The 144,179-nt window shown below is 45.4% G+C and overlaps 2 long non-coding RNA genes across 3 annotated transcripts in view; one reads left to right on the forward strand and one right to left on the reverse strand.

Moving 5' to 3' along the window:
- Positions 1 to 59,126: 59,126 nt before the first annotated feature.
- LOC307221836 lies at positions 59,127 to 108,859 on the forward strand. The gene is made up of 4 exons (XR_013841559.1): positions 59,127 to 59,489; positions 60,787 to 60,858; positions 72,268 to 72,343; positions 108,755 to 108,859. It is a non-coding gene; the product is annotated as an uncharacterized lncRNA (long non-coding RNA).
- Positions 108,860 to 142,108: 33,249 nt separating this feature from the next.
- Positions 142,109 to 144,179, reverse strand: part of LOC307222747 — a 13,643-nt gene continuing 11,572 nt past the window's right edge. The window contains exon 3 of one of the 2 annotated variants that reach the window (XR_013841866.1): positions 142,109 to 142,178. This is a non-coding gene — a long non-coding RNA (uncharacterized lncRNA). Of the gene's footprint in view, positions 142,769 to 144,179 lie in introns of both variants that reach the window. The other variant, XR_013841867.1, reaches the window with a different exon arrangement.

The raw sequence follows: 144,179 nt of genomic DNA on the forward strand, positions 1-144,179 counted from the left end.
TGACCTAACCCGCTCTTCCTATGTTCTTAGGTTCTTATGCAAAGGTTCACCACACTTGCCCTAAGTGACTCTGTCCCCTGGGGCCAAATCCATATCAAAGCATTTCCCTGCTTCAGGCAGTGGACAAGATGGCATCCACATGCCCAGCTATTCCACAAAGAGAAGCTCATTGGATTAGCAGCTGGATCTTATTTCAGCACTGATAATGGATAGCATTCTCCAAACTGAGGCTAGCAGGCCAGCTAGGCTGCAACTCCTGCCCCATCTGCAGTCCAAAGCTTTCAGAGAAAATCCTTGTGCCAAAATTTTGGAAAGGTGTTTGTTTATAACAAGAGTACCCACAAATAGCTTTTTTTTTTTTTAACATGGAATTTTGGATCAGCACTATTACAAACCTAAACTGATAAAACAATCACGGTTTCCCTTCAGAGATCTTATATAGATTGAGTTTTGTAGGTGACATCACAAACTGAACTGAGCTGAGTGTCTTGTAGAGCAGAGTGACCTTGGAATCATGCAAAGATGGACAGCATAAATACTATAAAATGCATTAAAGAGAAGAACTCATAACCAGTATAAAGATTCATCGGCTGCTGAGTATGTCTTCTCTGTTAAGGTGTGGAACTGAAATCCCCAAGACACTCAAGGTAAATACTACTGTGCTGAACTTTGAGGGGACAGGGAGTAAAATTCCACCATGAAGAGGCTTGGAACAACGTAGTAAGTCAAGTGTTAAGCACCATTATTTATAACATACAATGATGCCTCCCCTGTGGGATCAGACCACAAAGAGGTCATAATTAGGTCTAGACCAACCGGATGGTTAAAGAGACAAAGGGGGAGACCTAGACTCGGCTGCTTCAATTATTGCAGTGTTAACTCCCAGTGAATTCTATTGATTGTTGCAGACACATTACTAAGCTTGGTGTTGCTATAATGAAATTTCAGCCATGGGATTATTCAGGAACATTAAGCCATTCATTTCAAAGTTGGCAGAAATCATGTGATTTGGGAGAGCCAAAACGATAATTGCAGATGGGTGGGAAACACTCATTCACAAGCATTTCCCTTTCACTCAATAGCATAGGCATTGCTCAACGTCTAGGGTGAGTCTCTAAAAAGAGGCCCCGTGGAACATGTGTACTCTGTATCCACGGGGCCTCTTTTAAAGACTCACCCTGTAGTTGCTGTTTCACTCATTCAAAGTTCACATTTAATTTGGGGTCTTTGAGCACATGCATTTGACTTGGAACCACGCCAGGGTTTCATTCAAGAGCATTCGCCTCTTCCAGGTGCTGCATTTTGAGAGGGGTAGCCTTTGTGTTCTTGCACATGCTTATCAATTTTACATGTTGCAATCGCCACCCACGGAGGGTGGGGAGTTGGGCCAGAGGTACTTGTATGCATATAAGCAGAAGGATGTAGGTGCTCGTGTACAGAATCACAGAACTGTAGAGTTGGAAGGTACCCAATGGTCATCTTGTCCAACCCACTGCAATGCAGGAATCACTGCAACACATTGCTGGTGGCAATGGGGGAGCAGGACTCAATGGCAGCTCCAGATCCTGTGATCTTGGCCACTGTTCATGCTTGAGTTCAATGCCGCTGCTATTCTGCTGATGACTTTTACCACAAGTGGCAAGGCTTGAAGAGATGTCTGTCTGGCCATAGCTCAGTGGCAGAGCATCTGCACTGCGTGGAGTATGTCCCAGGTTCATTCTTTCCAGGTAGGGTTGAGAGAGTCTCCTGCCTGGAATCCTGGATAGCCACCGCTAGTCAGTGCAGACAATGCTGAGCTGGATGCACTGATAGTCTGACTTGATATAAAGCTGTTTCCAGTTCCTATGTAAATCCTAGAGAGCTGCTGCCAGTCAGAGTAAACCTATACTGGGCTAGATGAACCAATGGTAAGACTCTGTAGGAAGCAGCTAAGCATAAGGTGACCTCTTCCACACCACAAAAAAGGACGGAGATTTGCACAAAATTTGCATGTGCTAATTTATATGCAAATATAGAAATAATTTTAAATAGAAATGCAATAGATCTCACCATAGCAGAAAATATCTGGACAGCAGACTGTGTGGCTGTTCAGTCCATCTGCTCTGCGGGTGCTAAGAGTGGATGAGCAACGTCAAGTCAACCTTCCGCTCTCCCTTATTGGGGATCTTTATCTTTAAACCAGACCTGGATAGTCCTTCCAACTGTCCACTGTAAAGTAGGTCATAGAGCTACCTGAACTATGTGGGATCAGGCCCTGATTTTACAGGTGTGCTGAAGAAAGGCACAAGCCAATGGGCCTGTAAGAGCCAGATATGTATGCCACAGAGGCACATAAACAGAAGGGGGTGGAGGAAAATGGTCTCATAGCAAAGACAAGGAGAATTCCCAGCTGCTTTATGTGAAACTTCATGTGAGAAAACAGAAAAGAGACTATTTAGTAAGAACAAGGAAACAGGAAGGAAGACTCTCCTGCAACTGGGCGTGGATTAAAGAGAGAATAAGAGTGAAATGGCCTTTCCGAAAAGTTTTGAACTACAGCTCTCAACAGCCCCTGTGCTGGCTGGGGCTGATGGAAGTTGCCGTAGTCTAAAACATCTGGACAGCAACTCCATTCCCTCCATAAGAGTCCTGATGGATCAAGCCAAAGACCTCTCTAGCTCAGCATCCTGTTCCCAAAATGACCAAACGGATGCACACGGCCTCAAACCCAGGAATGCTCCATCTGGCCATCAACCATTGAGTAACTTCTCTGTGAGGGTGTCTCATTCTCTTTTGAAGCCATCTCATGGCCATCGCCACATCTTGTGACAGCTAATTCCACCAATGAAATATAGGATTGCAGAGAACCTAAGAAGCTGCCTTATCCTGAGTCAGGCCATCTGTCCATCTTGCCCATTGTCTAAGTGGCAAAAGCTATCTGGGGCTTCGGGCAGGAGACATTCCCAGTTCTTTGTGGAGATGCTGGGCATAGAACCTGCATCCTTTGACATGCAATGCAGATGCTTTAACACTGAGCCACAGCCCTCCACACTGAATGAAATCATTGGTCTATCTAGTTCAGTATTATCTACACTGGCAACCTCCAGCGTATAGAGTAACGGCCAAAGTGACCTTATACTGAGTCAGACCCTTGGTCCATCTGGCTCAGTATTGTCAAGGCTGATGAACACCAGTTCTCCTAAGTTTCAGACTGGGAGTCCTTTCCCAGCCTAACCTGGAGCTGCAATTGGGGACTGAACCCAGGCAGAGCAGCAGGCAGAGCAGATGCTCTACCACTGAGCCTTTGATCCCCCAAGTCCCAGCAGACACTAGGGTTGCCATATTTCAAAAAGTGAAAATCCGGACACAGAAGTTGTTGAGCTTCAGACAGCAGTATTCTGGGCATGTCTGGGAAATTCCAGATGTATGGCAACCCTAGCAAACATCAAAGTTGTTGTTCCCCTTTAAAGGCTCTGTCAAAAAAAAAAGCAACAGCTTTGCCTCCAGAAGGACACAAATCACAAGTAGCCAGAAGGCCTCACAACTGTGAAACAGCTCCCTGGTGATCATTCCCCCCCCCCCTTTCAAAGGTCAAGAATGTGCTGACTTTTGTACTTCATCTGCTTGGATGACAACAGAATGTGGACGGCTGAGGCAATGAAATATTTAGGCCCATCCTGACCTGACAGTGTCTCTCGTGGAAATTTTTTGTCATCTTTCCCCAGGGGGAGATTTCAGACAAGAAACCCTCCATCACAGAGGCCCTTCGGGGAGGATTTTCACAGCACCTGCTCTGACTGATGACCCAGATCCTGTGCCAGGTCTTTTTACAAGTGAGCCCTTCCTGGTTTCTCAGGAGCCCCCTTGTGAAGTGATTCTTTCACATGCTCCAAGACTACATGGAGAGAAGAGACTGACTCTGCCATGCTGGTCCTTTGTGCAGTGATTGAAAGGTCTGGAGAGAGAATCTACACACCTCCAGGTGAACATGAATAGGCTCATGCAGGCCATCAAGAATCTTGTGTGACTGGCATTCCTGATCTTGTGATGGAGTCATGTATACAGCTGAACTCACACACCTTTTGTACCTTCCAAGCATTGGACAGCGATCCACCATGGAGCTAGCAGGGGCGGAAGGTGTTGGGAGTATGTGCAGCATGCCTAGGCTCCATGCCATCATCCCCATGGCACCTGAAAGGGGCTATACTCAGGGCAGTGTGTTTCCTCTATGCTGCTAAGAAACACATACATACATACATACATACATACATACATACATACATACATACATTCTCCATCCAGACAATCCAAGTTCTGCACCAAGGAAGCTGTATTTTGCAACTTGTGAAAGTGTATGTGAATATTGTTTGCATAATTTATCCTAGTTTTCCTAGTCATGGGGAGAACTAAGGAGTTACATGGAGAGCTGTGCTAAAGGTGAAACTACAGGAAACCTTATTTAGCCATTTCCTCTGGCTTCTGAAACTTCAGAATGCAATGGCTAAACCCTCTCAAGCACTATTTCCCACCACAAAGTCTACGCATTTTTGTTGTGTGTGTGTGTCAGAAAGAGGAAGGAAGGAAGGAAGGAAGGAAGGAAGGAAGGAAGTTGGCCCCATCCCCTCTGCTAGGTAGTCTTTTTCCTGATTTGGCAACTGCTGGCTCTGATGACATGGAGGTGTGAGAACTGTGTTGGGGGTGACCTCTGAGTCTGAAGATTCAGGTAAATCCATTTCCTCTGGCCTAGAAGGTCCCTCTGGGTCTTCCTCTGAGCCGGGGGTGGGGCAGTTTGAGGGCAGAGCACATGGTACCAAAGTAGATGTAATTCAAACTAGTTTAGGTAATTAGCAATTTCGTTATTTTTTTTTTAAGAAAACAGGAGGAATGGCATGAAGAGGGGTACTGTAACCCATGGTGCCTTGCAGCTGTCCCAGTCTGGACTGGACTCCCAATGCCTGCTCTTTGTGTTAGGAAAGAAGCTTCCATTTGCACAGGTGATGTGTGGCTCAACTGTAGCTATGCATTATCTTCTGCAGAGGGAGGGGATGAAACTCACCACAATGTGATTGACATGGGCTGGGGCAGCAAACCATTGAAAGCCTCTCTGCCTTGCTCCCAGTGACAGAAAAGCCCCTCTCAGGGGATTGCAAAGTGCATTTCAGAATAGTGGAAAGAACTCCCACAGGAACCACTAGCTTTTCATGCTGAGCGGTCCAAGCCCCACACACCTCCCACTGCAGGCACTTAAAAGCCTTGTGCATTTATGGAAGAAAAACAGCCACCCCATCCCTGTCTCTAAACTCACAGAACCTTCCCTAGGGAAAGAATGAATTACCCCCAGATGGAGAGATTAGTCATGCTGTTTAAGTCAACTGAGGAGGATGCTTGGTTTGTGCGTTTTGGAGAGGGGAATTGTGAGGATCAGGGCCTATAGATGGTGTGTTCTATGCCAGCTGCACATCCTTATAGCTCAATAGTGCATGGATTCCGGTACACAAAGTGCAGAAGCAGGGGTACCTTTGGTCTAGAAAGAAGACCCTTTAAGAAGCTCTAATCCTCCAAAAGGGTGTGGAGCCCAAGAGAGGCTCTAAAGTTCTCTATTCCTTTCTGACCATCTCCTCAGCAAGTTGCTCACTTAGGAAGTCTTCATGAGATCACCTTCCCCAGATGGCTCCTCCACAGGACCAGAGCAGGATGTCCAGAGCTGGATACCAAGGATTGTTCTTGGAGCAGTCTGCCAGGCAGATTTACGGGTTATCCACACTTAACTTTTGCCCTGCTCTTTCCAGGCAGAGATCCATACTTTAAAGCTCTCTCTCTCTGTGTTGCTCCAGAGCTTCTTCCACAAAAACCTGCTCTTTACTACTCAATCAGAGCAAATGTCAATTTGGGTTTTCTGCGGATTGCCGTTTACTCTGATTCAGCTTTAAAGAGTGGATTTTTGTAGGGAAAGCTCTAGAGCAAAAAAGAAAGAAAAAGTGCTCAGACACAGAGCTTTAAAGTGTGGACTGTGCCTGGAAAGAGCAGAGGAAAGGTAAGTGCGGATAAGCCCTTAGATTTCTATGCAACAGGTGCATCTTGTTGCCTAGAAATATCCAGAGATGTCCTTCAGTAGTAGCATGTGCACCACCTATACCAGACATTGTTCCAATACAGCAGAGATCCCATTTCCCCAAAATGATGTCATTTTGACCTCTTTCATTACTTGGCCCTGCGAGGCAGTTATCCTTCTGTGAATGAGGCTTCATGGAGGAGCATGCCATGAACATGCCGGTGTGTGTGTGTGTGTGTGTGTGTGTGTGTGTAATGGCTGGTGGGTGCGTTGGCAGCAAAACCGCTTCTATGACTATTTGCCTGTCTAAAATATTATTTGACCCTTTGTTGAACTAAAATCAAGATAATTTAGAAACACTGCAAAATTAAAAACTTACCATCTGCTAAGCTAGAATTTGCTTTCTAAAGCGTGCTTGCGAAGGGCTATAGCTCAGTGGTAGAGACTGCTTTGCATGCAGAAGGTCCCAGGTTCAGTCCTTGAGGGCATCTCCAGGTAAGGCTGGGAATGTTCCCTGGAGAGCCACTCACAAACCGCATAAATAGTGCTGAGCTGGATGGGCCAGTTGTTTGATTCAGTGTAAGGCAGCTGCCTATGATCCTTCGTACTCCATGGCTCAGTTGGAGAACATCTGCTTTGGATGCAGAAGACCCATGGTTCAAGCCCTGGCATCTCCAGGTTGGTGTGGGAAAGGCTCCTGCCTAAAAACTTGGGGAGCCACTACCAGTAAGTGTAGGTCAGGGGTGGAGAACTCCCAAGGTACTGCGATCTACTCACGGAGCTTTTTTTAGGGGAGCCAAACTTGTTGAGCTTCTTTGAGGGGAGACAGTGATCTACCACAGACATCCAGTGTTCTGCCAGCAGATCACAATTTACCAGTTGGACGTGCCTGGTGTAGGTGAGCTAGATGGACCAATGGTGTGACTAAAACAGTTTCCTATGAACTATTGCATCAATAGCATCATCTTCACTGCTGCCCCAAGGCTATTTTAGGGGTCAGAGCAGCCCTTTACATTGGGATGTCTGCCTGCTGCCTTCCTGCATGATGGCACAAGGGTTGTCTGCAGCACCTCCAATTCTGGAACCATCCCTACCCCCACAGAGGCAAGCAGCAGCTGCAGCCCACTGAGAGGGGGGTGGGTTGGGGAGCCCAGCATGGGACATGGAAGCGGGCAGCTGAATCAGCATTGAAACTAATGGCACCCAGGGAGTTGTGCATTGCCAAATGTTTTGCTCAGCGGGATCTTCTCTTTCTGGAGTAATTCATTTCGATTGTACAAAACCGCTGGACCTCACACAGCTTATTTGCTGGAGTTTTTATAGTGTGGTTTCCTAACCACCCGGGAAATCAATCACGAATCTCCTTGGAGGAATTTGCAGGGGGGAAACTGTCGCTCATAAAAAGTAAATATAAGCAGCCCACACGCCCTGCCAAGACTGCCAAAGCAGAAAAGAATCAGGTGCTGGGTAGACTTCTCTTCTTTATTCATGCCCCCCTCTCTTACACACACACACACACACACACACACACACACACACACACCCCACTTTGGCAGTTGTAAACTGCGCTCTAGAAATACAAATTAGCCTCAGGTCTGATGCTTAAATTCAAATTATCTTCTAAGGCTCAGAGGTATCTACCTGGCCCCCAACAGCGTTGTGGCCAGGGGCAGTTTGTCAATCCCATTACAAGGAGTCTCTTTCATCTCCAGCCTGATTTAATAACAATAATCTTATTGGCTCCATCCAAGAGTTTGTCAATGCCACTACAAGTGCCACATTTCCTAAGCTTAGCTGGAGAGAAGAATTGAGGCCCTTCATCCGAGGCAGTTTGTCCTGGGAGACTGTGGGCCCTGAGACTTGGAGAGATGCTCCCCACCCCCCACCCCCACTGTACTGGGAACTACCAGCCACTGGGGAGCCCTCAGTAGCAGAGGCCTCTGCAGATGAGGGGGAAGCAATGCCCGGGGAGAAGGCTTCCTTGTCACCAGCCCTGGGGGGGAGTGGATATGTTTTATGTATTAAAATGTCCCTTGACTGCTTTCTGCCTCACGAAAGGGAAGCTTTCAGGCAGCTTCAAGGCAAATGCAGAACACAACTTTAATGCCCAAGGAGTGTACAGTCCATGTACCTGTGTACACAACAGCTGAGCTGTGCAAATGAACAAGGATACATTCTTTTACTCATGTGCAGAGAGAGCTTGTACCTGCATTCAGAGTAATGTGTCAGCCATCCTCTTGCCTTCACTTTTCAGCTTTCCGTCCTTAGAGTGCCAACTCACTCCTGCTTCCCTAGGTACCAAAGATGACCTTCAACACCTTCCAAGTCAGGAGGGTGCTGTATTCCTCTGCCCTTCCTCTAGCCCTGAACAGCAGAAATCAGTTTCAGCACTAGCAGGAGTATATTAGGGGCCATAGCAAGAGAAGTCCATAGCTCTCTTAGGACTGCTGATAGACACAACTGTCAGTTTTGATTTCTTTCAGTTTCTCATTTTTCCAACTTTCAGTTCCGTTTCCCCCCATTTCTGCATCAATTTGTGTTTCTTCAAAAGTATGCACAAAGATTCCTATGCGTTTTGATGCAAATTTCTCTGAACACATGCAATTTTGCCTCACATATGCATTTGCGAGTAATTTCCCCTATATTAATGTTGCTGTGTGTGCTGTTTTCACCAATATATGTCTTTTTGTGCAGAGTTCTTGGCTGGAGAACTGCATCACCAAATCCATAGAATAGTGAATTTTGATGGACAGCTGAGTTCCAGGTTGTGTTCAGGAAGTGAGTTCAGGAAGTGCAAATCAGGTCGGCTTACATTTAATAGGGCAGACTGAATGACCTTCTCCCCTATTCCTACTTAAGGACTCTGTCAGACCCAGGGTTGAAGAGCTGAAGAAAACATTTCCATCCTATTCCTCCTGCATTATTTTCTGTCACCTCTGTCTTTCTCCAATCTTTTGTGCACTGCAGGGGTGTGTAAAATGATTCTCCTTGACAGCAAAATTAGCAAGTCCCATTAACCTCTTAGAGGGCCCCAGGTTCAGAGACATTTTATCTCCCATATCCCAGTGGGGAGAAAAAAGAGGAGTCAAGGGAGGGTGAGACATTTGGGGTGTGTATCAATATGAGGAGGAAGGCAAGGCTTGATTGAAAGTTCACCACACCTTTCAGTTGTCTGAGTCTTCCTCCCAACCCCCCAACCCTGGGGGGGGGGGGAGAAAGTGAAACAATCCCCAGTTCTTGTTATTTCAGTTTGGAAGGCAGAGCAGGGTTGATGGCCTCCTATTTCATCCTGAGCAAGTTACATCTATTTAAAAATCCAATTGATTTTCTCACATTATAGCATCTTCCATTCTTCACTTTCCTTGGCAATGTAAATTATTGCGAATCTCTCTCATGAATGGTAATGAACTAGCAACACCACCATCTCCCCCCCACCTCACCTCTCTCCCCCACCCCATACATGGAAATTTCTATCTTTAAAAAATGATGAGAACGGCAACAGACAAAAGCTGAACTCTTCTTTGTTTCAAAGTGTTGAAGTGGGGGGGGGGGCTCTTCATGTTCTTTGCCTTGTCTATATAGCCCTATCTTTAAGTTCTATATATAGATCAATGCATCTTCCAGCTAATCTCTTTACAATCATAAAGCTATTAAATTAATTAACGCAAATGAAAGTGGCAATACAGGATGGTCCCTGAAGGGTGTGCAATCATTTTACATTTATTTATACTGAAAAGTTTTTTTTCTCTAAGAAATATGCCGGCGTAAGCAATTCTCACAGTTAATTTTTATTCTGAAGGGCTTTGCTACTTTTGACAGGTTTGCTGTTTGAGCCATTCTACTCTGGCCTGTGTCAAGTCCTGCTGAAGAACGTTTGAGAGAAAATATATGGAGACTTGGGAAAGACGTGATCAAGGCACCTTTCTCAGTGACCAAGACAACTGCCTGCCTCAATATCTCTGTCAGAGGAACCTCCTGTCTTCAGAAAGGAAATTCCCTGATGTGGAAGGGCCTTCACTTCATGATAGAAACATGCAAAAGGTCACAGGTTCATTTCGCAGCATCTCCAGTTAGGTCCCTCCAGAAACCCTGGAGAATCACTGTCCATCAGTATAGAGAATGCTGACCTAGATGAACCCATGGTCTGGCTCCATAAAAGGCAGTCTTTGCCAATCCAACATCCTCCAGATGTTTGGGATTACAACTCTCATCAGCTCCTGCCCTCCGGTGGGAGTTGTACTCCATAATACCTGGAGGACAGCCACTTGGGGAAGGCTGTCCTTTGTGCTACTTGGCACTGTATGCATGTGCTGGTCCAGGGGGGAGGTTACCGTGGGGCGAGGTCCAGGACCTGAGTTGAGGATCAGCAGACAGTCCTCCATGGGCAAAGCGGGGTCCACAGCGAGAAGCCGGGCAAGGACAGGAACTCTGGGGGAACAGGACTGGATGCTGGCCGAAACAGCTCTTCAACGACGTTGCTCCCACAACCTGGGACCGGGCTGACTGGCCTTTATCTTCTCTGAGGCCGGGGTGGCCCCGGCCCCCAGGACACCCGCCTCTCCTGGCCTTAAGGCGAGCACTCCTCCTGGGAGAAACCAGTTCCCTTCGCCTCTCTGCCCTGAGCCTCTGCAGTTCAGGAGAGGCTGAAGGGTTACTGGACCCAGGGGGAGACTCACCTGTAGGCACTGAGTCCTCAACCACCTCCAGAGCCAGAGTGGATTCACCTGGTGCCTGCTCCTGAGGATCCGGCACAGGTGCAGGCGCTTCAGAATCAAGGCCCTGCCCCAGCTCAGCCAGCCCTGGAGGCAGAGACTCCTGTGCAGGCTGGGATTCCTCCGGTTCAGCCTCTGAATCGGATTCCCAGGCCATCACAATGCACTTGGGCACTAGGAAAGAGCCCAAGCTCTTTCCCTAGCATCCACTCTTCATGCAGAAAGCTCCAAATTCAACCCACAGCATCTCCAAGTAGGGATGGGAGGGAACCCAGTCTGAAATCCTGAAGAGCTGCCGCCAGTCTATGTAGACAATACTGATCTGCATTTCAAGGGGTTGAACTGCATAACTCTCAGGGTCCTTTCCAACTCTATAATCCTATGATGCTATGAATTAGGTGTATAAGGCACCTTTCTATATTTAGGCCTCTTCCGGTACAGAAAGAAACGGGTGTAAAAGTCAGAGCAGGAAAAAGGCATCTCCACCTCCAGAGATTTACCAAGGTGGGATTTCTCTGGATTGTACCTGTTTTGAAGCTATACTCTCTATATGTACTCTGTGAAAAACTCTCCAGAGAAACTTTCCTAGTCCTACGAATGCCCTTTTATCTTGCCTCAGAATCCTTCAGTTGCTTTAGCTGATCAGGAACCTCCAAGTTCGCCTTGAATATCACTCTAGGAAACAGTCACTGGCTGCCTTACCCTGAAGCTGGCGGGGCTCCTTCATCACTTAACCATCTTCCTTCGGCAGCAGATGGCCACAGACATCGAGAGAGAGAGACCACCTTTGGTGTCAATCATGCACAATTTTCTCCATGGTTCTCTCAAGATGAGAGATGACTTCCTTGCTGTTAAATGGGCCTGTCTGTGAGAGCAAGAGGCATTTGTTCGGTTTTTTGTTTTGTTTTTGTTTTTTCATTTTTCCCAACTCAGCTTCCATCCTGGTGGGACACAGAAGCTATTTTTGGACGAGCCCGTACTCATAATGGAGAAATGCAGGTGCTTTCGGAGGGGATATTAAGTCTAAAGAGCTGATTAAGTGCAATGGAAACTGTGTCAGTTTCTTGTCACTGAAGAGAATGTGCCAGCGTTGCGGATTAAGCCTTGACTGACAGCTTGGGATTGCAGGCCGACAACCGATCAATCACTGGAGGTGATGGGAGAGAGGAAAGCATCCCTTATCACAGCCTAACATTGCGAGTAAGAGAAGCCATACGGGCAGGGAGAGGGCAAGGAAGAGAGAATGCAGCCAGATAAAAAATGGCACTCAGAGTGAAGTGGAGCCCAGGAGATCAGAGGGGTGAGGTGGGGAGGAAATGAAGTCCCGACGGGGTGAGCTTGTTCTCCCACATACCGTACATTCTTCATAGAGGCATAGAATTGCAGAGGAGGAGGGGTCATCTGGTCCAAACCCTTGAAATGCAGGAATCTTCATCTTCATATGGGAAACACAACTGAATTCCCACAGCCATTTTGCACATGGGAGACACCAAGGAAAGCAGAGAATCCACTCAGACAGTTGAATAACTTAATGGTTCTGGCTTTTGGTCACCCCCGTTTGGAAAGACCTACAGCAGATTCTTTTTGAAATATTTTTCTTCCTGCCCTATGGAATTCCTGCTTCTGTTATTTGTTTTACATGACTTTTAAAGACTATTTGCCCAAGGCTTTTCCCGAGCACTGAATTTGATTTTTGAATCATAGAATCATAGAGTTGGAAGAGACCACAAGGGCCATCGAGTCCAACCCCCTGCCAAGCAGGAAACACCATCAGAGCACTCCTGACATATGGTTGTCAAGCCTCTGCTTAAAGACCTCCAAAGAAGGAGACTCCACCACACTCCTTGGCAGCAAATTCCACTGTCAAACAGCTCTTACTGTTAGGAAGTTCTTCCTAATGTTTAGGTGGAATCTTCTTTCTTGTAGTTTGGAACCATTGCTCCGTGTCCGCTTCTCTGGAGCAGCAGAAAACAACCTTTCTCCCTCCTCTATGTGACATCCTTTTATATATTTGAACGTGGCTATCATATCACCCCTTAACCTCCTCTTCTCCAGGCTAAACATGCCCAGCTCCCTTAGCCGTTCCTCATAAGGCATTGTTTCCAGGCCTTTGACCATTTTGGTTGCCCTCCTCTGGACACGTTCCAGTTTGTCCGTGTCCTTCTTGAACTGTGGTGCCCAGAACTGGACAGCTGGGCGCTGTGTTCAGTAAATCTGACTTGTATTTTATCTGTTATTTTAATGATATTGGGAGCTTTGTGTGCCGCTTAAGAGATTTTCATTTAATACTGAGTGGGATATAAATGCTCTTAAAGAAACATGTTCCCCAATAAATATGTTCTTCCTTGGAGGTTTTTCAGCAGAGGTTGGATGGCCATCTGTCAAGGATGCTTTAGCCGAGATTCCTGCATTGCAGGGGGTTGGGCTAGATGACCCTCAGAGTTTCTTCCAACTCTGCAATCTACTATGATTCTAACCCACAGTTCTTGTGGTCACTTCTAGACATGTAGGGTTTGAGCTATTTTACTCATCACTTACTATTACACCCATATGCCACCTTCCCTGCAAAGAGCTCAATTTACCCTCGCAACAATCCTATGGTGGGGAACTCATCTAAACTTCCTTTTGTACCATGTTTCTAGGCACAAGTCCAGTGCTTTCCTTGCAAAGGAGAAGAAGAAGAAGAAGAAGAAGAAGAAGAAGAAGAAGAAGAAGAAGAAGAAGAAGAAGAAGAAGAAGAGTAGAAGAAGAAGAAGAGTAGTAGTAGTAGTTTGGATTTGATATCCCGCTTTATCACTACCCGAAGGAGTCTCAAAGCGGCTAACATTCTCCTTTCCCTTCCTCCCCCACAACAAACACTCTGTGAGGTGAGTGGGGCTGAGAGACTTCAGAGAAGTGTGACTGGCACAAGGTCACCCAGTAGCTGCATGTGGAGGAGCGGGGACGCGAACCCGGTTCACCAGATTACGAATCTACCACTCTTAACCACCACACCACACTGGCTCCCCAGCAAAAACCTGCTGTTTACTCCTGAACTGGAGCAAATGTCAATCTGTGGCCATTTGCCATTTGTTCTGATTCAGCATTAAAGAGCAATTTTTCCTGGGGAAAGTGGCAGGGGGAAAACAAAAGTGTTTGGACATGGTGCTTTAAATGTGGACCTGTGCCGAGAAAACAAGGGGCAAAAAGTAAGTGTTAAATTAAGCTAAGGCATGGTGCCTGGTTCAAGGTCCCCCAGTGAGCTTCACAGCTGAGTAAGGATTTGAACCTTTGTCTCCCAACTCCTAGTCCAACACTCTAGTCGCTATACCACATTGGCTGAAACCAATGCTTGAAGTGGTGTCTGAAATACAAAATGTATTCCTCTGTAGCCCTAGCCTGTTGAAATCAGGGTTCATCAATGCAGCAATAAAACAACTTGTGAATGGCAAGAAGCTTACAATAATACAGTTTGTCTGTAAAGTCATTTGAAAGCCTTCTCTTATTCAAGATAGTCCATAAAAAAAAAAATTCATGTTAGCCAACCCATCTCATAAATGCCTACTTCTTTCCCGCAAGTTCAATTGGCTTTGCATTGAAGTATAAAAACATGATTCAAAAGAGAAAACAGGCAGATGGAAGAAATATTTTCAAGTGCCTCTTGAGAAAGAGTTATTGTTTACTCAAAATCTATCTGGTTATATTTTAATGGAATATTGATTAAATCGGAATTGAAGGCTTTTGGTTATACAGAATGCTTTGTTCATATGACATCCAAACTCACAGTCAGTTCTCACAACCACTTCCTTACACACCAAAGAGGGGGGAAACAGGACAGTTTTCAGTGGATGATTGCACTGAAGCGGTTTGGCAAATGCTTGAGCTTTTGGATAAATCACTGGATCATCAGTTCAGCACCTGCATGTTAAGTTGACAGAGTTTCCTGCCATGGCTATGAAACTTTGAAGGAAACTTTTAAGGTTCCTGTCTGGGCCAAACACCTGCATAGTTTTGAAGGAAGAAAGCCAGATTTTCGGTAGGAGCAATGGCATTTCCCCGAGCATTTTTTTCTTCCAGAGATCCTTACTGTTTTTGCATCTCTCACACATATAATCTAATGCACCACTTGCAAGCTGGTGCCATCCAGATGTCTTGGACTACAAATCCCATCAATGTCAGCATTTCTTTAGAGTTGGTTAGTAGTGTAGTTGTCAGCCAAACGGTCTGTATTCAGGAGCACCAGATTGGCCCTGTGACCATCAGTGCCCAGGACTGTGGGTGCCATGCAGTGTGCAGGGCCCTGGCACTGAAATTTGTGGGTGCACGGCCTCTTCATAAGGAATTTTGTGGGTGCTTGGGCACCCAGGGCCCCAACACCTATGTCTAGATGCTTCTTGACAACTTCCTCTTCTAAAGTTCTACATTAAGTAAAGTTGTTTTTCAGACTAACACAAGTTAGTTATTTATGCAATTATTATATTTTTTAATGCAACTGTAAGGCTTCCGGAACCACTTACAGATCACTAAAGAAAGAAAGAAAAGAGAGTGTCTGTCCTCAAGCTTACATTCTTTTTAAAAAGTCATGATGTAAAAGGAAAGGGATGAGGAAATCAGCAAACTCAGGTACAAGTTCAAGGAGAGGAGGCACCAAAGGTTGCTGGTCTCCTTGCTCTTCTCTGTAATAGCCTGATGTAGAGGCTGCAGCCCTGCACCCATTTTCTTCCCTCTTCTGTTATAGCCTGACTGAATGGCTGCTGCCAGGTAAATAGATGCAAAATTGCCAATTTATTTCATTTAAAGAATAATTATCTCACTCTTCAGCCAAAAAAAGGCTGCTAGAGCAGCTTCCAGATTACTAAAAGAAAGGCAGTCCCTCAGGCTTACAATCTAATATGGCATGACACAAACTGAGAGAAAGAAATAAGCAAACTCAAGCAAAAGTTCCTAGTTACAAATTGCTCTGATGACTGGCCTGGGGTGGGAAATTGACTGTACGGATGGAGAGTGGCTCAGGTGGAATGGTTGCAGCTGGTGGAGGGAGGAGCCTGGTATTCTGGGCACCTGCCTGGCACTGTGTATAGGCAAGGCCCTCTAGCATCTGAGAGGCTGCACCCAGCTTGTGGAGATGTGGTTGTAGGCAGGGGCAGACTTTGGTCTTTCAAATTTCAGTGGCAAGAGTTCCAAAGGCCAGACAGAGAGGCATAGATGACCACATTTGGCCCCTGGGTCCAAGCTGCCCCATCCCTGTTGCAGTCCAAAATGTCTGGAGGGCCATGGGTTGGAGAAGACTGAATGAGACAAAGTGCTTTCAGATCCTGGAGCATAAAAACAGAACAAAAGGAGGAGGAAGGAAAATGCTCTATCAGCAGGGAATGCCTTCCTGCTCAGAAAATGCAACATTCTCAAGGGAATAGTGTTGTGGGGATGTTGCTGACTTTGGGGGTGCATTTGACCAGCCAACCAAGATCTGGTTCTCCAAGAAGATGCCTCTGAGCTCTCTGAAGCTGATAAGGAGCCTTTAATGAGGATCAGCTGGGGGAAGGGAGGGCCAACAGAAAATCGACTAGGCTGCCTCTCTGTTGCTTTCTGAGATTGCTGATAAAATATTTTGTCCTTTGACCCTTTCATTCTGTTGAGGGAGGAAATAAAATAATGAGTGGAATCAATTCAGAGAAGAAGAGAGGCATCAAAGGAAAAGAATCAAATGGCTCCCCGGAGAGAGAGAGAGAGTGCAGTCCAACAAGCAGCAGCAGTCCAACAAGTGACCCCTGGGAACCTCACTAGACCAAGCCTAAAGGTAGCTGAGCTCCAGGAATAGTCAGCCTTCAGGAACTTTCTACCCTCCAGATGTTTAGGACTACAATTCCCAGAAGCCCCAGCCAGGTCAAGGGCCTGTCCCATGTCACTAAACAGCAGAGCCAGAGAATGTGCCACAACACCAGGAGGGCCTCCTCTGATGACTTCAGTGACCTGATGGGTCTGTACAGGACAAGGCGAGTCTTTCAGGTCTTCTGTCCCAAACTTGTTCAGGGATATTCAGTATTTTCTATGGCACCCATGAAAGGTCTCAGTAAATTTCTCCCCCCAAATCCACAATGCATGACACCATGCTTGCACTTCCTATTCGGGTCCAATGCAGCCACTCCTGCATTGAACTTGCCTCCTTAAACATCACTAGATGCCAGGATTGGCTGTCCATCCTCCCTTCCATTCTGAACAGAGGAGAGGCACAAAGAACTTCTCTCCGTGAACAAACATGGCAGTGGGTGGTGCAGGTGCCTTTCCCCCCATTGATGATGAGGCATAAGACGTCCCTTTTTTCATCAGAGAAATGTTGGAGAGTATGTACCCACACCATTTTGTGGCCTTGTCTCTTAGATGAGGCAGCTACTTTGTGTGATGCCACACACCCCAGAGCAGGCATTTTATGGCCAGTACCCATGCCACTGCATGATATGTCGAGGGGGCAATGTTTTAATATGAACAATGGGGCCATTCTTTCTAAAACTGTGTATTGCATGCAGCTCTGTCTAGATGGGAATCTGTCCAGGTACAGGTACAGTCAATGCATATTCCAGAAGGCAGGCAGTGGACTATGATCAAGAAGGCTAGATAAGCAGTAAAAAAAGAGGCTGAGCAGAAGAGATTGAGGCAGCATCTATGTAATAACATACATAATCACTCTGTGAAGAAGTTCCTCTAATGGAAGAGCCAGCTCAAATTCCACCATGGCCAGCCCTACCATTAGGCAGCTGCCTCAAGCAACTAATTTTGAGTGCCATGGGAGAGCAGCAAGTTTCTTAATTATGTAATGTATTCTTATGGTGCTTTTACTGCCAGGAAGTATTTTGCCGCGGCTGCCAAAAGGATTTGTCTGACTTTGTTTGTTTATTTATTTATTTATTTATTTAAACCATTTATAGACCTCCCTACATCCGAAGATCTCTGGGCTGTCCATAACCCTAAAGTTCCATAAAAAATCACATCAATCATACAACAATAAAATAAAAATACAGTAGGAGCAGCAGTTAAAACTAATCCAAATGGCAATGGCATGACTGTCGAAAAGCCAGAATGAGGAGCCAGGTTTCAGTCTCTGATAAGCAGATTTCAAGGGGGAGGGAGTTCCAAAATAGGGGTGCTTGTGGTGCAGTTTTGGGTACAGTACACCTTGAGTGGTAGGGCAGGAGGAAACCATATGTTGTTCCACCTCAGGGAGCAAAATGTTTTGAGCTGATCCATAACTCCATTGGGCCTTTGGGTCACCTGACAAACAGCTGAATCAGATAACAGGCCACAGTGCCTCCATGCTAGCTGTAATGATATCTGGCAGGCAAGCAAGTCCTGATAAGAAGTAATGACTGTCTGGCAGTCTTATGTACATGTATTTACAACAAAACACATCCAGAGCATGGCTTCTCTCATTGATGATAGTTGATCAGTCTGAATCTTCACCCCTCCCACAGCAGGAAGGATGCCAAACTCCCGCCTTTCCCCTCTTGCCCTTCCGTTGCCCTCTGATCTTATCCAGTCTCTTAGAACAGGGACTGAGAGGCTGGCCTTCGCCCTCCCCACTTTCACTTGACGCAGTCTCAGACCTCTACTTATCTGCTGATTGCCTAGCAATGCTCTATCTGCTTTCCATCTCTTCCTCTTCTTGAGAGCTGACAGAGTTGAAATGGGGGGTCAAACTGCCCTATCTCGACTCTGTCAGCCAGCTCTCATCTGCTGAGTCAGTCCCTCTTTCATTTAGCTCAGTTTCTGAGTCTCACTCTCCCCCTGCGTTCTTGTGAACCACGTTCCTGACACTAGCTGTTCTGGTCAGGGCCAGCCCAAGACTCTTTTGCTGCCTGAAGTGAAAATCAAGATGGCGCTCACCCCCCCCCCCCAATTCCATGGTTGCAGAAGCCAACTGGGCTGGCTGCTGAATCTTACTTCAACTCACTTTAAGTATCCTCCACCACATCTGAGGTCACCAGGCTAAGCTCAGTCACTCAGTCCTACATCTCAACACTTTCTGCCCCCTCCCCATCTGCCCTGGCATTGGCTCTGCCCAGTGGTGAGTAGCGCAAGAAGAAGAAAAAGCATATGGTGAAAAAGAGGTTCTCTTTGAGTCCCCTGCCCCAGTGGCAGAAGAAAGAGATAAGCCAACAGAGTTTACCTGGGCTGCTAGTTTAAAGCTCCTTATTAGCTTCTGGGGTCTTACCGCCTTGCCTTGTTTCCAGATGGATCTGGGTGGAAATGGAGCTTAAAACATGAGTAATCTCAGCCAAAGATTTCCATCATCTGAAATCAACAATTAGACTTTATCTTCTGTGTAAGGCAGAAGATCTCTGCCTGGAAAAGATTTCTGCAACAGACAAGTCATTAAACTTAAAGGAGAATTTGATGAGGCACACGAGTAATCCACTTTATCAAAGTCTGATACAAGCTGACAAAAATTATGCACCCCCCACCACCAGTTACATACAAAGGAAATAAATCATCCAGTGCGTTGGGCGGGGGGGGGGGTGTAGAATTAAGCCCTGGGAAGAAGAAAGCAGCAGCGAATGCTGCTTCTCCATTGCTCTCTGGCCCGAGGCAGCGAAAGAGGCATTTCTCAAACTTCCAATTGCTCATAAGGCTGAGCTGAAAATTCTTCATGGAGAATATTTTGGTCCCTTTGGAGAGGGTCCTGGGCAAAATCACACACAAAATCACACTACAAAGCTCATCTTATTCCAGGTCCTCAGACAGAGTATCATTCCCAAGGTCATTGAGGAAGGAGAGGGGCAGCAGCTATCGAGCATCAAAAGGAACATCAGCATGGCCACTACTTCCCCACATGCTATGTATGCATGTAGAATAAAATAAAAAGATCTGATGTCATTGGGGAGTTGGGGGAAAAATGCCCAGCCTCAGGGAAGAGCTCCTGCACATGTCATTTATCTGATTATCTTTTTGATTGTACCCTTTTTTTTTTTTTTTTGCTGTCTTTGCCTTTTTTTTTCTCTTGGATATGTTTTGTTTTTGTATATTGTGTTCCTTTTTGTAATCTTTTAAAACTTGAATAAATATTATTTGGGGGGGGAAAGAAAACGGGTCAAGAGTCTTAGGCACAGAGGACCAAAAATTGTCCTCCAAGCCTCTCTATTCGGTTCTTTGGACTCTCCCATACCACAGTCCTACTAGTCCTACTCTGCCCCCTCAAGTGTGTGATTTTCCTGTCTGGAATGTATTATTGAACTGTGATAATAAATCTTGTTTGCCTAGTTAGAGCGGGTGTGGGTGGGTGGGTGTGTTTGTAGAAACCACGGGTTTTTGCATAGCTAGCACACTGCCTACCGTGCAAAGGTAAGAATCCACTTTTGCCTCTGACCCCACCAATCTTGGGCTGGAAAAGGATTCCTTGCCCCTGAATTAGAAGGCAGCTCACCCACAACAATGGATTCATGCAGAGACACAACAGGCAGCCTCCTCCAAAGCCTAATAATTCTGCTCCATTGGGGATCATGGCATGGCGTAACACAGAGGGGCAAAATTATCAACAGATGAGTGGAATGGATAAACAGTCTGGGCTCACAGGAGCCTGCTGGCTGTATGGTTTGTTTTAGTCTTGAGATACATTGGCCATTCCCACAAGCATCCACTGGAAAAGGAACTGGATGTTACAGAGTGAAGTTGCCAGGAGAGAGGGAACTTTGCTATGGGGAAAGCAAACTAGTAAAGATCATAAATCTATAATGGGGAGGGGGGTGACCATGATTTGTTTGGACTGCTGGTGGACCAAATATTGTTATCATTGGTGGCTTGGGGTGAAGCAAAACCAACAACAACAACAACAACAACAACAACAATTTCTTTATACCCCACCCATCTGGCTGGGTACAACAACAACAACAATTTATTTATACCCCACCCATCTGGCTGGGTTTCCCCAGCCCCTAAATCATAGGGGAAAGGAATATCTCCCCCATCCATGGGAGAGGGTTACTGCTTACCTTACTTAACCTTACAAGTTGTTACAAGACTTTTTCTGGATGCAGCTTCCCAACAGTCTCTTTTCCTAAAATGCCTTGAGAGTGATGCCATGTCGTGTTATATTCTGGGAAGTGTGGCTGGAGGGGTGTGGCCCAAGGCTCCCAGCCACACCTCTTTGTATCAGTGAAAGAAGAAGCCCTTTCTGCAAAATTTCAGAGAAATCCTCTCCCCCAAAAGAAAGCCACAGAAAATGGAGCCTCATTTCCACAGAGGGATAATGTTTTCGGGAAATGGTGAGGGATTTCAGCCCAGGGTAAGTGTACAGTGGCTGCCGAATAATCCAGGAGAAACACTAAAAAATATATCAGCAAGGTGCCTGTTATACCTGGCAGCTATTGTTTGCAAATACAAAAAAGAGCCTAATATAAACAATAAAATAATACAGCAATATGGCTATGTAGCCCCTTCCTCCAGAAACTGGCACACGAACCCTGCAAATCGAGACCAGTCCCAAAGTGGTTAAATTGCCAAGGCTTCCCTCAAAGTTCCATGGGAAGGGTGGTTTTTGTGAGGGTCCAGCGCAGGACTGAATTGATCCATATATATGTCTCCACGTCTCCCAGGCCTTCCTGGGAAGCCCGTTATGAAGTGCTTGCCATTACTCACTTAGTGCTGGGCGTTGACACAATTCCCCCTGCTCTCGTTTGGCCTGCCTTGTCAAGAAGGGATCGTGGCCTGACGCAAAGTACCAGGAGTTAATTTATTCCTTCAGTGGTCTCGCCTCTGCTTCCGACTTCCCATTATTCCACTGCCTGCCAGGGCTTGTTGTAGTTAAGGCTCTGTCAGCAGCTGAAATATGAAGCACAACTTTTAAGACAGGAGGGGGTTCCGGGGACAGGGCTGGCGGCGGCAGGAGAAGCCTGCAGGGTGGGCAGCAGGCACATTTCCCAACTTCACCACCAAGGGCCTGTCACAACTACCAGCGGAGTCCTGCACTTTGAAAGTCCTTCTGGGGGCTACGGATCAGCTTCAGGTTTGTTCATTGAACCCAGGGACTTGTAAAATGGATTGTTTTTCCTCCCTTCATTGGGTTTTACTTCTGCTCTGGGTTTAAGGAGAGGCAAAGTGATTATTCTGCAGGAAAATCTCCCTGCTCCATCCCAGAAAAAGAAAAGCAAGGCAAAGAGAGATCTGCTGGGCAACAGTGGGAGACTGATGGAGGGTGATGCAGGAGAGAGTTTAGGCTAAGGCTGGCAAAGAAGTGTGTCTACCAGTTCCATCTGGTACGCAGGCTGAGCCCCTACCTGCCTGCGGACTGTCTCACCAGAGTGGTGACTGGGAGCAACTGCCGAGACCATATAACACTGGTCCTGAAAGACCTACATTGGCTCCCAGTAAGTTTCCAAGCACAATTCAAAGTGTTGCTGCTGACCTTTAAAGCCCTAAACAGCCTTGGCCCAGTATACCTGAAGGAGCGTCTCCACCCCCATCGTTCAACCTGGACAATGAGGTGCAGCGGTGAGGGCCTTCTGGCAGTTCCCTCACTGTGAGAAGTGAAGTTACAGGGAAGCAGGCCCAGGGTCTTCTCGGTAGTGGCACCCATGCTGTGGAACGCCCTCCCATCAGATGTCAAAGAAATAAACAACTATATGACATTTAGAAGACATCTGAAGGCAGCCCTGTTTCGGAAAATTTTAATGTATTTTTTGTTGTTGTTGAAAGCCACCCAGAGTAAGGATGTGCCGGGCAGAAATTATTATTATTATTATTATTATTATTATTATTATTATTATTTCTCTGCCCCAACAGCTTTGACCTCCACTCAGAAGGTAAAGGAGAGCACTCTGCACTTGTTAAAAGATGTTGAAAGGTGTTGAAAGGTTGTCTCATCAGCCTGTTGGCATTCAAAAACTTATTACTAGAAAATACTTAATTTATTGCTAGAAAATATTTAATATGCAAGGTATAGATCTATAGTCAGGCATAGCCAGGTGCAAGGCATGAGGTGATACTAGAACACAGCCACAAGAACAGAACAGGCACAGTGATAGGTCAAAGTGTTTGCTATTAGTGGCTGGGAAATTGGTCCTATGGTTGTCTGGGAACCTTGGCCCACCTTCTTCCTTTGCTCCAGAAAAAGAAAAGACCAGGGCATTTTTTCAGACATGATATGTCCATTCTCCAGCCAATGGTCCTGGGAAAGGAAACGGATTATGCCCTGGAAACTGGCTCCCTTTTGAAAGAGCAGTTCCCATCCTATAGTTGGCCCCACCTACCAGTAAGAGTTCCATGCATGTGGCATATGTGCTCAGGCACAACAAGACATAGAATATTGTATACCTATGCAGAATGGGAAGGGGGCCAAGTCTCTCCATATTTTTGTGGACCGCACAATTCCAATCATCTCTGACTGTTCCAGAGAATTTTCTCTGCTCTCTGCTCATGACTGCAACACAGGCCCCTCTGCCCAGCCTTCCACAGCACACCTTGGAAGTCTGGGAAAGGGGGAAATCAGGCAAACTGAAGAAACTGAAAGGTGCCACCACCAGGATGGTGTTGCTGCAGTGGCAGCTTCCAGCAAGATCTTGTGAGACCCGATGGAACTCTTGTGAGATCTTGCAGTTCTCCTTGGAAGCCACCGCAGCCATGCAACTCCATTAAGCGATGCTTTGGCGAGAGGGCAGCACCATCCCGTTTCGCCTCAAGCAGTGAAATTGGATGGGCCGCCCCGAGAGAAATACTTCTCCAGAATCCGCTGATACTGGGTTCCCTCTTCCCCTTCTTCTATCCCTCTTGATATCTCTTTGATCTTCCCTCTTCCTTTCCCCCTTTTCAACATCCCCCATGTTTAAGAAATCAGAGAGAGCACAAATCAGGCTGTCATTAACAGCTGAACGTTCTTTTTCAGAAATCTCATTCCCAATGGGGATAGCTATTTTAAAAAATCCTCTTCAAGTTCCAAGGATTGGGGGAGGGGGCTATATATTTTTCCTGAGCTATTAAAAATGCAGGAAAGTTTCCATTGGGACAAGCACTGCTATACAGTCCATCAAAACTGCCTGGGAACATCAAATATCCCACAGCACCCTCTCCTATCTGAAAATATATACAGTACGATTGCATCTTATGTGGGGGGGGGGGTTACATTCCAGGGATATGCAAATGCGTGTATACTCAAATCTGGGAACTGAGAGCTTCCCTACCCAGTGTGCTGAGAAGGTCTCCTTGCCCCACATATGCAAGGTAGAGAGCTGAAAAGACATTTCTACACTGGGAAAACCCAAGGCTAAAAGGGCTTTTAAGCCCTCCACCTTGCTTGGATTTTATAGAATTTCAACCAGCCAGCCTTCAACCATGTATGGTTGAAATCCTGTGAACGAAACACGCATAAGATGTGATCAGCTGTATAAACTGGGGACAGGCTTTGCTCTCCATTGCAGACATGTTGAGAGGCCTACCTAGTCTGACACCATCTTTCCTAGCTGCCCAACCAGATGCTTCTGGGAAGTCCACAAGCAGGACCTGGGGGAAAGAGCCCTCTCCCACTGTTGTTCCTCAGGAACTACCTCCGATAAAAGGAGGTAGACCGTAGCCATCATGATGACCAGTAACCACTGATAGTTGTGTCCTTCATGGACCTGTCTCATTCCCTTTGAAAGGTGTCCAAGCCATCACTACTCTTGCGTCACCAAATCCCACAGTGAAACTCTGTCCTGTGTGAAGATTTCTTTGTGTCGCATATAGTAATGCATTTTTGCATGCAATTTTCATGGATATAGACGTTTTAGGACACATTTTCCATTTATATGTGCATTTTTCGTTAATTTTTTTGGCTGGAGAGTTGCATTGCAAAATTTAGAAAAGTGCAAATTTCAACAAGTACAGATTAGGCAGGTTAGCGTTAAAATGTGAATCAAACTAAATCCCCCCTCCCCCCATCCTTAGAGCCTGGTAGGTTGTAGGAAGATAAGGGGGAAGAAAATGGGCAGCTTGTAATCAATGCGTTCTATAATAAAAACTGGAATAAACTATTAATAATATTTTGTCAAAGTGTGTGACAGACTAAATGTGGGGAACTGGTATAGATGAGATGTTGATTCATTACTCACCATTCTACATGTAGCAAACCCCCAAGGCAACTCACAATAATTAAAGTGTTGCAAATAAAGAATCGCCTTTAATTTTGCTTTGAAATACAACATTCAGCTCATCCTCCCATGAGCCCAACTCCTCCCAAGCTCTTTTTTTATAACTCTGCAGAGACTGCCAGCCCAACCCTGGGGGCTGGCAGTGTCTATTTTAAGGGGAGGTGTGCCAGCGATCCCCTTGTTCAATGCAGTATCCTCAAATTACAGCCTTGAGCTCAGACAGGGGACTGGGAGTCCCACTTGACAAGCTGCCGTTTTCCACAACCTCCTAATTATCTTCCGTCACTGCGGTTTTGTGCTCTGACTGTGGAGCCGCCTTGCAAACCTTAATTAGAGTGGCACTCTCCCCATGACAGGGTTAAATTAACTTCTCTTGGGGCACACCTCTATTCCAAAGAGATGCAGAAGGGATACCCTCCACCTCCATTTGGTAATGGCTTATAATTTGACAGAGCCAGTGTCCTCTGTATTTTTCTGTACAGCCATGTATATTTCATAGCAATTTGAATATCAGAGGTTTCAAATTCCCGACATGATAGCAATGACATTTGTTTGCGCTGTGATCTTTATTTCATTCTTTAATGCTGCTTTCTCCCCTGCACACAGCTTACAAAACTGCGCTGATCTTGCCAAGCTACACCCTGCTGATGCAGAGATAAAATGCATGCAGACAGTTGCAAAACTTTCCCAATTACTGTATTTTTTAAAAAAATCTAAAGTACTTTCCAGTTTTGCTTTTGTAGATATTGTAATGAGCTAAAATTTAAGACTTACCAATTAATGTTAAGATAATCCTGCTATACGTCAACTTCTCAAATGTATTTTTTCCCCACCTTTAAACATTGTAACACCTGCGATAAAGAAGGAATTGGGTGTACTGTATGAATATAATGATGATGCTGTTAAGGTGCTGCACTCAATATGCCAGCAAATTTGGAAAACTCAGCAGTGGCCAGAGGATTGGAGAAGATCAGTCTACATCCCAATCCCAAAGAAGGGCAGTGCCAAAGAATGCTCCAACTACCGCACAATTGCACTCATTTCACACGCTAGCAAGGTTATGCTTAAAATTCTACAAGGCAGGCTTAAGCAGTATGTGGACCAAGAACTCCCAGAAGTGCAAGCTGGATTTCAAAGGGGCAGAGGAACCAGAGACCAAATTGCAAACATGCGCTGGATTATGGAGAAAGCTAGAGAGTTCCAGAAAGACATCTACTTCTGCTTCATTGACTATGCAAAAGCCTTTGACTGTGTCGACCACAGCAAACTATGGCAAGTTCTTAAAGAAATGGGAATGCCTGATCACCTCATCTGTCTCCTGAGAAATCTCTATGTGGGACAAGAAGCTACAGTTAGAACTGGATATGGAACAACTGATTGGTTCAAAATTGGGAAAGGAGTACGGCAAGGCTGTATATTGTCTCCCTGCTTATTTAACTTATATGCAGAATTCATCATGTGAAAGGCTGGGCTGGATGAATCCCAAGCTGGAATTAAGATCGCCGGAAGAAATATCAACAACCTCAGATATGCAGATGACACAACCTTAATGGCAGAAAGTGAGGAGGAATTAAAGAACCTTTTAATGAGGGTGAAAGAGGAGAGCGCAAAATATGGTCTGAAGCTCAACATCAAAAAAACGAAGATCATGGTCACTGGGCCCATCACCTCCTGGCAAATAGAAGGGGAAGAAATGGAGGCAGTGAGAGATTTTACTTTCTTGGGCTCCATGATCACTGCAGACGGTGACAGCAGTCACAAAATTAAAAGACGCCTGCTCCTTGGGAGAAAGGCGATGGCAAATCTAGACAGCGTCTTAAAAAGAAGAGACATCACCTTGCCGACAAAGGTCCGTATAGTTAAAGCCATGGTTTTCCCAGTAGTGATGTATGGAAGTGAGAGCTGGACCATAAAGAAGGCTGATCGCCGAAGAATTGATGCCTTTGAATTTTGGTGCTGGATGAGACTCTTGAGAGTCCCATGGACTGCAAGAAGATCAAACGCATCCATTCTTAAGGAAATTAGCCCTGAGTGCTCACTTGAAGGACAGATCGTGAAGCTGAGGCTCCAATACTTTGGCCACCTCATGAGAAGAGAAGACTCCCTGGAAAAGACCCTGATGTTGGGAAAGATGGAGGGCACAAGGAGAAGGGGACGACAGAGGACGAGATGGTTGGACAGTGTTCTTGAAGCTACAAACATGAGTCTGACCAAACTGTGGGAGGCAGTAGAAGACAGGAGTGCCTGGCGTGCTCTGGTCCATGGAGTCACGAAGAGTCGGACACGACTAAACGACTAAACAACAACAACACCTGAGTAGCTTCCAAAGCGGCCAGGTTCAGTAATGGTGAAATAAGTTTGTATTGGGTTAGAAATTCAAACATTTTCTAATTCATCTCTACATATTCATTCTCTCCCCCCCTACCCCCTGAGCACCTTGGACTCTTAGTTTTCATTTTAAATATATCAATTGAACGTCTATAAAGAAAGTTAGAAAGCAAGATGTGGAATCAATGTTCTAAGCCTTATTAGATAGATGCAGAGGTGCTGCTGGTGCTAAGTTCACTTATTTACTTAACTACTGTTGCTAAACAACCAGAATGAAGGAATGTGAGGCATTTCCTTTATCTTCCCCACTGAAGAGATTCACTGTCCTCCAACAGGACCAGCTTGCAGCAAGAAGTACAAGCATAGGAACAAAGTGAATGATGCCTTGTGCCTTTAACAGCGGTGGAAGTGCAATTATAGGGAAAGCTTCACCTTCTGTCTGTTAGTCATCTTATTACTTGTGTGTGGCCTCGGATTGACTTTTAGGCCCTATACTTCAGCACAGCAGCTTGCAGCATTCTGGGTGCTGAAAGAAATTGCTGGTGGTGATATTTTTACAATAGCTAAAAAGTTCATTCATATGAACTTGAACTAGTTTCTTTTGTAAAATGACAATCTGTAACTAGTTCCTTTTGGGGCAGGATGAACTAGAGCTAGAACTAGTTCCTTTAAAATAAAAAAACAACTTTCAAAGCACTGGTTACAATGCATAATTGAACCACATGAATATGGAATAAAGACTACTTTTCCAGTGACACTTTTATTTGTAGTGTGGCCAAAGCAAGTTTCTGCATGTGCCCACTTTGCCAGTATTTTAGGTGCCCATCTTGCAAAGAGAATCTTGAGGAAAGAATAACAAAGCATTCTTTTTAAGGATATAGGATAAAGGCAAGAGAAGATAAATGATGCAAAGAAACGGGTGCAATTTTTCATAAATGCGTGGGAATATGTATCTTCTACTTTGCAAGCTAAGCAAAAGGGAAGGAAGGGGGTAAACTGAACAAAAGGCTGTTTTTTCATAGGGTTGGGGGAAAGAAAGGGAGATCACAGTCTGCAGGTTTATAGCACCATAAAATACAGAGCTAACCATAAGCCTCTTTTGTTCTTTTCACTGCTTCTGACCACAGAAAAGAGACCCTATAGGTTGCAAGTCTTCAGGTTCCTTGGCTTTGTGCCACATGGCAAGAGAAAATGATGTTTTCTTCTATTCAAGGGCTCCAATTTCTCCTTACACAAGGCAGAGGGAGCACCCCCTTCAAAGCCTTTGTAGTCTGCCTAAGGGAGAAGGGCTCTGTCTTCCATGCCAACATACAAGTTGGTTTGCCCAAACCTTGCCCAGGACCTTCCAGGATCTCAGTCTAGCTGAAATAGGACAAAAGTTATGTCTATTGCTTTTAAAATAAGCAAAGAGGCTGAAATCTGATTGGAAACAACGGATGGCATCCAACTACGTCATCCTCAGAGTAGACCCACTGAAACCAAATTGCTTGACTCCAGTGTGACTAATGCTGGATATCGCCCAGTGGCTCCGTTCTTAACTCTAGATGCTCAGGGTATAACTGTGGTTGCCCCCTATAAAGCAACAGTTAGGCACAAGATCCCTTTTCCACACCTGAATATTGGCAGTGAAAGTTCCCCCCTCAAATGTGTGCATTGAAAACAGATTCCTTAGCTGTGTGAGCTTTCCCTTGTGTGAGGGAAGCCAGAGGCCAGTCTGGCTTTGTATGGCATTAGAGGCCAGTTTATACAGCTGGGAGAATCGAGAGCTAAATCTTTGCCTAGGCTAGCTCTAGACTGTGATACTGCAAGTTTCATATGAGGGGGGATGCGGGGGATGCATGGAAAAAGAATGACTTGCACTAGGAAGAGTAACATGCAATGGGGGGAGGGGGTTAGGGTGTTTTTTTCCTTGACATGCTCGTTTTGAATCTTCAGGATAGTCGAAATGGGTTTTGTTTTGTTTTTTCAATGTATAGGTTTTGAATATGGGGAAGTTCTCAGACTTGCAGCCCAAAGTCAAAATCTTTACTACTCAATTAAACTGCAGATTTATTTAAGTTTGTTAATTAGATGGTTTTATGGCCCACCCAATCAAAATCCTCACGTAGGTACCCTAAGCAAAACTACGGGCATGTCCACACCATGTGATAATGTGCATTCAGTGCTGGATGCAGACACCTTTTGGGGGGTGTGGTGCACACAACACCCTCCCCATGTTACCCCCATCCCAACACTATGTCGTTCTGCTAGAAAGGTCATAATCCCTTTTGTGCCAAGAACGGGCTTCTCAAGTGCTTGATGCCTACTTGTGTACACAGAGAGCATTTTCTCAGGTCACCTCCTACTGGGGAAGACCTACTGATGTCGAGGGACTGGGCTACTACCCTCTTGCCAGGTTTGACTTGTCTATGAATGCAATAGGTGAAACAGGAAGCAGTGCAGTAACTTAGGCTGTCTGTGGAATCACTAATTGAGGGGAAGGGAATATAGAGAAGACCGTTGTGTAGGAATCTGAAAGCATTTCCACCTGGGTGCACAGACAACACAAATATCAGCTGCCGTTTTAGATTACATTAATTGTGCGGAGGTGTGTACAATTGCAAACTGCTGTGTACAACAGTGCACTGTGGGAAAAATGACCCCTATGCATTTCAAAAGCTACTTGTGTACACAGCCGATGTTCTTTAAGCTGTGTTGGATGAAAGTTTTTTTTCTTCCACCGCAGAACTAGAAAGTGTGCCTCCCAACAGTTGTATCCATTGTTCATGCAGGGCAGACAGTGAAAGGGATACTGAAAGCAAATTCTACCTTTGCATGCATGGACTGGTTTTAAGTGCAAACAGATTTAAGTCTCACTTGCGAAAGGAATCTGCCTCTATCAGAGGGGTCAAGACTCGCTCTCTTTGTTCCATTTCAGGCAATGCATCTCCAAGCATTCTCCCGGCATTGCTCTGCTGCACAGACTCCACTCTGAATTTACCCAGAAAGTCTTTAATTGTTAGCTACACATCCTTTGGAGCTCTGAGCCCCATGTTAGAAATGTCACTCTTTCAATCTGTTTGATGAATCCGAGGCCTCGGGATCAATGAGAGAGCGCCGGCAAAGGCAGTGAGGAGATAGAAAAAGAACAGCTTGTGATCAAAGCCCCAGTTACGGGCTTCTATCCTTCACACTGACAGTAATTTTAGGCAGAACAAATAGAGCAATCATTTTTCCCTGATAGGAGAACAAGTGGGGAAAGAATGGGCATCGGAGGGCATCTGAAAAGGGGGGGGGGCAGAGCAGGAAGGGGAAAAGGAAGAAGACAAGGAAGGAGGTGTGTACCCAAATGGATACCTGTCTAGTCCTCTTAGAGGGGGGAACCTCTCTTGGATGCTGCTCCACAGCCTGCCATGTCTGCATTGGCTGCCAGGATTTGCCAGCGCTGCCAGCTAATTGCAGCAATAATTCATGCTCTAATCACCAGCAAATGCATGAATGAAGCATCAAAAGGCAAAACAGCACCGTCTCCCATTAACAAAGCATCTGTCAGACTCCCCAAAAAGGATAGTGATGTATGGCATGCTGGAGAACAAGATCTAAGGTGGATGCTGTCCAGCAAAATCTGTTACCGACCCAGGGAAGGGCTTGGAAGAGAAAAGAGCGCGGCACGATTCACAGGGTAACAGATTTCAGAAGGCTCCTTGGAAGATCGTCAAGATACAACCCACCTCCTTAGGAATCTGATCTAAAGCTTCTTTGTCAGGAAGGAAAAACCTGTGAAATGAAGAGCAGTACAAGATCTTTCAGTCTACTTACCCACAAATCAATCCACTTGAACCAGGCCTAACCTGGGCTGCTTCAGGTGGCTTGTTGTGGAGATAAGTAGAGTTTACACATGCCTTTTTCTATGCGCTCCCCCCCCCCCCCCGCAATCCTGGGCAGGGAGGTGAGATGGGCTTGCAAGAGGTAGAGAGGGATGCAGGGGCCTGAGGGAAGGGGCCAAGGAGCAAGACCCTCTCTTCACCCAACCTCCATAGGGAAAAGGAGGGAATTGTGTTGCTAGAAGAAACAGAAGGCCAATAAAAGTGGCCATCCTTTCTTGGCAAGGAAGCAATGAGCCACATCCACAGAATTGGCTACTATGCATTATATATTCTGACACTCATTAAGATGAATGGGGCATTTCCGCACCAACCTTGGTCTGCTCTCAGACAACCCACATCTGCCTGACACTCAGCTTCCCCCTCAGCCTCAGAGTTGAACATAAGAAGAGCCCGCTGGATCAGGCCAATGACCCATCGAATCCAGCATCCTCTTCTCTCACAGTGGCCAACCAGATGCCTCTCCTGAGAAGCCCGCAAGCAGGATCTGAGTGCTATGATGCTCTTCCCAGCTGCGGATCCCAGCAACTGGGACTCAGGGGCTATCTTGTTCTTTGTCTCAAGCTGCAAGGTGTCTTTTGGGCCAGCCCTGCGGAAGAATGTCTGCCACACAGAGAGAGCATGGAAAGGAAAGCACAATCTGTCACGGCGGCCATTTCCAGAAGGACCAGATTTGTATGGCAAGCTGCAGCCAGCATTGCTGCAGCAACCAAGGTGGGTAGGGGGCTGGGTGGGTGGGGGTGTCAATCATATTCCTTTTCCACCCCCACACCCCACTGCCTCCATTCCTAATGGCTTGGCATTTTGAGCATGACAAGCTGCAAAGAACGTTTTAACAGGAAGTCATTTATAAATCCCCCAAGATTCCTGGCACAGAATTGCCTTTTCTTTTTCCCTTTTCCCTTTTTTTAAAAAAGCAGCACCCGCCTCATAAATATTCATTTCCCTGGGATTCTATGACTCCCCCTCCCCAACTTCCAGCAAATCTATTATTGTTTTTAACAACAACGGGAGACCACGGCTAGCATTTAAAAGTACATAATTTATCACTAAAACTGTAATTTATAATGTATGCAACAGGGGTGTAATAGTTGTAATGAAAACCTGGAATTGGGTGATGGATGGTCGGGGGGGAGGGGTGCTTAAAATGCATCTTGTTTATATTCTAGTAAGAGTGTAGCAAAAAGAAGAGAACAATTGTTTGAACAGAATTACCTCTGCATTCTCAAATACCGTTTTCTTCATTCTTGCATCAGTGTTCTCTTCCCTGACTGCATTGGAAAAGGCAATGAAAAATAACCTATTGATTCTACTTTCTCTGTGTTAACAAAACAAACACAGACACACACACATACAAAATACCAGATGGTTGGTTCAGTTGGGGGCAAAAGTGCAAGGCAAGGATGGCTGCTTTTTAATGAGGAAAAAGAACTGTAGCTCTGTAGCAGGGTGACTGCTTGGTATGCAGAAAGGGCTCAGGTCCAATCTCCAGCAAGAATATAAGAATAATAGCCAGCTGGGTCAGGCCAGTGGCTCATCTAGTCCAGCATCCTGTTCTTGCAATGGCCAACCAGATGCCTGCAGGGAACCCAAAAGCAGGACTTGAGTGCAAGAGCTCTCTTTCCTCTCATGGCTTCCAGCAACTGATCTACAGAAGCATTGCTGCCTCTGACCATGGAGGCAGAGCATAGCAATAGTTGCTAGTAGCCATCGATAGCCTTGTCCTTCATCCATTTGTTGACTCCTCTTTTAGAGCGAGTGTGGTGTAGTGGTTACAGTGTTGGACTAGGGCCTGAGAGGCCAAGGTTCAAATCCCCACTCAGCCATAAGCTTACTGGTTGAACTTGAGCCAATCACTGCCTCTCAGCCTAGCCTACCTTACAGAGTTGTTGTGGGGATTTAATGAGGAAACGGAGGGATATAAATGAACAAATAAACAATCCGCGTTAGTGGCCATCGCTGCCTTCCATGGGAGCAAGTTCCACAGCATGAAGAAAACAGCATTTCATTCGTCCTGAATCTTCCAACCTTCAGCTTCATTGGATTTCCACAAATTCTAGTGTTGTTAGAGAGGAAGGGGGAACCTTTCTCTCACCACTTTCTCCATGGCATGCATAGTTTTATAAACTTCCAGCATGTCATCTCTTCCTTGCCCTTTCTCTATGCTAAAAAGCCACAGATGTTTCAGCTTTTCCTTGTGAGAGGGTTACTTCAACCCATTAATCGTCTTGGGCTTGGCTCATAATGGGCTCAGTGCCAGCCTCCTGCTTCAAACCCTGGAGAATCTGTGTACAGTGCTAGGTGGGCCAATGGTGCTGGCTTGGTATAAGGTAACTTCCTCTGCTCCTAAGCTGAGATGGAATTCCATGTATGTAAAACCAGCATACAACACTGCTGAGGATAGCCATCTGCCCCCCGCCTAAATTCAGAGTGGGCCCTGCTATATCACTGGGAGCTCAACTGCTCCCCCGTTACCTTCTTGTTTGAGGCTCTCCTGGCCCCCATAACCACCTCTTCCCTTTTCCCAGCATTTAGCTGGTGATGGCAGCGGCAAGAGCACAGAGGACCAGCACGAGGGGCTCCATTAGGTTCCAGCAACGTTCCAGTTGCTGGGATCCCTGAGAAACCTGGCAAACTATGTTTCCCGGCAATCTGGATGCTCGGAGTGGTCTTGCAGCAGAATGCTTGGGCATGCTGGAGATCCCAGTGCCACGCCTCCTTGCAGTGCCACTGGTAACTTTGTATGTGTAACGGAAGGTGCTGCTGAGCCCATTATGAGCCAGGTGCCAATTTCGAAGGGTGTTTGTGTTGGAAGATTGGGTGCAACTCGGCTTGTAGAAATGGCTTTGCATTTGGTTAAAAGAAAACAGAGCAAGGGATCTCCAGGTTCCCAGACCATCCCTGAACACTCTGTGCTGATCTCCCTGTCTGTTAAAGTTTAGACTGATAATGTCTTAGGTTGCATCCTGTTTACAGCTTCCTCCTTCTCACACTTCTATCTCCAATCTCAATATGAGAGGTCAGCTTGGATCTATCCTCTGAAAACAAGGGAGCAAGCATGTCTGCTTTCGTCTTTTCTAGATTAGTTTGTCAGCTTAGAACTAGAAACTTTTGGATCCAAGTTACCTTGTTGTTGTTGTTGTTTAGTTGTTTAGTTGTGTCTGACCCTTCGTGACCCCATGGACCAGAGCATGCCAGCCACTCCTGTCTTCCACTGCCTCCTGCAGTTTAGTCAAACTCATGTTAGTAGCTTCGAGAACACTGTCCAACCATTTTGTCCTCTGTCATTCCCTTCTATATTAAACAACTTTTCTATTTTCATATTCTGCAAACATCCCTCTGTGTGTGATTGCAACAGGTAAAGTCTACTCTCTAAAGAAATTCACAAGCCATGCTTTGTACACTCTGCATAACACTAGAACTGAAATAGTTTGGTCTCAGCTTGTAAAGCAGGGGTAGCCAAGATCATGCCCTCCAGATGCTGTGGACTACATCTCTCATCATCCCTGACCTTTGGCCAGGTTGGCTGGGGCTGATGGGAGTTGGAGTTTGACAACATCTGGAGGGCACCACATTGGCTACCCCTGCTGTAAAATAATGCTGAATTGAGGAGCTCATTTCCGACCCACACACACATACAAACCCTTCATAAACCTAATTCCAAATGAGTCTGCCACCTGCATTTGTCTGTCTTGATTTTGGGGACTGGGCCACTCGCTCCACTTTTGCCTACCTGGCTACGGACAGGTGACTGAGGGCTCAACAAAAGAATGTAATGTTCCTTTATGTTTAGGAACATCTCTCCGATCTTTGAAATGTCACGTCTATCAGCAAGTGGTGCAGATCAAGATTGGAGAGACAGGGAGCTATGACTGTAGCAGAATGAGAAGCAGGTTTCAGGACTACGCAGTGACTCTTTGGAAGTCCGATGCAAGATTTGTGTTTATGTTACCTGCTTTAAGAGCCTGCTTGCTTCATCTGTGCTCTCCTTCTATATTTGTGTATAAAGACCATTTGTGTTGCTGCTGCTGCCTCCTCCACCACCACCATGAAAATGTGAAGGGAACTTTGGCTGTTTTTCAACTGAAGTGGCAATTTTCCGGAGGATTCAAGGATGGAGTTCAGGGGATGTGTTGGCCAGGTGGTTTTCCTTGCTCTTTTTTAAAAACAAGTTGCAATAGATTCCTCTTTGTAGCACTCCAGCTGCACTCAAGAGCCAGTGTGGTGTAGTGGTTAAGAGCGGTAGTCTTGTAATCCTGGGGAACCAGGTTCGCGTCTCCGCTCCTCCACATGCAGCTGCTGGGTGACCTTGGGCTAGTCACACTTCCTTGAAGTCTCTCAGCCCCACTCACCTCACAGAGTGTTTGTTGTGGGGGAGGAAGGGAAAGGAGAATGTTAGCCGCTTTGAGACTCCTTAAAGGGAGTGAAAGGCGGGATATCAAATCCAAACTCTTCTTCTTCTTCATTTCCTTTATTATTATTCTTATTAAACGTTGCACAGTTTCTCCCTCTGCAGCCTCCAAGATGTATTTCGTTCCAAGTGAATCTGGTCCCAGAAGGAGCCCTGGGAAGCTGCACTGCAGAAAGAGCTGTGTGGGGATCGTCCAAGTTTTAGAAGACATTAAATGCAGCTGGAGATGGCAAAGGGAGCTGGGTGGCAACCATGTAAGGCGGGGTGGAACCATTTTCTGTCTGAGGGCCACATTCTATACTGGGCAACCTCGCAGGGGCCACATGCCAGTGGTAGGCAAGACCAGAAGCAAAAGTGTGAATATTCCCTTTGTAGAGTACACTGGTTTTTACACCTCCTCATATGCACCTCTCTATTCCCCATCCAGGTAAGCAAGAAGCCTTATCAGAGTTCAGGGACACATTCCAGACAGGCAAAAACACTCAAGGAGGATGCAAAGTAAAGCTGGCAAGGGATGTGATTTGGAGAAAGAATCAGGAGGCCCAGAGGGCTTGTGTTTCTAGGTCCAAGGGTCTGGGTGTTTTAAGAGCAAAGAAACCATCCCAGGCACTTTTGTCACTTGAAACAAGTAAGCACTCCCACCCACCCCAAATATTTATGAAAATTATTGGAGTCACCCCAATTTTTGAAAGTAGCACCTGATTTCTCAGGAGGGCTGCCACCTCTCCCTGCTGCAAATGGTCAGCAGAAGCTAGCATGAAAAGTTTGGTACAAAAGTTTGAGATATTAAAAAAGAGGCAGGAATTTTCCTAACACTCATGGAAGTAGGATGAGACAGTTTTCCTTTTTGTAACCACATGAAAGCCTCAATGCAAAATGTGCCAAGCAAAGCACCCTGGGTGAAAAGGAAATTAACAGAAAAGAATTTTAAAGAAGAAACTCAAGGGTTCTTCAGGAGCTTTCAGGCTGTTATGGCAGAACTAGAAGGTGGCAGCTAAAGTACTCTGTTCCTTAGGCCAGAAGGTAATTTGCATGCTATTAGCCATCATTCTCTCTGATTGCCTGTGAAGGAAAAGAGCATCCTAACCTCCAAAGTCACTAAGACATATGGGGTTTTGCTGCTGCCACAGTGGGGCAAGGAGAAGAGAGGTTAGGTGGGTGTATCAGAGGATACCTGTGGGAACTCCTCTAATTTCCAGAATTTTTCTCCATTATCCCAAGCATGAGAGTTGGGCCTTGTAAGTAGAAAAGAACAATACTTTTCTGTCTTCTAACTTTCTTTCTTTTTGTCCTTGTTGTATATGCTCCAATTCTATGCATCCTTACCTGGGAGTAAGCCCCACTGAATACAGTGAGACATATCTCTGATCTGAGTAAACATGCATAAGCTCAGGCAGTAGCATGATTTATTATCAACAGAAGTATTTATTTGGGAGTACTATATAGATTTTCCATCTGAGGAGCAAAAGTCCTTTTGATTGTCAAGGAGATGCTATTCCTGGGCCTCCAGCTCAGTTAAGTTCCCCATTCCTTTCATGCTCCAACTCCAACCTTCAGTCAACAAAGCAGATCCCAATGACTCATCTTTTTCTGAGATTCTTGAAAGTAGAACACCCAAAGAAGCTGGATCCCACTATTTTCCAGGAGTTGGAAAACTGAATATCTGAAGATAGTCAAAGTACAATGTCTGTAGGTGAGGGAGAGCCAGCTGCTCCTCACAAACTCTGTACACCTTAGGCAACAATAAGGAGGAGGAATGTGAACCACAGAGACGAGTGCATTAAGGTTCATAAAGTGGTCATAGTGCCTGAAAGCTAGGAGAGAGACAGCTTGGAGCTGCAAAGGAGCTCAGATATTTGTAGTTGGCTCTAGCACACGGGTCACTAACCTTTGGCTCTCCAGCTGTCATTGGAATCCAGTTCCCATCAGCCCCAGGCAGCATTGCCAGTGCTCAAGAATGATGGGAGTGTCAGTTCACCAATATTTGGAAAGCCACGGGTTCCCAATTTTGAGTACTCTACCAGTTCACCAGATCTATATGCCATCACAAATCATTGTACACTGACCCCAGGCCACTCACACATTCCTCTTTTTAGAAAGAAAGAAAGAAAGAAAGAAAGAAAGAAAGAAAGAAAGAAAGAAAGAAAGAAAGAAAGGAAGGAAGGAAGGAAGGAAGGAAGGAAGAAAGAAAGATGGGCAGCTGAGCCTGTTTTGCATTGATGATAAATATTTTCTCTTTAGGGACTAATTACAACAAACACTCTTTTAAATACATTGTCGTTTTTGCAATGAAAGACACACACACCCATTTTGCTGACAAATTTGTCCCCACTCCATCCAAACTCTGTATGTGTCACCTGTCCCTCCCCAACTGAAATCTGACATGGCCGCTATCTGCAAAGTAGCCTTCTGCACGGGCTGTAAGATTACTTTTATGGAAATAGGAAATAAATCATCATTGCACATTTTAAAACTTTTCTGTATTCTGAAATCCAGGCACCACCCCAAATTTTTGCAGTGCTTTCCCTTGCCTTTGGCTCCTGATGCTTGCAGCAAATGCTTCTCATTTTGACCTGCGAGCTGCTCGGAAGAGCTGCCTGGAGCTCCTTCCCTTCCCCAGGACTCTTTGATCTCTGCTCCCATCATGCTTCTGGGCCCCTTCAGCAGCCATACTGAAGACGGGAAGGGAGAGCCGGCCCCTCCGGCAACTCCAACTGGATTTCAGTATTCCGCAAGAGTTTTGCTCGCCTTTGATATATTGTAATTCAAGCAGAGATGAACCAGTCAAAACTTTCAGTTTCCAGGTACCGGAGCAGAGAATACATATATTTATAGGCAGAAGAGAAGGCTTGAAAATGGGAGCTGTCACATAGCTGACAGCATCAAAGGACCATGCCTGAAAGACTGAGGAGTAGAGAGGGGAGGGTGAGAGGGAAGCAAGAAAGCCAGGCTGTGGAAGCTGATAGGGATGTACCCGTGACAAGCCTCCCTTTCATGGGACTCTACAGTGATGTCTGAGGCTGTAGAGCATCACTGGAGTGGAAGGAAGAATACGTTTCCTGCATCTCTTCCTAGCTTATGTAGAGGCAAAATAGGGAATGCTCCACTGTACTTTTGACTTCTTGCCTCTAATTATCCAGTCACGTTCCACATGGAGGATGCATTTGTTTCCCGCCTGTACAACCCCAGGAATTTTCTCATGCAGCCTGATGAGTTGCTGTTCAACCTCCTTCCGTGAAAGAAAAATCACAACCAACAAAAGTAGAGTCCCTGTCAAGGCTTCGTTTTTTGTGCTGTGGTCTAAACCACAGAGACTAGGGCTCGCCGATCAGAAAGTCGGCGGTTCGAATCCCCACGACGGGGTGAGCTCCCAATGTTCGGTCCCAGCTCCTGCCCACCTAGCAGTTCGAAAGCACGTCAAGTGCAAGTAGATAAATAGGTACCGCTCCAGCTGGAAGGTAAATGGTGTTTCTGTGCACTGCTCTGGTTCACCAGAAGTGGCTTAGTCATGCTGGCCACATGACCTGGAAGCTGTCTGTGGACAAACACTGGCTCCCTCGGCCTATAGAGTGAGATGAGCGCCGCAACCCCAGAGTCATCCACGACTGGACCTAATGGTCAGGGGTACCTTTACCTTTATCTAGGATTCTGAAGCAGGCTCCTTTCTCAGCCTGTTTGGCTCTAGCAAAGCTGGGAGCCCAGAAGATCCTGAAGAACTCTCCCCAAACAACCAACACCTTGAGCAGGCATCATCTGGCTAGGAGAAGCAAGTGGCTGTTCTGGGCAATGTGTTCTGGGCAATGTGTTCCAGAGGCAAACCATCCAGGCCAGTGATATCTAGGTTCCTCCGAAAGGGCCAAAGCTCAAATGAGACCTTGGGTGGTGTTCAACTACGTTTCACTCAGAGGAGACCCCCCTGAAAGTAATGGACCTAACTTAATCATGTCCTCTGAGGGAAGCTTAGTGGAATACCACCCCTTGTATCCCCAAACATAACTTGAGAATGGACATGGAGGGGTATTCGGATTGTGGAAGGCTGGGCCCTCTATCCTTTTCAACTGGAGCAGGACATCCTGTCACACAGTTAATGGAGACTGTACCATGCAAGGAGAGATGTCTGCAAAGGTTACAGAGCCCCGGGCACAAGATGAGCTGCTGGAACGCAGTAGTGTTTGCATCAAGTGACCTTCTTGAGCCGCACAAAATCTGAGCCAGGGAAGATTTCTCTGTTTTTGCTACCCTGCCATCCAGCCCCCAAACAGCTGGTGTGACCAAGCAACAACCCATCACTAAAGACCTCTTCAAGTTTCCCTCTTACAAAGGGAACTATCCATGCTCCACCTATGAAATACCTGATACCATGTGGGACTTGTGAGGATGGTGTGCTGGTAAAGCAGAGGAGTGAGTTAGGAGCCCTCTGAATTATGGATATTGCTTTGAACTCACATGGTGGGTGGGGGAGTGCAGCAAACTGGAGAGGCTAAAGAGATGCTTTCTTCCCTCTCTGGTGTCAGGCAGCCCTCCCAGAACCAGGCCTGGTGTTCCATTGGCCCAGGTGTCCCTCTTGGTCCCCTTTCTCTGCTCTAATTACCTCTCTCTCCACTTAAGCAGAGCTTACTCCCCCCAGCAGACTCTGCTGCAGACCCCATTGATCAACTTGTCAAAGTTTTTCTTTTCCACTTTCTGGAGAGGCCTTTCCCCTCCCCCTTCCCTTTTTTGCCATCTTGGAACAGGGAGGGGAGAGAGACAGACACCGCAGAAGAGAGCGAGATATAATTACTCCCTCTAAACAATGCCAAGTTTCCCAGGGCTGGTGAATGATTAATTACAAGCACGATGTACAGCACAGAGAGAAGCGCAAGGAAAGGGACGGCAAGTTTTCCTTGTCCAGCAGCCCATGTCCCCAGCACACAGCAGCCTCCACAGGAGACAGGCAGCTGCTGGGAATTTGGTGATCAGAGAAGGGTCTGGACAGGAAAGGTGGGGAGAAATTTACATAAAAGGGGGAGGCCGTACCCACTGGCCACCCACAGAGAGAGAGAGACCTGCATTCAGGAGTTTCTCTTCTCACATGCATTTCGAAGGACTTGAAGCATTTAGGACCAGGATATGGGGGAAATGTAATGTTCGGAAGATGCATGCCATTGAGAAAGTGAAGAGAGAAAAGTTTTCTTCCCTCTCTTGTAACACTAAAACTCATGGACATATGATGAAGCTGGATGTTGGAAGACTCGGGACAGTCCTTCTTCACATAGTGCATAGTTAAACTATGGAACTCACTCCCACAGGAGACAGTGGGGGCCACCAACTTGGATGGCTTTCAAAGAGGATTGGGCAAATTTATGGGCAAGGATAAAGCTATCAATGGCTACTAGCCATGATGGCTACACTCTGCCTCCACAGTTGAAAACAGCAAGGCTCCGAAATAACAGCTACTGGAAACCACAGTAGGAGAGAGGGCTCTTGTGCTCACTTGTGGGTTCCCCACAGGCTCTCAAACCCAGTTGATTAGACTGAGTTCATATGATCAACTGAGGGCAGGGAAACCTCACCCAGTGGCTACATTTCCTTGCTGTTTTCAGCCAACCAGATCCCTCTCTGCACTGACAACAAGTGCAGGCAAATCATGTGTTTCTTCCCTCCGTGTGTTTTTAGAAGCAAATAGATAGGGCTGGACTGTTCACTGTTTATTTAGTAAAATTGATACACTGCTTAATTGGAAGGAAAAATTCAAAGCGGTTTAAAGAAAATGATAAGAAAAATTAACAATAATAATTCAAAAGCTTCAAAATGTTAAAATAACAATAGACTTAAAACAGGCTATCATTAGACTGAGTGCAGTGATAACCGCCTCAGGTAACTGATTCCGGGTGTCATGAAAGGGCAGCAAATTCTTAATTTTTAATGCTATTATCATTTTTAATGCTGGGGAGAGGCTCTTGTGAAATGTTCTGCCTCAGGGCCCAGTCTTGGATATTCTGCACCTTGGCTTAGACGGGCTCCAGAACAGCTTTTATCTCCCTGTTTCAATATATAAGCTGACCTGGAAGCAGAACCTCATTTGTTCCATTTTTTTTATGCAAACTGACTTAATTTGCTTAATTTACACATCCTGAAATAGCACATGGATTGGAATGTAATTATCCTTTGGATTTAACACTTTTCCAGATTTCGTGCTACTCTGCTCAAGTCTAAAAACATACCAAAATGCACATTTGGAGATAATGTGTGCTTAGAAATGTGAGTATTAAGATAGAATACTAATTTTGTGATATGTATGTAAATATGTATGCATGTAAATGTTTCTTTAAATACACATTTTAAATACACAAACTTCTTTTAAAAAAAACAGATTAATGCAGAAATAGGATGGAGTTATGATTAAAGACAACTGAAATTGACACAGGTGAGAAATAGGCTGATTCATCCAGCCCTAACCAGAAGTCCCAACAGAAAGTAAGTGAGATTGACTTCTGAGTAGACAAGTATAGGATTAAGCTGCAAGTCACTTTTATTAAAAGGGGAAGAACAATTGCTCAGCTCGTTTCAACTGCAGCCTTGGCAGAGGCAACCAGCTTTCTTTCTCCATCTAAAAATCAGAGGTGAAAGTTTAAAAATCAATTGCGAGGTTCAGGCGAAGTAATTAAAAGTGGGCTACAATTTGGAGTAATTAAAGTTCTTTAGATTTTATTTATTGATCATCACCTTGCCAGCACCCTGCGGTAAGTGAAAAATTCATTTTCTCAGCATTTCACTTAATAAAAGATGCCAGATCTTTGCATTGAGAGCGTAAGTTTGAAGTCTGAACTTGCCACTGAAAACTGGGGTGAGGGGGGCAGGATCTACAACTGCGGCAAGGCAGCTGTTTTCGTGAATATAAAAGCATAAGAAGAGCCTGCTGGATCAGGCCAAGGAGCCATCGAGTCCAGCATCCTGTTCTCACAGTGGCCAACCAGATGCCCCAGGATGAAGCACACAAGCAGGACCTGAGTGCCACAGCACTCTCCCCACCTGCGATTCCCAGCAACTTGTATAGTGGTACCTCGGGTTACAGACGCTTCAGGTTACAGACTCCACTAACCCAGAAATAGTACCTCGTGTTTGCTTCCGGGTGAGAACAGAAATTGTGCGGCGGCAGCAGGAGGCCCATTAGCTAAAGTGGTCCCTCAGGTTAAGAACAGTTTCAGGTTAAGAACGGACCTCCAGAACAAATTAAGTTCTTAACCCAAGGTACCACTGTATTCAGAGAGATGCTGCCTCAGACAGTGGAGGCAGAAAATAGCCATCATGACTAGTAACCATTGATAGCCATTATCATCAGGGGTGTACCTGGAGGCTGGTTAGGTTGGCCTCCGCCAAGGGTGCAAGCCTAGGGGAGGAGCAAAAATCATGCCTCTCTACTCTGGCTCAGAGTGTCTAGGAGCTGCCCGCATATCCACATCCTCTCCAGGTTGCCTGTCTGCTGCCCTGCCCGGCAAGGCGCACAGGCTGCTCTGGAAGCTCCATGCCAAGGGCTCAAGGTAACCTAGATATGCCTCTGTTTATCATCTGATGTCAGGGACTGGACCGAAGGGGAAGGCTGGGAATTGCCCCCTCCTCTTCCTTTGCTTCCCTCAGAGAAGGGTCGCCGCCCCCCTTCTCCAGTAGTTTCAAAAGAAGAAGGAGACAGGATTGAATTGCAGCAGAACCTGGAAGGATCCGAAACCTGAGGGACCAGAGATTCACAGAAGATTGGAAGAAACTTACGAACTATTTGAAGAGCAACTGTAATCAACAAATTACGCTAGTAGGACTACAAGAAGTTTTGTAAGAAGAAACATATGAAATATTGCAAAGTAGAGAAAGAATAGAGATATTAGATATGAGACTTAAATGTAATAGTGAAAGTAAATGTATATTAAGTGAATAGATTGGAAAATTTTCAGATGTGATTGATGGAAGTAAAAAAATGGCATACGATGTAAAAGTATGTTTAATTACTGTTGGAAATAATATGTTTTAAAAAACTTACAAAAAATTATTTTAAAAAATATGAATTGCAGCAGAACCCAGAGCTTCCAAGTTATGAGGTGTTAGGAGAAGGAGGGGAAGTGGGAGAGCTGCCAGCAGAGATGTCTGAGGAAAGCATAGAAGCCGCACCATCTCCGCATACTCGACGCTCACTTAGAATTCAAGAGCAAAGGGCTCAAAGACGTTTGACTCCTGAGGCCACTCATAGGGCCACAGGCTGTTGCTGGGGAAAGAAGAGGAGGAGCGCAGAGTGAGCAGCATCATGATGGAGTTAAGGACTGGATTCTTGTCTTGCGCCACGAGAACTAAATAAAACCATAAATATGAACTTCTTTGATCTTTGATGCTGCCGAGGGAGGAAAGAATCTCCCAAGCCTGACACCCATGAATTGCTAGCCATCCAAATTGCTAGCCATCACTACCTAAAGTGGGAGTGAATTCTATAATTTAACTATGTGCTGCATGGCAAAGTACTTTCTGTCATATGTCCAGAATCTTCCAACACTCACCTTCATTGAAGTTCCAGTGTTATGAGAGGAGAAAAAACTTTTCTCCATCCACTCTCTTCATGACATGCATAATTTCATAAGCTTCCATCATAGCATCTCTTACTTGCCTTTTCTCTAAACTAAAAAGCCCTAAATGTTCGGAGGGTGGCAACACGAGAACGGGCCTTCTCTGCAGTGGCTCCCCATCTGTGGAATGCTCTCCCCAGGGAAGTGTGCCTGGCACCTTCATTATACACCTTTAGGCGCCAGGCAAAAACGTTCCTTTTTAACCAGGCCTTTGGTCGAGCCAGTTTACATCCTATGTCCTTTTAAAATGTGTTGGGGGGCTATTGGGTTGTTGTTTTTATTTTTATTAGGTATTTTGTGGTTTTATAGCTTGATTTCATTATGTGAACTCCCTTTGGTTGCTCTTTTCTGAACATTTTCCAGCTCCACAATATCATTTTTGATGTGCTGTGACCAGAAGTGCACATGGCATTTCAAGTGTGGTCGCACCACAGATTTGTAGAAAGCATCGTTTCATGCTCCAGTTGTGAGCCTGTGGGACTAGCAACCCTCTGTTAGAATCTGGATTCTGGACAGGAAGGAACTGTTTGAGGGTTTCCCACCTGCATCTGGTTGGCCACCATGAGAAGAGGATGCTGGACAAGAAAGCAGGTTCTTCTTGTGTTCTTGTGTCCATTGCCATAAGATGACTGGTTGGTGAGAGTGGAAAAGGCTCACAGCAAACCTCTCCTATTCAACTCCCTTATTAACGCATAATGCACAGACAAAACACTTGGCTTAGTCAACCAGCCAGACTATTCAACCACCTACTAATATTGCTTTCAACCTAGATGTGGACTGACTCATGGGGAAGTCACAGGGAGACTTGTTATGGCATCTTAAAAGCTAACAGATTTATTGAGAAAGGAGATTGCATGGATGGACTAGAGCCCACTTTCTCAGATGCATGAAGTGTTGGCCTGAGCTGGCAGAGAGAGAAGGTGAGAGGGAGACATGGATGTAGAAAGGAGAGGGAGTAGATGGGAAAAAAGGCATCAGAAGACTCCTGATTTTTTGCTACAACGGCCAACATGGCAACCACCTCTAGAAGGTGGTAGCTCCCTTTGTTCCCTCTGTTCCTGTTGTCACCACAGGGGACTTATCCACACTTATATTTTGCCCTGTTCTTTCCAGGCCCAGGTCTCTGCTTAAAAGTTTCATGTCCAGGCATTGGTATTTGTTTTGTTTTTGCCTGAGATACTTCCTCACAAAAACCCGCTCTTCAATGCTCAGTTGGAGCAAATGTTTTCCATGGACTGCCAAAGAAAAGAAAGGACACTCGGACACAGAGCATTAAATCACAGACCATGCCTGGAAAGAGTAGAGGAAAGGTAAGTGTAGATAAGCCATTATTTGTTTATCTGCTAGACATATGGGCTGTCATTTAGGACCATTGCCTCACAAAGTGGCATACACAACAGGGATGACACATAGACAAAGTAGGCACATCAACAATGTTTCCCCAACAGTGACCAGACTGATGCCACTCAGAAGCTCAAATGCATCAGAGTGAGGGTGGTGTGTTTATGCCCAAATCATTGGCTAATTGGAAGTGCATGAATGTTCAGTCCTTAATCAGGATGGCCAATTGCCCCTGAATAGAACTGTCCTCCATGAATTGATCTAGTCATTTTTCAAAGTCATCTGTGTTTGTGGTTATATTTGTATACATGCTTGGAGGGAAAGGGTGCCGGGGGAGCTTCTCTTTGTGAATTTGGGGACAATAAGCATGCTGAAGGGTAAAGACTGTGGGTTGTATAGGTTGCACAGCAAGTATTAGACATAAACATGCACAATAAACTTATACAGAGCCCAATTAGACTAAGCAAGCCAGGCTACTGAGCACTTACAATTATTAGAAACTGACTGCTACATCTGCTGTTGAGGGATTCCTTACAAACAACAGCAGATGAACACCTTCATAGCTCAAGCTGACTGGCTGACACATGACACTGTTCTGGGATCTCCTGGTCTATGCTAGGTCCAACAGGGCTTCCAACTTTTGTGTGTGTGCGCATGCACTGCATCACGCTGCACAAACTAACTGGTGCATTACTCATGCCCACATGCCACATGAAACACGTCAGGAGTCTTAAGATGCTCTTATCATAAGGAATATTCATTGATAAGAAGAAGGATCCATTCCTAATCTCCTCAAGAGACAAAGTTCTTCCAGATATATTCCAATAAAAGAGGCAACCTGTGGCTGAAACATCATGTTTTGAGATTTCATGGCTGGCACCAAAAACTGCAGCTCCCCAACCTCCCATCATTCTCTAATAAACTAAAAAAAAGTTTGAATAACTTCATTATAAATTCATGCTTTCAACCTACTCCTCAGCTTTATTTTTTGATAAGCAATTTTCTTCTCTCAATATTTTATCAATAAATCATGCATTCTTCATTATTACCAGGTTCCTTCTACATCTCCTCCCATCCCACTAGAGGGCTAATTGCTATTTTGGGGTGGGATTCAATCACATGCCAGCAAATTCTGGTTGCACAATTAAAATGCATTAGTACTCATGTGCAACAACCTCACTCCCCGCCCTCCAAAAAAGAAGTGGTCTTTTTCCAACAAGGAAATATGCCATATAGATATGCACTGTAAGGTACAGGATAACAACTGCTTGATGGAATGTTGTCTAACCTCTCCACAAACAAATCAGAATCAATGCACAACGAACAGCCAACATTCATATTATTTCCTTCTCTTCTCTTATTGGTTCCTTCTTGCTTCAGAAGGCATGGCATCATCACACTTTTAAAAAACAAAAAAAACACCTTTCTCTGGACCTCCCACACTTTTGCTTCAACTAATGTACTATTTCTCTTCTTTCATTCATTCTGAAAGTGCCCTGAAAGTCTAGACCCTTCCCAGTGCTGCCATTCATTTCCCATCTAATTCCCTTATTAAAAGGTAAAGGTAAAGGTACCCCTGCCCGTACGGGCCAGTCTTGACAGACTCTGGGGTTGTGCGCCCATCTCACTCAAGAGGCCAGGGGCCAGCGCTGTCCGGAGACACTTCCGGGTCACGTGGCCAGCGTGACATCGTTGCTCTGGCGAGCCAGAGCCGCACACGGAAACGCCGTTTACCCTCCCGCTGGTAAGCGGTCCCTATTTATCTACTTGCACCCGGAGGTGCTTTCGAACTGCTAGGTTGGCAGGCGCTGGGACCGAGCAGCGGGAGCGCACCCCGCCGCAGGGATTCGAACCGCCGACCTTTCGATCGGCAAGCCCTAGGCGCTGAGGCTTTAACCCACAGCGCCACCTGCGTCCCATAATTCCCTTATTAGCAATTTCTAAACCTGTTTTTCTACTTCTACGTCATGGTACTGAGCCTGCTCTGTGCAATACCTCCAATGAACTTCTGTGTCAAGGGTGGGGAAGGTTTTTCAGCCCAAGGGCTGCATTCCCTAATGAGCAACCTTTGGGACAGGGGGCACATGCCCGTGATGGGTAGGGCCAGAGCCAAAAGTGGGAGGAGCAATCAATGTGACTTTTACAGTATACATCCCAACCACACATAAGTCATAAAATCACAGAACTGTAGACTTAGAAGGGAACCCCGAGGGTCTCAAACCAATGTCCCTGGGATTAAGAGACTTATGATTTACTGACTGAGCTAGGGGTTTGTACACAGATGCACACACACACCTCCAGCCAGACAAGCAAGCATCATCGTCACAGTTCAAGGGTGCATTCCAGCCGGAGTTCAATGGCCAGGACAAGGAGTCCTAGATGGCTGTATTTGGCCCCAGGCCTGATGTTCCCCATCCCCATCCTTTATGCTGAGAGGAGCTCATTTGTTCATAGCCTCACTTATCTTCATTCAGCTTTTGATATGGCTGGTCTCATACTTGTGTTCGTTTCCTTCCCAGGGTTTGGCATTGTCTCCTTTTTGTTTCACTCCTAGCATCCTTCCAAAGGTAGGTGTCCTCAGTTTCCTTCTCTCATTTCCTTCATTTTGTGTACTCTTCCTCTTGCCCATCTGATTTTGGCTTTTCGTCTGTTGGACTGATGAAATCCAGTTCTATCTTTCCTGTTCTCTCTTTCTCTCCCCCGCTTACTAATATTTCCAATTGTCTTGCAGCTAGTTCTGCTTAGATGTCAAGATTGTTATCTCAAACTCAATATGTAGAAGACAGGATTGATTATATATTCCCTCCCCCTCCCCCCCCCCCAAAAAAATCCCTCTTTCACCTTCTCTTTGACTCTCAAATAGCAGCATAACTCTTCAGTCTTCTCAGCAAGTTAAGGGCTTGGGTGTTATCTTTGATCTTTCTCAGTTCCCATTACTGATGTAGCTTAGGTCTGCCTGTTTGTAGTATTTCTAAAATTCATGCTCTCTTATCTTCTGATTCTACCAAAGCCTTTATTCAGACCCACATTCTATCTTCTGTTGATTATTCTAATGTTTTGCTTAACAGTCTTCCTGTCTCTTAACTCAGACCTATTATATCTATTGTTAACTCTTCTGCTCACTTAGTTTTAAGTGATATTAAACTGTGTAAAAAAAAAACCGCGTTGTATTGTAATATACTGAATGCTCCTCCCTCCAAAATAAAAATTCCCCATACAAAGCAAATTAGCATGTGCAGCGAAGGTGTTCTAGCATTTCTCAAAAAAATTAGGATTGGGGGGAAAAAGAGGGGGGAACTCCCTCACCCATCCAGGTCATTGGATTATGAACCCCTTTGCAACTGTGCTAAGCAAGCAAAACCTGCCCTAAAGGCTACACAGACACATATACCTTCCTGAAGTTTCATTTCTCAAATGGGAGGTGCTGGAACAACCAGAAGACTTCAATCCTCCATGCACCATAACCTAGAAAATGGCCAAGATGGGAATTGCCACTTCACACAACATATACATTTAAAGCACATCCCATTCCCACCTCAGAATCCTGGGAACTGTAGTTTGCTAAAGGTGGTGGGAAGTATAGTTCTGTGGTGGGGAACTACAGTTCCCAGGTTTCCAGGGTGGGTGGGGGACATGCTTTAAATGTATGGTATTTTCAGCTTAATCCATGCTGTCTAGACACAGGTGCAGGTGGTTTTCACCTTGTTCCAATCCTTTCCCAAAGAAAATCCACTGTTTATGGATAGATCAGAATAAATGGCAATCTGGGTGAGTTCTAAAGGTGGGGGCAGGGAGAGCAGTGGGACAAGAGAAATTTTGGATAATCCCTAAATCTATTAAAATGACCAGGTCAGAGAGTCAGAGGATACTCCTTGAACCTAAGAAAACTTTCAGGTTTCCTCTTTGCTTTGAACTCACAACTTAGAGACAGCTTTCCCCTTAGTCCTGTTCTCAACCCACCAGACTTTGAAGAAGATGGATGGAGTTGGAGAAACACAGTCCCTACATGTAAAGCATATTATCATTCCTGTTTCATGAATGTAGAGGAGGAAGTTGCTAGACAGGCAGCTTGCTCATAAGGCACCTGGCAAGTAATAATAACTGTTGTTGTTGTTGTTGTTGTTGTTGTTGTTGTTGATTAAATTTGTATACCACCTTTCATCTGTAGTTCTCGGGGCAGTTCACAGCATAATCAGCCACATTCCTTTTATGCAGCCTGGTATGACTTTATTTCTTGTTTAAACCAGAAAGACAATGGACTAATGATACCACCACAGTACAGTTTTATTTGGAACATGTAAGACCCACATAATCTGCATAATAGCAGTAGGGCAACTGGGATCAAGTGGTCAAGATGGTCGGCATTTTTCCATAGCTAATCTTGAAACTCACATCTGTTTTCCCCCCATCAGCTGGGCAATCAGGCTGTGTGCTTGGCCAAGAGTGAGAAAATCTACCTTCAAGAGAAAGTATAAAAGAGGACACTTATTTGCATTTAAAAAATGCATATGTGCTAATTTATAGATATAGGTGCAAACTATAATTTCAAGGGAAACTCAGTAATCTCACCATAATGGGGAAGGCTGTGACCAGCTGGACCTGTGTGCCTGCTCGGACTATGGTCCCAGTGGTCCTAACAGAACTCAACCTGCCCCTCCACAATGTCTCCTTGGGATTCATGACATCCTTCTCTAGTCTGATGTGAAAACAGCGAAAGGACTTCTACAGCCTATGCTCCAGCCTGGAGCAGATGCCCGAAGTTCAAGGAGGTCTGGGGCTGTGTTTTAAAGCTGTATATTGTCTTAGAATATTCCATCTTGTCTATCCTTTTGTTTTTAAGAAGTTGTCTGCTACTTGGTTCTGGGCGTTGTAACTGAAAGCTGTTGGCCTTCTTTCAGAAGTTCTCAAAGATCTATTCCCAGACTGAGAACCTGTTAAGGAACTCTGCGTTCATTCACAGTACAAAATGTACAAGTATAGTTAGAAACAGCAGTTAAGGAAAGCAGCAACAGTGACTGAAATCAAGCACCAAAAGTTTTCCATTAGAGAGGGATATTTGCTTCGACTAAAATGACAGCGCCTCTCTCTTGTGTGTTGTGTTCTCTGTGCTAGAACTGGGTGCAAACAAGATTTGGGTCGTTTCGTTTAGTGCACAGTCTGCCCCCAGCAGTAGCTCCTGGGGAATGCAAAGGTTAAAGGAAGAGAATATACACAATCACAAGGTTTGCCATGGATTCACACTAGTCACTCTCATTACAAGCTCAAAGTGGCCCTGTGCCAATCACTGTGGAAGCAAGACAGAGATACAGTGGTACCTCAGGTTAAGTACTTAATTCATTCTGGAGGTCCGTTCTTAACCAGAAACTGTTCTTAACCTGAAGCACCACTTTAGCTAATGGGGCCTCCTGCTGCTGCCGCACCACTGCTGCGCAATTTCTGTTCTCATCCTGAAGCAAAGTTCTTAACCCGAGGTACAATTTCTGGGTTAGCGGAGTCTGTAACCTGAAGTGTCTGTAACCTGAAGCGTCTGTGTAATGGTTCTAGGGGGTTGCTCATGCATAAGTTGCCGCCACTCTTGGCTTGGTTGCCTGGCTGAACCCTTTCTGTCTGGACAGCCCTTCACTTCGTGGCTGTCTCAGTCGCTGGCAGAATCCGTCAGTGGGCGTTTCTTAAACTTCTTCCAGCAAGAAAGTTCTTTGACGCCAAGTCTCCTCCTACTCTCCCTGCGCAGAAGTCTTCTGCGCAGGGAGGGTGTGGGCAGCGGAGTACCTGTGCTCTCCCCACTAGTCTCCGGTGAAGAGTCCTGGAGCCTTTTCTCCGATTCCCCCATCTGCCCCCCTTCTCTCCTGGTGTTACGTTGATTTCCTTCCCCAGCAGATGGGCTGCCTCTCTCCCTGCTGGGACCCTCTCCGGCATCGCTCTGGAGCCTTCCCTCCGCCTCTGGCTCTGATGGCAGTTCCCTGACAGTCTGTAACCCAAGGTACCACTGTACCTTCAAATTAAACAAAGGTTTTCACAGCCCCAGGAACCAAAGCAGGCAGTGTGATATGGGCAGTGTGATATGGGTTGCAGCAAAGCAGCAGCAAGGATTGACTCCACCAGTGCACCCCTGAGCTCACCAGTGTTCTGGCTCACATCAGCACCATCTAGGTAAGCTACAGTGGCACTGGTGTCAAGAGGATATTGACATTCCACCATCCCCCTAAGCTATGTAGGGCTCTGGCACTACCCACAGAATCCCCTGTAACATCTTACCACTCTGCGAAAGATGTACAGTCCCGAGCTGGATATTTCTGAATTCCCTATCATACAAATACTTTTTCCATCTCAAACGCCAATTACCACCCACTCCCAAACTCTCTAAACTGTCTCCCACCAGCATCCAAACTGGCCCTGTCTGCAGTCTGCAGTGGCAAACTGGTCAAGCAATGGTACCATCTGACTTTACCGTTTTTTGTACACCAGGCCCATCAAATATACTGGAAGAGCCTTGTTTTCTTTTGTTGTATTTTAAAGCTCAGAAATACACTTCTATATCATCACAAGTATAACAACATTATCTCATCATTGTGTTATGAGAGTGCCTTGCTAATCAAAAAGTCAAAAATAAATGGAGAGAAAGAAAGATATTGCTAAATTTAAAAAGTCGTATAAATTGGTATCATTAATCCATCTGTTAGAATATTATGAACCTGTTAATAACGGAGAAAAGAAAAGTACAGTGGCACCTCGGGTTAAGAACTTAATTCTTAACCTGAAACGGTTCTTAACCTGAGGTGTGCTTTCACTAATGGGGCCTCCTGTTGCCGCTGCACTGCTTGAGTGCGATTTCCGTTCTTATCCTGGGGCAAAGTTCTTAACCTGGGGCAACCACTTCCTGGTTAGTGGAGTTTGTAACTCGAAGCATCTGTAACCTGAAGTGTCTGTAACCCGAGGTATCACTATATATAAAAATAAGAAAGGAAGGAACGAAGGAAGAAGTGGGGGGGGCACACCTTTAAATAAATTATTTTTTTATATTTTTATTTTTAAATCTACATAAACTCAAAAAAGAAAACAATAATAATACATATTAATTTGAAAGATGCATGAAAAGATCAATCAAAGAAGAGCCCTGTTTTAAAGCAGGCTGAGGAGTGCTGTCTGTCTTCACCGCGAATAAACTCTTTCCCTATCATCAGTACAGTATAGGCCAGCCTTCACCAACCGGGTGCCCTCAAGATGTTGGGCTACAACTCCCCCACAGCATTGTGCTGGCTGGGGCTGATGGGAGTGGCCATCCAACAACATCTGGAGGGCCCCAGGTTGGCAGAGGCTGGCGCTCCAAAGCCAAGGAAAAGCATGCTTGTCTTTCTGCTGCCCCACCAAGGTGCCATGGAGGATGCCATGCATGCCGCATGCCAATGAACCCCCAAAGTCCTCCAAGTCTGAATGTTTGCCTACGAAACTGTGCCAGCTCCATTGTGCTATCGCTATGAATATCTAATGAATCCCTAATGACAAGGTCATTAAATCAAAGTGTTAGCTCATCTTTCTCCCTTTTTTTCAGAGTTTTATTAGGTTGTTTACGTTACTAAACGAGATTAATTCTTGATTCCAAGGCTCTGGAGGGTGGGAAGTTCCATCAGTCACTGATGGAGAGGTAGGGCAAGGGCTGAATTAATCTCAAGGAATTTCTTTGCTCTAAGTTGAAAGGGGATCAGGGAAGAGGATCCCCCCAGGAGCCTCAAGATTCCCTAAATATCCCCTCTTATAAAAATTTGGGCACCGAAGGGGGGCTCATGGCAATAAATCTACACACACACACACACACACACACACACACCAGAACCCTAACTTACTACGCTGACTGTTTGTCATTAAGACTAATGCATAGGAGCATAAAATTAAATGTACAGCAACGTCGGCCAAAAGCTAAAGGCATCCATCAATTTTGGAAGGGTCCGCATAGGACTAGCTCTGGGAGCTTGTTTGGGAGCCCAGAACAAGGAAACTGCAGGTCCCCAACTCTTGTTTTCCACTGCAGATCAGGGCTCCTGTGCCAAAAGGGTCTTATTAAATCAAACAACCCTGCCCTGAAGGGTTCCCATAGCCTCCTCTATTCCTTCTGCCTGGTGAATTGTAAAAACTCTGCCAGCCCCGGAGGGTTGGGCAAAAAGGGGCAGCCACTTTCTTTAATTATTGACAGTAAAAAATAGTCAACATTCTTGGGCTATTGAAATATCTGATATTCCAAATAGCCACATTCCTTATCGTGTGTAACTATATTCCATTATTCCATAACTCCACAAAGAATATTCCATATGCTTGGGCTATTGAAATAAACTTTAAAGCAGACCTTTAAACTTGCAATATATTGGGGTGATATATTTTATCACAGAAAGTTGCCTTATGCCAAGTCAGATCATTTGTCCATGTAGCCCATTACTGTCTGCACTGACTGGCAACAGCTTTCCAGGGATCTTTCCTAGTATTTCCCAGAGATGCTGCCAGAGATTAAACCAATGAACTTCCAGATGCTGTATGTGGGCTCTGCTACTGGGCTCCCACACACCCTTATTTCTGAGCAGTGAGACCTTGTGTTTGGTTTCCTTTGAATGAAGGTCACCGGGGATGATGGTGCTGATAACTGGCTTTATTTACACATACATGCAGGCTGAGCATACGACAGAAGGGCTCACAGCATTAGCAGCAAGAGGTTCTCTTATGGATCAGGAATTGGTGAAGTAGCAGGAAGCAGAGAGTAGGATGAAATCAGAGCTTTCCCAACTTTTCATGTTGGTGACATACCTGTGCATCGTTTCGCGGCACAGTCATTCAGTTTTAATGGCAAACTGGAGATTAAACTAACCCCTTTCCAGGCCCCAGAGGAGCGCGGGGAGCATTCGCGTGACACACCTGCACACTGCAGCCGACACACTAACGTGTCACAACACACAGTTTGGAAAGCTCTGAGCTAAATGGTCACTTCTCCCAATGGAGAGGTGCAGAAAGTGGGTCGTAGCAGACAGCTCAGTGAAGATGTTGACCCAGTGTGCAGTAGGGATGAAAAAAGCAAATTCCATGCTAGGGATCATTAGAAAGGAATTTAAAATAAAATTGTCAATATCGCAATGCAGTTATGGTGTGGCTGCATTTGGAATACTGTGTATAGTTCTGGTCGCCTCCCCTCAGAAAGGAGGGTTCAGAAAGGGTGAGCAAAATTATCAAGAGGGTGGATCGACTCTTCTGTGGAGAAAGGTTCCAGTGCTTGGGATTTTTAGAGAAAAGATGAGTAAGAGACGACATGATAGTTTGTAAATTTATGCATGCTATTGAGAAAGTGGACAGAGAAACAATTTTCTTTCTCCCTCTTAATGCTAGAACTTGTGGCCATCCAATGAAGCTGAATTTTGGAAGATAAAAGAAAGGACTTCTTCATGAAGCACTTAGCTGAACTTTGGCACTTGCTCCCACAGGAGGCAGTGAGGGCTACCAACTTGGATAGGGAATAACAGCAAGGAAGGCCTTTGCCCTCCTGTCCTCCTTGTGGGCTTCCCACATGGATATGGTCGGCCACTGTAGGAAATGAAATGCTGGACTAATCACTTTGTGGTTTGCTGTTGCTCTCCAAACTAATGTCAACTCAAAAACAAACCAGCCAGACATTTTCCTTCCAAGAAGCAGATCTGTTTTCTCCCAACCCAGGCTTTACAGCTGGTTTCTTAACTACCTGTTGGCTGCCTGTTAGCTCAGGACCTGAAGGCAATAGCCTTTACACACTGTTCTCCCCTAGCAACTGGCATTCAGAGACATGCAATCCCAATCCTTGAGAAAGCAATAGCCATCATCACTATGACTAGTAGCCAGTTATAGATAGGTAGCCGTGTTGGTCTGCCATAGTCAAAACAAAATAAAAAAATTCCTTCCAGTAGCACCTTAAAGACCAACTAAGTTAGTTCTAGGTATGAGCTTTCGTGTGCATGCACACTTCTTCAGATACACTGAAACAGAAGTCACCAGACCCTTCTAAATAGTGGGAAGGTGGGGAGGGGTATTACTCAGAAGGGTGGTGGGAATGGGTGATTGGCAGATAGCTGTGATGAGCCTGTTGACGACTCTTAACGACTGCAATAGGTCTTACAGGAAAAAGCAAGGGGTGAGAAGGTGAAAAATGGCTTTGTCATGTATAATGAGATAAGAATCCAATGTCTTTGTTAAGACCAGGTCTCTCCATGGTTTTAAGTTTGGTAATAAGTTGCAATTCAGCAGCTTCTCTTTCCAGTCTATTTCTGAAATTCCTTTGTAATAGAACAGCTACTTTGAGATCTTGTATAGAATGTCCTGGGAGATTGAAATGTTCTCCTACTGGTTTCTCTGTCTTGTGATTCCTGATGTCAGATTTATGCCAGTGATAGTCTTCTCCACTGTGATGGTGTTGAATCACCTTATAAAGCTTATATAGCTGTGGCTATCACCACCTCTTGTGCTGGGAGTGAATTCCACAGTTAAACAGTATGCTGTGCTGTGTGAATAATTGCTTCCTTTCTGCATGTCCTGAATCTCTCATTGTTCAGGTACACTGGACATGAGTAGGCTGGAGGCCCCTTGAGGACATGGGCCTCTCTTGGGTGGTCTGATGTGGGGTGGCAAATCTGCTGCCTTGTAGTAATGCCTGTTCTCTTTCTGCTCTGCATATTTGATTAAATTGAGTCACTGATTGGCCTCCAGTGCTCTTTTTCAAAAGAAACTGAACCTGTGGATCTTAGCAGAGGAAGTAGACAACACACAATAAGCCACTACACATCACTCAGGCTTTCCCTGAGGGCTGATCCAGTTATGTGGATGTATTCATCTGATCTCTACTGATTTGTCATGTCTTCAGGGAGCCAGTGTGGTGTAGTGGTTAAGAGCGGTGGACTCGTAATCTGGTGAACCACCTGTACAGTGGTACCTCGGGTTACATACGCTTCAGGTTACAGACTCCACTAACCCAGAAATAGTACCTCGGGTTAAGAACTTTGCTTCAGGATGAGAACAGAAATTGTGCTCCGGTAGCGCGGTGGCAGCAGGAGGCCCCATTAGCTAAAGTGGTGCTTCGGGTTAAGAAAAGTTTCAGGTTAAGAACGGACCTCCGGAACAAATTAAGTACTTAACCCAAGGTACCACTGTATAAAAATCTTTGAAAATAAAAATATATAAAATAAAAATACAGCTTGAGGTCAAATTATTATTATTATTATTATTATTATTATTATTATTTAGGTGACAGTTGGGATCACAGGAACAGTGAAGGGAAGGAGTGCTTCACCATTTCCATACCTGGCATTTCTCCATTCCTAACAGCCCCCTCCCCAAAGTCTTTTCCTTTTCTGGAGGGGGAGACACACTGGCAACCCTACATGAAGGGGAGACAGAAAAGCTGCTTGGGCAATGTTTGGAGAAATAGGTGTCAAAAGGGTTGAGTTTCCCCCATCTTTTGCTACATCCATGATCCCAAACTCCCCTTCCTGGTGACGTTTTTCCTACTTAAATATTGGAAAGGGGGACTTTTCGGTTGCCGTCATGCACATTAGCATGTGATGTGCAGCCTGGCCCTCAAAGGCACAGGGATGTTTGTCACCCAGCAGCCTGGACAGCATCTGCGCCATTAGCGGAATTGTGTGCAAAGATGTGAGCCCCCACTGTGCAGAACATATGCACTTGGCTTCATTGTGTGACAGCTTGCATGATTGAGCCACTGTTTGCCCACCACCACACACGCATACATACATACATGCAGCTCTGACTAAAACAGGCACAAAACTTAATTTTAGGACACAAGCTTACAGCAGCAAATAAGTGGGGTTCACTTTAGGAGGTAATAATCTGCAGATATTCATCATGCCCCCCTTATTGCCAGTCCCTCCTGGCATCATCATTTCAAACCCCTTTGAAATCCACCCAGCCCTCCCTAGCCCTGTGATTGCAGTGCTGACCTGATAGAGACCCGCAGGTCTGGATCAGAGGAAAGGCCTGGCTGGGGGAAGGCACAGCCAAAGCACCTGGCTGAGCTTTAGCCTCGCCTCTTCCCCTTTCCCAGCACTCCGCTTCTAATGGGTTTCTAAAAGCTCTGGCGGAGCATCCCTTTGGTGCCTTCTTAACCCCTTGCTAATTTTCGTTTGTGGCGCTTTCCATAACGAACGGCTCGCAATCATATGGTCTAATGTTGTTCTGGAAGAAGGACCTAATTAAAAAGGGAAATGAGGATGACATTGTAAAATGTTCAATTAAGTTTATCTCATTACGGTGAATATTAGAGAGGAGCCGGGCCTTTTCATATTTTATACCAATTTTTCCTCTCTCTGAGCTTGCATTTAAAGAGCAGGGGTTTAATTGCAACCTGTTCCTTAGAATGAGGAGGGGCGAAGGGAGAGAAGAAGGGGGAGAGATATTTTGTTAAACATGCACCTTATTAATGTTCACGGCTGCTAGTTTGACTAATGGGAAATTCCAGTCCTGTTAGCACAGCGTGGTTCCCTTCTGAAAGCTTTAATGATGCAAGCAGAACAATAGCAGTTGATGCCTTCCTCTGTTTCATCTGCCTTGCCTTTCCACCTCACCTGCAGCTGACCTCTGTGGGTGCATAAGCTGAGGTTTGGAGCAAGACCAGAACCTTTTAACCCCTTCTTGCTTTGCTCTCCATGACCTTTGACCATCAACTGGTGGATTGAGACCCCCTGCCAGGCTGTAGTTAAGAATGGGCTAATCTGTCCATTTCTTTTTCTCTCGGCTTCTCATTTTTCCAACTTAAATTCAGTTCGCCACATTTCTGGATCAGGATGAGTTTCTTGTGCCTACCTGGACCATGCCCTCAAATGCTCATAACTGGCTTCCATGATTCAATTCCCAGTAGTCTATTTCCACCAGACGCCTTTGGGGCTGGGTGATCAGCACTCATTTCAAACTGTTTCTCCTTCACAGATGTGACAATAGTGGACCAGGAGAGTCACAGGCTGCCTAGCAGCAGGAAACTTGGCAATAGCAATAATTGCCCAGAGGTGCTTCTGCCAGCAGGGCCGTCTTTAGCAGATGTGGCACCAGGGTGCAAATATCCACCCAGTGCCCCCAAATTACCATGGATAGTGGGGGGAGCTGTGGACTGCCAGCCATTGGGGGGCGCAATTCTCCCCCATGCTGCTGTGGAAGAGCAATCCCCGCAGAGGCTTGGGAGGGAAGCTGTGCCCTGCCAAACATTTGGCTGGCAGGTATGCAGCTTTCCTCCCAAGCCTCTGCGGGAGGAGAGTGATCCCTGCAGAGGCTTAGGAGGGAAGCTGCACCCCGCCAGCCATATGGCTGGCAGGTGCGCAGCTTCCCTCCCAAGCCTGTGTGGGGATCGCTCTCCTCCTGCAGAGGCTTGGGAGGCAAGCTGCACGCCCGCCAGTCATATGGTTGGTGGGGCACAGCTGGCGGGCGTGCAGGGAAAGGGGAGGCCACCGGCAAAGCCGCGCAGCTCCCCCACTCGCTGGGGTGCCCCTGAGAGGCTGGCGCCCTGGCACGACGCACCACTAAGCCCTATGGGAAAGATGGCTCTGTCTGCCAGTAATATAGACCACCAAAGAAAATACCCTGTGTTGCAAAACAGAACACTCTGAACAACAACAAGCAACATGGCGGCTAATAATATACTGACAATATTTTTATAACACTATACTGTTTCAAAATCCATAAATAGAAGACATATAATATGTGCATGGAGTCACAAATTAGTAAGAATCAAATAAATATTCCATGAATCGGAATGGTAGGAGTGGTAAGTCACTGTCAAAGATCACTGAAATGGAGGCAAAATGCCTTTCCAACATAGTCCAGGCAGTCAAAGAGCATCAATAGAACCTTCACAATGAGTTGGGATGGCTTGGAATCTCATCTTCATAGCAACCATGTAAGCACACATGGCCCTGTAATCAAGAGCAACAGCTTCTGCCACATTTTCAATCAATATACCTAAGAGAGCATTCAAGGCCCAGTGGTGGAAGAGTTGCCTGCTGTTTTACTGGTTCTGCTCCTGTACCTTGCCTAACAGCCTGAGGATGAAACAGCAAAGAGTTTCCCACTTTAAATTTCTGATAACTATCTGCATGCCAAGCTGTTTTAAAGGCACATGAACCAGGCAAGGCAGGGGGTGGAAAGTTGGCAACCGTACATAGTGCCACCTTTTTTATCCAAATTGCCAGAGGGTAACGGAGTGGGATCTAAAATATTGGCGCACTCAGAAATTGGATAAAGAAATAACGGGTTGTTCACAGAGACATCAAAGTACATGCCAGAACATTTGGATAAACAGAGTTGTTGTGTATGAGAGAGAGAGAGAGAGAGAGAGAGAGAGAGAGAGAGAGGTGTTCTTCTACTTAGCAGTGTTTACCAAGCAAAATGCATCCCACCAGCCATTACTGGTGCTTCTAAAAATATTATGTTAGTGCTTGAAATTTACTAAGTGCTGCTCACAGATTAAAAACAAGAAAATTTCTGCCTGCAAACCTACAATCTGAAAAGCATTGTATAAAAAGAAAAGAAAACATACTGAAGAAGGAAGCAGAAAAACTCATGAGCCAGTCTTACAAACACAGAGTTCCTAGCAGCCTGCTTTCCTCTCCAATGATTTTGCACCAGCAACAGGAGGAGGAGGTTTGTGAAACTCTTGATAAGGATGACATGTTTGATTGATGGGTTGCTGTCAGCCTGGCAGGTCACAAGTTAGGCAGGGCCTTCTTCCTAAAGACAGAGGCACTGGGGTTCAGGCTGGCCTGCAAGTTGCAACCTCAAACTGAGAAACTGTTCCCTTCTAATCCCAGATGCCTGGAACTTGACGCTGAGTGCAGGGTTCTGCAGCAAAGGCATTCTGTACATGAAAAGAAGGCTCCTCTTCATATTGTCATCTCACACTATGACATGTATGACTTCACGGCCAAGGAGAGTGGCCACTCACACACTGCCAAAAACAAGGACAAAGGGAAACATGAATTTTCATAAAAAATGTGTGTGTGCCTGCGTATGTGTTTAGAAACAAATTTAGAAATAATTGCCATAATGTAAACAGCAGTGAAGAATGTAACCAGGTGCCCTCTGTGCCCAGCCAAGTCAATCTGCTGCCCACGGGCTTAGGAACTGCAAGAAGGATATCTTGATGACTGGGCAAATGATATGAAATGATAAGCCATGTTAGAAATCAACAATTGTAGTAAAATAATAGACATTGGCAAATTCATTTTGTTTTATTATAAGGGCTTTAGCACCTTTGTGCACAGCAGACATATTTGCCCCATTGCCGTATCCTTGGCCTCAGGCATTTTTAATATTTGTTCTGTCTTGTTTTAATTTGTTCATGATTTCGTCCGCTAAAGTGCTTCTTGTTTTCTGTTTTGTTTCAATAAACTATACAAAACTTTCCTCACTCAAAATGTTTCCAGTATCAGAATGGACCTGCCTGATAATCTGGCACATTTGCCTACAGTGAGAAACATGTGGAGTACAATCAAATGGTAAGGAATAATACTTTGCCTTTTTTATCCTAGAAATTACCTCAATACGAATGTTTTCCTCCAATAATTCAAGGAATTCCTTATATATGTTATGTGATTAATAGTTTACAGTCCTCTTTTTATGACTTCACTAATGGCTGTTGACTTCATTATCATAATGGCTAATCAATTCAATGAGATTTAGAAAAATTCCTGTGCTAGGACCGCTAGCAGTTGCTGTAGTGCCTTGAAGAACAAAATTAATTTTTTGCACAAGGCAGGTTAATATCCAACATAACCTTCAAAATATGTTGCCATTTCTCTTTGTGTCTGAATTGCTTTTTGTAGAGAATCATCCCTAAGTCCACCATTTTTAAGCTATTCCATTTTAATTATGCATCACATTCCAATGTGTTTCTATGACCAACAATTATAAATAATGTTATTCAAATGCTCCCAATCACTGAAACGCTTCCATTTACTGCAAATATTTGAATAGGTTTCAGGTGTGTTTGCCACAAACAAAAACACAAGGAATGCAAAATAATATCTTAGACCTTTTTCAGATATACCAGCTTCTTACAGTCAACTGCTTTGCTGTTAGAAATTTTTTTTTGGGGGGGGGGGGAATACTAGGAACACTGTGTTTGAAAGACTTCAAAAGAGGATGAGACAAATTCATGGGCAATAAATGGTTACTAACCATGAAGGCTGGGACGCAGGTGGCGCTGTGGGTTAAAGCCTCAGCGCCTAGGGCTTGCCGATCGAAAGGTCGGCGGTTCGAATCCCTGCGGCGGGGTGCGCTCCCGCTGCTCGGTCCCAGCGCCTGCCAACCTAGCAGTTCGAAAGCACCTCCGGGTGCAAGTAGATAAATAGGGACCGCTTACCAGCGGGAAGGTAAACGGCGTTTCCGTGTGCGGCTCTGGCTCGCCAGAGCAGCGATGTCACGCTGGCCACGTGACCCGGAAGTGTCTCCGGACAGCGCTGGCCCCTGGCCTCTTAAGTGAGATGGGCGCACAACCCCAGAGTCTGTCAAGACTGGCCCGTACGGGCAGGGGTACCTTTACCTTTACTAACCATGAAGGCTATCTTCTCCCTCCACTGTCGGAGGCAGTGTGCTTCCGAATATTAATTGCTGGAAATCCCAAATGGGGACAGTATTGTTGCCCTCAAGTCCTACTTGTGGGCTTTCTATTAGGATTTGGTTGGTCACCACCAGATGGACTAGATGAGCCTTTGACCTGATCCAGCGACAGTTGGCTTCTCATATTCCACTGCAACTTTCTTGATAAGTAGAGTTCAGCTAGTTAATTCTATGTTTTTTATTTTCCTTTTAGAAAACAATTCCCCAAATGTCTCTGGACCCCTAAAGACTGGTGGTGTTTTGTGGGTTTATTTTGCTGGTTTGGGGGGGGGGTACATTCACAACCTGTTTGCAAGCATGTCAGAGGCATCTGGCTAGCTACACTTCTGGACTAGAGGGATCATTGGAGTCTTTGGTTTTTGAGTAGAAATTTGGATTCTGGCCCAATTCAGGTTGGGATTTCCCTGAAAGTCATCCATGTGGCTACCCTCCACACCCAGTATTCAGTGAAAATGATGAATGCACAGGGTGAGGTTTTAATTCATTTTAAAAGGAAAACAAAAATTGCATGGTGAGAAAGCACTGGCTGCAACAGTTGGCTGAGCAAACGACACAAAATCCTTTGTGTAAACACTTTTCTTCCCCCATTTTTCCTCTTCTTTCCTGGTTACTACTGTAAATTAGAGCCTGTGTGAAGAAAACAACATCTGTTGGTCTCCTCAGATATGCGGCTTGTAGGAATGGAAAGGGGGGAACACCAAACACCCATGTTGCTCCTATTTCTCCTAAGGACTTTTTTCATTGCTCAAGTTCTTGGATGCCCTGTGCCCTATTACTCCATACTCCACTCCATCTTTGACAGCCATGAAAGTTCTCCTTCACCTCACAGTTGTTTGAGGCCTAGTTAGGGGAGTGGGCTGAGGAGAAGAAGAGGGAGTTTCTATTTCTGGCAGTTCTCCCAGTCTCCCCTCATTATCTGTGGTGCTTAAAGAGCCCCCAAAGCCATTGCGCTTTTTATTACTTGTAAAATGTGGGATATAAAATCTAAATACCATTTAAAACAGGAGACTTTACTGACAGGATAAAAATTTATGAGGAGTCACACACATAAAATGTGACGCTAGCTGTAGTGGTGGCACACACACATTCAGGGTTCTTGACCTCCCTCAGATATTAATTATCTTCTTTCTCTCCACCCCTTAAACTTGTCATTTTAGCCAAACTAATTGCTGGAGAAGGTTGTCGGTCATATGGAGAAGGTCAGATTTGACCCAAAAACAAGAATGTGTGATTTCTAGTGCCTATGATGTCAATGGTCAATGAATCTGAGCTCAGAAATTTCTCCTCAGTGACTGTTGCTATGAAATATTCACTAGATATTTATATATTTTGACAAATATGAACCAAATATGAAATTTTGGTGTGGCATTTGATATTCAGTTCTGGTATTTGATAGTACACTATTTGAAAAAAAAAATTAATAGTGGTAGTCTTTATATAACTGGTAATATTACAGAGCAACATGGCAGGTTCTTCTCCAAGAAGTTCCCAAGCCAAGTTTTGAAAGTAGAGGTGAAGAAGGGAAAAGGCACATGGCGGAAAATGTGCAAATACTGTTACAATCCAGCCTTTGCCAACTTTGGCATACAGCTTTGGGCTGGCAAGGGCTGATGGGAGTTATACTCCAAAACATCTGGAGGGCACCAGGTTAGCAAAGGCCGAATTTCACAAATTCAGGCTTTAAACACACTCAGGTTAATTTTCCATAAAGGTTGAGAATGAGCTGCATTTGTTTATTTCACTTATACTATAAATCTTACGACACTTCTAAACAGCTTTTGTTATAAAGCAACACTCAAAATAATAAATGGACTTTTCCAGACTGATAAAAAAAGACTGATATAACAGCAGTAAAAAAGGCGTAAACAACATTAAAGGCAGGAATTAAAATAAAAGCACATGGAAATAAATCGTTTGTTTATGCATATTTCAAAATGTGCCTCAGCTTCCTTCAGGCAAAACTTGATAGCAACTCTGGGATGTTGCAGGTGGCTGTTGCCCTCTTGTTTTGCTTGGGGAATTACCAGAGTCATCTGACTGGTCACCTTGGAAACATAATGCTGGGCTGGGCCTGATCCAGCTTCAGGGCTTTTATTTCAAATCCCACTACGAACAGCCCTGGTCTTCTCTACTCTTGGCGCTTCCCTTGAAATCCCTTGGACATTCTCACCAAATTTCGTTTCATGTTTTTGCTCTAGGCAAAATTCAGTGTCATGCTCCAGCACAATCAAACAAATAGGCTAAGGGCCGCCAACTGCCTTTTGAATAATATTAGCTTAAAAGAACTGCATTTTAGGAGGTGGTAAAGTGCAGCTCAAATTCCCCACTGGGTAAAAATGTGAACATCTCATCTTCAGAATTGAAAAACAGAATGATAATTGCCTAAATGCTGCCAATCTTGGGGGTCTGCTAGCTGAACTTTCGCATTTCAGTGAGTGCTTGTATTATGAATGTTACTTGGATGACTGAAATGTTAATGCGTTAAAATGGTTTATCGGAGAGAGTTAGTATTAAAGAGCAAACTTAATTTCAGTATGATCAGAGGCTCCAGAGTGGTGTCCCTAAACTGTTTAAAGGCTTTCATTTAAAAAGTGATTTATGATATAAAACTTAGTTTTATGGGTTATTTTTAATCTGGGCTTCTTAAAATGCTTGAAAGTCAACTGTTGCCTTCCAAAGGCATTGACGTTTACATTTGCCCTGCCAATAATCGAAATTAAAAACAGTAGGAGGAGATGCAAAACAGAAAAAATAATGAAAAAAGTAATAATCATAATATAATAGTAATAAAGTACCGTACATAGGATAATAATTCATTTTGTGTGCGCACCTTTTATATTTGTTTATATTAACAGAATATTCCAACAGTATAAGAGTAAGTGCAAAATATTGTCTGAAGCTCAACATCAAAAAAACGAAGATCATGGCCACTGTGCCCATCACCTCCTGGCAAATAGAAGGGGAAGAAATGGAGGCAGTGAGAGATTTTACTTTCTTGGGTTCCATGATCACTGCAGATGGTGACAGTAGTCAGGAAATTAAAAGACGCCTGCTCCTTGGGAGAAAGGCGATGGCAAACATAGACAGTATCTTAAAAAGCAGAGACATCACCTTGCCCACAAAGGTCCGTATAGTTAAAGCCATGGTTTTCCCAGTAGTGATGTATGGAAGTGAGAGCTGGACCATAAAGAAGGCTGATCGCCGAAGAATTGATGCCTTTGAATTATGGTGCTGGAGGAGACTCTTGAAAGTCTCACGGACTGCAAGAAGATCAAGCATATCCATTCTTCTGGAAATCAGCCCTGAGTGCTCACTGGAAGGACAGATCCTGAAGCTAAGACTCCAGTACTTTGGCCACCTCATGAGAAGAGAAGATTCCCTGGAAAAGACCCTGATGTTGGGAAAAATGGAGGGCACAAGGAGAAGGGGACAACAGAGGACGAGATGGTTGGACGGTGTTCTCGAAGCTACAAACATGAGTCTGACCAAACTGTGGGAGGCAGTGGAAGACAGGAGTGCCTGGCGTGCTCTGGTCCATGGGGTCACGAAGAGTCAGACACGACTAAACGACTAAACAACAACAATAAGAGAAATCAGTTTAGGATCACATCTAATAAAATGTGTGATTCTTTTCTCCATTTACTTTCAACTTCTCCCCCCAAAGTGCTGGTGCGACACTAGGATATCCGAATCATATTCAGATATGAAAGTGTTTATCTGAGCATTTTTTTAAAAGAAAGAAAATAAATGAAAAGCAGTAAGAGGTGCACATATGAAGAAAAACCATAGTTCCAACAACATAAAAGTGCTACTTTGAAGCTACTCTTAGAAATAGTAACAGGGATCTGGAGTGTGAATGCTGCATGAAACACAAAGATGCACATGTCTTCAAAACTATCTCTGGATTGTTTTCACTGCCCATATTCCTGTTACAATGAGACCCCTTTCACCTTGAGGATCGTCTGCCTTGAAGCAGCATCACCTCCGACTGCACTTGAGAGTCCAGCCTGAGGCTTCAAGCTGTCACAATGAGGCAGGGTTAAGGCGGCGATGTTCTAGAGAAGTCAGTCCACTGACAGGCAGTTGTGGCCTTGCAGACGCATCATATCAGTACTGGAGCTGCTTGACAGATGAGTCCTGTGGTGGTGGCGGCTGACTGTTGGCAAATGGGTGACAGATGGACTTGTCAGTGTCAAGGTATCACCTGCTTCTTGTGAGGGATATATATGGCTGCTAGGCTAGGAAAACAAGCAGGTATCCCCACATCCTACAGACAACAACACACAGAGGCATCTATCCCTGACAAATCAAGAGGATGAGGTGGTGGAGGAGGATCATTTTATACAGAGGAAATCATTTTCCATTGTGCTAGCAGCTAGTTTATAATCCAGTAGAAAGATAGATTATGAATCCAGCAGAGGCTAGCTATCAGCTCTGTTCTAGCACCGGACATCATCAGACTGGACATCATCATTTGGGAAGAGTAATGGAGGAAGATTATACTATGGTCAGTCACCACAGAGGGAGAAATATCTCTCGCAGTACTGGAACTCAGGCTCACCCAATGAAACTGACCAGCAGTGGGCTAATTCAGGACCAAGGAAATACATCACACAATGCGTAATTGGTTTATGGGGTTCACTGACACAAGGTGTGGTGCTGGTGGTGGCCATTAGTTCTGGTGACTTTAAAAAAGGACTGGAGAAATTCATGGAGCAGAAAAGGTCTGTCAGCATCCCCAACAGACCCTCTGTTTGTGACCCCTGCTCTTCAGCACCCACATTTACATGGCAAGGAGACCGTGGAAGACTCACAGGAAACAGAGAGGCTTTGGTTTAGGCCTCCATTGGACCTAAGAGGACAGTGTCCTGGGCTGCTAGAAACCATGAGCAATATACCACACAATGAGATTGTCTACACTGACTGAAAGTGGTTCTCTGGGACTTCAGGCAAAAGGCTCTCCCAGGCTTACCTGGCGCTGCTGGGGATTGAACCTGGGACCACCTGCAAGCAAGGCAGATGTTCCACAGTTGTGTCTTCTTGGCTGTGTTTTCTGAGCACAATTCCAAAAATTGGGCGCTGACACATCCCTCCTACATCAGTGGACACAAAATGGGGTTTGATGGCTGCTGACTCCACTCTTCACACTTTCCTGACAGTTGCAATGGGGAAATCTCATGGAAGGTCAATCTGAGAGGCCTACAGGGTCACGGATGATAATAGTGGGGATTCATGAAGGGGGCTGGAGCAGCAGCAGTGATCTCACAGTGGTGGCAGCATTGCATTCACAGGGATGGGGCACAGTGAGGTGCACTCCCCACTGCAACACTGAGAAGTTGTGGCAATGTTGGGGATGTTGAGACCACCAATCCAGAGATCCCCTGACCTTCCCAGAGAATGCAGGACCACAGCTAATGGATAACAGTGACCTGCTGGAAAATGTAGTTTTCTAGGGCACCTAAATCCTTACCAGCACCACCACCAGCACCCCAGAGTCTTGTCCCTGATATACTCCTGAACCCAGGATAGGGATAGGAAATTTCAGGAATGTGTAATTTTTAGGATGCTTGAACTAAATCCCCCGAGTGTGGAGGGTGCTGTCACTGCAAGACTCAAGGCACTAAGGAGGAGAGGGATGGATCAATTTAAATTCTGAGACAATAACTCTGGGAGTTACATGCCACTCAATCAGAAATGCGGTCAAGCACTGTGAGTCTGAAAAGAACATATTCTGAGTTGGCCAAGTTCAAGTCTGAGGTGGTGATTGTGAATTTCAGCAACATCAATACAGGTAAATGCCCCCAGAAGAAAATATTTTTACCTATTGAAAACTAGGTGAGGCCGCGGACCCTGCCTGCACAACGTTTAGTATTTATGTGGACAGAATATTTCTTTCTGGAGGAGCATTCAGCCTTGTGAGCAAACTGAAGTCGCGCAGTTCAAACACAGGGTGGCCATGTCAGTGAAAGCTTGGGCTACATCCCCCCACTCACATGGTTTCTGGCAGCCTTGAGTACTGTGCCTGTGCCATTAAGGCAGGGGTGGAGAACCTCAAACCCAGGGGCTGTATGTAGTGCCGCTCCAAGACTCTCTACTTTGACCTTGGAAACCTTTCTCAGGCTACACTGTTTCCCCTCAAGTTCCACACCTGCTTTTGCACAGCTGGAATATTTCTTACAAACCATGGTGCTGTTTGGGTCACATCCATCTTGGATGGATGGATTTCTTACACCTTTCTTACGTGTCATTCCCATGCCTTCCTGCTTTAAGGCCTAATTGAAACTCCCCATAGGATTCTTCCACATCCCTGCTGCCATGCATTGGAAATGGGTGGGAAAATGGAACCAAGGGCAGGGCAGCAATGGGGAGGACACTCAAGAATCGCAACAGGTGGAGCCTATTACAAGTTGAGCCCAAACATCAGGGGAGTTGGTAATGGGCTTGTGGTGAAGAGGAGCTGAACCAGGGAAGTTAAGTTTCTGCCACACTTCAACCATGTCATGACAACTCTCATCATCAGGCAAACAGAATTGGCAGGTTTTTATTGTCATTTTTTAAAACTGTTGACTGGAAGCAAAAATGGGATGTGCTGTGATCCTTCTTTTAAATTCCCTTCAACTCTGTTTGAGGGAAAAAAGCCTATCTCCATTCTGGAAAAATAAAGCACAGCTAGAAAAGGAGGCATTCAGCAATCTTGGACCTCATCAAGGTACAGAAGTCATTGTGCAAAGTGTTTTGATCCCTAGAAGTACAGAGATCCATGTAACTATGGAGCCATCCATGTTGGGTCACGTTCATGTCATGGCTACCCTGTTTTGTGCATCCTGGAGAATGTCAACAAACACTACTATGTCCCTAGCTGTCATCTCCTTCTCAAGATCAAATTCCAAAACACGTTGTTCTCTGATGGCAGGGAACATGAATGAGTTTTCTCGCCAAAAGAAGTTAATTAAGGTGTTGCTGTTTGTACTCTACACGATAGAGTGCCTGAGAAGCAGTAATTATATAAAGTGGCTTTGCAGACCATTTGGAAACATGTAAATAATGCAGGAGGTCTTTCAAAATACCGTCACCCATAACAATAATAATACTAATGGTATGTAAAGAAACAAGCAGGCAATTTGAAATGGAAATGTTGAAGGAAACTCTGTGTCCACAAACTTCCTACAATCAGACATAATATATTTTTGGCCTTGCCGTGGCATTTTTGAAATGCAAGAACAATCTGTCCCGAGGCATATGGTACTAGAAGAAACATGATATTGTTGCAGGCCACCCCAATCTCTGAGAGGTCTGAGATTCTAGGGGTTCCAGGCACTCACCCAGGGAAGCCCATGGTGAGATACAAAGTGTGTCTCTGCACAGAAGTGCAATATGCGAACTCTAGATGCAAATACACAAATACACACACATTGATATCATTGTTGGCATCCATCTGTCTCAAGACAATGGAGTGCACCTCTGGGGGTGAAGTCAAACCACTGGAGAATGACAGCAACTGCTGTGACTGCAGAGACTGATAACTCATAACTACTGCCTCCGGCATTGTTTTTGCTGCATTAGCAGCACCAAAGCAACCTCTCTGGGGCGCAAGCCTGGGCAATGTGTATGGAGGTCCTGGGCTGCCCAGATGACAAAACCTCCTCTCGGCATCACTGATGTGGTCCAAAGAAAAGCAGACCAAAGCATTTGGCACCAGCTCAGCCGCAGGAGATGCTGGAAGGAGGCATACAAGACACCATGCAACTATCTTAAGGACTCCACTCCAGATTTGTATAGTGTTTATTACCTGGACTTTTCTTCTCCTGAAGATGTGCCACAAGGCAGTGGGTATGGCTTTTTCCTTGGGATTTACTCCCAAAGCCTTTAACATGAATGAATATAGCCACAGCAGAGGTTTAGGTTCAGAGTTTTCCTTCTCCTAGATGGGCTACCTTCCCAGGTTGATGTGCCCCATCTGGCCCTCACTTCCCTCTACAACTATGCCAGAAGGAACATGGCGTGTCCCCCACCAGAGGTACTACCCCTCCATTAACACTCCATAAATCCCATGCACATCATACCGTGAGCATTTTTACTGTGTATTTTAATGTTGAGGGGGAAATTGATCAGCAACACAGCTGGCAAAGTTACAGGTATTTTGCTCCTCACGATTACATTCAGTTCTAATGGCAGGACTTAATGTGTGCATCAAAACATGAAGTTTTAATTAAAATAGAGTGCCTCTGAGCATTTACAGAGAACCATTTCATGGAGAACCTCAGGGAAACCAAGTTTGTTGTTTTTTACCAGCTTCCTACCTTTGTACTTTCAGATGTTTTCCTCTTCAAATAAAACAGCATATTTAAAAGGTAGTAATTACTTTGCAGTTACTCAGAACGCTTCTTTGTAATTTCCTTACTGTTGTCTTCTAGGCATTTGGAGGTACCTCAGTTTCTCCTATAAAATGAAAGCATCTGTTTATCAGAATGTATTTTTAAAAGAATAGGGAAGTGTAGAACATTCAAATCTGGTGGTCAAATTAACTCGGAATTTTACAAGAAAGGAAAATGGCTCCCTATGCCATGGGCAGACTAGATTCATACTTGGGTTAATTACAAGGTTCTAAATGTAAATGTCCATTTTATAACCATAACTTAGGGCATAGAGGTACGCAGCCAACCTACTTTTCTCTCAGGAAAATGCTGACAGATAATAAAAAAGAAGAAACAAAAAATGTACCCTGTAATAGCAGAATCTCTTGAGAGCCGTCCCACTCTTGGGGGGGGGATTTGGCGGGGGAATTGAGCCACAAAGACAGCAAGGGACAGGTTTTTAAAAAGCCAGTCAGAGAAGATATGGTTTTTCTAAGATTATCTTTTTCTGTCCTACATGATAACAAATGCTGATTTTAATCACTCTAAATACTGAGGTGTTAGTTAATGAAGAAAGTCAGGATTTTAAATGTCACCCTGAGACTAGTCTGGCCAAAAAATAACTCCGTCGCTAGATACATTCCAGCCTGCCAAACTGACCCAGTCAGGTGAGAAACAAGAGCTAGTAGCCACCAGCCATCAATGCTCATGTAAGCATATCTCTTTAACTGGAGAAAAGCCTAGAGGATATGCCTACCCCTTGCTTGACAGCTATAAAAAATACTATCCCTCTGTGTTTTGTTTGTTGGGATCTCTTAAGTGCTGAACCAAAAAGCCTTTGGCGGCGGGGGGGGGGGAGCATTGAGGCCAGGAAACTGGAACAGAACATCCTGATGCTGCTTCAGATGGAGCTGTGTACGCAGAGCAAACAGCCTGGAGCAGGAGGCTGGGCAGAGCAACTACTGTACGACAAGCACCCGTGAAATCCACTCTGGGGATTTCCAAGTTCCATCACCAGCTCCACATGTTCCAAGCCGACATGGAGATCAGGGTTTTCAATGAATGTTTGATGTGTTGTGTGTGAAATAAATACCTTTGATCCACAAGAAGCTACAAAAGCAAATTACACACCGAAAATCGCATTAACAAAGAGAGCAACATAATCTGGCCTTGCCCTCTCACAGGTGGGTGCTGAGCCGTCCCATTTGTCAGCATCTGTAAGCTGTCCACATCAGCTCAGGTCCCCCCTCACCACTTCTGCCCCCGTGCAATATGAAGTGTGGGTGGGTATCCACAAGGCAAGACACAGTGGTAACAGCAAGAACCTTTATTGCACTAACAGAACTGGACAGCAGGGGCAAAGCAACTGCTTATATACATTGCTGAAGGCCTGGGCCACTCCCACTCCCAACGTGATTGGCTGCCTAAACTTCCAAGCTGCGAATCGTAAGGGCCAATGGCAGAGGCCCAAATCCTGAAATGGTCTGTGATTTGGATATCATGTATCAAATCAGAACACTGGGCTCAGAATCCTTAGTCCAGACTCAAGCTCAGGCAAACACAGACCACTGAATACATAACACAATACACTCCCACCTACCACCATTCCACTGGTGGCCCTGATGCCCAGTCCCACACACATTCAACTAGCCAGTGGGGTGCCTGCAGGCGCACAAGTACCCACAGAGGCCTTCTCCAGCACCTGCAGCAGCACTTTGTCCCACAATCCTCTCTACCTGCTATGTAGGCTGAGATATGTGCTTGGTTTCAGTGTGTGTGTGTGTGTGTATTGTGTCCACAACAGCTTCTCCGGTTTGCAAATGGGCCCAAAACCATTTGCCACTGGAAAATTGGACCATTGTGAAAATTGGACATGTAACAATTTGGGGAGGCAATTTGGGGAGGCCGGAGACAGTGCCATTTTCTTTCTAGGGGAAAAGGTGCTGGAACTCACCGCCTCAGTCGCCAACCCAGACGATGGGACCACCCTCTTGAAACCAAAATCACGGTAAGCTCACTGCTCACCACTCGCCCCCACCCACCCACTTAGGCCACTTCAGCTACCATCCTGTGCACCTCACCAGTCAGGGACTTCCTTTGCTTGCTGAGAAACTTCATGGACAAAGCAGTGCAAAAAAAAAAAGGTGCTGGAACTGTGCTCTGGGATGTTCTGGCAGAAAAAGGCCCTATCCGCAGAGACCAGGGTTTAAATCCCCACTCAGCCATGAAGCTCACTGGGCTACCTTGGGCCACTTACTCTCAGCCTAATCTACGTGCAGGGTCATTATGCGGGTAAAATGAGGATGTTGATAACACCTTAAGCTCCTTGGAGAAGAGGTGGGACACCATGAAGTAGTCGCTTTTTGTTAGGCCTGTGGAAGAAAAGGAATAATGTACAGATTAAGAGGTGCTTGCTCAAAGGCCTTTTGGAGACCCAGTTATCACGTTCTACCATCCCTAAATGAGACAGGTAGAATGTGTTCCACCAGGCCTCCCTATCTCATCAGCCTCCCACCAGCTCCATTTAATCCTTTTCTTTCATGTGAGAAAAAGACCTTTTGTTTATGGGTATCTTTTATTGTTTCTCCCAATGATCTTGATTTCTCACATCCAGTATTCATAGGCATTTGGGAAAGAGAAGGCAGATTAGTCCCTGTTAAATTGAAACCAGTTATGATGGCATAAAGTTGCAAACACCCATGTAGAGTCATCTGTTGCTTTTAATTGGATCCCTGCACTGTTATATTCCCTTAGTTAACATCTCTGGTGGTTCTGGCTCTGCTCTGAGAGAGTCAGAAACAGCCATTTCTCTTTAAGCCAAGCATAGTTTTATTTGGGAACTGACAGCTCCGTTCTGAAAATCTGTGGTCTTAATTTGGGGCTTTAATTAAAATGTAATTGGACTTTCCTGCCACCACTGTAGGGGGGACCCTCATGCTCACTTTACTGTCCCCAAGGCAAGGTACAAGAGGCAGAGGTAGCAGCAGACTGGGGAACTGTAGAAATGGGTAAAAACTCAGGTGGGAAAAACATTAGTTCTGAAGAGGAATGTCAGGCAATGATGATGACAACACAAAAGGAAGTGGAAATTGTTGCAGTCCTCATGTTCGTCTATAGTTAGAATTGGAAATCAGTCAAGAGAATACTTCTGTCATTCACTCATATTTTTAAATCTGCAAACAACATGTTGTTGTTGTTGTTGTTATAGGTTCCTTTATATTGAAATGAACATAAGCTATATAAATGGATAAATGACATGTTAATTTGCAACCAGCAATATGAATAATATAGTGTTTGAAAGAAACCAAACTGCAGCAGAATGGAAACAGCACTTATTGTGATGATGTGATAGGAATTTTATGGTCTTAGATATATGGCAATGTTCATAACCGCACATACATAGATCAACACAGGAAGGCCAACCTGGAACCATTTTGATTCCTAAACTGAGCAAATGTTTTCTCTGCAAGGTCAAACTGGAAAAGTCCCCCCATTGTCTCTTTCCTCACAAATCCTGTCTTAAGGACACATTTAAGATATGAATAAGGTGTGAGCCTGTGACCTGGCCCAGGAAATAAGTATTTTACCACTACAAAAGAATGACCAGGCTCCCCAGGAAATCCAATCAAGTAACCTGCTAGACAGGAGATAAACAACAACAGGAGAAAAACAATATTAAAATTTCTGTGATGTAGGTGGGATGTATCTGAGGGGTGGTCTTAGGTTATACCCCTTCTGTGATGTATGCATAATGTTTCTGGGGGTGGTCTTGATCTAGAGGATGGGAATTTCAAAAGTCTTTATAAACCCTTGCACAGCATTTTTGTGGGTCCTCTTCCTCTCCTGCATGTGAGGGGAGTACCCTGTTGCAACAGATCAATAAAGATCAAGCTTACTAGCTGCTTTGCTTCTCAATATTCTCTGGTTGGCCTCTGTTATTTTCTCCTACCAATAGGGAACCTATGTAAGGACTCTATATGGGCTCTTGGATACCCCATAAGGGAAAATGGCATATTTTCTATTTACAACAATGAATACAGGTCAAGATGGAAATCACTCCCTTCTTCCATTCCTAGTTCTGAGGTAGCAAAGCTGGTCCAGTGGGCAACCCAACTTTACACGTATCCTTCAGCTCTCAGGAGAAGACTTGCTTTTCTCCTCCCAGAACTCACCTAAATATTTGTGGAGAAAGAAGTGCTTGGGCACTCTGAAAGATTAAGAAACTTCAGAATAATTGCCCCTGAATAAAGTCCATCCATTCCAGCTCACCTCCATCTGTATTCCTGAATCTAAAAGGTCCCCTGGGGGACTCTAAGCAAGATCCTTCAGTTACTTGTTGACACCTGGGCAGAATATCCCAAGGAGCTCACCAAGAAGGGGGCCTGCACAGCTGGAATAGAGTTTCCAAAGTCTAATGAATAGCTAAGGCATGATATTTCCCTTCAAGCTCTCTTACCCACAAGATCCAGCCCATTCCCCCAGTTCAGTGGTAGAGCATCTGCTTTGCATGCAGAAGGTCCCAGGCATTTCCAAATGGGGCTGAGAAAGACCCCTGGAGGAGTATTGCTGCCAGTCAGTGTGGAAAATGCTGAGGTGGATGGACCAATTGTCTGACTTAATGTAAAGCAGCTTCCTGCATTTCCTGGGGGGAAATGGCATCCCCCTTTGTACGTCAAACACAACAATGAAAATGGATAGCAATGAAGGGCCCAAGAAACTGAAAATGGAGCTGGATATATTTAAGTTTAGATATATTGTGCCATTCGTTTTAAATCAGCACCTCAGCGGTGGTTTATTGGGGTCAGAAGGGCAGACATTAAGTAATTCTATCACGCTTTTCAGTGCACAAATGGCTTACGGTTATGTCACACATCTTCAAAACAGGCCTGTGAGGTAGTCATTGAAAGTGACGGTGTTCACATCACCCATTCAGTTCACATTCCTGAAAGCTGAGATGCTCGGTTGAGCTGCCTGCAGCCACAGCAGGGGCTGAAGCCTGCACCAAGAGAGGACGGGAGGCATGCAAGCCTGCTGAGCCAGCTCCCCCCCACCTCAATCCTCACCGCAGCCATCAAGTGAGCATCCGTATTCCCTGGCTGTCTCCACTCCCAGCAGACCTTCAATCTTGGCTGGACCAACCACTTCTCTGTACTGGATAGTGCAGGAATGCAATTAGGTGTAGGGTGAACAATAAGGCTTTAGGCAGAGTCAAAACAAAACAAAATTCGGTTCTACTAAACGTTGCATAAGAAGAGCCTTGCTGCTGGATGAGACTTATCTAGTCAAGCATCCTTTTGTCACAGTGGCCAACCAGATGCACCTCTGAGAAGTCCACAAGTGGGACAAAAGTACCATAGCTCTCTCCCCACTTGTCGTTCTCAGCAACTGGGATTCAGAGGCATATTGCCTCTGACAGTGGTGGAGGAACATAGCCATCCTGGGGAGTAGCTATTGATGGCCTGTAGCCTCTACGCATTTGCCTAATCTCCCTGTCCAAGTTGGTGGCCATGATTGCATCCCATGGTAGCTAATTCCACATTTCAACTGCAAGTGCCTTGCTTTGTTTGCACAGAATCTTCCAACATTCAGCTTCGTGGAATGGCCCCAAGTTCTGGCATTAAGAGACAAAGAAGACAGCTTCTCTCTATCTGCCTTTTCCACACCATGCCATAATAAGGTTTGTATATAACAGCCATCTAAAGAGTTATTGTGATTATACTGTAGAGGGGAGGGGATACTTCTAAAAGCATTTGAAGCGTTAGGCGCAAGGGCAAACTAAAATAACAAGAAAGGGCATCATTCAAAACCTAGTCTGGACCATTTCCCTACCCAAGTCAATACTTAGCAGTAAAGCAGTTCCCACTGTCTCAATGTCCAGTTCCTGGAATCTAGATCCACTACAGCCTCCTCCTCCTCCCTCTCATTCATAACTCCACACACCCTCCAATCACCCACATTTCTTAGGGTTGGCACAAAGATAACCCTTCCAAAACAGTCCATGGTCATCACTGAGGAGAGCAACCACCCAGATAATTTCCATAAAAGTAGGAAATCTGCCTGGTTAAACTTCTCCAGTTGGTTTGACCTCTTTTTACAGCCCTCATGGTGCCTTTCCCAAGCCAGATAAATGAGGTGCCAGGTTTTGGGAAAGAGAGACAAGGCTCTGACAAGGTCCTAGAGCCCTCCTAACTTCTTTCCAAAGCTGGAAAAGTGCTAGCTAGGCTTTGAGGAAGGCGATGGAGGACTCTGGGACCATATCAGAGCCCTCATGCCTCCTTCCCAAAGCCAAGTACCTTGCTTACCCAGCTTTGGAAAGGCAGTGTGAGGGCTGCCAAAAAGTCATTGAGGGCCGCATGTGGCCCTTGGCTAGTATGTTGGACAGCCCTGGTCGCATACCCGCCAACATTTCTCCAATGAAAATAGGAACATTCTATTCTATATCAGGAAGCTTCTCTTGTGTTTGATCTCCCACACACATAAGACATCATATACTCATCTACATCGGTCACCTTGAGCCAATGATAACCTCTCTACCTCACCTACCTCACAGGGTTGTTGTAAAGAAAAAATGTGCAAGAGAAAGGATAGTGTGCAACACCTTCTACAGATAAAGGAACCAACATTCCCCTTGTTCCCCCCGAAACAGCTGGCTCCATTTGTTTTTACACCCACACACCGCTTCTAATTGTTCTACGAGATGTGGAGTGTAGGAAAAAGGAAAAGCAAGACATTCTGGGATCAGAAACCAGAACGGCTTATGTAATTTTGTGACCGTCCCTGGAAAATCAAGACACTTGGAGGGTATGTGATCCGGACGAACCAACCTCCATCTCTCTGCAATATATAAATTGGGGTGGGGGCACTGTTTTCTCCCCTAAAAGTGCATCGGTGAACATTTTGTGAAGTTCTGATTAGGAATAAGCAGACAAGACAACAACAACACAGTCTCTCTCTCAGATTTTCAGATGTAGGCTGAATTGAAAAAGAGTGAATGCAATTGTAACCTCACATCATTTCTATATGGATTTTCCTTTCCTCATCTTCCTGGAATAAAACATGCCCTCCCCTGTGCTCTAAGCTGCATTGCTAAGCTACAAGAAGCTTAATATGAAAGAGGATGAAGGCAGCGGAGAGAAAGAGAGGTCCAGACGATGGAACACCAAGCTACGCTACATTGCCAGTCCCAACCTGCTCTGGATGTGTTTACTTTCTCAAAGTCCATCCATAATTCAACGGCTTCATTAATTCTCTCGCCAAGACCCAGCGCTTCTGACTTTCAAAAAGAAGCTCTCATCCCACTAATCGCCTCCTATCCCCGCTCCCTTTGTGAAGAGTGAGAGATTAAACGCAGCCTCTGTCACAACTCTGGGCTATACGAGTGTGATTCACAAAGCACAAATCAAAGCGGCACACACATCCACACGCACACAACCTTGAAACGCCGAGCAGTTGGCCGGGACAGAATAGAGGGGAACGGGTGCCAAAGGGCCTGCGCAAAGCAGGCACATTCAGGAGCAGGAAGGAAGGAGAAAACAACAGTTGACTCCACAGTGCTCGGTGGCAAATCCATTTGCCATCGCAGCCCCTTTTAACTCTGAGATCACCGGTTGTGACCTACAGAAGCCAACTGGGAGAGTGCTGTGCTGGCATAACACGGGGGGAGACCATGGCTCAGTTGCAGAGCTCATGCACTTAGGTTCAGTCTCTGGCACCTCTGGTTAAAAAGAGTTTACATAGTAGCCAGGTGTCGGGAAAGACCTGTCTCACCCTGAGACCCTGGAGAACCACAGACAGCCGGAGGAAGCAATTCTAGGCTAAGTAGAAAATTACCCCAGACTGGTAAAAGGCAGCTTCCTCTTTGTAGGTCCTCTGCAGGAAGTTTAAAAAATAACCTTCATGGAATTTGGCAGGAGATCTTCACACAGCTCTGCTTGCCTGAATGTGAAATTCAAGGTAAATTTAGAAGGCCCTTTGTGGGCGAAACATCTGTAGGTGTTTTGAGGGGAATTAAAAGAACGTTGATAAGAGCAGCAGACTGTTTCAGCAGGGGAGGAGCAAGAGAAATAAACCAGAGGTTAAGGGGGCATTCTTAGCACAACAGGTGGAGTGGGGAAGGGCTGTAGATCAGTGGTGGAGCATCTGTTTTGCATACAAGATGTCTAAGGTTCAATCCCCAGCATCTCCAGGAAGGACTGGGAACACACACACCCCGGCTGAAATACTGGAGACCTGCTGCCAATCAGTGTAGACAATATTGAGCTATTGCATTGTTACAAAAGTTGAGCATCACCCTCACTCTGTGCAAAGCACTAGCAAGATTCCAGAGGTTCTTGCTCGTATTTAGCATCTGGTATTGTATGTTGAAAACCATAAAATCATTGAAAGAGTGCTGACTGATTATAGAAAAGACTCCATTTGTTTTAAAACTCTAAAGTCAGGATGGTAGCTCAGTGGCAGAACATATGAATTGCATGCAGAAGGTCCCCAGGTTCAATCTTTGGCAATAGCAGATATGGCTGGGAAAGACCGTCTCCTTAAAACTCATGTAGATCATGGGGATGGGGGATAGGGGCAATCCAAGGTGTTTTGGGACCTGAGCTGAAATGTCCTGCTGTCACCTCAGCAATGGGCTGTGGGGGCAAAACTCAAGGAGAAGCCCTCGTGGAATCTCTCCCCCATCCCCGGGCAGAGGAGAGGGGTCTCCCACCAGGCAGTGGGGCTTTGCTATTTCCTGGGTGTGCCGCCTGAGGCAGCCATCTCATCCGCCTCTTGGGCAGGCCAGCTCTTGGTGGGGGACTTTTTCCACCTCGGGACCAAACTCCCTTCTGGGCAACTCTCCACAAGTCAAATGCAAGTGGTGGGCGGGGCCAGAAACAAAAAGTGGGTGGAGCAACAAGTGTAAGTTTCACATTTGAAAAGTCAGCTAGTTTCTACTCTGTCCTCTATTCGGACAAGGAAGAGTTCAAGGATATACTCCCACTAGGCAAAAACACTTGTAAAGCAAAGCAGGGCCTGTGAGGGGTGTGGCCTGTGGAGGGTGGGTGTGGCCTGGAGAGAGCTCACAGGGCCAGATAGAGACGTCTTGACAGAACTAGATGAAGCAATGGTCTGACTCAGGCTGTACACATGTTACCACCTACTCCAGCTCCAGCACACTCCCACTGCTGGTATTTGAAGCCAAGTACACATGATGTTACCCACAACCCAAAGGTATCCTGGAGCTTCTTGGAAAATACCGCATTCTGCTTCCTAACCTGAAGCCATGGGAAGTCAGCACCAGCTTGCTGAAGCTCCTGGGAACCACACAAATACCTCCTTGTGCTCCATGTTGGAAGAAAGGTGGGATTAAAATGTAATAGCAATGCTGATAAATTATGAGTTATTTATCAGAATTGCTATTACATTTTAAACTGGGGGTTTCCGGCTTCATGCAGTAGCTTTAAGGGACGACACTTCTCAATTATTGTGATTCTTTTTAATAAGGGGCCAAAACGATGACTTCCTGCTTCCCAAACATGATGCAAACAGAATTCTTTTTTCACAGCTCCTGTTCATTTCACTGAGACTACAAGAGAAGTTCCCACTGGATTGTGCTCAGTGAGTATACATCTCTGTTCCCTATCCTTAAACTCTCTCCAGAAAAGGCTGCTTGTTCTCCTTTTTCATAGCCCATGGTGTTTTGTAGTCAGTATGTGTGAGCATGTGGCACCAGGTTTACTTAATAACACAGATTTCTCTTAAATTCTAAGGGGGAGAGTGCAAAGATAGCCTCATGAAGATGTGTGCTAATTGGTGATGTCTCCGCCAAATTTGAGAAGCTTGTTTTATTTATCCATTATATTTAGATCCCCTTTCACACACACCTGTCTTCCAAGGAGCACAAGGTAGCATACCTGGTTTTCCACTCCCTGTTCTACTTTCACAACAATCCTATGAGGTAGGTTAGGCAGAGGGTGGGGGAGTCCAAGGCCATCCAGAGGCATTCCTGCCTTACTCTAGATGTGAATGGGATCACCACAGTTCTGTGTACACATTAAACCTTTAAAGCACATTCAAAGCACATTCTTTCCCTCAAAGAATTCTGGGCACTGTAGTTTACCCCTCACAGAGTTACAACCTTAACAAACTACAAGGTCCAGAATGCTCTGAGGGAAAGACTGTGCTTTAAAGATATACCGGTATTACTGTGTTTATTGTTTAACCTGACAAAGCAGAGTAAATGGGAGTGCTCTAGTTGTAGCTAGGAAGATGTGCAGACATGTTAGGCTGCCCCCCTCCCACCACAGAAGCCCTAATCAAACCCAATAAAACCCACAATCAAATCAGGCAGCCGACCAGCGGACGGATGGTGTCTATTTAAATTTTTCATTAAAATTGTTTTCTAGCTCCGTTGAGCTTGAACAAAAGGAGTCAGTTCCACCCCTTCACCACCCCTCCCTCCAACCTGGTCCCTCTCCTTTTCTCCTGCCTTTAATCGCAGCCCTGTTCATCAGGGATTAATGATTCTTCTTATCGGACTCCAGGAGAGATTTGTTTAAAATATCACCTTGTGAGACACCTCCAGAGCGAGGCATGAGCTGCCTATTATGGCTCCAGTCTCAGGAAAACGAGACAGCGAGGGGAGGAACCTGCCATGCTCCGACGGCGACAAAACCCTAATTTCCCATAAATTACTTTGGGCTCCTTTGAATTGCTTTTAAACAGCCATTTCTTTCTCCCAGGGGCTCCTATTGATGGGGGCAGATAATCTCGATTGAGGAGGAGACATGTGGAAATTAGTGCCTCCGTCTCTGTCAGGTGGGGAGGGTTCTTTTTTGTTGTTGTTGAAAGCACCAACTGTTCTCATACAAACTGAGGGGCAGATACAAGAAGTTAATAATGCTTGGAAACTGCAACATGCACACACAGGAAATTTTGCTACTTATCAAAATGTACCTCTGAAGTGGGGGGGGGGTCTCAAACCAAGCTGTAGGGCAACAGCAATCAGACTCTTCCCCCATCCCTTAATCCTTCTATCATATCCCCACTGCAGCTTGCACACAGGAGAAACTGCAAGCCTTATTTCTGCTGTGCTAAGACGCCATCACTGCACATGGCCAAAGTGCAGAACTGCACCTATCAGCCCAGCAGGTGTCACAAAGAGCCCATCAAGTCCCATCTGCCCTATAAAGCTGCCCTCCAGGTATATTGGACTCCAACTGCCCAGCCTGTGTAACCAGGGGTTCAGGATAAATCAGAGCTGTAGTCCATCATCTGGTGGCTACAATTCACACACCATGCCTTTAAAGCACATTCAAAGAACATTATTTCCCCTCAAAGAATTGTGGGTACTGTAGTTTACTCCTGTGATGGCCTGGGATTCAGACTCGGAGGCTGAACCTGAGGAATCCCAGCCTGCACAGGATTCCCCACCTCCAGAACCAGCTGAGCCAGGGCTGGGGCCTGAGCCTGAAGGGTCCCCACCTGTGCTGGATCCTCAGGTGCAGACACCAGCTGAGTCTGCTCAGGCTCCTGAGGTGATGGAGGACCCATTGCCTGCAGGTGCTCCACTCTCAGCCCCGTCAGGGAAAGCTGAGGTTGCCTCTGGGTCCAGTAACCCTCCAGCCTCTCCTGAGCTGCAGAGGCTCAGGGCAGAGAGGCGGAGGGAACTAAGTTCCTGCAGGAGGAGTGCTCACCTCCAGGCCAGGAGAGGCAAGTCACCTGTGGACCAGGGCCGCCCTATGCCTCAGGGCAGATAAAAGCCAGCCAGCCCCAGTCCCAAGTTGCGGGAGCAACGTTGTTGGTAGCCAGTTCCTGCCTGCACCCTGTCCTGCAGATCTCCTGACCTCTCCCAACTCCCTGCCTTGGGCCTAGCTTCAGCTTTGATGGACGGCCTCAATACGGCTCCCTCGACCTCGGACTGGACTCGGACCTCGCCTCACGGAAACCCACAGGACCAGCACAACTCCTCACAGTTACCATTCCCATCAACCCTTAACTAACTACAATGCCCTTAATTCTTTGAGGGGGCAGATGGTCTTCGAATATGCTCTAAAGGGACAGTGTGTATACAGCCACAGTTTCCCCACTCCTATTGTCCTGTCTGGTGAAAAGGTTCCACCACTTGTGGTTTCCATTTTTGCTTTATGCAGTGACACTCCCCCAAAACAAAAGGGATGTCTGGGACCACATCAGAGAAACTGCCAAAATTATTTAAGTTTCCTTTGAAATTCCTCTAAGGAGAAGCTCTCAGTTAAATCTGCCAAGTTAGAAACCTTCTATCTCCTGGCACAGCATGACAGCCCTGCAGGGTGGACACAGTTCAGTTTCTCTGCAAGTTGTAGTAGTGGAGGGAACGGTATTCTATTGTTAATTTCCTTGGTTTGATGCTGCTGAGTGTGTATACGAGCTTCCATGTCAGGAGGAACTCTACTTGCCAACCATCCTCTTGGCACCTTATAAAAAGGAATCACAATAATTGAAAAATGTGGTCCTTCCTGCCAGTTCCGTTGTAGCTGCTGCATGAAAAGAGGGGGGAAATGAAGAGGAGACAAAGGCATTGCTTGCAAGCATGACAACAGCGACATCCACATTCCTTCACACACTTTCCCACTGCCAATCTTGGTCCTGACCTCCAGTGATCACCTCCAGATGTGTTCTTGAAGCATGAATGAGCTGATTCCTCCTAAGGCTCTTTCCATCTTAAGGTACATCCTTGAGGCTGTTTCACACATGACAAAGTGCAAACCCATATTTTTGACTAAGCATACTCTCAAAGGCAGGCATAGGCAAACTCAGCCCTCCAGATGTTTTGGGACTACAATTCCCATCATCCCTGACCACTGGTCCTGTTAGCTAGGGATGATGGGAGTTGTAGTCCCAAAACATCTGGAGGGCCGAGTTTGCCTATGCCTGCTCAAAAGGGAGCTGCAGTCAGTCCCATATTCTAGGCCAGATATACTGGTATGAGACATGCGTTTTCAATAGATGCTTCTTCAATTCACACACTACTACATCTTTATATGTAAGATGTTTTCTTCAGTGTTTGACTGAAAAGTAGCAAGCAGGGAAGGTTGACCAATTTGCGGGGGTAGTCAGTCACAGTTCAGGACTGGTGTTAGCAGGACTGGTGTCGGAATCCTTGGGCAACTGCTAAGGGCCCTGTCCAGCAATGTCCAATAAATTATGAGGGAAACAAAATGGTAGCCAGCAGGTGTCTGCCTCTCATTAGCTCTGCAGCTCCATGCAGTTGAAGAGAAAAACAGCTACTCTCCAATACTCTACACAAACAATCATAAAGAGGTCCACCACATAGGATGGGGCCCACCAAAGGAACTTTGCCCCTTAAGACTTCCAACTGTCCATATTATGGCTAGCTGAGTCTATTTTCTTTGTTTATTGCTATATCATGGTTGATGTCCACAGCCATTTACAGCAGGGGTGACGTTCTGGAGCTGATGGGACTCCAGCTCCCACCAGCTCCAGCCAGCAAGGCCAATGTTCAAGGATGATGACATCTGAAGGGCCACAGGTTTCATGATACTGGTTTACAGCAGAACAAAACCAAGCCAGCATGGCCCCGCAGGCGTGCAGTCTAAAGGCATAGCCTGTTTGTGCTTTCCCTCCGTTGTGTTTTTGTGACTAGGCTTGGAAGTCTTCTCCAGCTATATGGCTATTTACTAGCATACCTGCTGCAGAATGCTTCTCTACTTTAGATCAAATGTTGGCAAGGCAAAAGGTGGAGGAGTCTAAGTTGTGAAAATGAGGCAGGTGCCCCCATTCTAAGTCCCACATCCTGTTTCCTCAAGTTCTCACTAACAAGAAAGGCACAAATACTGGGAATAAAGTCCACCCACTGATCTGTGTTTCAAGTATCCAACACTCGATAACAGATATACTGCCTCTGAACTTGGAGGTTCCATTTGACCTCTCATGGGTTAACATCTCCATGGATGTATCTTTTTTTAGGCCATCTAAGATCATATCTTACTTGGTGGAGAATTTCATAAGGAATTACACAATGTCTGAAGGAGTGTTTCCTACTGTCCTGTCATGACTCTGCCATCAATCAACTGATCCTAGCACATCTGGAAATGGGTCCAATGAAATCAACTTCAAGGGCTGGCCCCTGATGAAGAGAAATCCTGCCACCCCTCCATAACCATTGTGGTTGCTTTCACAAATGGTGCTAATAATATATTTTCATCTGGAAGACATCACTTTCGAGCACTGTTGTTTGAGAAAAAGTGTGGTGTTAAGGGAACTGTTTTGAAATCAAACGTACATTTTAATCAGTCTAACTTCTTCTAGAACCAGCCTGAGGGGAAATCTAAAATGTGACACCATGGAAATAAAAATAATCCAATAACTGGCAATTTGCTGCCCTTGAATGGCACGTAATATCTACCACCGGAGGCAGCTGTCTCCTATCTTATGGTAGGGCCGGCCCTAAATTTCCCGTTCAATTTACACACATATGAAATGTAAAACCTGACTGAAGCGTCCCTAGCAAAACAGCCTGTGTCATGCAGCCTGGTCCTGTTGGCATGGAAACTATGCTTGCCTCTGTAACTCCTTCCATTTTCAGGATCATTGGAGCGAAGGATTCAGGATACACATGGCTCAGCAGAGAAATGCAAAAAAGCCAGCAAAGTTCCCTTCCCTTGAGACCAAGCTGCGAATTGATCCCTGTGCCTTTGGGGAACTGGGAATGTGTTCTGAAGGCAGGCAGGCAGGCAGATTAATATGGTGTGGAACTTAAATCTAGAATGGCCATCTGGTCCCCATGTTCTGTGGATAACATCAGTGCATTCTGCAACCAATAATTCTGCAGCAGCACAGAAAACCTGCAGGATATTGTACAGCAGTATGGAATTCAGCTTCCTGAGTACAGTAGTTCAGCTTGCATGTGAAAAACAAAAGGAAGTGCACAGGCAGATTTCCACTGACTGGGGGAAAGGCAGTTCCATGTCTTGCCTATTCCCATGCAAAGCAAAATGTAGGGTGCGTTATGCAAAATAAGGGAATTTATGCAAATTTTTCGCTCGCAATGTTGACAGTGATACATTGAGGTCTTCTGCAATCGAGGGGAATGTGTGAGAGGAGGCAGGCAAATTATTTACAAGACATCAAGAGAAGGCAGTCTAGGAATCCCTAATCTAAGGTTATACTGGGAAGCTGGTCAACTTCACCAGTTGCAGCCTGAAATCAAAAACTATTCTTATGTGCTTTGGATTGCAATGAAATACTCTCCTAAGTCTCCCAGATTGCAAGCTCTTCGCTTTGGCCTTCTTTCCACACAGATGTTCCATGACCTGGGAAATCCTTTCCTCACCACCACATTACAGACATAGGGGAGATGGCAGAGGGCTCTGGCTCCTTCGCCCTCCCCTCTACACCCCTATTTAGATCACCCAGGGTTCTCTAAACCAGAGCACTATAATCAATTTCTGCGAATGGGAGGAGGTGGGAACGACTCAACCTGGTGATTTGCTTGAACACAGCAAGCCTCAATCCCCAGAGCAACTCTCTCTCCCAGAACTGGAGAGATGCTGGCTTCTGATGTTCCAGTTCCACAGTTTTGCCCGCCAAATCAGCTGAACGAAGAACTTTCATAAGCCTCGGTCTGCATTTGAAACCGGATGCCTTCAGTACAGCACATGTAGGAAAGGGCTAGTTTCAGAATTACACCACACACTGTTGGACAATAAATTTGGCAATTTCCAAGTTTATGGACTGTTTCAGAAACTGAGTTGGAAGACTCCTCGGATTTCACTTGGCTCTCCTTATGGACAACTGCAATCTTTAAATCCATTTCAGTCACAGATCATGAGGCATCCTTAAAAATATAGGGAGGTGATATAGCTTTTAGAAAGCATATCGCTCCCTTGTGACAACAGCCCCATCAGCTACCAGTCTGTTTCAGGGCAAAGTTCAAAGTGGTGGTTATGACCTATAAATTTCCTATTCAGCTTAAGCCCAGGCTATCTGAAAGGCCATTTCCCGAAAGTGAACTAGCCTGGGCTCTGAGATTATCTGGTGTGGCCCTTTTCTTAGTCTCTTTCTTCTCTGGCGATCACTCATAGCCAAGTAAGATTGTCTTCCATGAACACAGTTTTAACAGTGAGTCCATAAGTGACTGTGGAGGCCAATTCTGGATCCACACATCCTTCCACAGTAGGGACATAGGTTTCTGGGTGGAAGTTGATCATGATGAGGGTTTGCCAAACGTGCTTTCTTCTTAGCACATTTCTCCCTTTCATCCTGAGTTCGAGCGTCTTCAAAGCCCATGACACCTTTAGTAAAGGCTGTTCTCCAATTGGAGCACTCTCAGGCCAGTGTTTCCCAGTTGTCAGTGTTTATACTACATTTTTTAAGATTTGCCTTCAGAGAGTCTTTAAGCCGCTTTTGTTGACCACCAGCATTATGCTTTCCATTTTTAAGTTCAGAATAGAGTAGTTGCTCTTGAAGACGATAATCAGACATACACACAACATGACCAGTCCAGCGAAGTTGATGTTGAAGATCATTGCTTCGTCAGTCCTGGAGGTTTTGTTGAACATGATCAGGGGGGACCAGCTGGTAAAAGGAGTTCAGGTCGGAGCTAAACACTATAAATTGAAGGCATTTGCAGATGACCTAGTATTGACTTTACAAGAGCCAGACACTAGTACAAAAAGAGTTTTAGAGTTAATTCAATTCTTTGGTCAGGTGGCAGGATTCAAGTTGAACAAACAAAAAACTAAAGTTCTGGAAAAAAATTTAACAAATGTTGAAAGAGAGAGATTCCAAAATGAAACTGGGTTAATGGTGGCAAAGAAAGTAAAATATTTGGGGATTAACATGACATCTAAAAATGTGAATTTATTTAAAGACAATTATGATGAATGCTGGACAGAGGTAAAGAAAGATTTAGAAATATGGTCGAATCTGAAGCTTTCCTTGTTAGGCCGAATTGCAGTGATTAAAATGAATGTATTGCCCAGAATGTTATTTTTGTTTCAGACATTACAAATTGTGGATAAACTAGATTGTTTCAAGAAGTGGCAGAAAGATATATCTAAATTTATCTGGCAGGGCAAAAAGCCCAGAATAAAATTTAAGATACTTACTGATGTAAAAGAAAGAGGGGGGTTTGCCCTGCCCGATTTGAGACTGTACTATGAATCGGCAGCTTTCTGCTGGTTGAAAGATTGGCTACTTCTTGAGAATGCAGATATTTTGGATTTGGAAGGATTTGACAATAGGTTTGGCTGGCATGCATATTTATGGTACGACAAGGTTAAAGTTCATAAGGGTTTTAAAAACCATATTATTAGGAAAGCACTATATAATGTTTGGATTCGATATAAGGATTTGTTGGAAAATAAAACTCCTAGGTGGTTATCACCTATGGAGGCTAAGGAGGTGAAGAAACTTAACATGGAATCCAAATGGCCAAATATTCTGAAATTTTAGAACAAGAAAGCGGTGAATTTAAACTACAGAGTTTTGAGAAATTAAAGCCCAAGGTGCGAGATTGGCTCCATTACTACCAAATAATGGAAACCTTTAAACAAGACAGGAAAATTGGCTTCCAGGTGGAGAAATCGAAATTGGAAACAGAACTGTTAGAACCCAATACTAAGAATGTATCAAGAATGTACAATTTGTTGCTGAAGTGGAATACAATAGATGAGACAGTTAAATCAGCCATGATTAAATGGGCACAGGACATTGGTCATGACATTATGTTTGCTGACTGGGAACAGCTATGGACCACCGGTATTAAATTCACGGCATGTAATGCCCTAAGAGAAAATATTATGAAAATGATTTACAGGTGGTACATGACCCCAGTCAAACTTGCGAAGATTTATCATCTGCCCAATAATAAATGTTGGAAATGTAATGAGACTGAAGGCACCTTCTTTCACCTTTGGTGGACCTGCCCAAAGATTAAAGCCTTTTGGGAAATGATTTATAATGAAATTAAGAAGGTACTTAAATGTACTTTTCATAAGAAACCAGAGACATTTCTCTTGGGCATGGTCGGCCAAGTGGTGTCAAGGAGGGACAAGATTTTTTTTATGTACGCCACTACAGCAGCAAGGATTCTTCTAGCAAAGTATTGGAAGACACAAGAATTACCCACACTGGAAGAATGGCAGACGAAAGTGATCGACTTTATGGGACTGGCAGAAATGACTGGCAGAATCCGTGACCAAGAGAAAGAGGCGGTGGAGGAAGATTGGAAGAAGTTTAAAGTATATCTTAAGAACTGTTATAAAATTGAAGAGTGCTAAAATGTCAAGGGGAAGGAAGATGCAGAATTACAGCTGAAATTGTTTGATGATTTAAGGTGAAACTGAGAAAGATAACAAGTCTAAATTTAATTGGTAAAAAGGGTTGCTGAAAAATTGTAAAATAAGGATGCAAAAAGGGTGAGGTATGGGGAAGTCCGAGAAAGGAGGTTTATGAAAATGAGGTTAAGAATTTATATTTGTGTGCTTGTTTGTATTTGTTGATGTTTTTACATTGTTGTTGTTTTGTTTTAAAATTGGAAAATTAATAAAAATTATTAAAAAAAAGAAGAAGAAGAAGAAGATCATTGCTTCGACACTGGTGATCTTTGCTTCTTCCAGTACACTGGCATTAGTTTGCCTGTCTTCCCAAGTGATGTGTAAAATTTTTCGGACACACCATTGATGGAATCTTTCGAGGAGTACCATCACACTCACAGGCACACTTGGTGGGGATGTGGGAATAGGCCTTCTTGCTCCCAAGCTTTGAAACTCCCTATTACTACTATTATTTTTACTGAGTAGTTATTATTATATTTATTTATATCCCCCCTTTTTCCATGACAAGGGACTAAACATGGCTTACAGCTAAAACAGAAATAGCTCAAAACACCGAGGGTAGGCAGCAGTGGCGTAGCATGGGGGTGCAGGGGGGGCCGGCCACACCGGGCGCAACATCTGGGGGGGCGCTCGCCGCCTCCAGAGTCATCGAAGAGCCTCGGGCGCAGGCTGTAGCAGAGCCCCATGTCTCGTGGAACCGACGAGCTGTGCGCGCGTCCGGGCTGAAGGCGTCCAGCAGGCAGCGGCTCTCAGCGCTTGCCGCGGTCCCCACGCATCAGGGCTGCGGAGGGCGCGCCAGGCAGCCCCTCCTCACAGCCCCACCGCCGCTGCTGCTGCAGCTGCTGGGCCATGTTGCATTTTCCTCGCCTCTCTGCCCTCCTCCTCCTCCAGGCAAGCGGCATCGTTTGGGCAGCAGCGCCAGCGGCAACTCGCCTCAGATCACCTGACACGGACCCGCCGCCGCCGCCGTGGCTACCTTACCGTAAATACCCCAGCCTAGGCAGAAGCAAGAAGAAGCTGGCAGCGGCAGCAGGTTAGGGGTTAGGGGCGCAGATTACTTGCCTTGCCCCGGGTTAGGGGGCGCAAATTACTTGCCTTGCCCCAGGTGCTGACAACCCACGCTACGCCGCTGGTGGGCAGGAGGAAGCAATCATTTAAAAAATAAACATTAATAGACTCTCTGTGTGTGTGTGTGATCTATTAAAACATATCAATCATTACAATAAAAGCATCACAGCACCGACCAGTGCCAGGGAAGGTTTTTATGGGGGAATGGGGACTTTCAGATAGCCTAAGCCATATAGGGCTTTATATGTCATAACCAGCACTTTGAATTGAGCCCAGAAACAGATCATAGCCGGTAGAGCTGCTGTAACAAGGGGGTTGTGTGCTTCCTATAAGCAGCCCCATCCAAAAATACTGCTGAATTTCTGAGCACTTTTCAAAGGCAGCACCACACAGTGTACGTTACAGTGATCCAAACTTCCTAGAGAAGTTATATTGGCTCCCTCCTTTTTGTCCTTCCGCCAGCAGGTAGTCTTATTACCGCTTTTAAGGAAAGGGTTTTTGATAGTGCTGCATATTTACTCTTTGTATTTTAATAGATTTGTATGTGCTTTTATATTATTTTAGTTCTAGTTAAGTACTTAATTCGTTCCGGAGGTCCGTTCTTAACCTGAAACTGTTCTTAACCTGAAGCACCACTTTAGCTAATGAGGCCTCCAGCTGCTGCTGCACTGCCAGAGCCCGATTTCTGTTCTCATGCTGAAGCAAAGTTCTTAACCCAAGGTACTATTTCTGGGTTAGCGGAGTCTGTAACCTGAAGCATCTGTAACCTGAAGCGCATGTAACCCGAGGTACCACTGTATATATATTTTAGCTATCTGTATTTTATCCATGTCTTTTTTAATTTTTGTGAGCTGCCTTCAATCGTGGTTCTGGAGAAAATGTGGGGTATAGATGAACAAAATAAAATAATAATGAGGATGAGGATGAGGATACTTCACTGATAGTCCTTAACCCCAGTAAGACTAAGATTTATGAATTTACCATTCTCATCCAGCCGCTGGAGAGGCTGCAACAATTGGGGCTCCTGTCTCCACATGTGGTGATATTGCCCATATCAAGCTCCATTTTCATTCATATTTCCAGAATTACGAGCTAAACAGTTTCAAAACCCACCTCCTTAGCTCACCACCACCACCTATTTTTAACTGGCCCTAAATTGCTGCACAAAGATCTTACTATATTTCTCCTCGTAGTAACCAGAATGACAGTGGCAGGAGGCTGGTAAATGCCATCTGACTTCTGTGTTAACAACTGGTATAGGTGCATTTGGCACCTGGCTTTAATAGAAGGTTTACACACCCTAGGTGCTTAGCTCATGCCAAACCTAATGTGTTTGACAGTCTGGTTCCCTGTTTGACTTTTATTAATATGACAATCAAAGGTTCTGACCAGTGGTGGACCTTGGGGGCTCAAATTTCAGCAGTGCCCTGCGCAATGCCAAAATTCAGTGCCCCCTTGCTTCTCACACTCTATTCTAAATAATAATTGTGGCATTCCCTGCGGCTCCCCCCAAGGCTCTGTGACCAGTGTACCTGAACCAGTTGCACTACTCTAAATCCATCTCTGGTCCAACCTCCTGATGCTCATACAGATTTCTAGACAGTCTAGGCACAATAATTCCCCTATCTGTAATTCCATCTTCTACTTACCTTTGACCCCACCCCCACCCTTTGTATGCCATATTTGCTATAACAAAGAATTTGTTCTTTTGTTTTTAGGTTTATTTTTTGAGTCAATAAAAAAAACAACTTTGAGGGGGATAAATATTTGCTATTATTTCTAAATTAGCAAACATGAAAATTAGCATATGCTAATTTTATGCAAATCTGTGATTTTGCGTTCCAAAAGTGGATACCTTCACTCACCTCCTCAGCATTGGATCGAGCCCCTTCCCTCTAATGGGACATTTCTGAGCTGACTTAACTAATATCTGGCTCTTAAGTCTCTTGTCAGGGAAATTCATCGAGGAAACGGTGGAGATTTTCAGGCCCCATTAACTTCATATTTATGGCCTTTTCTCTCTTCGGCAATTCGGGTCAGACTCAGCCTCCTGTCAGTCTGTCATATTACCCGCTGATGAAGGGTTTCTCTCCCCTCCAATGCTGCCCGGCAACTCTCCAAAGGCCTTGGAGCCAAGCTGGCATTTCTTCACAGACCTGCGTGAAAAACCATCTGTCTGGCATGTTCAGCAGGCCATGCCCGGGAGTGCTAGAGCCACTGTAAATGGGATGGAAGTTATCTCCTCTCACTGGTCATTAATAAATATGACCCTCTCTTGGTCTAGCTGTGAAACAGGAGAGTAAGCATCTTACCACAGAGTGGCTCTCCATGCATTATCTTTTTCTTTTTCTATTTCTTTTTCTAAAATCGTTAGCCATCTTCATGTTTTCCAACTTTCCTCTAAAACAGCCACTGGTACCTTCCAGTGGTCATGAACAACAACCCTCACCAGACTGAGTTTCAGTAGTCTAAAACATCTGGAGTGCACCAGGTTGTAGAAGCCTGCTCTAAAAACACAAAACAACTTGCTTTTTCCCAAAACAGTCTTGTCATTACCAAAGCTAATCTTTCCAGGAGTGGTTTCCTTCATGAAAGAGGAGGCAGATACTAGCAAATTTGGATATTATTTATATTGACCAGGATATACTCAAGTCCCTCTTCATGGAAGGTTTATATACACATTCTCCATGAAGCTTGGTGAATGTACACAATGGTCGGTTATTATGCACATTCATATTTTGCTCTAGTAAAGGGGTTCCCAAACTGTGGTCCACAGACCACCAGTGATACAGAAGCTTAATTCAGGCATATCTGTGTAGAATATGTATAATTTGAAATCTATAGAATTCTATGGAATTCGAATTAGAATATCATGTAAGAAATTAAAAAAGAAAGAGAGGTTGAATGACCATCTGACAGGGATTTTTTTACCTATGATTCCTGCTTTCCCTGGAGTCCATGAACCACCATTTGGGAACCACTGGTCTATGTTCATTGGATACCATTTTGAATCAAGATGGCGGACCACACCATTAGCCAATCTGACATGACAGTGCATGAGATGGAGTAACAGGTTTTGGTCTACATTTGGGTACTGTTGGACACCATACAAAGGGACTGGATTGGCAAGCTTGCTCTCATATATCCTACCCCCCCCCCCCACAGATACAGAAACACCCAAAAATGGAAGGGACTCAGAGCATCATGCAGATTGAAACCCCCCCCCCCAGCCTGCAACAATATCCTCTCCTTAATTCAAAGAAAGGCTCCCAGGTTCCTTTCATCTTAACCAAGGGCCTCCTCAAATCAAACTTAGCATTGCAGCAATCCATAGCTTGGTTTGCTTTCTTCTTTTTCAAAACTCTGACTAAAATTGATCCTAGTAATTCAATCATTTGTTTCAAAGTATGAAACAATTTTTCCAGATTCAAAGATGACAAAAAAGCATGCTTATAGTTCATCAACTGCCATGTAATCCATTACACTTGCTCCTTTGTAACAAATATGAATTCCCCCCTTCTCCTCTCCCCTTGCACAGCCATTCAGTATTCAGAGGCAAGCTGTACAAAATCTCAGAGCCTCTCCAGGTTTGTTGATTTTGGAGTCCCTTGAATCCTGAGCATCCCAATGTTCTCTATATCTGATTAGCATTATGGCTATGGAACCTCCATTTTCAGAGGCAGAATATGGAGTTGGAGAACAACTGTTGCAGCTGTGGCTGATTTGTGGAACATGTCAATGGCTTAGGCTATTGACATGACTCTACCTGAGTGTCATCTCTCACTTCATAAAGCCCACTTGGTTGCTTAGTATAGACCAAAGCTGGGAGACAGCTTGAACCCCTTTGGGAAGCCTTGTTTCTCTCAGGAGCCAAACTTCCAGTTTCATCCCTCTCTGACTAGTACAACTTTGGTGCTCCTGAGCTGTCAGGCTGGCTTGAATTACGCTTGCTGCTCTGTAACTGGAAATTAATGGCAAAGCATTTTACACAGCCCTCCACAGATTTTTATATTTTTTTTACCTGTAAACTCTGGAACTGTTTTATTGTGCATTGTTAGGAAGTGAAAAATGACATTCTGGCAAAGGGCAGCCTTGAAGCACCTCCAAGGACTATCATAGCTCTCAGCGTATGCCGGGAAAGGCCTTTCAGATCTCGCAAATAGGTCTCAACTGTCATTGCAGCTCCAAATTTGGTTTCAGGTCTGAATGCCTGAAAGTGTTTTCTGAATTGTCAGTGGTGGCACTAGGAAAAATATTGGTTTTGGAGGAGAGGGGAAGAAGTATGTTCTGGCTGGCTGTGTCACTCCTGCATAAAAATCTGTAAAAAGCTCATTGGCCCATTGAGCTGCAGCAGTTCTACCAGTGATATAGTAGTAAATTTTGAAGTACAGAAGCTCATAACTACAGGCCCACCGAGTCATGAGTCCAAAAATGCAGCCAGCCCAGCCATGTGGCTCTGTTATGAAGGGGGGCTCAATACACTGCATAATACCTAATTTACAAGGATTACCATAATTGCAATACTATGTATACTTTCTTGAGAGTAAGCTCCTATTTCTGACTGCATATGCTCAACTTGTAAAAAGCTCCTGTTTATACGATAAGCCCCTAGAAAGAAATGGTGCAGAATATGTTGATCAAAACTAGACTTTGCCATGCGGGAGCTGTCCATGGTCCTGACTCCTCAGTTCCAATCTCTAAATATGCACCCTTTGGATCTGCTGGTTCCACATGGCTCCCTTCAGAATCTCAGGGGCACAGTGGTAAATCCTGAAGTGCTGGAACTCATCATGACAAGTCCCATATCTCTGCCCACAAGGACAGTCTAGAAAAGCAGCTGTGTTGGTACCCATACCAAACAGCAGCAGTACAGGGCACAACACCCAGTTTACGAGAATCAAAATGGCTGCAATGTTATGCATTGTTTCCTGGGAATAAGTGGTCCTTCCTTCTGGGTGCAAAAGTTCAACTGGTAAGACACACTGAGCTTTAACAAAAAAAAATGTCTGCCAGCTGAACTGCAGCCTTTAACTTTTCATCAGGAATGCAAAAAATCTTGCAAAATTGTATTCCCATTTAAATTGCTAGCATGCCTCTGTTTGATTGCTTTCCTCATTTTCTGACTTGCTCTATGTGCATCTGCCTCAAAAAGGGATGGGCAAATATGTCAATTTAGTCTCCCATTTTTCCAAGTTTAAATTCAGTTTGTCACATTTCCATAACAGTTTACAATATATATATTTTTCAAAGGCAGTGCACATTTCCCCTATTGCACATACATGTTTTTTATGCAAGTTTGCTCCTCACACAACACTTCTTGCAAGAAATTTTCTGGCATATAATGCATTTTTGTATGCACTTTCTCCTATTATATATGCATTTCTCTATTTCTTGTTCAGGAGTGCACACTTGCCCAATTTCAAAGCCTGGGAGGAGGCAGTCACATGTGTCACCCTTAGGCCTTGGGGGGGGGGTTCCCCTTGCTGCCCAGCAAGCCTTCCTACCTCCCAGGTCCAGCAACTTGTCTTTCCATCAATGGAACCATCAACTCCTTAGTAATCCCCAGCTCTATGGACTCAGTCTACTCCCTGAACTGACTGGACCAGGATAGATAGAAAAAGTGAAAAGAGATTGCTGCTTGGATGGGAATGTGTTCCCAACCCATTTCAGATGGATACCATCCATTTGTTTCTGAAAGTTGCAGTCTGCACACTGGATAGTGGGGTCGGTGCAGCACACACACACCCCTGCACTGCTATTGCCGCTGCCCATTTTTTTGCTGTCACAAGTGCTAGGTCCCCAAAGAATACAGGCAAGGCAGCTGGAGGAGCTGCTGTTTCATGCTCCAGCTCCTTCCACCTCAGGCCATCCATGCTTCGGAATTCTATCAGCTCTGTAATGACTCTATTACAATGCTGAGCCATGTGCTCACAGCAGCTCCCACAGGTTGGAACACAGAAAGCCAGAAAGGAGTTTTGCAGGAGGGGAGAGAGATTGCTTGCATCTGGGCCCTTATCTGTCAGCATCTGAACTCCATTGCCTCTCTTCATGCTCTGCAGAAGGGCATTGTCCCATCAAAGAATACTGGGTTCAGTGCCAAGAGGTCCTTAGCACCATTCTGGAATACTTAGGGCGGGAGAATAGAACTGCCTTTAAAATTTAGCTTCCTCACCAGTGTGAAAGACCCCTGCTTTGGAAGTAACCAGTCACTTCCCTTTTTCACACACACACACACACACACAGAGAGAGAGAGAGAGAGAGAGAGAGAGAGAGAGAGAGAGAGGATTAGAAGGCAAGTACTTCCAGGTCAAAGGGCCAGGATTCCAAGAATTTTTGTTACAGATTAGGGAGTGGAAATCTGTTTCATTTATAATATATAACAATGTACTTTCCATGCATCATCATTGCCACACACAGAGACCCAATCATTTCTACCTCTGAAGAATTTTAGTTCCTGGTAGAGGGTTAGCAGACTGTGGCGGCTGCAGTGGGAGGGGGGAGAGCTATGGAATGGAGTAGACTGTCTGGCATAGAACTAATAGTTATTATCTACATTAAACACCACGGCTGACAGGTCGGAATTAATTTCTGTGCGGCAAGAGATGAAAGTCCCCCATTTTTCAGGGACATCTACACCATGCAAGCTGGCTAAAGAAAAATAACTTAAACGTGATTAAAAATGATCTCCATTTTATTAAAAATAATTCTAATTTATCTCTTCCACTGGTCCCTTGTTTCCTGGGAATAAATTCTGGGAACTGGAGGGAAAGGAAACCACAGGGAATCTGAGTGCATTCACCATCTCACAATACAGTCCATCATGTTTCATAGCCAGATTACACCAGTTTGTAATGATGAAGACATTCAGAGAATGTCAGCTTTCCCCAACCTGGTGCCCCTCCTGTGTGCATAGTGAGTATAACTCAATAAAGTCTAGTTGTACTGAAACCCTACAGGCTAAATTCTCTTCATTTTAATTTACTTTTTCTCCAACTATGTTCACTCACACACTCAGCAACCCAAATGCAGTCCATCAGATCTGTGTTCTGTCTATTTACACACCACACACAGTTTCTTGACCTTTCCCTGACCATTTTTCTATGGAAAAATGATGAGGTATTAGTATCCCAATCCACTAACATGGGCTGGGGTAATAAACAGCCCACTGGCAAAATCCAATGCAATTTTGGGGTATTTTATGTCACATGTGGTTTTTCATTTCCAGAATGACAACATTGAGGCTGAAATTTGGGGGTGTCATACAGGTGGCAATTTGGGGCTGCCTTGTAGGTCTACTTGTGTGTAAACTTCACAATGGAGGACTACCCTGTAGGTCTACTTGTGTGTAACCTGCATAATGAAAGGTGTGCCCTGGGTAAGTTTTTCACTCTAGAAAACTGGTTGGAGGTTAAAGGTTGAATCATCAGCTCTCTTTTTTGCTGAGTTAATGCAGAAAGACAAAAATGTATTTATCTCAATCTCCCATCAATGCAAGAGCATAACCCATGGGCAGGGGGAATGAAGCTTCTAACAAACTGCTACTGGCAACCCAATTGAAGCACCCGTCACATGGTAGGCTTGGCAATGGCACAAATGGAAAGGTAAGCAACAGCACAGAGAGGCCAGCTGAAAGCAGTAGCAAGTAGCTGCTTCTGGCCAGACATACACACCTCCTCCATTCTCTTTCTCTTTCTCTTTCTCTCTCTCTCTCTCTCTCTCTCTCTCTCTGTGTGTGTGTGTGTGAGAGAGAGAGAGAGAGAGAGAGAGAGAGAGAGGGAGGGAGGGAGGGAGGGAGAGATTGTAGCTCTGGGCCACTTGCAAAACAGGACACTCCATCACAAACAACAAAGTAATGAGATGGGGCAGGGAGTTGTATTTTGTGGTGCATCAGTATCTGGTGTTTTTGTTTCTTGCTTTAACTGATTGATTTAGTAGATTCCTAGAGCTGTTTGCCTGGCATCAGAGCAGAAATGAGTGTTCTTTGTTTCTCTGCAATCCCAGAGTGCATGTCTGCCACTTTATACAAAGCACCCACCATGGGTGCCAACTCCATGGGGCCCTGGGTGCCTGAGCACTCTCAAAATTCCCCATGCAGGGGCCGGGCACCCACAGATTTCAGTGCCAGGGCTGTGCACGCTGCATGGCACCCATGCCCCCAGGCACCCACAGTTGCAGGGCCAAGTTGGCACCCCTGCCACCCACCCATAAGTGAACATTACAGCCACCAAGTCCTAACATTCAAAACAGTGCCTCATCAGGTCTTGTTTGCCTAAGACCTTGCTTGGTGGGTTTATTTGGGTGTGTTAGAAAGGGAGAAACAATGTTGATATTTTGCAGAGAATAATAATAATAATTTATTATTTATACCCTGCCCATCTGGCTGGGTTTCCCCAGCCACTCTGGGCGGCTTCCAACAAAACACTAAAATACAGTAACCTAATAAACATTAAAAGCTTCCCTAAACAGGGCTGCCTTCAGATGTCTTCTAAAAGTTTGGTAGTTATTTTTCTCTTTGACATCTGGTGGGAGGGCATTCCACAGGGCGGGTGCCACTACCAGGAAGGCCCTCTGCCTAGTTCCCTGTAACTTAGCTTCTCGCAGTGATGGAACCGCCAGAAGGCCCTCAGCGCTGGACCTCAGTGTCCGGGCAGAACAATGGAGGTGGAGACGCTCCTTCAGGTATACTGAACCAAGGCCGTTTAGGGCTTTAAAGGTCAGCACTAACACTTTGAATTGTGCTCGAAAACGTACTGGGAGCCAGTGTAGGTCTTTCAAGACCGGTGTTATATGGTCTCGGAGGCCGCTCCCAGTCACCAGTCTAGCTGCCGCATTCTGGATTAGTTGTAGTTTCCGGGTCACCTTCAAAGGTAGCCCCACGTAGAGCGCATTGCAGTAGTCCAAGCGAGAGATAACTAGAGCATGCACCACTCTGGCAAGACAGTCTGCGGGCAGGTAGGGTCTCAGCCTGCGTACCAGATGGAGCTGATAAACAGCTGCCCTGGACACAGAATTGACCTGCGCCTCCATGGACAGCTATGAGTCCAGAATGTCTGCCGCTTTATACATAGCACCCACCATGGGTGCCAACTCTCTGGGGCCCTGGGTGCCTGAGCACTCACAAAATTGCATTTGGAGAGGAAAAAAGGGGGTGTTCCTCAGGAGTGCCCAATTGATGTCCAGAGCTCTGGTGAGACTGTTAGCCAGTGGGGGCAGCTGAGGCAATTCTCTATGCCAAACCTGTGCCCAAAAGAGAGGGCAGGAGCACCCCTGCCTTCGTGGCATGGGAGTGAGGAATTGGGGGTGCTTCAGTGCTGTGCAAGTAGATGTTTGCTGAAAGTATTGCTCTGCTATGGGAGCAGCTGCTGACATTAGCACCCATTCATCCATCCATCAGTTCAAGCAGCTGTGAACTTGCACAAGGCGACCCCACCTCCACTGCCCCTTCTGAGTGCCAAAAGGCAGGGATTTTGCCCTTTCCTAGGAACATAAGAAGAGACTGGCTCCTGCATCAGGTCCAGCATCCGGTTCTCATAATGGACAGTCAGATGTGCCTCTGGGAAACCTGAAAGCAGGTCATGATCAAAAGAGCCCTCTCCTCGCTTGTGTTCCCCAGCAACGGGTGTACAGAGACATACTGCCTCTGATACTGAAGGTAGAATACAGGCACAATGGCAAGCTGCCATTGATAGTCTTATCCTGCCAATCTCTCCTTCCTCTGTTACCATGGTGCATCCACCAGTAACTTCACCTTCAAGGCTGGCACAAGACAATTTGCTGCCAGAGATGAAAGGCAAAATGGCAGTCCCTCCCCGCTGCACATACTGAAGCCAACTAAACTAGCAGTTGGATTCAGGGCAGCACCCTCTGCCACATGTGAGGCCTTGGGACAGATTAGAGGGACCAGGAGAGGCAATGGCTGGGGGTTTCAGGAGGAATAATCCCCTGAGGTGGTTTCCTCCCTCGGCCTAATGGTAGGTCCGTCCTTACTGTTCCCTTTGTGAACTGCCCAAGCGACCTCTCTCCTCTTAACAAAGTCATTCACATTTGGTAAAAACCACAATCAACAGACCGTCCTCTCAGCCAAAGGTGGCTCAGAGTCTCTTGGGGCCACTGCTGTGGTCGCTTTCTAGCATCCCATTGGCAGGGCTGGGATGCAAATTGACTGTGCTGATGGGACCCATGCAGAGCCCTCTTCTCCTGCTGTTCCCCATCTGCGGCCTTCCACAATTGATGGCGCCAATAAACTGAACTGGCAATGAAAAAACAGGCCTGTCTCCCCCAATTAGTGATGTGGGACTGAGATTCCACTGGAGCAAACTGTCGGGGACAGGGCGATCGATAGTGACATGCAGGAGCATCTGGGCATCTTCAGGAGTCTGACAGTGACTTCAGCATGAGCTCTGTCCCTCCCTTCCCCCCCTTCTCCTTTCTCAGTCCTTGGTGACCCAAAAGCAAAAAGCAGCTGTTTGCAAAACAGGAGAACTGTGAAACTGGACTTCAGCTTTTGTCAAAAATTGACCAAGTGGATCAATTCTTTGTTTTTCTCCTTTCTCTTATTTCTTTGCAATCCTATGTCTGGGCCTTTATTAGGGTCCAGAGATTGTAAACTCATAGGGGAGATAGAGAGTTGATTGAGGACCCTGGGTGAGAGACAGGGAAATGTTGGTATCCCAGGATGAGAGGCTGGGAGGAGAAAGGAAGAATCCCAGGTGAGAGCTGGGAGGAGCTATTGTGCTCTGTGGTTGCCAAGGGCCAAAAATTACTTTCATGAGAGGACTTCATATTTTACTTATTTGATTTGTATCTTCTGTAGTTGCAATTTTACTGTATTATGGGAAAATCAATAATAATAATAATAATAATAATAATAATAATAATAATAATAATAACATCATCTTGCAAATTATTCCCTTGTCAAATATTCACCACATAGCCTGTGAATGTTCACATTTTTGCTGAATATCATTTCAAGATCATCTGATGTGCAGATGAAACTATTGGGAAACTATTAGACATGAACAGATTTTTCTCTTTTATTAAGTCTGGAAATTCATGTGCATTTTGCAAGTAGCTTTCCCTAACACAATGCAGTTTTGTACATCATTTTCACTAGCATATGCATTCGCTATTCAGAGAAATTTGCATTTCAAAAGACAGTTGTGTTTCAGTTCCCTTGTCTATTTGAAAAGTGTGAATTAGGTAGTTTTGCATTAAAATTTGAACAAAATTAATTGCTTCATCATCCCCATATGGCTGTTTGATTCCTGTAAAGGGGCTATGGGTACCAGTACAAAATGGCTGCCAGAGGAAGCAGAAAAAGAGGAGAGGTGAAAATGCTCCATACCAGTGAGTAATGTCGCAGAAAAATGACTGTCTCCTCACTATTATCTTTTAGGAGAAATTTAATATTATTCCCATTTACCCAGGCATTTGATGGTTGAAAGTTCTGTCCCTGGCATTCCTGAAATTATTAGTTTGAGAGGTTGCTTTTAGGAGTTTTTAACTGGTTTTAGAAGATTGTTTCAAGCTGCTTTCTAGCCATTTTAATTGTATTTGGAGGAAAGTGTGAGATATAAGTTTAATAAATAATATAATATAAATTAGAAGAATTGCTGGGCTACATCAGACCAAGGACCCATCTGGTCCAGCAGGATCCAGCCAGGATGCTTCTGGGAAGGTCACAAGATGTAGTTGCTATTCACCATTGTCTGCCCCCAACATCCAGCAATCATAATGGTGCATTGTCTCCAATCATCTGGAGGGTTCATCTGATTAAAGCATTTCCCCTCAGCATATCCCAATGCCAAGAGAAGCCATGCCAAATGAATTTCTGCCTGTTGTGCAGCTATTAATAAAAGCTATTAGTCAGAGTGCAAGAGTGTTGGACTAGCATATGGGAGGCCTGGATTCAAATCCCCATTCATCCATGAGTAACCTTGGGGCCAGTCACTGTCTCAGACTAACCTACCTCACAGGGATTAGGATAAAATGGAGAGCAGGGAGAAGATTGTATGTCACCTTGAACTTCTTGGAGGAAAGTTGGGATAAAAATGTAATTAATAGATAATAATATCATGCTTCCTATAATACCATTAGGACAGTGTGGCCCACTCTTTCCCTGATTGAAAAATAGGGTGTCACACCCACTGTCCCCCTCAGCTATGTGGTTCTCTGGCACCACCCTCAGATCCATCTCAGCTTCTGTGTAACAACTTATCTCTTTCTCTAAGGCAGTGGTTCTCAAGCTGTGGGTCCCCAGATGTTGCTGGACTACAACTCCCATCATCCCTGAGCTCTGGACTTTGCTGGCTAGGGGTGATGGGAGTTGTAGTTCAACAACATCTGGGGACCCACAGCTTGAGAAAGGCTGCTCTAGAGTGTGCAGCCCTCATCTCGGTTGCCGCTTGGTCTTTTAAACTCTCTCTGTCTGCTGTCACTGCAGATACCAAGTAGCTGAATGATTCCCACCTCTAGCATAGCTAGTCTAGTGGCACATGTGTACAAGGCAACATTTTTTAAATTTTATTCTTAAAAAACTATTGATTTTCAAGTATAACAAAATTAAGAAAACAACAATAACAGTTATTTCCAACCCAGCCCCTCTCCAAAGTACAGAGAATAATTTGATTCATTTGAATCAAGGTTTAAAGTAATGCCATACAACAAGACTAGATCAAACAAAAGTGTCATTCCACAGTGTCCCGTGAGGAGCTGGGGATTTCATTGGTAACAAAAGGAATGAAAGGTTTTATGATAATTCAGTGCAGAGAAGCATGTACTTTCAGTTATGTACTGGCAGCTTCTCACCCTTTTTCGAACACCTTTGTGGAGGGTTTCCTCAGCCTCCTCTCCTATCCCCTCTCCTTGGGAGTCCTCTGGGCAGCCGCTGCTGCCGCCCCTGGTCTGAATGGCACACACACCCCAAAGAGAGGTGCCTCCTCCCACAGCCCCACAAGGGCCTGGGAAGAGGATACCCCCAGCCTTAGTGGCCCAATGGAGACTGGCCAGAGGTGAACGTTAGGCTAGCACCTTACCTTGGGAGGCAGCAGTGGCGGTAGCAGGCACCACTGTGCCTGCATGGTAGAAAGGCTCCCCTTCAGCACTGGACACTCAGCTCCCAGGCAGGCCTTGCACACAGCAAGCAAAATAAATGCCAGTGCAGCACCTGCCTGCCTGCCTGCCCAGGCTCTCTCTAGTCTGTCCATTCCCAACAGCAAGGGCTGGTGAACTGGCTGGCTGGGTTACCTCACCCACTTGCTTGCTTACACCGTGGTCACCTCAGTTCCTGGCAACCAGCACCCCCTGGCCAGCCCCAGAGGCACCATGAGAGCCAGTGTGGTGTAGTGGTTAAGAGCGGTAGTCTCGTAATCTGGTGAACTGGGTTCGATTCCCCGCTCCTCCACATGCAGCTGCTGGGTGACCTTGGGCCAGTCACACTTCTCTGAAGTCTCTCACCTCACAGAGTGCTTGTTGTGGGGGAGGAAGGAAAAGGAGAATGTTAGCCGCTTTGAGACTCCTTAGGGTAGTGATAAAGTGGGATATCAAATCCAAACCATTCGCCTAGAGGAAGGTTGTGGCCAGGTCCATTGCAAAAAAACAGCTGCACAAGCCTTTGGGAGGCAGAGACGTGAGACAGCATAAGAGGAAGGAGGGGAGGAAAAAGGGACAGAGGCCAGTGTTGCCCACAGCACCCCTGACCATAATTCAAGGTACCCCAGGGTGCCACAGCACACTGGTTGAAAACCACTGACCTAAGCTAATTCCTCCCTCACCATTTATCCCTAAACCATAACCAAGAACAAAGCTGACCCTACTCAGTCTCACTAACCCTGCCACAACCCTCCAAACACCCTCTCCCACATCCACATCCACCTGACACCCCCATCAGTGTTCAAACTCCCTTTCAAAACTCTCATCCAATCACCATTCACTTCCAGGCTTCCAAGCACACTCTCTCTTGCACCCATCCAATTACCCCAATTCACATAATGGAATTACCTACACACCTAACACAATACATACTGTCACACACTAGTTTGTCATAATAACTCTAATATTTGCAAAATACTGTTTGCATATTGTGTACATCAGAACATCACATGGGGATGGAAGGATCAGTCCATTTCACTTCTCTCTGTTTTCTCATTTTTCCAAACTTAAATTCAGTTCTGCATATTTCTGCCCCTGTTTGTGATACTCAATTTTTAAATGTGCCTGGTGTATATTAACTTTTAGGCATACTTTTCTGTAATATATGCACTTTTGGAAACATTAGTTGGCTGGAGAAGCGCACCACAAAATTTGGGTAAGTGTGAATTTTGAAGAATGTCTGTATTTCAGTTCCCATTTTCAGCTGTATTTCAGTTGTTTCGGAAAATGCAAATTTGATAGATTTGCCTTGAAATATGGTGACATCATCCCAGGTGATATGAGGGTGGGTCAGGGAAGGCTTTAGAACCATCATATCCCCAAACTCCTCCTTCTCTAGGCACGCACCTGGAATGGGGCAGTGGAGAATACCAGCCCAGGAGCTGGTATACTCACCTATCCATGCCCCCACTCCACCCCACAGTTAAACAAGTGCCTGCATAAGCTCGGCAAGACTTTGGATGTGGTGGAAGAATCACTAGGGAGTCACATTTCAGTCACACAAAACTCAGTTTCCCACACATATTCAGACCTCCATCCATCCCGGCAACAAAAGGCCTCATCACAGACAGATCAATGGCTCATCTCAGCCAAACAGAAGTGCTTGAGGAGTTGTGCAACAAAGAAGGGGCCAGTGAGGGGTGTGGCCCAAGGAAGGGTGTGGCCTAGTGAGGGCCCCCACAAAGCTGATTAGAGGTGTATTTGGCCCCCATGACTTCTTGTTCCCCATCCTGTCTTACAACACCCCAGTAAGGTAGACTAATATTGTTCTCCCATTCTCACAGAGCCAAAAGACTGGCTGGCCTCAAGAAGAGGTGCTCTGTTGGAATAAAAGGTGGCAATTTTATTTCTGTGGCTCAAGTGGGGAGGAAAGGTCTGGTGGGTAGCAACCCTTTGCTTCCCTCCCCCTTTAGGGCAAATATTTCACAAGCCTGGAAGACAGGTCGCAGAATGATATTTGAAGGCTGCACACTGGTCAATAGAAATGCAGTTTTCTTCCACTGAAGGCAAAGGCCCCTGGAAAAGGTCATCCCGCTGGATAGCTTTAGAGTTTATTGACTTGGGCTTCAAACAGCAAAATAATTGAAAGGCTTAATACATCAAATCAATACAAGGTAGGGAAAAGAGGGGGCAGAACAGGGATGGAAGAGGGACAGGGAGACCGAAATGACAGCTGGTGAGTTTAGTGGCTTCTTGCCCAAAGGAAGGATGGAGAAAAAATCCTCGGAATACTTTCAGTTTCTTGGAGGCAGCAATTTTGGCATGTGGCTAATCCTAGAGGCGTGGGCCTGTTGCAGCAAAACCCACAAAGGGTTTTGTGGCTTACAGACTGGACACATTTGTGGGAAGGGCCATAGCTCAGTGGTAGAGCATTTGCTTTGCATGCAGAAGGTCCCGGGTTCAATCCCTCTTGGGGCTGGGAGAGAACCTTGCCTGAAACCCTGGAGAGCCACTGCCAGTCAGAATGGATAATACTGAGCTTGATGGAGGATTGTTCTACCCAGTGGCGTAGCGTGGGGGGTGCAGGGGGGGCCAGCCGCACCGGGTGCAACATCTGGGGTTAGGGCAAATCCACGGGTTAGGGGGCGCAAATCCACGGGTTAGGGGGCACAAATTACTTGCCTTGCCCCGGGTGCTGACAACCCACGCTACGCCACTGGTTCTACCTCTGTATAAGGCAGCTTCCTTTGTTCCTATTGTGGCAGAAACATATATGCACTGGAGGCAGCTTCTTCAGGTTCGTGAAACATTGGCCTTGATTTGCAGATATATATGTGCACACATGCCTCCACACCCACACGCAGGCAAAGAGAAACAATAGTGGGATCAGGAGCACAAAAGCGACAAAAGGAGCTGGAAAGAATGTCTGAGACATTTCTCTGCAAAACGTTTCCACCTTTTGAAATGGGGCGACTTGAATTTCCTTAACCTTTTGCCCTATATTCACTGGGTATATTTTTATATCCAAGAAGAACACTTCATGAATTTGACAATGTGAGCTATCAGCCATAAAAGCTAATGCGGCAATATATTTGTTAGGTCTACAAGGTGCCAAATAAATATTAGATGGATTGACATTAATCTAGAGGTGCTCCTGGGACCTGCCCTCTTTTCCTGAATGACAGGAGGTTTTGAGGCAGGATTGTGATGGTCTCATGGCCATCCAGATATGGTTGAACTACAGCTTACATCAAGGTTCACTACTCTCCATGCTGACTGGACCACTCACTCCTGCTGTTGCCAACTGTGCTGGAGGGTGGGGTCCTCCCTCACCAGGCCCTTAGTTTCAAGTCCTCTGTTAGAAAGAAGGAGGAGAACCCTCTGCTCTGGAGGTTATGGCATTCGCTGGTCCCCTGTGGACCTTAACTGTCACACTGGCCTGACAAGAAGCCAGCAGATGCCACCTGGGCCTCTAAAGGTCTCCCTCTGTGCCCCCATCCCAACATGCTTGGGCAACAACTACTAGCTGGATCACAGGCTATTTCTTGCAGGCCCACCAAAGCCTATTAAAAGAACTAGATAGCATTAGGGATGGATGTCTGAGTTTGCTTGCTCTCCTCTTCCCTCCCTGTCCCTTTTTCCCTTTGTGCCTTTTTCTTCTTCTTTTTTAAGTCTGTAAGCCTCCCTGGCTGAAAATAAATGAGTAAACTATGTTGTCTTTACTACAGCTCCATGCTCTGCTAACCAGACCTGATGCAAAACTCTGCAAAACTATGGTTGAGGGAAGAGGCAGCCAGCCAGGTGCAAAATAGACACCTGAGGGGTGGGGGCAATTCACAACTGCATCTCTGTGAGCCACACATTGCTGTGACTTGCATGCTGAAGTCGACCTCTACTCAGGACTTCTTTTTCATTTGTCTTTTTAAAAAAAAAAATTAAGTGAAAAACAGGTACAAAAACATGAACAGCAGTTGACATACATCAAGTCGCTGAATGAGCCATTTGAAAAGGAAGATCAAAGAAAAGATCAAGGCAGTGAACAAAAGAAAAGCAGGTCAGAGGCAAGGGCAAGATGACAAGGACAAAGGAAAATTATACAGAAAACAACAGGAGGATGAAAGTCTGTTCAGGCCAAGGAGAGAAGCCAAGTGGACAAGGACATCAAAAAGAAATTGCATGCCTCTCCAATAAACTCACTTTTAGGCAAAATTAAAGGTCTGCGATGTTGTACAGGAAGGAACAAAAGAAGCTTCCTATAAGGAGTCAAAACCATCAGTCCCCCAAGCTCAATACTGACTCCACTGACTGCAGTGGTTCTCCAGGGTTTCAGGCAAGGTTCTCTCCTAGCCCTACCGGGAGATGCCACTGAGGACAGAACTTGGGACCTTCTGCATATATATATATATGGGACGCGGGTGGCGCTGTGGGTTAAACCACAGAGCCTAGGACTTGCCGATCAGAAGGTCGGCAGTTCGAATCCCTGCGATGGGGTGAGCTCCCATTGCTCGGTCCCTGCTCCTGCCAACCTAGCAGTTCGAAAGCACATCAAAGTGCAAGTAGATAAATAGGTACCTCTCCGGCAGGAAGGTAAACGGTGTTTCCGTGTGCTGCTCTGGTTCGTCAGAAGTGGCTTAGTCATGCTGGCCACATGACCCGGAAGCTGTAAGCCGGTTCCCTTGGCTAATAAAGCGAGATGAGCGCCGCAACCCCAGAGTTGGCCACGACTGGACCTAATGGTCAGGGGTCCCTTTACTTTTACCTTTATATATATATATAATTTATTAAGTTTCCATTTTATCACATTTAAACAAATCCTTATTATATTCATTACATATTTGCTCAATCGAGCTTCGACTTCCCTCCCTCCCGTCCCATGGTTTCCATAATTCATTATTACTTCATAGCATTTATACATTTTCCCATTTACGTTTCACTCTTTCCGTTAATCACAAAGAAGGTGGAGTCTCCTTCTTTGGTGGTCTTTGGAGGTCTTTAAGCAGAGGCTTGACAACCATATGTCAGGAGTGCTCTGATGGTGTTTCCTGCTTGGCAGGGGGTTGGACTCGATGGCCCTTGTGGTCTCTTCCAACTATGATTCTATGATTCTATGATTCAAATTTTTAAATAAATATAAAAAGGTACAAATCCTCAACATTGCAAGTTTCCTTACAACAACCCTGCTAGTGTTGTTAATTGTTTACAATTGTCCTTCAGATACTGTACAAATTTACTCCAGTCTTTTTGGAAAGCTTGATCACGCTGGTTTTGGATTTTCCCAGTCAGCCTTGCCAATTCTGCATAATCCATCATCTTCGTCTGCCACTCTTCTAGTGATGGAATTTCCCGTTGCTTCCATTTTTGGATTAAAAGAGTTCTTGCTGCTGTTGTCGCATACATAAACAGTTTTATATCTCTCTTTGGGATCTCATTCCCGGCTATACCTAACAGAAATGCCTCTGGTTTTTTCACAAATGTATTTTTAAACATTTTCTTTATCTCATTATATATCATTTCCCAGTATGCTTTTACCTTACTATAAGCCCACCACACATGATAAAAAATTTTGGGACCTTCTACATATAAGGCAGATGCTCTGCCACTGATCTACGGCCCCTCCCTATATGCAGCAAAGTCTTCTGGCTTGGCAACATCCCTGAGGACTTTGAGGTGGTGTGTAAGTTTCTCATCTTTCCCAAATGATAAATGAAGCATGTTTACAACTGGAGATGATGATTAGCCTGGCATTGACTAGTAGGCAAATAATAAGGGGTTTCAAAGGGGAAACATCTGGAAAGCACCAGGTTGGGGGTGTTGTCAGAATCTTAGTTGGTGGCCTCTTGAACCATCACCTCCACAAATACTCTGCTCTAAATGTGGCGCACACCTTCCTAATCAGAGGCACAATAGATCTAACATATGTCCCTGCCTTATTTGCTTCTCAGGGTATTCTGAAATCCATTTCCAGGAGAGAGCACAATATGAAGATGAGAAGAATTGTCCACCCCCTCAGTGCAGCTGAGATGTTATTAAACCCCACACAGCTGCTTCTTGGTCTGGTTTTTTTGAAGTTCCTGTGTACCTGCATGTTTGTATACACAGGCACACCAAAGAGCCGTTGCTCGGTCATTTTATGAGTGTTAATTACACGACTCTTCTATTTGCTGGATTACATTGCCGTTGCTCTTAATTCGTGCGGCTTGCCGCAGGTGCTGGATGGTATTATTAACTTTTTAATGTGGCACATTAACAGCTCTGCAAGTTTGTTTTCCTCACTGTTGATGGATATTTAATTGGTGAGCTGTTGCTAGAGTGGAAAGGAGGGGTATCGAGTAGGAATTCAATCCATTGTTGAATATGTCTGCTGAAACTTGCCAAATATCTTAAATAAACATGAGAACATCAGTGCTTACCAAAGCTTTCTGTGACAGAGAAGTGGAACACCTACCTTTGGGCTGTTTGTGGAGGGAGGGACATGCTTCAGAAATTTGAGGCGGGAGGGTTATGCCTTGACCCATTGCCAGGAAATCTCAGCTTAAGCTCCTGGGTAGGCTGCAAGGGTGGGCAATGAAAACACCACCCCAGCAAAAGAACTAAAGAGATCTCTGCACTTTGATCTGTGCCTGCTCTCCCCCATTCAGGGCTGGCTCTACCATTAGACAGAGTGAGGAGGAGGCTTCAGGAGGGAGATGCTGGGAGGCAGGCAGGAGCAGTGGGGTGTTGGGAACAGGACTGTGTACACCTTATAGCCTGCCCTGCTGCCCGAAACTAGAATGGCGCCCTCAGGTGCAGTAGATGATGCGGTCTCCTTGCCAGCGTTGAATTATGAGTCAACAACTACTCTGGTTGCATTCAGGTGAGGCCGCCATCTTGTCCTCAGTCTGAGGCAGCAAAGTGTGTCCTGCCCACATTCTGGGGATACTCATGGAGACAGTGACAGAGGAACAGACTCCCTTAGGAAGTTGTGGACTCTCCTTCATTGAAGGTTTTTAAGCAGACATTGGATGGCCATCTGCCATGGATGCTTCAGCTGAGATTCCTGCACTGCAGGAGATTGAACTAGATGACTCATGGGGCACCTTCAAAATCTACGATTCTATGGTCTTATGACGGCTATGATTCTATGGCTACTAGCCATGATGGCTATGCCCTGCCTACATGGTCAGAGGCAATAATGCTTCTGTAAACCAGCTGCAGGAAACTGAAGGAGGGGAGAGTGTTCTGGGGCTCAGAGTCTACTTGTGTGTTTCCCATAGGCCTCTGGTTGGCCAGTGTAAAGGCAGGATGCTGGTCTGATCCAACAGGGCTCTTCTTATGTTCCTATGGCTGATGCATTCATATTCATACCCCTTTGAATACAATGTAGCACAGATAAACATTATTCTCACTCCCATGTGTGTTGAGGTTCACAACCATTGGTTCCTCTCTACAGCACATGGTTTGCATACAGATATCTTTCCTTGGACTTGAACAAGATGGTTTTGGGTTGGAAGGGAAATGGGCTGAAGGTCTCTCCCCACCCCCGCCACCCAGTTCAAAAAGGGGGCAATTTTACAAGGGTTCCATTAGCCCCCAGTGACATCATTACAGAGGCACAATAGATTGACAATGTGACAAAAACATGCTGGTCATCCCTGATTATCTAGGATCTTGTTTAACACACACCCAACGTAAACAACAACAACGTTTTTAAAATGACACTGAAGCTACTGACACAGGGGGTCGGCAAAGAGAACTGAATGGGCACAAAAAAATGTAAAGGGGGGATATTTGAGATCTTCCAGGGATCCTTTTGTGCCAAAGAGTTCTCACACACTCCAAATTATTCATCATAGAATTACTCACAAATCCCTCTCAGTCCAAGTTCCCAGGGGTCGCTGCAAGGTTGGGTGGTTTCAGGACTGAATTTTATTGCAGTTTGTGGGGGCTGCTGGGACTTACAGTCCAAAATGTCTGGAGGACACCAGGTTATCAGAGAATCTTTTGAGAATCTTCACCCAGATTCACCCCCTAGACTCGAGATAAACAGACAGCTCAGCTCTTTTTCATGTGAACACACAGCCCTTCCAATTCGGCTCACGCAGAGACAAATATCTGTGCTGCCTCCACTCCACCCCACCCTTCCAAATAACCCACAGTCATTTTCCGGATGTCATTGACCTTCTCAGGGGAGCTGTTCAGATTGAAACATACTAGGCCGTTTGTTTTAATTAGACGGACTTAATTGGCTAGATTCTAAGGGGGGGATTATTCTTGAGGATCAATGAACCTCTTGTTCCTCACAACAACATTGATCCAGCTCAGATAACTCACCCACAGTTGGGAGGGGCAGACAATCACAAGGAAGAGGTGCAACCTGGGCAGTGGGAATCCAGGATGTGCCTCAAGACAAGGTGCCTCTTGAGACCTTTCTTCTACACAATACAAGGGGAAGAGCTGCATAACAGAGCACGCTGCTAGTCCTTAAACTGGCCTAAGGAGTGGTTGAAAAGGTGATGCTCAGCTGCTCCTATCAGAGATGAAATTAAAATTTCAAAAAGACATAGGGAATTTCAAAATTTATAGACTGATGTTGGGATTTGCTATCTTTTTTTAATGTTTTGCTCGCCAAATATATGAGAATAATGCAAAGCATCTCAGCTTGCTGTCAGATACCATCAGATTTTCATTGCTGCATGTCAGATATCACTGTATGTCACTTGTCAAACAAAGCCAAATACCGAGCGCTGTGCAAAAAGTTGCTGGATGTCAAATGCCGGTTCTAAAGAGTTGATATTCACAGAAGAGCACACCCAGAAAACAGCTGTAAAATATCTAACATCAGAATTTGCAGATGTGAGAAGCCTGCAGCCTTCTAGATGTTGTTGAACTCCAACTCCCATCAGCCCCAGGCAGAATGGTCATTGGTCAGGAACGATGGGAAATGGAGGTCGATGGGAGGCTTCCCACTCATGATATAGAGCAGTGGTCCCCAACTGGTGGTCTGTGGACCCCAGGGGGTTCACGTAAACCACCTAGGGAATCCTTGGTACCATTCACATAACAAAAACTACTATAGAGATATCAGCAATTTCAAAAGTAGGGGGTCCACGGCTTGGCTTTGAAAAACTGGGGCCCACAGTACTTAGCTCATTGGGAACCACTGATATAGAGCATTTCAAGTTTGCAAAGCCCAGTGCTCACAATTTCTCAGTTATTTTTAAAATACCCTCCAAAGCAGGATAGCATTATTATCACCAGAGAGAAGCGTGCCCCTTATCACCTAGTGAGCCTGTGGCTTAGGTGAGGTTCTGCCCCATGCTGCATCACCCACTGTGACTTCTAACTCCCTTCTACCTGGGCATCAGCCCCCTTCCCTATTACTCATCCTGCCTCCCTGTGGCCTTCTGCTTCTGAGTTACCACACTAGCAAGACATCCCATAATCCTCCTGGTCCTAGGAATCAGATGGTACAAGTGAACCATTCTAGTGGCACTGTCTGCTATAAAGCATCTAGATCTGCTGTCCTCCCCAGTTGAAACAATCCATGGCTGAAGAAGGCTGCCCCAGCTTCTGTACCCAGGCACATGTGTCACCTCCTAAACCTGAGCAACCGAAACTTCTCAGCTTCCTGCAACTTGGAGGTGCTGGGAGCAGAAACAGCCCCTCACACACCAGTACGCAACCCACTATCCTGTGGCCTGAAGCATCAATGCCCATTAAAAATGAGAGCCAGGAAATCAATGGACAATAATTCCAGCTGCAAATGGGGAAAGGGGAGGGTGCAAGGTTTTGCGCACGTCCCATCAGGTCCACAAGGGCAGCAAGCAGCAGGCCCCCAGTGCAAAGCCAAGGAATCCATCAGCCAGCTTTGCTTTAATAAAGGAGCTGTCTGCTCCATCTCAGAAGCAGTCAATAGGCCTGTAATTTCCCATTTATTTCCTGGATGTCAGGCTTCAAATACTCTCCAGGACAGAAAGAAAAGTCACAGGAAAGCATGGGAAAAGAGGGCCACCAGATCCACCCAGGGAGGTCATGGGGCCCACCCATTTCCTTAGGGTCAGACCCTCCCTATAATTCTCAGACCAGGAGCCCCACAGGTGAAGGGCCGGGTCTGATGGGAAATGGGCTCTTTTCTGCCTGTGTGAGATGCTAGAAACAGAGGGCTCCAAGGAGTCGGGGTGCACCTGGGCTTAGACCCCAAACATTTCCACTTGACAGTGAGCAACCAAGCACCCTGCATCTTCTCAGAGGCACCCTTTTCTTCACATTACTACTCCGCACTCAATGAGAGACTGGCTAAATAGAACAGAGAGCTTTGCCATTCCCTTGGCAAGTGAACAAGCTGTCCCAACATTTCCCACTTTGCATGGGATACTCAGAGACATCAGAAAGAGCTTTTCCTTCCTTCCTTCCTTCCTTCCTTCCTATTACTTTTCTATCCTACCTTTCCTCCAAATTGCTCTTCACCATTTTTATCCATACAACAACCCTGTGGGGAAGGTTAGGCTGAGCTTTGGTGACTAGCTCAAGGCCACCCAGTCAGCGTCATGACCCAATGGGGATTTGAAGCTTAGTTTGCATGCCTCCTCTTGAAAACCCTGCTCTGGAGCTCCATCTGGACATCAGAAATTATCACCTATTTCTGATGTACAGAAGAATGGTCCAAGCCCAGCCCTGGTGAGGCACCATCCATCAGACACTCCACATCAACATTTGCACATCAGGCTGAGGGTTTTATGGATAGTGCTCTGGGTCAATCCAAACACACCTAAAATAACCCTGGGCAAAGTCCCTTGTGCCAAACTCCATGCCCCAGTGGAGAGAGACTGACACCTGTCAATCTCCTTCTCTGCTCAAGCACTCGGGTTCCCACAGCATGAATATTCATATGTTTGTGTCAGCATTGTGGAGGCTCTGAGGGGGTCTCTTGATGGGCACCCGGCCCATTAACTATTCATAGAATACACCAGGCTAACATGTAAATACTAATTACTTTGGCAGATTGCTGGCTTATTAAGTGGAGATTTCAAGCGTTTCTCAGACAATTATGCCCTGACAGTGAACAGTCTGGTGGGCACATTCCACAGGCAACACAAAGCCAATTGCCACCTTCCTCCCTCCCTCCCTCTGGTCCCCTTCACTTCCTCCATCCCCACTGCAGCATTAAAGTCCCTGCATGAAAAAACAAGGGTGCCTCCTCATAGCACTGTCTCTGGCACTGGGGCAAAGCAGAGCTTCATTGGGGTCAGCACCGCCAGGGCTTAGCCCCAGAACCTAATTTCAGTGCTAGGTCTCAGCTAGGAAGGCCTTCAGGAACTGTGAAGAAAAGGGTGATTTTGAGCGTATGCAAAATACCTTTCCCTCATCAAGGGGTAACCACAAACACACACACACACACACACACACACAGAGGAGCACAGGGGTCCTTTACCTTTACTTTTTACCTTGACAAAAAACCACAAACATATGTTTCACATAGGTAGGATAGGAGGCAATGCCTGCAAGAATTGTTCTAATGCCCCACAAAGGTGTTCTCTTTTCTTCATATACAGGAAAAGCATTGTTTCATCATTTGTACTGAGCAAAATCTGTCTGCATCAACACAAAAAGCTATGGCCAGGGGCTTCCCCGAAAACCTAATAGAGTGGCAAGATCAGTTGAAACATTCATGCTTTGGACCCCTTCATCCTATGCTCAGGTTGTATTTATGTGTAAATAAAACCATATATTCTAAGGACACCACAGTCTCCATTGTCCTTCATTCCAAAAACCTGAACCCTGTGCAAAAACTCCTGGTCGTGGTCCCTTCCAACTTTTTGATTTTCTGGCTCTCTTGCCACTTAGAGAATGGGGTTGGTATAAGAATACCGTATTTTTTGCCCTATAGGACGCAATTTTTCCCCTCCAAAAATGAAGGGGAAATGTGTGTGCGTCCTATGGGGCGAATGCAGCGCACCATTCCGCGGTCCCCGGACCTGGTTTGGAGGCTGGCGGCGGGGAGAAGCGTGCTTCTTCCCGCCGTCAGCCCCACAAGCTGGGGGACAGCGGGGAGGCGCAGCGCGCCCAGGCTTAGCTTCACGCAGCTCTCCGCAAGCTGTGGGAGCCCAGCGCTGGGCTCCCACAGCTTGCGGAGAGCTGCCTGTTCTGGGGGCTGGGGTCGGGGGAAGCTCGGGCTTCCCCCACCCCAGCCCCGCGCCTGGGGGGAAAATAATTTTTTCCCCTTTATCCCCCCCCCAAATTACGTGCATCCTATGGGCCGGTGTGTCCTATAGGGCAAAAAATACGGTATATTGTAAGGCTGCCTTGAAGTCTTAGACCACACAACCATTTCAAAAAGGGGAAATCATGCAATACTAGCAACAATGATAATGATAATGATGCTGTTCTCCTTGCTCCAAGTAAGGGTGGACTCTTGACATGGGCCAGAGCCACTGAAGCTCAAGATGCCCCAAGGCTCTCCTTCCAAACTTTGTCCCCAGCCCAGCACTCCAAGTATCCTTGAGAATCCATGTCCCCTGTGGCAGTCAGCCTTACCTGGCCTCACAGAGTGGGGTGCCATGAGGCTTAATTAACATCAGCAAATTGTTTGGAGAGCCTCGGTTGAGCAGTTCAGGAAAAAATGCAAACAAAGAATTACTGTTAAATCAGCAGAGAAGCCTCTTCAAAGGGAGGGGGAGTCCCCTGGGAGAGAAACCAGCTCACAAAGACAGTGGTTTTGACAGTGTTTCAGTTTGTGAAAGGAAACTTCAGAGGATAAGTGGCAAAAGGAAGTGGGGGGGTAAGGAAAAGGCCAACTGTTGCATCCTAATATTCTGCAGTGTTCAAAACAGCATTATCAAACAGACCACTTCTATGTTTGCATGGCAGTGTCCCCTAGTGGGAACCTGACACTCTTAGCAGGGGTAATTCCCATCATGGTGCCCCCTGGAGGGCAAGGCTAACATTGCTACCACTGCCTGCCTCTTGCTTGGAGCGCACCTTGTTCTTTGCGCCTATACCTGCTTTTTAAAATCTGGGTCACATTTTGAAAGGAGAGCAAAAATTCCATGGCTTCTGCCACATTCTGAAGGCCTCTCCACTGAGACAGACCTTACAGTTAGAGGCCTCTGGGTTTCCCCACATACCAGCTAGTCAAGGCTTCCATGCATGCCATGACACAGCATGGATCAGGTCCTTCCTTTCTCTCCTGTTCCTTCCACGGCCAAATTTAGATGATTAGCTCACTTGCAGAGACCTGGGTGTTTTGGTCTGCTTAAGTAAAGAACAAAGGGAGCCAACTTATAGGTCCATCAAAGCCAAGCTTGTCTACTCTGACTGGAAGCTGACCTTTCCCATCATCACCTGCTCCCTTTTTCTTTCTTTATCATGTTTCGGAGCTGGCCATACATGCATGTCTGAGCTCTGTAGAAATGTGTGTCTGTAGCTCAGACACCATTTTTGAACTTAGATTTTGTACTTTCGTAACTTAGATATTACCTATAAACCTGCCTTTATTTTGCTACAGTAATTGCTGCTTCAAGATCTAGATTATGTAATTAAATACTCCTTTTATTTCTTCCCAAAACAATGTGTGTGTGATTGCAATACCAGGAAAATTCAGTCTGCCTTAAAGCATCCTGTTTCTAGAAGGTTAAATCAACCTTGGCTTAGCTTCCAAGTTTAAGCTGCAAAGGATACTACTCTGCTGATCTCACTAACGTGAGCAAGGATAGATATTAACTAAACAATATATTCTCTCCTAGTGTCTAAATCCATTCCTACTTTAACTATGGAACTCACTCCCACAGGAGGCAATGATAGCCACCAGCTTGGATGACTTTAAAAGAGGACTGGACAAATTCATGAAGGATAAGGCTATCAGTTTCTGCTAGCCACAATGGCTATGTTCTGCTTCCATGATCAGAGGCAATCATGTTCCCGAGCACTGCTTGCTGGAAACCACAGGCGGGAAGAATGCTGATGTGCTTAAGTCTTCCTTATCAGTTTTCCACAGTCACCTGGTTGGCCACTGTGAGAACAGGATGCTGGATGAGATGGGCCATGGGCCTGATCCAGCAGGCTCTTCTTATGGTCTTACACCCCAAAGTGAGCAGTCAGTCACCCAATGATGGACAGAATTTCAACTGCCCGTGTTCTCATCCCTATTGACCCAGGGGAGTCACAATTCTCTGTCCCTGTCCTTATTTTGCCATTCAGGGGAGCTTTTTATTTTTAAGGGCCTAGTTTTCCTTCCTTGGGGTTAGCAAAGGGAAAATACAGTGGTACCTTGGGTTAAGAATTTAATTCGTTCTGGAGGTCCGTTCTTAACCTGAAACTGTTCTTAACCTGAAGCACCACTTTAGCTAACGGGGCCTCCTGCTATCACCGCACCACCACCGCACGATTTCTGTTCTCATCCTGAAGCAAAGTTCTTAATCCAAGGTACTATTTCTGGGTTAGCGGAGTCCGTAACCTGAAGCGTCTGTAACCTGAGGTACCACTGTATAAGGATGCTTCTCCAGTCTTTCCGTGTACTGACACCCCCAGTTCAAAAGCAAAACAGGCTGTTGCATAGGAAAGCAGGAATGCCTACAGCCAAGGTGGCCAACTTTTCTCTTTGCCCTTGTAGCTGTGCCTTTAATAGAGACTTGATCTGCAGTATGGAGCCAGCAATGTGACATTTTGCTGTTGCCATACCATATGACCAAGACACAACAGCAAGAGCCAATGGAAAGGTGACGACCCTATATGTAGAACAGAAAGAGAAAAATGAGCTTTCAGCAGCTTACCTTAGTGAAAGTGGGGGGCAAGGGGAGAGAAGGAAGAGTGTTAAAAAGACTGTTCATCTGCAAAATGTTGGAAGTATGTATATTTAGGCAAAGCTTGCAACCATGGGACTGATTTCTAGGTGACACACAACTGTGCTTGTTTCCTTTGCAGGTTATTCTTCACCCCTAATGGAGAAAGAAACCACCCCGAATCCTCAGCTCATCTCTAGCAATTGTAAGTTACAGCTAGGCCCTCAAAACAACAACCATTTTTGTGATTGTGGCAACAGCAGCAAAGAGAGGCAGCTGCTTTTTATGCCTCATACAAGAGTGATAATCACACATTTAGAAGCCTTTGAATTGCAAGCAACTCAAGGCCACCAAAATCCCATTAACAAGCCTCTGCGAGATAATTAAACATCAGTTAGTGAAACAGTCATTTAACGGGGGGGGGGGGGCGATAAAAGGAACTGTCAGCTGTACGTGTTCCCCACTCTCATCCCACGCACCTCCCAGGCCTGCATTCTTCTTCATCACTCCCAGAATCCTTGAGAAAGGCTGTTTGCGTGCACACAAAGGCAGGCAGGCAGGGGAGACCTTGTAAGGAAGAGATCAAACCCATCAGCATCTTGCAGCAAGACAGATGTCTCCACCTGTCTTCTAATATGTGCAAAGCTCAAGCAGAAAAGAGGTAGGAAAGGGGCTGTGGAGGGATTGGTCCAGTCCTTACCAGCTTCCCCTTTCCACACATACACACACCACTCAGAAGAAGAGTCCTGCTGGGTCAGATCCAGCAGCCAGCTAGATGGTTCTGGGCAGCTCACAAGGAGATCACAGCCTGCCAGTCGAGCTCCCCCTATACCAGTCTCTCCTTCCACCATTCAGATTAGTAATGTCCCAAACCCTGTCCTTCGATTTCCCAAAAGTTTTATTCCTCCCTGAAAGAGGTTTCTGTTTTATTTCATTTTCTCATTCTCACCCTGCATCCCAGGAATGGAACTTGGCACTGAAAAGTACTTCTAGGGCCAAACCCTGGTAAACCTTGGATTAAACTAAATGCAGGCAATATGCCATAGAAATTCAACTACAATGTTCAGGAAAGCACAGAGTGTGTTGCAGAGAGAGGTTTGGAAAAGAGATTCTTCTTAGCAGAGTTAGCACAATGGTGATTACTCCAGGCACATTAAAACTTTGCTAGATTTACATCTGCCCTAATCCAACTTTAAACAAACATTCCCCATGAAAATACTTCAGCTAAAATAAATCACACACTTAGCTTTGCAAATAAGTGAATGTTTTACTTAAAGAGCTTCAAGAAGTAACAGCAAACAAGTTGCCATCCATTGGCAGTACAGTAAAGTGAAAATGAAAAAATCTTCCAAATGACTTAAAAAGAAAAACAACTTTGTTTCCTTACCAAAAGCATCATGCAGTCTTTAGGTTAGCAAAGATGCATGCTTTAAAACCTCCCTTTGGGGGAGATTCAGTTCACTTGGTTTTTCTTGCTGTTGGGAGCCATAGCCACGTGGCTCCTTCCTTGTTCCAGAAAGCAGAGAGAGAGAGAGAGAGAGAATGGGAGGGAGAAAACAAAATGCTGCAGGAAACCTGTTAAGTTCCACCACCCCCACCACCCCTCACTGGCAACCTGAGCTCAAGTTAACCCTTGCATGCATGCAAGTGTAAGTCAGTAACTGTATTTCACTATTTCACAGAGTGAAATAGTCACAGTCCCATCACCTTGTTCCTGGCTTTGTCTCCAGGCAAGTGATGTCCAAAGGGCTGTGCCAAATGGTTTCCAATTTTCAGTCTGAAAATTTCCCCCAAAGATGCTAGGATTTAATTCAATCCTACCAAAACGTTCCTTAAAAGCAATGAGTATTAAAAACCACATGAAGTCAGCAGCAACATGTGGCATGCCCCAATTTTGCATGGGCAGATGCAGTTCAAATGTGCCACCGTCTCTTTACCAACCTCGAGTCTGTTCTCCCATCATTCCATGCATCTGCCATCCCCCACAGACACAAAGGTTCTGGGCAAGCATCACCTCCTGCACTGACCTCGACCCTTCTGCTCTGGTGTGGAGACAAGCTGGACAAGGAGGCCAGTGAGGGCAGATTGGAATGTCAGCTGTCCATCAAACATCCTTGTGGAACTTCAGAGGGCCTCTCTCTGACCTCTCTCTCGGTTTGCCTTTCTGGCACTGGAGAGATCTTGCTTTGGAAAGACCAAGCTTCTCGTACACATGTGTGTGTGTACATGCACTGGAGATACTCACAGCCAGTTCAAAAAGCTGAGAGGTGAGACACCCTGAAGAAAAGGTTTATAAATACCAGCATTGGTGGAGAGGAGGGCAGGAAGGAAACTAAAGAGCCTCAGTAGAAACTTGGGGGCCCTACAGGCTTCCTTTGAATTGTGCATTCATGAAGATTTGTGTTCCTGGTACTGTTGAGGCAGTCATATGGAGCCCTGCTTTTAATGCTGTGTCTGTGCCTAGTGGGAGTGGAGTTATTTCTTTAGTTTGGTTTGTTCTTGTTTTTATTATGTATTTTGTGTTTTTATTTTGTGGACTGCCTTGAGATCTTTGGAGGAAGGGTGGTATGCAAATTACTGTAATTGATTGATTGATTGATTGATTGGTTTCTATTTTGCAGCTGCAAAAGTTTGGGGTCATCATAGGACACCATGTTGTGGGATTTGCACTAGCTGCCAGTTTCCAGGTTTTTTGTTATTTTAAGTAGACCCCAAAAACCTTAAGTCTGCTCACCCCTAGTTTAAAATAAGCCCCCTCCTCTCTCTCGGCCAAACCAGATGAGATGTGGAAGATCCACGAGTGGCTCCCACAAGGCTTTCATGTTTATTTCAAAACAGCTGTGGGGTGGGGGACTGCAGATCTGATCAGAGCAGTGGCACTGGGAGAACAAGGGGAGCTACTCTTTCCCCCTATCTAAACTGCCCCCACTTCTCCATGAAATTTCCCCAATTTAAAGTGCCCCCAATGCGCCAATAGTCCCCCAACCCAGTGGAAAAATAGAGGTATCTGTAACATGCAATCTATTTTGGGGGCACTGCGGGTGCTCATAGGATCCTTGGGGGATGATTTAGATCTGAAAAGTGGTGCAAAAGGAGCAGGTTAAAAACCCTCCCCCACCCCACCCTACCTGGGCATTTCTGCTCCGATAAAAATCAGTGTGCACAAAAACGTGTCCCTGGGGCTTCGCTTTTGCTAAAAAATGCCAGCGTATGCAGATCTCCCTCTTTACGCCTGCTTTGACCCTCCACCTTCCCCCAGGAGTCGGCAGGGATCGTGTCATCAAGCCAAAGCCGCCTCTCCCCTCCTGCCTAATTGCCCTTAAATAAAACTCAGCTCGCTGCTCAAAGGAAATCGATTCAATTTAGTAAAGAGCTCCAAGGACTGAAGATTGGGAGGTGTGCGTTAGCAACAAACATAATCAGAGGAGGGGCACTGCTGAGTTACACGATTAGGAGGCATGGGCTTGCCACATCTCAGAGTGTGTGTGTGTGTGTGTGTGTGTGTGTGTGTGTGTATGTGTGTGTGTGTAGGTGACAATTGGCCCAAACAGAGCCAGTGGATTCTTCCGGCTTGTTTGTTTTTGACCCCTCTCAGAAAGCTGACAGAGAGAACTGCCAAGGACCCACAAAGGAGGAGGCCTGCTGTGTCTCTGAATGATTCCCTGATCTGGCCTTGACCCTTTCCCATCAGGCTCACTAGGGATAAATCAGTGTTTGGTGTGAATGGACCAGATCATGGGTGCCACAGCACTCCAATTGTTGTGCTCTGGGGTTGGGCCTCACATGTAAGCCAACCTGCCAGCTTCTCTTACCCCACTAGTTAATAGCTGCAAGACAGTTAACTGCAAGACAGATAGAAGGGAGAGGAGAGAATGGGAGACACTGCTGGCTGGAGCATATAATAAGGCCAAGGTGCCCCCACCTCTGCTACAGAACTAGCCACTCCCCAAGGAGTCTGCCCACTGCTTCTGTGTATGAGTCACTGTTCTGACCTTGCCTCGTTCCCAATGACCTTCACTGGGGGCGGGGTGATTTTGGATTCTGCAGTCACTCCCTGACACACAAGTTGCAGGAGGATCACCATCTGTCGGAGAAGACACACACACACAACAGTGGCTTACAAAGAAGCACAGCTAGTGGTCTCCTCTGAAGGAGGAAGTTCTTCTCAGGCACTCTAAAAGTAGGTCTTTATGGGAGAAGGTGTGGCCAGATTCCAGAGCTGGAAAGAGCACCTTGGACTTTCCTAGAGAGGAATCCAAATTGCATAGGACAATGGCGATAGAGGGAGTGTCTCCCTACAGAGACGGGTTTAGGGGAGCATGACCGGTTCGGTCACACTGGTCACAGAGTATCAGGGGTGCTGCAGGAGGACACAGCAGCCATGATTTAGAATGAAGCACAAGAGGCAGGGGGCACACAGGGCATCACTGAAGTTAGAGACCCCAGAGTCCACCACTACTCCCTAGTTTGCTTATCACTTTCCTTCAGCCATGCAGGAGGGGCCCTGAATCAGACTGGAGCATCAACTATAGGAGGGGAGGGGTGTCATTCTTTCCAAACAGCCCATTTCCCAACCAAACGTCTCCTCCCTCAACTGCTGCTCCAATCAGATTCAGAGCATGCACAAAGCTGAAATGTTGTTGTTGTTTAGTCATTTAGTCGTGTCCAACTCTTCATGGACCAGAGCACGCCAGGCACTCCTGTCTTCCACTGCCTCCCGCAGCTTGGTCAAACTCATGTTGGTAGCTTCGAGAACACTGTTCAATCATCTTGTCCTCTGTCGTCCCCTTCTCCTTGTGCCCTCCATCTTTCCAAACATCAGGGACTTTTGCAGGGAGTCTTCTCTTCTCATGAGGTGGCCAAAGAATTGGAGCCTCAGCTTCAGGATCTGTCCTTCCAGTGAGCACTCAGGGCTAATTTCCTTAAGAATGGATACGTTTGATCTTCTTGCAGTCCATGGGACTCTCAAGAGTCTCCTCCAGCACCATAATTCAAAAGCATCAATTCTTCAGCGATCAGCCTTCTTTATGGTCCAGCTCTCGCTTCCATACATCACTACTGGGAAAACCATAGCTTTAATATGGCCTGAGAGAGACCCAAATTGACAGATTCACCCATCCCTGCCAATGGGACTCAGAGGCACTTTGCTTTTCTTGGCATCCCAGCTGGAGAATGGGAAAAGGGCACAATTCAAGGCCACACCATGGAGTCAGAATTTCACCCCTTTAATGAATGTGCACATTGCTTCTCTGAAGCACACACAATTCACCTTATGGAAATCAACCGCCTCCGTAGTTCAGGCCTGTCCCTCCTTTGTGCAGCTTTCGTTCAGCTGTATCATCTCTAATGCCGGAGAAGCCAGAGACCACACATATTGGAGTTTATTCCCCAAGGGATGTTAAGTACAGAGCAGAGAGGAATCCTTCTGTCTATTGAGTTCTGTGTGCACCATGTGGAAGACGAGCAGGCTCAAGTGAAGGCAGTAGTTGCTATAGAGATACTGGAAGGCTGGATGGGTGGGGAGAGTGGAGTAGAGAGAGAGAGAGAAGTTGAGTCTCTGCACTGAAGCCAAGAAAGAATTGGACCTCGCTCGTTCTCTCACAGGGAAACAGAAATTGCCAATGTGTTTCTACACAATATAGATTACAAGAAAGGTCTTGACACTGAACATTTTTGGACATATTTCCTTCAAAATGAGGGGCATGGGGTGCACAGAAGGATTTTCCACACCACTCTGGTAGACAACTTTAGCTACAAACACAATTCACATTGGTCCCTAGAGTGGCTAGAGTGTCAGACTAGACTCTGGGAGACCTGGGTTCAAATCCCCACTCAGCTACAAAGCTCACTGGTTGACCTTGAGCCAGTCACTGCCTCTCAGGCTAACATACCTCACAGAGTTGTTGCATGGGGGGAAAGGAGAAGGGAAGCGCTGTGCGTTGCCTTGAGCTCCTTGAGGTAAAAGGTGGGATGTAAATGTAGCAAGTAAATGAAAATAAATAAGTGGACCAGTCTGAAAATGGGCCATTGTTACACAGTCAAAATCTTGACACATGAAGTTACCTCAGAACAGAGGCCAGCACGAGCCATAGCAAAGAAGCCGCACGTGGAAAGGCCCACTGAGCTGTGGGCTTTCTGTTCCCCTTGACACACTTGTGGCCTGAAAAAGCTGAAAGGAGGGTCATTTGTACATCTCTTCTTCAAAATGGGACAGGGGAGCAGAGAGCGATTCAAAACGTTCTTACAAGAATCCAGTTCAAAACTTTTCTCCTCATTCATGGGGGCGGGGGGGGGAGTATTCACTAAATGGCTCGGCCAATTCAGCTAGTATAATTATCAAGCCATGGAGAGAAGCTTTCCACTGAGTTCAGCCTCACTAGGCCCCTGAGGGAACCCCAGGATGGAATGACAGCTCACATGCACACCCCAACGTTGACAATAGCTATTCACCCATCACCTGCCTTTGACAGTTTCTGTATTCTCTCCACAGGGAGAAAAATCAAGCAAGGGACAAGTGTCAGTGGAAGAGCACCCCTGCTAGGTCAGGCTGCAAGACGCAGCTTGCTTGAGGCCAGTCATGCTATTTGATCTGTTCAAGGGGCTTGGCCAAGAAAGATGTCTGTCCCCCACCAGCCAGCTCTCCCACTGTGTGCAGGAGACGCCAGATTCTCAGGTTGCCGTCCCTTACCTTGCTATGCCATCCTGACTTAGTCCTGCTCAGCTAGCAGAATCGGAGCAGCCAGATCAAAGTGGCAGCAGCTCTTTCTGAGGCTTCAACACTGCAGCAGGCAAACGAAGATGAATGTTGCTAAACCTGAGCTGCTATGTAGCTGTGATGTAGGAGCATTGCAGGACCTTAGCTTGTTGGTTGTCAAGTTGTGATCTAAGTGCCTCTTGCTTACTTTGTTGTCAGACACTTAGACAAGAGTAGAGCAATAAAGGCTCAAATCTATTGCATAGCCTGTTGCTGTGAAGCATTTTCAGGTTCTGATTTCCAGAAACCCCTGCTGTGGTCTTCCTGCAGCAGGTTATTTAACGTCTTTCATTGTGATAGTCAGCTCCTCTGCATTATTTCATGTTATTTCTACCCATCTAAAAGACTTGCAGTGGATAACGCTGGCAATCAACCTTTCCTGGCCCAGGAAACAAAGGAGCCCCAGTTAGTTAGTTATTTTATACAAGTGACGGTTTGTCAGCATTTTCTATATCTGTTTGTCTATGAGATCCATCACCATGCCTCTTCCTCTCCTACACTGTCTCTCTGTCAGCCACCAAAGGACAGTCGTTACTGCTTCTGATATAATCCAGTCTGGTAAGTACATAACCCAACAGTTGAAGACCAGTGATTTAAAAAATACACATTTCTTTCTTTGCCACCTTTGGAGTAATACAAGGGGGAGAGATGGGATGGTGGAGAAATTCAGCTTCATTTGGATTTTAATGAGAAACTACCTAATTCACACTTCTCAAACCAATATGTGAACCAAAACAGAGGAATCCTTTGAACTTCACATTTATCTGAATTTTGCAATGCAGTTCTCCAAACAGGATTGCATTCAGAATTGCATACGTTATGGGGGGGGAGGTGTGAGAAACTTCACACTGTAGAGAAAGCAATACAGGAAAATATTAGGGGAAAATGCTTGCATAAATGTGTGTATTAGTCCAAATGGCAAATAAAAATGCATTCACAAGGAGAAATTCACACTAAATCGCTGCCGAATTTTTGTGAGCATTTTTTGTTTATTCAATGCAAATGGCTGCAGAAATGTGGATTTAAGATCAGAAACTGAGATACCAAAGTTGATAAGATTCATTGATTCCTGGGCAAGGGCCACCCTGATTACCTCCAAGAGGAGGGAATGGTTTCTTATTTTTTGCTGAGTGGCCATTTATCAGGGATTCTTTAGTTGTGATTCGTGCACTGCAAAGGGGTTCGATTAGATGACCCTTGGTATCCCTTCCAGGGCTACAATTCTATGATTCCATGATGGAGATGATCTCAGGAGTGGTGGAGAGAATTTCTGATCTGGCTGTTCTTGAGTATTTCAACATATTCCATAGCCATCAATCCTAGAGCAGCTCCCAATTTCATGGCTGTCCCAGCAACTGTGAGAGTGACCCAACATGCCATGTCGCCAGACACACTCTTGGTTTGGCTTTCTCAGTCAAGGAGACCTTTGTTCCACCAGGAATTTTAAAACTATGCTTCATTGTGTTTTAGTCAAATTATTATTGGCTAAGTCCCAATGCTGTTTAATAATTATTTTATGCTATTTATATTGGGTTTATGTGGATTTTTGTACTGATGTAGTTCTAAGCTATTTGATTGTTTCATATTTTATTACTTTAATTTTTTTGTCAACTGCTCAGACGACATGGTTAATGTGCAATATTACAAAATAAAATAATAGAAGTCTCCCATCCTCCCATTTTCTTCACTTACTGTTTTTCCAAACTCCCTCCAGGTACAAGTTGTCCTTTGTCTAACGCACTCTATATTTGAGTAGTATACTTTGTTGGGAGTGAACTAAATAACATACGTGGGCAAGTGTTGCTGTTTCTCCTCCCTCCCATACATAATTTTACAGAGTCCTGACTAGGAAAGAAAAATACACACTAAACACATGGTCTTTACTGTAAAGCAAGAGCTCCACCTGCTGATGATTAGATGCTTTGCACTTCATGCTTTTCAGTACAGCTTGGCGGCATTCAACTAACTCTACTGCTCTATCATTTATGCCACAGGTGTCGGCTAATGGTTAAAAAACAGAGACCAACTGGCTTCAAAATCATAACTTTAGTACAGGCATCACCTTAAAACAGAAGCCACAAAAGGAAAATGAGGTTTCTTGATAGTGAGTTTCTCCCAGGACTTCCGGGTTAGCGCGATCGGCTAATGGCGGATTCCCTCCAAGCTCCGGAGGGAATCGGCTCTGCTGCAGACGGGTCTCATCGCGACGGCGACGCGGGGACCCTTAGAAACCGCAGGCGTGGAAGCCTGCGGACTTGGTGACTCGGTGGGCACCTCAAGCGCCCCCCCCGACCCACGAAGAGCCTTTTTAAAGGCTACGGAGAGGGTACGGAGAGTGGCGTGGTGCTGTGAGTAGACCGCTACTGCAGTGGAGCGAAGCCGCGAGCCATGGCCGGAGAGCGCTGACTTTTTTCCCTGAAATTTGGACTTGAAATAACCCGTGAGTAGAATGGAATTTGGACTCTAAAATTTTTACCTTTAAATTCGGTACGACCGGGGGATGTGCTAAAGGGAAGTCCGCACCCCCTCTATTTACAAAAGATTTAAAGCAAGGATCGGAGAACTAAGGTGGAGATATCTTTTTTTTTTTTTTTTGGTACGAGTTAAAAGACATTAATTCCACGAATTTGACAGAAGAAGATTTGTGCTGGAGAGTAAGAGTTGAACTTTAGAAGCTTTTGTCTAACCCCCCCCCCCCCCAACCCGGGAGTGCCCCTGTGTGTGAGCTGGAGGAAAAGGAACAAGGAGTTTGACAGCTGTCAAAGGAGCTGTCAAACGGGCAGTTAAAGTTAAAAAATTTTATTGTTTAACATCTCTCTGGACTAAATTTGCTATATTTGAATTAAAGTGCTTGGGAACAAAGTAGTTACAAATAACAAAGCAACAGATTGTTGGGAAAGGACTATTAAGTAACTAGAATCCCCCTAGGGGAAACTTTGAAACATTACAATGGCTACACATGGAAAATTACAGGCAGAGATAGAAAGAATGTTTCTTCTCGTGGGAATACTGCAAGAGCAAAGCATGGCTATGAACAAACAACTTATAACCTTGAACTCTAAAACAAGCAACCCTGCTGAATGCATAAAGGATCTGACTGAAACAAAATCTGCAGCTGAACCAGAGGAGACTTTTTTGGAACTGGAGGAGAGGGAAGAAGGAGTTAAGAAACTACAGGAGAGTACCAATCTGAAGCCTACACTGCTAGAACATAAAGAAGAAGATCTTGGGATTACCAATCTGTGAAAGATGCGAAAGTGGAAAGAGGAAGCCCATGGAACACTTGGAATACTGGAACTTAAAAGAAACAAGAAATATGATTGGGGCTTCCTCTTTGAGTATGGGAGATCAGTTGGCTTGTTGCAGCAGCTGTTACCAAGTATTTTGGATGGAAGAAAATCTGATGAGACTGTGCCAGAGCTCCTTCGAGAACTGAGGACCAACAAAGAGGGCTACCAACAAAACCGGCAGAGAGAGACTGACAGAGATTTGAAGGCCTCTGATGTGAGGAATCCAGGCTAAGAACTGTTTTGTGGACATTTATTTTGGGAAGGGACAGAAACCGGGGTAGGGAGGGAGGGGAGAACAGAATTTTAAAACTTTTATGACTTTTGTGTTTGGCTATTATGACCTACATTCAATATAAAAAGGGGGAAATTCGTGGAAGGGAATTTGGGTCGACCTTAGAAAAGGACTTAATATTTATAAGAAAATTGGACAAGTAAAATTTGGCCAAGTAATAAGAATTAATTTTAAAAATAACAATAATATGTTAAAGAAGAGAGATAAGAACCTGCTGAGCTAATTATTGGATTTGGGATGTATGAAGGGGGGGTGGGGGGAAGTCAGGGAGTGGGGTTAAGAAAGTAAGGTTATGAAATTATACATGTTTTGTTTTTGTTTTCATCTGTGTGTGTTTTTAAAATGTGAAAACCCAATAAAAATTACTTTAAAAAAAAAAAAAGATAGTGAGTTTCTCCCTCTGTATGCAGCTGGCGGGGTGGGGTGAGGGTGGTGTTGTACCACAAAACAGTCATATGGTCCTCAGCAAATCTAATTTGTCATTCATGTTTGCCTGCCATCTTTTTCAGTTCCTCTTTCACTCTTTAGGTGAGTGAAGCTGTAGCCAATCTGGTTGAGCCACACCTCCATGGTTCGTATGCAGAAGGTTCCAAATTCAGTCCCTGGCATTTCCAGATACAGGGTGACTGCCAAGCCAGGGTGCTTTCAAAGTCAGCAGAATAGATGTCTGACCAGGTACCAAGACTGGGTCAATCAGGGACACAGCACTTTGCAGAAGCAAATTTAGTTGTTGACAGCAATCCATCCTGCAACTTTATCATGAAGGCAACTGAAAGTCGGCCAAGGGCAGCTGGTGCCTCTTTCACAAAAGGAACAGGAAGGATCCTTTTGGAAGGTCCTTCACCCTTTCTGCAACTCATTCCAGGAGCCCTACAAACCCCAGTGCATTTCCAGACAATTAGTCTTGCTTCTAATTTGATTTGGTGTGTTCATTAGTCACAAGACAAAGGCTGAGCTCATTGGAGATTCCTTGAGCAAACACAAGGGCAATGAGATTAGAGTCACGTCCCCTAGGATAATTATTCGTGAAAAATGAGGCTTTGGTTTCAGCAGTAAAGATGTCCACGTGGATTGAGGGCTCCGCAAGTCATCAGGGTCCCTCCAGCAGGCGTCTCTTTGCCCAGAATTGAAATACAGGCTGCTGCAAATGTCACAGGCCTGAACGCACGGAGACTGAAGCAGTGGAATTACAGTCAGTTTGGATGTGGAGAAGATCATCACGGCAGCCACTTTAGCCATAAGACTAAACAGAGGCTAAATGATAGGGATACAAGTTTTAGTATTGTTTGTGGCATGACTACATCTCCTTTCAAGACAGAATAAATGGACACAAACCTGACATGATGAAAAATACCAATATCCAAAACCCAGTGAGAGATTATTTCACCTTTCCAGGACATTCTGTAACTGACCTTAAGGTGGCCATAATGGAACAAAAGAGCTTCAAAGGTAGACTGCAATCTGAAACCACTGAATTGCAATTCATTGAGAGTTTCAGTGCTGCCATGTGTGGATTGAATTGGCGTGAACGGAGGGGAAGGGCTAAAGGACTTGATCCCCCAATGGGAAGAGAGCACAGGGCACTCCTCCAAAGGGACTGTGGGAAAGAGTGATCTTAAATATAACACACGGGGGAAAGACCATAGACAATGTGGGTCTTCAATGGAACCTGTTGCCCTATTCCTCCTAAAACAACATAGAAGTGATCAATTTCTCTCTTTGAAGAAGTCAACATTAAATGCTATGAGGGAACATGTCTGGGCATGTGTTGATGCTGGTACACTGGGTGATGAAGCCCCTTCTCAGAGAGAGGAGGTCAAGTGGGCCACAGCACTGGTGCTGAGCAGCTCTTCCTGGTATTTTTTTATCATTACAAGTTCATATTGAATAGAATTCATTGTTTGATTCGTATGTTTTTGCCTTTTAATATGCTATTGTGGGGGTTTTTTCCAGTTGCAGCAGTTTCAATTTTAGTAAAATTTTAATGTTATGATTTTGAGTCACTTTGAGCTCAACATTGTGGTTGGAAAAACTGAATGCAAATATTAAATCAAATGAAAATCAAAGTACATGTATCAATTAGCTCACCAATGCCAGGATGTACTTCTTTTCATCAGAAACTGGTTTTGTCAATGCCCACTGCTAATAAGGTAATTATCACCATCTGAACTTTTTGGCATTTCATTTCCTGCTGACCTCACCATTTGAAATCCCTGCCAACTATATATACCTGCAGCTCAGGATCATGTCTGATGAAATGAACTGTAATGCTTGAAAGCATGTGCCATATTAAATTAAGCTGCAAGCGTATGCATGTTTACTTTAGCAGTGATTCCTGCATTGCAGGGGGTTGAATTCGATGACCTTTTGGGTCCCTTCTAACTCTACATTTCTATTACTCTACTCAGTGGGGCTTATTTTTTTTCTTGACATGTGCATTGTATGGGTGGTAAAGGTGCAGAAACAGGCCTAGCTGAGGTTATCAGGTCAATTGGCAAGCCTAGCCTTCAAAGGTTGCAGTGGAAAAAGAGGGCACTCAGCAGATAAAGCACACAGCCACACGGTGCCCCCATGAATCTTCCTTCCCAGTTTACCACCCACACCCCATTTTTCAAAAACTGCATGTCTGAAATCCAGCCACTATGCAGCTCAGATGTATTCCCCCTCTGCCTATGACTCATACACTATTTTACTCATCTCTTGTGATTTCTTCCTTCTGTTTTCTTCCACACCTACCTATTACCTCAACTGAAAACTCTTCAAGGTTAATGCCTGCTCTGTGAGAATCTTGCCTAGCAACAGTCTAGATGTCTAAATATCCTGTGGCTAAGATTGTCCGGAAGTCTTGTCTAGCAACAGAGGAATAAGCAAGTCCATTGACTTACAATGACCAGGACAATGGCTTTTTAATAAGAACTCTAGCTGTCTAAATTTCCTGTGGCCAAGATTGGCTGGAAGTCTTGTCTAGCAACAGAGGAATAAGCAAGTCCATTGACTTACAATGACCAGGACAATGGCTTTTTAATAAGAACTCATGGTAGAAGCACTTACTAGAAATTCCCACTGACCTAAAAACAACAGACAGCACAACCAAATACCTCTTTCCAGGAAAAACCACCCCAGCAGCATCTATGAAGAAAACACACACAGCACATGTCCATATGCCAGAGTCTCTCACCAAACATTGAACTCATCCAACACTTCTTATCCTTTCTACCCCAATCATGGCATGGACTGTCCTAAAACCTACTTCTCTTTCACTGCCAAATTTCAAATCAGTTAACTGAACCATTTCCTAACTATATATTATAGAACCTACTCCCCGCTGCCAAATTTTTCATTATAATATCAGAATGAGATTCAGCTGACGTAGCCTTATAATTAGTCATGTAACAAGCTTAAAATCAGGGATATGGGAGTGGGAAACTCCTTCCCCATACATACATAAATGTTTAATTATCGTGGATGGAATTCCCTGTTTACAGAAATGAAGTGTAGGTCCCCTGTTAGGGCTCAGGAATGAAGAAGAACACAGTAAACAGTTTTGCCAGAACCGCCAAAGTGCTTAAACCCAGAGGGTTCTGTTGTTTCCAAAGCTTTAGAAGAACTGAACACCTGAATGCAAAAGCTAAGAGCAAGTCTCCCGCCTGCCTGCTCTCCTTCTCCCCCTCACTCTGTCTAATTGCTTCGTTAGCGTTATTTGTAAGGTAATTGCAGTTTAATTATCTGCAAAAACAAACAAATTTGGAAAGTAATATTTGAGAGGAGTCATTTGGTCTGGAGGAACAATACACCTGCAGGTTGAATGCGATCCCTTCCCCATTACAAACTCCCCCAGGCAAGCAGGGAGCTTCCCATGTTCATTAAAGAAAAACCTTGATAGCCACAGCAATTCAATGGCCTGCATGGGGAAATCACTGCAAGGTTCTGCCAGATGTGGAACTGGGTCTCCGAGAAGCTCACTCCTCTTTCAGCCCTGCAACTTTTCCCTTTCACTGTGCCCGTCTCTCCCAATCCACATCTTTCCCCCTTGTCCTTCGGTAGGGTGGACACAGAGGAAGAGAGAGCACCCTTGGGTGCTTCCCAGGGTGGGGGAGCAGGGAAGGCTGCTGCTGCTTTAGGACCAATGTCCAAACCCAAGTGACTGTTAGGCTTCCCACCCACTGTACCTGCACACTAGTAAATAAGCAGCTGTTGGAGAAACACAATCGTCTCCAGCGCTGTCTCTTTTTCAAGGAAACTGACAGCTCATGGAAATTCCTCATTGCTCACCGGAATGGAGAGCATGAAATGTTAAAGCAGCAGAATCCTACAAGAGAACAAGAAAAGTACTTTGGGTGGGATGGGGAGACTGCTACCATAGAATAGTCTAATTCTTTGAGCATTTTGACTTCTTAGTGGCCTTGAATTCCTTGGAAAGTAGGCTAGATGTCAGGGGTTTTTTAATGAAATGGAGCAATGGGTCTCGTGAATTTGTCTAAACCTCTTTCAAAGCTGTGTAAGCTCATGGCCTAGGGCCTTGTGGGAAGAAGCATGCCAGAGAGAGACTAGACAGAGGAGGGGCAGGTTTTGGACATGCTGGTTCATCACACACCTGCCCCATGGGTTGGTGTTGCAAATCCAAAGTAGTGCAAAGGGGAAGCAACCTGAGCCATTCCCTGCTCCTCCTGCCATTACTTCCCTGCACTTCTGGGAGAAAACAACTTAGAGCAACAGACCATAAAGGGGTAAGGAGAGGAAGAGGCCATGGCCCCTCACCCACACACAATTGGACACCTCCTCTTGCCCTGCTTTGTATATGAAAGAAGGCTTGTGTCAGGGACTGGCACCTCAAACCCCACCCTTACCCCACCCTTGTTGGCCTTATTTGGAAAAAGAGAGGGGAAGGGGCCCTCGGAGGGCATCTTGTCTGAAAACACATGAAAAAATGTGGAGCTAGCAGCACTGCATGAGGTCTCTGAACCCCTTGATCAGCTGACCCAAAGAAGGTCAAGCACCTGCTTTTGACTGTAGTTACAAACAGCTCCCCACTAAGGATCACACTCTGGCAAGCCTCACAGATCCTGCCTTGCAATATTCTTACTGCCTGCCATGGAAAATCCAAATGGCAGCCAACCTCCCTCCCTTCCTCTCACGCATGCCCCTGGCACACTCAGTAACCCCCACAGGGAGCATATCTCTTGAATCTTTCAGCCTGGACAGAGTGCATCCCTCCCCCCAGAAAAACTTGTCTTAACAGGCCTCTGTTTTTAGTAGGGATGGAAGCATATGTGTGGTGTAGTGGTTAAGAGCGGTAGTCTCATAATCTGGGGAACCGGGTTCGCGTCTCCGCTCCTTCACATGCAGATGCTGGGTGACCTTGGGCTAGTCACACTTCTCTGAAGTCTCTCAACCCCACTCACCTCACCGAGTGTTTGTTGTGGGGAAGGAAGGGAAAGGAGAATGTTAGCCGCTTTGAGGTAGTGATAAAGCGGGATATCAAATCCAAACTACTACTCCTCCTCTTCTTCTTCTTCTTCTTCTGCCATTTCTGTTCTCCCGGTTTCTCATTTTTCCAATCTTAAATCCAGCAATTCATACACACACACACACACACACACACACAAATAAATTCACATGAAAATTCATCAGCATCCTAGTGAGAATTTCTCCCGATATACACATTTTTATATGCACCTTTGACTAATGTACACATTTTTGCAGTCAGCTTCCCCTAATATAATGTTATTCTGTATGTTCTTTTCAGTAATATATTAATTTTCATACACACTTTCCCCAAATATATGCATTTTTGTGCATGTTCTTTGGTTGGAGACACACATCACAAAATTTGGAATTTTTTAAGGATAGCTGCTTTTTGGCTCAAATTGTTTCAGAAAGCGCAGATTTGATCGATTCGCCTGTAAATGCAAACGGAATCAATTTTCTCCCTCATGCCTCCTTTTCGGTGCTTTGTTTTCGGTGCTAAGTGCTCAGCGCTGCTTCCACGCCACAATTGATTGTGGACTCAGCAGCATCCACACAATGCTCATCAAAATGTTGTTCCATGCCCACCCCCACCCCCACCGTTTAGTCTGAATTTACTGTTTCTCTGGGCTTTTTTACTTAATGGATTTTCCATGGAAACAGTAAATCCAGTCTAAAAGTGGGGGGCATGGGATTGAATTTTGATGGTGGTGGCATGCAAAACGTCCGTGCAAGAGCAGAACTGAATCCACAATAAGCTGTGGTGTGGAAGCACCTATATTCATCTCCAGGCAGGGCTGAGCCTTGCTGTCTCTATTTATTAAAAAAAAACCCAGACACTGCAGACCTGAGATTAGGAGAACAGGGCTTCTCCTAGGACAGAGGGCTTGGTTTGCAAGCCAAACCGAACCATGGCAAAGGGCTTTTGTTCTCCTTGCCCTTCCCAATGGACCCCCCCCCCAATCAAGGAGGTGAAGCTATTGCTGATATGGAGATCAGGGATGCTTCCAGACCATCTGTTTCCTGAGAATCCTGCTTTGTTTGCAGGGAAAGAAGATGAAGCTGGTTGTTTAATGAGCATTCATTCTGTTTCATTTGTGGGGAGGTTAGACGGCAATTGCAGCAAAGCAAAGCAAGTCGTATCCCACACTTCCCAGGGCTTTTCCCTTGTTGCTTACCTTATTGCAAAAAATGTCTGATGCATTGGGGAAGCCAGTTTGTTGTGCAAGGCCCCTGCAACACCTTTCAATGCACAACCTGAATTTGCTGGTATGTGACTGAAGCCCAAAGCGGCTCAAAATGCTGGGCCTGCTCAGTTTCTGCCTTCTTATAGGGAGGGGGCAGGAACAGGGGGAGAAAGAAGGCCATGATCCCATCAGCTAACCTGACTGGGATGGGCAACTGAGTCCTGAGTCTTCTCTGGACTGATGCAGCTGGGCACCTAGGGTTGCCAAGTTTTTGGTTCTCTGACATGTCCTTCTATTAATCACACAGAGCCTGCTTGTTCAGGTCAATGGCCCATCTAGTCCAGCATCCTGTTCTCACAGTGGCCAACCAGATGCCTATGGGAAACCAGCAAGCAGAATCCGAGCACAAGAGCCCTCTCCCCTCCTGTGGCTTCCAGAAACTGGAATCCAGAAGCATTGGTGTCTCCAGCCATGGCTAGTAGCCATTGATAGCCCTCTCCTCCATGAATTGAGCCAATCGCTTTTAAAGCCATCCAGGCTGGTGGCCAACACTGCTTCTGGTGGAAGCGAGTTCCATAGTCTAGCTATGTGCTAGAAGAAGAAATACTTTTATCTGTCCTGAATCCTCCAACATTCAGCTACCTTGGATGTCTGCCAGTTCTAGTGATGGCATTCTAGTGTAGCACTGGTGCTTATCTCCATACTGTTAGTAGCTTCCCGTGCAGATTTCTGCACATCCGGTAAATGTTAAAACATACTGCTTTTGTATTTTAATTGTACTGTGCTCTGCCATGGAATTGCATGATGAAATGGGGGAGTGCAATAAAGCACATGCCTCTAAATAAAAAAATAAAGACACAAAAGCAGTCTGGATCAAGTTGGTTTCCCACCCCCACCCCCAGTCAGTTGGCAACCTTATTCACAATCCACTTAAGATGTCTGTCTGTTTTCTCTTCTTTCCTAATGATTTATTCCAGCTGTTTTGTAGCTGCTCGGGAGTGTGACCCTTTTGGCTTCTCTGCCAGACAAAAAGATAAGGCAATAACGAATTGGCTCCCCCTTTAGCAGGAGATGCCACCGTGTGTGAACAAAGTAGCGATTATGGGCCTCTTAAGCTGGCGAGGGAGCACACTGGAAAGACGGGTTATTGATTGCTCAGATCGTAAAGGGGGAAAGAGGACCAGGGTTGGGGGGGGGGAGGGATTTGTTCCAGACAAGGGCCAGAGAAGCAAAAGACAGAGCAAAGTGGTGGCAGCGCTGTGGCTGCTGCACTCGCCTGTTGGCTGTCACAAGTGGACCTAGGGGAGCCCAACTGGTTCAGTCACACAGGACATGGAGCTTCTGGGGCACCATAGCAGGTGCCGCAATGATGAAATCCACTGGAGTGTGTGAGGTGGAGGCTCTGGATTTTGGAGTCATGCAGGGCACGAAATTTGAGAGGCAGCACAGAGAATGTCTATGGGGATTTACTTTTGCCAAAGGACCCAGCCAACTGACCAGCTTGATGAGTAGATCAAACTGCTACTAAAGGCACAGCTGCAGTGGTCTGCTGAAAAGTTGGCAACCCTGTGTACTGAAGCAGGTTGGAGTAAATTATGCACAGCCAGTAAATCCCTAACAGACTAAATGTGACATAATTAATTGTGATCACGGGCTTTCTGGAGGGTTTTCCCAGCTATAATAATTCGGGTGGCATGTGGAATCCAATTCTCTCCACTACATACATCACACCCTTCATCATGACATTCCCGAGGGAGCCGCTACCAAGTTGCCAACTAAAATATTTGCACATTCAGAAGCTGTGTTTTCAGCGCAGAGAGCACCTGGCACACTGTGTACACACACACACACCATGTGTTCTTCGTCCAGATGATCCCCTCTTAACATGATTTGCACAGGTGAGGTAGACCTGGCACCACAGCAGCCACCTTGAATCAATTACCTGCCCAATAAAATCCTGTCACTTTCATTACTGCTCCCTCCACCTGCAGAGACACAGATGAGACATCCGAGGGAGGTAGCTGATGAATCAGTCCTTCCCTTTGAAGAGGGTAGCGGTGGCAGGGAAGCAAGAGCATCTCTCGCAGGCATCAACATGCCTCCTGTAGCCACCCGCATTTAGCTGCATCCTCCTCTTTAAAGAAATAGACCAGCCTTACCTAGGCTGTGCCCTTCAGATGTTATGGACCAGAAACCCCATCAGGCCCAGGCAGCACTGCTGCTTGATCCTGGGGCTGATGGGAGTCACCACCCAGAACATCTCAAGGGCACCAGCTTAGGGAACAACAACATAATATATGGCAATAATTACAGGCAACTGATGAGGAGCAGGTCCCTGGGCACAGAGGGCCTTCAGCTTGGATGGTTTCAGACACAATCATGGGGAATGAGGCTTTCAATGGTTATGTACCATTTCCAGTGTTGGGGGCATTATGTCTCTGAATGACAGTTACTGGGACTCACAAGTGGGAAGTGTGCTGGTGTGCTCAGGTCCTGCTTGCATGCTTCCCATAGGTGACTGGTCGGCCAGTGTTGGAAGGAGAATGCTGGGCTAGATGGGCCTTTGACCAGCAGGAGTCTTCTTAGGTTCCTACACAAAGTCAGCTCTTTCTGTCTTCTCTGTGTCACCAAAAGCACCGCTGATGCATCTGGGTGTGGAACTAGAGTAGCCAACAGGCAGCCCCAGAGCTGAATGTGGCTTCCTGCACCCCTACAGCATAGGCCCATTCCATGCCCTCCAACATTTCTCTGACGAAAAAAGGGACATCCTATTCTACATCAGGAAGCCTCTCCCACATTTGATCTTGCTGCACACATAGATGTCATATTCGCATTTCCATCTGTCACCTTGAGCCAATTACAACCTCTCTCCACCGCACCTACCTCAAAGGATTGTTGTAAAGAAAAAAAATGTGTGGGGAAAGGAATTGTGTGCAACACCTTCCACAGATAAATGAAACCAAATATAAAACAAAGTTAGCTGAATCGGAGCAATCAGCAATATGTGGAATACCTGAGTTGCCGTTTGTTCCAATTCAATATTAAAGAGTGGGTTTTTGAAAGGAAAGCACTGAGGGAAGAAGAGGAAGAGGAAGAGGAAGAGGAAGAGGAAGAGGAAGAGGAAGAGGAGGAGGAGGAGGAAGAAGAAGAAGAAGAAGAAGAAGAAGAAGAAGAAGAAGAAGAAGAAGAAGAAGAAGAAGAAGACAGACACAGCACTTTAAACCACAAACCTATGCCTAGAAAGTGCTAAGCGAAAGGTAAGTGTGGATGAGCCCTCAAGACCGGTCTACCTCAGAGGAGCGTCACAAGCATGAAAGTAATGCCACTTGTAAAACACTATGCCCCATTAAATGGCGCAGATATGTCAAAGAGGAACAACAGAGAAAGCTACCAGAAAAGTAAAATCAGATATAATTATTCTGGGAACATTTTTTTTTATATAAAAAAAGAGAAGTGTTTCAACCAGGGATTCTCTTGAAGTTTGCCTCCATTTAACAAGCTTCCACTTCCCACGTTTTGAATTGCAGATCTTTGAAGCTGAAAAGCGAGAGAGAGTTTACAATGCTAATTTTGGTTTTGAAGCACCAGCGGTCCCTGCTCCGACCATTACACCTCTCTCCCTGTTTGAAGATGGGAGATTTGAAGGATCAATAGGGACTGCTGGCTTCCTGGGGCTTCTCTCGCTGGTTGGCTCTTTTTACAGCATTATAATTGGCTTGGGTGGGCTTGCTTCTCCTGCTCAATTTTTTTTTTCTTTCTTTCTTTCTCTCTCTCTCCTTCTTTCCGATATGAATCTTCTTCCTGATCAACTAGGAAGAAGGTGTTTGGAGAGCAGCCCCGCGAGTGCATATCCCACTAACTATGGGAAGCTAAATGGATCAAAATGAAGAGGAGACTGGGCCATTTTCAGAGGGAGCTATTGGATGATGGACCTTTTGATCAGATCAGGACTTAATTGTCTTGAGCTAACTGGTGATTTCATGCTCTGCTTGGCACAGATGAATCTTGGAGCCACCTGGAGCATACATCTTTATCCTCCCAGCTTCCATGCATACAGAAAGAAATGCCAGCAGCAGCCAAGCAGGATGCTCTGCAAGCAGAACATCCCAGGTTCTAAAACCCTGAAGAGCCAGTCAGTGTTGACCAGAAACAAGGAACCTGTGGCCCTCCAGCTAGTGCTGGACTCCTAAATTCCACCAGTCTCAGCCCACATGGCCAATGCTCAAGGATGATGGGTGTTGTAGTCCAGCAACATCTGGAGGACCACAGGTTCTCCATCTCCTGTGTAGACCTTGATAGCTCAGTTGGTTGGAGTTTGGTGCTGAACACCAAGGTTGCAGGCTAGCTGCATATTCCTGCATTGCAGGGATGATCCTCAAGTCTGGATGGATGATCATGCAAGTCTATGACTTCTATGACATCACACTATTAATGGTCTGACAATATCAGGCAGCTTTCCCTGTCCCTCCACCTCCACCAGTGTACAGTGTGTCTTCACTGGGCCTGAAGCTGTTAATTGGTTCATGGTTAAATTAAAATCCAACTGCCAGAGGAGGAACAGCTGGAAGAAACTTGCTTCGCACATGTGCTGCTATTGAGTCAGGGTGGTGTAACGGCTCCAATCTCAGACTAGGACCTGGGAGATCAGGGTTTGAATCTTCACTCGGTGATGAAGCTCCCTGAGTGACCTCGGAGCAGTCACTGCCTCTCAACCTAACTTTGTGCTGATTAGATGAGGAAGGAGAGAACTATGTATGTCACCTTGTGCTCTGCGGAGAAAATGCAATATAATAAAACAAAGAACACTTCACTCCAGCTCAGTGTTGCCCTGGGACAGAAGAGCACCCATTCTTCTGTCCATGCTGTGATTTGTAGGCATTGCGCCATGATTTCCAGGCACAACTCTGAGCAGGTTTTTGTTTGTATTTTTTGGGTCCTGCCACATTCACCAGGAAAACCCACTGTTTACCCACTGAATCAGAACAAATATCTATCTGAAGGAAACCCGATAAACATTTGTTCTGATTCAGCAGTAAACATCAAGTTTTTCCAGGGAAAGCAAAGGGACAAAAGGAAAACTGCCCAGACCCACATCTGGAAATCACAGACCTGTGACTACAGATCTCGGCACTAAATGAAAGTTTGGATGAGCCCTAAATTAGCTGAACTTAAATCCCATTGAAACCAATGATCAATTTAGTCACGACTCAGCTTAAGTCTCATGGATTTAAGTGAGGCCTCAGTTCAGCTAGTTTAGTCTGGGATCCAACCATTCTCAGAAGAATGATCCCTGATAGCAATATTGCAAGACTAGTCCCACAGTCAATCACAGTCTTTTCAAATATGATAATCTATGTCAGGGAACCAGCTGCCCTCGTTTTCTCCTGTTATGCACAACCTACAGGCTGATCAAGGAGAATCAATACACAGCCGCCCCCCTGGCTGTTTTCAATTCTCCCTTCAGTTCAGGCTGAATTATATGTTTTGTGTCCTCTTGCTTCCTGCAATCCACACACTGGATTTTTTGCAGGGGGGGGGTCACAGCTGTTACAACCCTTACGCCACACAGTAATTATATTTTCCAATCTGTTGCTATGCAATGGAAAAGCATTTTCTGCCATCTGTCCATGTCCACTTCTTCACAGGAAATGGGTAGAAAAGGGGATAAACTTGACTGCTTCAGTTTCAAAGCAAAGAATCCTACTCTATCTGCCCCAAATGAGACTTGGTTTTAGCCAGGGCTCAGCCCCAGCCCTATTTCACACCACAACCCTGAAAAATGTATTGCAGTATTGCTAATAGCAATACTAATACTTGCTTTGATATGGTGCTTTCAGGCTCTCAACATGATTCACATGCATTTCCTTGTTGCAGTCCTTACAGCATCCCTGCAAGGACGGAGGTGTTGTAATCCCCATGGTACTAAAGTGGAGAGCAAAGGAGTGAAGGAACAAGACTTTCAGCCACTTGGTTTTTGTTTATAAACCTGGGGTGTACTTGGTTGTTGTTTCTTGCTTTAAAGTTGCTTCAGGGTATATCAGGGACAACGGAACAGCTGAGGAACTGCAGTCCTAACAGGGTCATCCTCCCCAATTGGGAGCATCAGCGGAGGTGTTTTTTGTAGTAGTTCAGTAGTGCAAGAAAGAAACTATGACCTCACTTCCCCCAGTTGAGGCAGCAGAGTGCTTAGTTTGTGTTATTTTTGGTTGCTATTTTGTTTGTTAATATTCTTTTATAGATTATAAATGCTGTATTGATTTATTCATCATATAATTGCTTTAATTGTGGTGTTTACGGTAGCTTATTTTTTTCATTGCGGCTTTGTTGACAGTGCTTTATATGTTGCAATTGTTTCACGGATGATTTGTTAATTATATGAGTTATGCTGTGTTTGTGATGGTCTATTAAGTTCTACCTTGTTGTTGTTATTTTGTTTGTAAGCTGCTTTGAGATTCATTTGAATGAAAAGTGGCAAGAATATGTAATCAATCTAATCCAAGTAAGAGGTGAAGGCACCTTCAACGTTTCTGAATACCCAACAGTCACTTTCCAGGAAGGTAACATTGTAATACAGTGGTACCTCAGTTTACGAACTTAATCCATTCCGGAAGTCCGTTCTTAAACCAAAACCGTTCTTAAAGCAAGGCATGCTTTCCCTAATGAGGCCTCCTGCCGCCGGTGCCCTTCCACTGTTCAGATCCGTTCTTAGACCGAGGTAAAGTTCACAAACCGGGACACTACTTCCAGTTTTGCGGAGTTCATAAACTGAATAGTTCGTAAACAGGGCTGTTCTTAAACCGAGGTACCACTGTATTTTATTATTTGAACAACAGGATTTTTCCAAGCAGCATTAATGACAACAATTCCTTGACAGCTGGCCTGAAGGAAGCAGAGAGGAGCATTGTTTGACACACACACCCCTCCTGTGACGCATTTGGAGTTTGGAAGCAGAGCAGGGGAGGAGTGGAGAGCGGGGAACCTCCCCATCTTCCTTTCAACTTGGCTTGAGCTCAGCTCCACCCGGATGCCCTCCATCCTCCGCCTACGTACCTTTAAACACACAGAGGCATGAAAAATAAATGTTACTGGAAAGAGGCAGCAGTGGAAGGCTGGAAAGCAATTAGCAGGCAGAGAAGCATAATTAGTGCTCAGAATGCGAACAGCAGCGAAGAAATAAAGTAGCATTCGGATGCAATCAGGGTCGTGCCTGAATTACAAACCGTTAGCTGAATTGCTAATTAAGCTCAACGAGTGAATCACATCTTATTAAGGGCCCAACACAGGCCTCACTTAACTTGCCGTCCTGCCAGCAGGTTGGCAAAGAGAAGGTGTGGCAGGGGGCTGGCAAGATGTCTGGCATAGTGGAGGAGAAGAGTTCCATGGGGTGACGCTGGCAGAGAATGACAGGCAAGGGCATCAACTCTGCTCAAGGGGTTGAAATCCCCACCAGACTCTCTCTCTGCCCCAAGACTGGCACTGCCAGGCAGCATGAGCAGACTCACCACATGATGGGTCCAGACAGAGAGAAGCCATGCGCCCTACTTCACCAAGGTTCTCCATTTGGAAGCATCCTCTATTTAATCATCTGCCCAGTCCGTGTCTGGTTTAAACATAAGGAGTCCTAAGAAGGGAGAGCGGGAGATTGCCTTGGAGTTGCCTATCTGCGTTCAGCACCTGGACAGCAGCAACTTGAGCAGGCAGACGGGCACATCACCTGGACATGGTCTTCCCCACTAGGGTGAGATGCATTGGCTTTCTATTTAAGTTATAGATTTGCATCTGTCCTTATAAATTAGCATATGTAAAATTTATGCAAATCCACATTCTCTTTTTCCCCTCAAAATTTAAATGCCTGGTTGACCCTTCTATTGTCTCTTGGTTTCTCTGCACTGCAACCCCCAACAGAGTCCTTTGGGGATTATTTATTCCTGTTTGGCATGACCAATTTGTTCTTCGGCTGTTCTGCAGGTCCATCTTTATCTCTCTCTCTGTGTGTGATTTTCCTGTTCCTTCCTTCGTGGATGTCTGTCTTTTATTCACATCTTCCTTTCCCTCAAACCCATTTAGTTAATGGGGAAAGTTTGTGCAGGCTCCTCCTCCTCCTCACTTTGTACAATGTGAAAAACCCAGAGCTGTTCTTCATTTACTTTAACCTTGGCCCAGGACTAGGTGGAACTTGAAAGCCGTTGGAAAGAGAACTTCATTTTGCTTCTGTAAAGGTGAGAACAAAGCTTTGAAGCGTTTCAGCCAAAGACCACCATGATGACAAAAGAGATTTAGAGAGGCCCATTTATTTCCTAGGTGCCGTAAGCCCCTCACAGGGGCTGAATCTCCCAAGGAGTTCCACAAGAAAATATTTTATGAAAACACTGATAATATCAGCAGCAATTTATACCAACACTTTACCTCAGAGGTGTGCCAAGTCGAGATTAAAAGAAAAAAGTTTGCCCTAGGTGTGGATGATAGCACATATATCTTAGGATTTTACAAGGCTGACTTTTATTTATTTGGTTTATTTTCTTCCAGCACAGAACCCAAGCCATCATGCATGTACTTCCAGGCACCAGCCAGACCCAGACCGGCTTAGCTTAAGCCAGATGGTGGCCTGATATGCTTTCACATCCCCTGAGGAGCTATGCTGGGACTGAAATGCTTCTCAAGCATGGCTTCATTGTGATATATTCAGTTTTTAGTTGTTGTTTTAAGATGTCAATTTGCATCCCCATCAGAGCTGTGGTGGATATCACCCCAGTGCTCTGCCAACTTATTTTTCCCCTGACCTACCAGGGATTGCTGGGGATTGAACCTGGGATCTTTTGCATGCCAAACAAACGGCTTTATCACTCAGCTCACAGTGCCTCTTTTCAGAAGCAAAACTCAAACCAGAATAAATTAAATAGTGAACTTTTTGTTGTCACGCAAAGCCAGTTGACTGCTGCCTCAACCTGCATAACAGCAGGGTCAACCTCACTCCATTTCAATCCACCCCTTCCCATCTAACGCTACCTTCAGATTTTTTGCCTGTGTTACTCCAGAAAGGAGTCTTCCTGGACAGGAGAAAAAAATGTATGCAAAAGGAAGGCATGTTTGTTGAAGGGGGAAGGAATCCATGCTTAAATAAATATCTTTATTAAAGGGTAAAGGGACCCCTGACCATTAGGTCGAGTCGTGGCCGACTCTGGGGTTGCGGCGCTCATCTCGCTTTATTGGCCGAGGGAGCCGGCTTACAGCTTCTGGGTCATGTGGCCAGCATGACTCTGGCAAACCAGAGCAGTGCACGGAAACGCAGTTTACCTTCCCGCTGGAGCGGTACCTATTTATCTACTTGCACTTTGACGTGCTTTTGAACTGCTAGGTGGGCAGAAGCAGGGACCGAGCAACAGGAGCTCACCCCATCGCGGGGATTCGAACTGCCGACCTTCTGATCGGCAAGTCCTAGGTTCTGTGGTTTAATCCACAGCACCACCCGTGTCCCGAAATATATTTATTAGGGTGAATCAAAATCCATGAAATAGTGAGCAGGTTTTTGAACTCTCCAGAACTCTTCCATCTTTTTGTAAGCTCACTGGGTGATCTACCTCACAGGGTTCTTATGGGGATTAAATGAGGAAGGGGAAGAACC

Source organism: Podarcis cretensis, assembly GCF_951804945.1.
Source record: "Podarcis cretensis genome assembly, chromosome: 8".
Taxonomy (NCBI): domain Eukaryota; kingdom Metazoa; phylum Chordata; class Lepidosauria; order Squamata; family Lacertidae; genus Podarcis; species Podarcis cretensis.